Below are 121,896 nucleotides of genomic sequence, written 5' to 3'. Positions count from 1 at the left end.
CTGAGATTGTGCATCATCAGGGTTGTTGTTATAGGCAATTTGGTCCCTATATATTCATATCAAGAGCACCACACACGTTCCTAACCGGCACTAGACTATGCCAGAGCTTGCTCTTTGTCACAGTTCTATTAATAACAGATTACCTATACAAAGCAAGTGGAAGGTTTCTGGTTTGGTGGCCTATTGGTCTCATCTTTGCTTTTTGCAGATGATGGGTCCCTGCTGGCTTTGTTTAGCGCTGACCTCCATCTGAAACTGCGACTGGGGCTGTTTGTACCTAGGTGCAAAGCAGCAAGGACAAGCATTAGCACCTCCATGTGTGAGGCCACGGTGCTCAGCAGGGGAAAAAAATGAAATGGCCTCTTTGAGGAGACTCCTTTCTCTGCTGATAAGCACTAGAGGAGGTTTGGCATAGAATAAGTAGTAAAAATTGGAAGGATTCTACCACCTGACAAAAAATTAGGCGTTTTTAAGAACTGGCTATGTATAACATCACTGACTCATGGCGATCTATGAGTATCTGACCTACCCTTTCAACATTTTCAAAGAAGCATGGATGGCAGTGGGTCCGTTTCATTTGTTGTTCCAGTAAGTCAGCCCAGTGAGCTACAATATCAGCAGACATTATAGCATATAGGTTAAATAAAGATAGGGATATTACACAGAATAAAGAACTAATCTCATTAGCTTTTCATGCTAATTTAGTCAAAATATAAGTAAATACAACTGAATAACTGTTTTTAATGTCGCTATACCCATGGAAGATATTTCTACTGTTACATTTTAGCAAATATTTATATTATTTTGTTTTCAAAAGAAGAAGCAACTAAAGGAATAATAATATTACAAAAAAAAACTGTGATAAAAAGTGCTGCTCCATGTGCAGACAAAAGATGGCGCCTCAACAATATAACAAAACAAACAAACCTCCACAGCATCCCAAACAGCTATGTGTCTCTTCTTTTGTAAAGTCAAACACTTCATGGCAGGTCATTCACCTAGCACTTTATTATATAAAAATCGATTTTTATTTTAAATTTTAACAACAAAGGCCCCACATTATTTCACTGTCTCTAACTATTCCCAAATGTATTTTATTTTTGCCTTATTGAGCTTTAACATTCTAATAAAAGACTGTAATTCAATAACTTTGGTGTAAACAAAATTTTTCTCGAAGTGTGTCACGATGAAATGTTCGTCGAAGAAATCTATATACGGACAGTTCCCTGTTCCGCCTCCAAAACCTTTCCTCTCCTCTGATTGGAAGGACGTCCTATCAGTCAAACCGCCGGGTTCGGAATGTGCCCTTCGAAGCCTCTTAAAAAATACGGAATTTTAACGATCGATTATTCAAACGCCACAATAAGAACACCAAGGTATTAAACAAGTACGAAACAAACGTGACAAGCTTCACAAATTAGACCAGCGTTTAGTCAGTGTTTTTTTTTCTTTGAAAAATAACCAACGGTCATCTACTACTCCAGAAACAACATTAAATGAATTTGCAAACACATTCATCACCGTAACTTTTTATGTCTTACGTCCTGTGAGTGTAGCACTAAACAGAAGATATTTAGAATGTCACGGAGTTTCTTTCTTTCTTTCCCCCCCGTTCTACCATACAAATGATCCATGTAGTCTTCTTTCCCCTAGTTGGTCTGTGCCGACAATATCCGACGGCTCGTGAAGGCATCAGCCGTTTCATTGTGGCCCTGCAGAGCCAACGCCATCACACTGAAGCGGCTACGGCGAGCAGGACGGCGACAGCAGGGCCACCATAGCAGTGCAGTCTTTTATTACTGTCATATTATTTTATTATAACGACCATGGAATATAGTGCCGCGGACTATTAGACGTCTCTGAACTGGTAAGTTACACCGTTTTTTCGTTTCGCTCATCATTCTCGCTCTTGCTTCCCAAACCGATTGAATTACTTTGATTTTTTTGCTTTTCCCCAGGTGATATTATTATTGACGTTTTGGAACGTAAACGTGCTTAGCCCGTTCGCTAGCTCCACCGCTCAGTTTGTATAGAAAGGCTAAGGTGAGGCTGTTTGAATGTGATAACCGATTTATATATGGTAGAATAAATATACACACATCCAGTATGTACAAGTGGGATGAAGAAACAGCACCCGAAGCTAATTAAACAAGTAGGTTATCTACAGTCACCGATGGAAACCGAGCCTCTGACATGCAGGGGGCTTCAAAGCATCTTGACGCATTCGTTTTTGATTCACTCCAGCTCGCTTGTTTACCATTCCCCCCTCCCCTTTTCTCCCATCCTCAGCAGCAGCAGCCTCTCCTCTCCATTGATGCTCAGTGAAGTCAGATGAAGGACATAACCTCACATGATTCAGTGGCTCTGTTTTCTGCCATGCTTTTTCTGTGTGTGCTTCAGGGAGAAGCCTGGCTGCTCTGTTTACTTTGAGGAGCGGGCTGCATTCGTGCACGCAGTGCCATGCAGCTGTTCGAGTGTATTCGCTTCTTGTTAATGCCGATCCAAGCAATCTCTGTCTCTTTCAGCGGTTGGTTGGAAAGTCTTTTTTTCCTACTTTCCATCGGTGACTACTTTCACTGTACCTGTGGATTTTTATGCTCTGTGCCGATGATGTTGTTTGCATTTCAGGCTGATTTCTCCCTCCTTCACTTCAGTAATTGGGGTTAAACACTCATCACCTCTATTTCCGTTTAAAACAATGATGAGCATCCCTCCATCTATTGACTTCAGACCATAAAACTGCATACCTCTGACCGGCAGCCATACGTTCCCTGTGTTTTGATAGCAAAATGGGTGCAGTATATATATGTGTCATTAGCAATCCTTAATGAATGACCCTCTATTTGCGAGAGTTGTAATCAATGTGTTTTTGGTGGCACTTAAAGGGAAAGTGCCGAAACTAGAGGGCCTTGTAATGTGTGATTTTATTTCGTTTTTTTAGAAGTACTATTATGGCCTGTTTGCAGAAAGGCAGCTTCCTCTGGTTTTGAGCATGCCAGCAGCTGGTGTGCAGCTCCTCCGCCTGCACTGAGTGCAAGATTTCTGCAGTAGGAGGAAGAAGCTGGGATGTGGTCTGCCGCGTTGGGTCTGCTGAGTTTAGGTTCTGCAGGTGCACTGTGTAAAGGCACAGTATATGCATCTGAGGACGGATGTATCTCTAGGATGATATCAGATATCTGCTCACAGCTAACAGTCTTGGAAACAGAGCGTTGGAACCAGAGTGCTTTCAGGTTTTTTTCTGCTGATCTAAATCATTACTGTAAATCAGCAGAAATATTTGTTTTACCAATTTTAAATTAAAAATTTGTTTAACATGCCAGTCGTTGTAATAAAGTTCTAGATTGCACATGTCGCCGTCTGACTCGTTGCTGAGTTCAGGGGCGCTTTTTTTAATACTCTGTCTTAACCGAATCAGATGAGACATGAGTCCCTGATGGAAGTCACTCATGTTTAGTGAGGCAGCTTTAAACAGCTTGTTTTGCCAGGAGATCTGATCAGGCAGGTTATCACACAGAGGTGATCAGGTCAGGAAAACAGGAGAAGAGGAGTGTTTGCAGTGAATTTTGCCAATAATAAACTGTGGATAACTGCAGTCATAGACTAGTGCTTTCGCCTCAAGCTTCCAAAGATTGAAGATTAAATCCAAACTAGTGCAGAATTTCACACAGAAGTCGATTCTGTCTGCGGCGGACAGGGATGTGCGCAAAAGGAGACACACCCACATTTTGTTAAATGAAAAAAAGGGTAAAGCCCTGTTGTTGTCTTTGCACTGTATTTGGCTGCTTCTTTGGCAATTCAAGCAATTCATATTGTTTGTCCCATCAGCCTACATTAAATAATCTATAATATCAGTATGTTTTAATACCAGCTGTGTGCAGTGGTACAGTACACAGTGAAACAAGACAGCATTTCTCCAAGACCATGGTGCTACATGTAACATACAGTCAGCACGGGACTATATAAAGCGCAAAGCGTGCAAAAATTGCCAAAAAACATGCAACAATGACAGTGGGTTGTGCAAAAAGACTGAGCAACTCTCCAAACTATGTCTGAAAATGCAGTTTATTAAACAGTTGCTTATGCGTGCACCAAATTCCTGTCCAGCAAACTTCTCAGAGGCTGTTTGGGTAAAAACCTGGCTCAGTGAAGCCACACACACTTAGGGGTGCAACATGGCCCAATAGTAGTTTCTGTATTTATGCTGTGGTGATAATGCTGCATGATTGTGATCAGATGACAGTGTCTTGAAAAGCTGGTGGAGTTTTTATCAGAAGTTTAATGTTTGATGAACGTACTGCAAGTGACTATTTGTCTCTTTAATGGTTGTCACTAACCTACAGTAATGCACAGAATGGTCACAGTCTGACATCTTCCAGTCAACAATTCATAGAAAATTTCATGATAATCTAGAAGTTTTTCAATTTTAGGAAATATTTTGGACACTGATTTTGTGTGCTTACAGAAACTGAGTGAAAATACAGGCTTTGATTTTTGCAGCTCTTCGTTGTAAAGTTTGCACTGAACTACGGCTGAACTGAACAGCCTGAGAGACGCAAGAAGCATTCACTGCTGTAGCAGTCTCTAGCCGAACCCTAATGTGCACATTATACTCTCTCCATCTGCAAGTGTGCTGGGATCCGCGTGACGTAAATTTCATCAACAGACAGTAAATGTGACCGCTCCGAAGTGGAATTCCGTGGGGAACTTAGATTACAATGCAGCCCAGGGTGGGGCTGAGTAAAGAAGTATAACAAGAATGACTACCCGGCCATGGGGTCTCCAGCTGTCCGTATCCACAGCAGAGTATAATGTAGGATTGGCCTTTTTGGCATAAATATGATTGAAATTCATAATGAACTACATTATAGCATTTAAGAATATCTGTTCTGAAGGAAACAACGTACTGTAGGACCCACGTACTGTAGGTACTCCTATATACACAGCTGATCCCAGTTGGTAATTTTAAGCTCTTGATTTAACTTAATTGCTGGAGGGTTAATTAACTGTGAGACAGCTCGAGAGCCTAATTGGACTGCTTCTGTGGTGATCTGAATCAAATACACCTATGAATTTAAGATCTCATTTCACACTTGAAGCATATCCACAGACACACCAGGAGACAAAACACAAATATTTATTGATCAGTTTTGTTCATTTTCTTCAGGGTCTAAAAAGTGAAGCCAAAGTAAAAGTTCTTAAACCCATATTTTTTACAACATGTGGGGGGAGACTCCTTTCTGTTCCATTTGTGTGGAGTTCAATAGACTTAAGTAAACACTTTCTCAAAGATTTAATGGGCTCAGTCACTGTTTTCATATCATACTGTGATGATGATGTTTATTTTATGCGTTATGATAGTTATCAGAGTTATAAAGGGGATTATGCTAGGATTGGTCTTGGAATAAGGACTAGATTAGTATGAGGCTGGTCAGTCAGAACTGGCCTCTGCTCATTATATCTAAGGATAGCAGAATCACTGAATCATGATACCATAGTAATTCTGGTGAATGTATCATGAGAGTATTATATGGTAAGTTGCTCTATTATTGCAGATGAAGCTGATAGTATGAAATTAGCCTGGGATTTGACCCACATAGGACCAGATGCGCTCTCATTGTGCTCAGTGTTCCTGCTTGAGGAGGGTGTTCGGGTGTTGTCATTCCCTCTTATCCTTTTGGTTCCTGTCTGTGCACAGTGAATTTGGCTAGATCCATTTTGAGTAGATTTGGGGAGCTGACAGCATCAAGGCTAATGCTAATCCTCATCTTTGTGCAATCTTATGTAATCTTTAATCTCTTACTGCACAATTATACACTTTTCTGACAGAAAATAGACATTCTGGAAGACTTTTACCCTTAGTAGCTAAATTCTGCAGGATGGACCTACAGATAATATTTATTTAGTAAAAAAGAAAACAAGTTGCTTCTTCAGTGAGTGTCTTTCATCCCACAGATTGACTTAAAGTTCAGCTGGCAGTGCTAATACTTGTTCTGGTGAGTTCAGTCAAGTGACACATGAACCAGTTTTCCACCTGCTGGAGATTCTGGTTATAGGGATCCTCCAGGCCCACTTCCACTGCTGCTGTTCAAGACGGTACAGTTTTGAATTTGGGATGCAACAATCCAATTTATTTATGGATGAAACAAGATTAGGATAAATATTTTTTTAACATGTTGACAGAGGAGAAACTCTCGTGGTAGGACAGCTAAATGCTTCCATAATTAAGGGAATATTTTGCCCTCCATTAACAGATGTAGCAGCACAGCTGAGTGGTGTCTGTGTGTAGAAAAACCAATGCAGGACTTCGTGTCATCACATGGAGGTCAGATTGTTCAGGCTCACACAATCTTAGACAGCCGTTCATCTGTTCTCAACCTCACACCAATTAAATGTGCCTTTTTCCTCTTAGTTTCTTATTTGTTTCTTTGCTCTGGTGGTTGGGTTGTGACGTGCTTGCAGGCTGAAATTATTGTCACGCTTGAGTAAATGTTGATCCGTGTATGAATGCAGGCTCTGACTGAGCCAGTGGGGACATACGGTGACACGTGGGAGCCGAGCTGTAGATCACACGATGGCCTTCGCTCCCTCTAGGATAGAGCTGGGCGATAGAACGATAACGATATGTATCGCGATATAACTTTTACTCGATAGAGAAATTAAGCTATCGCGATAGACCTCGCCGCTCTTGTCAGCCAATCCAAATTAAGTAGCGCAAAGCCGAACCAATCACAGCCGCAGCGTCACGTCGCGTGACTTGTTACGTACAGCACAAGTGCCAAGCCACACGTGTGTTTGTTTGGGAAACAGCCAGCGGGTAATGGAGCCAGCGCGTAATGGAGGAAATGAGTGTGCCGACTAGAAAAATCAACCGAGCGTGACCGAAGAGAAAACAGATGATGGTTGCAATGCCGGAGAGATTGTCGAACGGAAGTGTCACGGCGACGGATGGCCGGTACTGAATAGGACTCAGGTGCAGAAACCCAGAGCGGAGACAGTAGATGATTTAACAGTTTATTACGGTTAAGTGCAAGGGGGAAAAAAAGGGAAACGTGGCAAAGACAGAAAATGACGAGACGTGGAGCCTTGGTGTGGCGTGCCCAGGGGAACGTGGCTAGGGCGAGGGAACGAGGCCTGAGAAGTGGAACGGAGCTGAGTGGGGAACAGTCACACTGAGGGGAGAGGATATAGGAGTTAGGCAGGTAGTGAAGGCAGCTCAGAAGTGGCCAGTATAAGAGCAGCAATTCTTACTTGCAGTTAGGGACCTGGAGTGTTTGAGAGGGGGATGATGAAGATCCAGGGGAGGCTGAGTGGCGTGGAAAGGCTGACCTGAGATCCGGGGCTCCAGATGGAGTGTGATGGCAGGAGGGCAGGCAGGTGAGGCACAGAGGGATTTCCAAAATGATCACTAGGTATCCTGAGTCCGGAGGTGGAGTGAGCCAGGGTGGGTACAGCAACTGTAGTACAAAAGAGTCTTTGTTAGTAAGATAAATCACAGGAGAATTTGAAACACAAGACCTGTTACCAACATGGGTTGATGACGAACTGGCAGTGAGTGAACATCGATGTGTGGTTTAAATCCCTCTGGCTTGAAAGCCTGCAATAGGCTCCAGGTGTGCAGGAGCTGGAGTTGGCCCTGCCCAGGGGCGGATCCCAGGTCAGTTCAGGAGCCTAATGGAAACTCCAGCCACCCACCGTAGACCATGACAGTAAGAGCCATAGAAGTTCCGTAGTGTGAAGGTATTTCGGCTATTTCAAGTCTGACAAAAAACAGAGTAGCGTGCACTGTAAATTGTGCCGAAAGCAAGTCTGGAAATACAATAAACTGGTGCATGCGTCACACTGTGCGCCACGTTATTGTTTCGGTGAAATGAATTTCTACAATACTGTTAATTCTACTCTCTGCAGTGTTTAAATGCTTACATATACACACAGTTACTGTCCCTCCACACATACGACTCGGTTCTGCTTCTGTGCCCCAGCTTTGTTTACTTTTTCCCACCGAGGCTTCTAGACTTCTGATTGGCCAACATTTCTGCACGGTTAGGAATCTAGCGCCACCTGCTGCTTTGGCATGTTCATAGCAGCGTTTTCCTTCATTTCTGCCTTTATGTGTGGACGGGATTATTTTTAAAACGAAAACGGAAAATCTCAGTTTTCAAAAATACCCGTGTACGTGTGGACGTAGCCTCAGTCTCTGACTGGAAGCGCTAATTCGTCATTCGGCTTTTGTCAGACTAAAGTAACTGTTAAAACTGTTTGAAAAGCTAAGCTATACAACAAGGAGAGATTGAGAATTTCCTTTTAGTTCTCAGTTTATTTGATATTGACAAAAGTTAGTCAGTTTTGTCTGTTCTTCTGTAAAACAAACTAAGATTTATTTTTAGAATTAATATTTTGTTTCTAAGTGGAATTGACAATTTAGTCTGTTTCGTTTGTTCTATTTTGAAACTTAAACGCTTTAGTGGCAGCCTTTTGTGTAGTTTGCAATATTTGCCTTTATTTATCTGAAAAAGTCTCATGTTCCTTAAGTACATCTACCCTGTTGAACTTATTATGGGAAATAAATATTTAAATAAAAACAAGCTGCTGATTATTTCACATTTTACTTGTGAGCAACGGCACATTTAAATCTTACAAATATAGTTATTTGGCTTATATCGTGATAGATATCGTTATCGCCTGAAATGAAAAAAACATATCGTGATATGAAAAAATCTCATATCGCCCAGCTCTACTCTAGGATGTCCCCCATGAATTAAAAACAGAGGCTATTCTGCTTTTGTTGTCTCCCCAATCCATCAGCTTCATTAATGAATTAGGCATGTTTATAAGCCAAACGTATTGCCACTGGGTCATCGTCGTAGCCATGTCAAGGGAGGAAACGATGTGTGAAAGTGATACACTGGCATGAAAAAGCTTGTCAAAACTGGGCCCGTGGAGATGTCCATCTTTGGGGTGTTTCTTCAAAGGAATTCAATTAGTGGGAGTTATTTGTCTTGCTTCAAGGACCCGGGGAATACAGGGATCCTATCATGCCGATCGCATCATGACAGTCCACTTCAACCTGCCACACTCTTTGTGTTTGCTCACAGAGTACTTAAAATGCACAAAGTCGGTCGGCGGTGCTTAAATGTGGCTTCATTTCCTCTGAAAAAAAATCTCACACTCGCTCGTTTACATCTGGAGTGCAGGCAAAGCAAGAGAATTTGAGCAAGCATGGCTGCTTCTCATATCCTGCTCAACATTTTCCATTTTTAATCCCCCCCCCCCTTTTTTTTCTTTTAATCTCTCCAATTCCATTTAGCTCTCAAGTCCATTTAGCCTTTATTCATGAGTTCAGCAGTGCACTGGAGCTCCTCGGTCTATATTTAAAAACCTCACCACTGAATAAATCGAGCAGAAATCTTTTAATTCTGCCAGCCATCTCCCCACTCCAGAGTTTTTACAGTGGAGCTGGAGCAGAGGAAAGACAGAGATAGGTTCCTTTACCAGGCTTCAGCCATACGCTAGCCTCTCGGCAGTTACACAGAGATACAATTGACTGAATGAGTTATCCTCAGACTTTGTAACTCTGTAACTATTTTCAAATATTTTGTTGGAAAAAGCCAGTCGATGCTGACTATGTATAAAATTATTATAGATGTCAGCAGTCAAGATTTATATGTTTGTCATGCCAATTCTATGGTGGCTAATCTCATATCTGACATATAAGTTATGTTTATAAAGAGTTCTTGGTTTCAAGAAATAACAAAAAACAAGGAAGGATATTAGTATCAGCATCAGCGTGTGCAGATCAGTCGTTACATAAAAGTCAGTTTTAGGCCAGTAAAGAAGTGCCGAAGCAGGTTTGTGCACAAAAAGAACTTAGAGAGAACTCAAGTAACCAAGTGAAGCAATAATATTGGGTTTAACGTATTATTAGATATGTTTATATTTTGGGATCTTAACATTTGTATTGGAATTTGTTTGCTTGCTTGCTCATTTTCACGGAAATTATTTGTCAGAGAGCCAAAGTTGTATTCAAGACATGTCATCATTTCCTCTGACATCAGTGGAGAAACTTAATTATAAGCAGTGCGGGCTGTTTTCTAATATTAGCTAATTAGCCAGCACCAACCCACATATCAACCTGCTTTCCAAGTCACAAAAATACAAAAACATACAATCTATTAATTGTATGTTTTATAAAATATCACACCTAGTAGTTTTTCTGTGTGTGTAGTTTTGCAGTAACCAAGGGACAGTTACATACACGGGAAAACTGCATATATTCAGCATATTTCTTATGTAATAAAATTCCAGATTTGTTCAAACTCTTAACAGGTTGTGCGGTCTGCAGAGTTTTACAGGCCCCACACATATTTTAACAGGCGTGTCAAGAAACAAGCAAAGAATCAGATAAAATAAAGCTCATTACTGCAGACCATATACTACAGAGAAACTCAATCTGTAATAATGTATCATCAGTAGTTATTAGATTTAGTGGAGTAAATGCTTTGCTACCCGTCAGTTGGGATGGTTGCTGTCATCCTGCACAAAAGTTTGAACATTTTTTATTGAATTTATTTGTACAGCACCAAATTACAACAAAAGCCATCTCGAGGTGCTTGATATTGTAAGGTAAAGACCCTACAATAATACAGAGAAAACCCCAACAATCCAACGACCCCCTATGAGAAAGCACTTGGTGAAAGTGGGAAGGAAAAACTCCCTTTTTAACAGGAAGAAACCTCCAGCAGCAGCAGGCTCAGGGAGGGACAGCTATCTGCTGCACCACTTGGTGGTGATGGAAGAGAGCCTGATTAATAACAACTCATGATTAAATTCAGAGTTTTTTGTAAACACACATCACACAAAGCTAGGAGTTGTCTGCATGCAGACAGCTTGTTCTTAAGTCAGCTGTGCTGATTGTGAGAGGATCGCTTTACTTCATGCTTATGCTTGTTGAATACGATGTTTCATATGACTCTTGTTGGCTTTTCACCTACTAAGGAATAGATTTGATTACAGCAACTGCTGCTGTCAGCTCTACAATAAGACAGACAGAGAAGAAAGGGCTGCAGAGCTAGCATAAACTACACACTGTTGTTTGGTGTGTGAGGTTACTTGATTTGAATCTTCTGTTTTTTATTTGTATATGTGCTTCTCAATATGTTTTATAGTCTGCACGTATCTATTTTAGTCATACGTGCTACACAACCGAGCGCTGTCACTTTTGTACAGTATTTTCCACGTCACAGAATCGTTTTTTCTCTCTTTCCTCTTATACTGCTTTTTATTGCTATAATACTGACTGAAAGAAAAAAGCTAGATGTTAGAGCTCTGTTCAGCGCCTGACAGGTGAGCTGTGATTGGTGGAAAAACCATCAGCTGCCCATCAACTTTCCCAGCATATGTTTTTACTGGTTCAGGGGCACAGGGGCATCTTTCTTGCATGAAATGTGTTAGACATTAAGCAAAGCAAAGAGTCTTGATGTAGTCAGCATAATGTATGCAGCCATTTCGTCACAGGGGCTCCCAAAATGATCCAATGTGTCAGGCCGATTATGTGTAGTGAATGCATTCATTGGATTGGGTCAAGGAATGGCTTGCTGTAAATTCACAAGGACGGTGCTTCTCCAGAGAGCGTTAGCATGAGCATCTCCGAGCTCTTTCTCCACCAGTCACAAGTAGCAATCATGTGGGCGTTGATCTTCGTTGATCGAAGCGACGATTGAGGCGCGTGATACATCTCGCTGTGCTTTATTATTTATTAATGATATGTTTATGGTGGTGGCGTGAGACTGATAACGAATGTTTGTGTTTTGACTAAAACAAAAGTGCTTTCTGTACACACGCTAACGGCACTGAGAGTTTTCATGCATTATTAAGTTGCTGTGAATTTTCCCTGCTACGTCCAATGTCACGTGTGGGACAAAGGCTGGATTCTGTCTCAACAAAGCCTTACTGTGCCACATGTTGAAATCTGCATAGCAGAGAAGCAATTATGTTTTATGGTCTCTATGAATTTCAAATGCAGACTTTATGGTTTTGCTTTGTGCCCACAGACTTTCTGTCAGATTGTGGTGGACAAATGAGTGTTTCTGTGTGGAAGCTTTTGTTTCTGAGCCTTTACCTTTGTCTTAGCAACTGTGACAAACTCCTCCATGGATGGAGGTTTCTATTATAGCCAGTTTCCACCACTATATAGAGCCCCCTGATCCGTGTGCTGTCCGTATTACGCTGTGGTCTACGTTTCACTGTGCAGCGTCATTTCCCTGCATTGCTGATGCAGCTGCAAGATGCTGACAAAGGAGATGATTGCTCACCCTGGCAGCAGCAGTGCACTGGCACACCAGGCCAAGGCCTACACCAGGCCCCCATTAAATGGCTGTGATGTTGCCAAGGGATAGAGCTGCTGGCAGAGCAACAGAGCTTTATCTTCAGGACACCCTGGCACATGTTAAATGAGTTCCACAGCTTTGAATCAGCATATGCTGATAGGATTTTTATCATTTCTCAGATTCCCGTAGGAATAATGCACTATATTGCAATCGAAAGGATCTGAATCGTTTGCAATGAGATTTGCATGGTAATGAGTCACATAGCTTAAGAAATGAGTGATTTGTCTATAGAGGCTGCGGCCAGGGTTGAAAAGTTCAATCTAAAGCTGAATCTTCCCTAAGCTGCCATACACTGATGCTCCTCTAAGACCCCGACTGAAAGAGATGTGAAACTGAGCAGCACTCGAGCTGAAACATGAAATGTTCAATTCACATTCAGTTTTGTCACCCAAACATAGGGTCCCATTTGTGTCCTCCAATCACACATCAGACATCCATGGATGTTTTGTATATCCACTCTCTCTCCTCTGCACATGTCCAAACCATCGCAGCTTTACCTTTCTAATCAACCTGACTTGTTCCTCTCAGTCCATTCTGCTCACTTGCACTGAAAAACTTCACATCTTTGACTCTCTCACCTCCAGCTTATCCTCCTGTCTTTTTATCTGTGCCTCTTTCTCCAAACCATACATCATAGCAGGTCTCACTACCTTCTTTTAAACCTTCTCTTTCACTCCTGCTGTGTGTATGCGCAGCTTCATTCGCATATTTAATAAAACCATTAAAAATCTCCTCTCTAACTATTTAAAATAAATAAATAATAATATGTTGATGCCTTTTTGCACTGCAGTTAGCAAGCAGCAGTCTGTTGGTCCTTGTTGAGCTCAGCATGGCAAGAGAATAAGTTCCGGTCAGAGCGATCCTCCAGGTCACAGGAGATCATTTTGGCTTGTTTTAGATACCATATCAGCTTTATCTATACTGTACTAGAGTAGCTTTTCAGTTGAATATAATCTTACACTGGCTCTTATTTTGCCTTTTCAGGCCATTCTCTTACTTAGTGGAATTAGAACTGCAGCATTCCAAACCTCCCCTGGCATTAACATCAACATGAAGCGTCATGGCACACAGCTGGCCGAGCAGCGCCTCTAGGTATACTGTTTAGGCACCTTAGGACTTTTAGCCATATAGCGTATGTCCTGATAACACAAAATACAACATCCTCCATATCACCCACTCTCTGTCTACCAGTCATTCTGGAGTTTCCCTCACTCTGCTGTCAGTGCGGTCTGTGGGAGTAAGATCAGTTGTTAATTCTCTCTTCTTATGAACACCCTCAGTTTTTTTCTCACTTTAATCACCTGGCAAATCCTTCTCTGATGTAAGGATGCGGAAACCCAGAGGAGGAGGCCTAATGTGCTGTTAGGATAATGGTTCATTTTAATCCACTCTTCAACAGCGTATGCCAGTCAGACTCTCACTGGTGGTGCTGGTCAGTCAATCAAATTAAATCTCTGAGGGAAATATTCGGGATGTTGTAACGTGGTACGTCTTTACCATGAGTTGTATCAGAATGTTGGAGGACAAAACACACACAGCTGAATATAAAATCACTGTTGAACTACCACACTGTCTGCAAGATTGCTCCACATCCATGTAAAGGCTACAGCCTGCAGCTGTAAGCTTTGCCAATGCAGCTATTATTGAAATGGCAAAGTGCCCTACTTACCCTTTAGAGACTAGCCCTAGAATGAACCACAAGTGGGTGGCTGACAGCGAGCTATATGTTCAACTATACAAGTCAGAAAGACAAAGTCGCCCACCACAACAGAAACTTCTTGGGTTCACTTACCAGCAGGGGTCCCTCCAGCTTGGCGAGGGTCCCCAAAGAATTGTGGCTTCCTCTATGTTTCCTCTCCTTCTACACTTGCACTTGTCTCCTGCTATAATTTGCTGGAGGAATCAAGGAAATATGGAAGGAAATGAGTCTCCAAAAGGTTACAAACATGTATGGTATGATCCTCAAGCCTATCACTTGGATACAAATACAGATGTAAAGAGCATCTGCTCTATTTTACAAATGCATATGTCTGAATCTGAAAACCTCACTTCAGCACAAATGTCTTTTCACTCACTGATTGCATGAGTTGTGTGCATAGATCATATCACATGTAAATGAGGTTGTGAGACAAATCCACAAATGTGTGCTATATTCAAGTGCGAGATAGAAAACTTGGACATCTGGGCTGTAACTCTTCACTTCTCGACTGTGACGTATACATTTACCAATTGCAGACTCTGTATAGTAGCATATAAAGGTTACTATATAATTGAAAGAAATTCCTGCTATATGGTGGATGCTCTTCTGCTGAGAAGACAGTCGGACAGTGTGAAACAATACAGAACAATAACCCTGTGGCTCATATCTTAGTTATAAATTCAGAGGAAATGTTGGTAGTTAAGGAGTAGTTGGCATGCTCTTAATAAGACTGAAACATTTATTGCTTGGTAATATTTGACAAATAGTTGAACCAACTATATTAGTTATGAAGCTATTATTAATGTTATTGTGCTGTTATCAGAGAATAAGAAGATGAAGATCAAAGGGTCAGGTTTAGCTACACCTCTTTACAATTCTTACTATCTGTTTAAAAATCTGTCTAAAAAAGAAGTATACTAAATTAAGTCTAGTACAGTTACTACACTGCTTATTCCCTAGGTGCACTGCACAGTGCATAAACATGAGTTCATGGTTGTAATTAGGTTATTATCTTATTTGTATCATTGCTAAACCTAGATGCTAAGGGCTAACAACAGAAAGCAACGACCATGGAAGTGAAAACCAGCGTGTGTCAGAGGTGATGGGGTTGCACTGAGGTCCAGCTGAACTGTGAATCACAGAATATACCATGGAGCAGGAAATGAGCAGAATAAGAACACTTTCAGTATTCGGATGCTTTCTAAACAGGCAGCTGTTGTGTTTGGGTGTGTAGCTGTGTGTGGTTGCTGAGTTCGGGTGACGAGGACTGGAAGAATGTGAAAAGTTTTTAAAGGACAATAGAAGACTTGTGACCATTAATAGATGTGCATATGGAGCCGCTGTTGACTGTGCTCACTTGGATGAAGTACAAAAACAAAAGCAGCACAAACCCTGATTTTTGTTCTCGTGCTCAGTACATGCAGCGCATGTATTTCAGCCCCCTGTCCCTGAGTGGCAGCTCAGCACACTGAATCCGGATCCCGCTGCGTGTCCGGCCACTTTAGCGGCCCACTCATGTGTCCCGCTAGCCAAGTGGCAGCGAAGGAGCAGAATGACTGCTGTTGTGCCCCGGCCAGTCATGTGACAGCTTTCGTGTGGCTGAATGACTAACACCTCCCCCCCCCCCCTCAGCCGGGTGGGCTGCAGCTGAAGGAAGAGAATCAGCTCGCTTTCTCTGGGGCCTGACATGGTGAAGCATGTCGCTCGTGGGAACACTGCAATTTTGTGCTGGTAAAGAAGACTTAAATCACAGGTTTCAATTACACGCTAAGGTCATCGTGAGTATTTTGAGACTCCCTCGCAGTTTTATGTACAGATCACCCAAACTGGAAAAACATTAGTGCAGACAGTTGTGTTTCTAGGACAAGTGCTGTGTTGCCGTGCTGCTGCTGACTGTGAAAACCTGAGACTTCACAGGAAAGAAAGTGTCAAACCATCATCCTGTTGTCCTCATATCTTTGTTTTCTCTCATTTCCTGTCTCTTCAGCTACTTCTTTTTCTGTTTTTGTATCGGCCAAGAAAGAGTAGCCAAAGCACCCACCTCCACCCACGCCTACACCATTTAGATGTTACACCAGGCTGTCCTCGATAAATATCTACCCTTATACATTTTTGCACTTTATCTAGACAAAGTCAAAAGCTGCGCATTAAGGAATGCATCTTTTTCAGGTCATTTCCCATCATACCTTGCTTCGTGCTTATTGATCTTAAGCAGCTGACTATCACCAGAGAAACCACTCAGACATTCCGTGAAGGCCTAATTCAACCGACGACAGGAAGTGTTCATGTAAGAGACCCCCCAAAAAACCAACAACAGCAGCAGCACCGTTCAGCGTGGGCGTCTGCTGTTGCAGAACAAACAGTTGCATCACATCAGCAAAGCCCGCCTGCACTTGTAGTGTCACCGTTGATCCGCTCCAGCAATCAGCAAAGCCACAGAGGCAGATTAAATTAGATTAGCAGGACTGAGCTTTAAAGTCAGATCAGCAGCTAATGGCTTCTAACATATTTTGGCAGCAGCAACAGTGCGTCTTTTGTAAATAAAGGGCAGTTAGGAGGAGCGCCACGCAGTTAACCCCAGCCCTGCTGCCACACAATCACTCCACTGTGTAATTCCGCTGTCAGTCAGAGATCTGGCAACCACTGCGAAGTTTATTCACGCCCGCGTGGAGATTAACTTGTGGGGGAAAAAAAGAAAAGTAGCGTGTCAGAAATGGTCTGTGTGTGCTTTATTTCTCGCACTTTTGCTCCCTGCACTTTTGAGTTAACAAATGAATGCAAGAAGAGCTTGGTGCTAGCATTGTAGATACAAAAGAGAGCCTCTGTTTTCTTTTATAACCAGTGTGTGTGAGCAAAATACATGGGTTTTTCTTTAACTACAGGTGGTAGGAAAGTACGCTGTGTGGAACTATAATAAACTTCAGCAACCTCAAAAGTATCTAATGTATTAAGACAAGTCAAAGGTAGATCTGAGTATTGGATGTGGACCAGTCTGTGTGAGTGGGCATACATGGTCACGCTCCTCTCCTTATCATACCTGGGGACAATATGTAGCTAAGACCAAAGAAAAAAGAAAATGAGCTGCAAACAGACAGAGGAACAGAATAAAGTGAATTTGAATGATTGGAGGTGACAAGAAAGTCTAAAGCTGTTGTATTACATTTTTCCACTTATGGCTTCCATGGATTTCATTCATTGGTTTCATTTAAATTTGACTTAAAAGATAAAAACTCATTTTAAATACTTTTAGGCTGAGTTTTCACAAAACTTACCAAAACCCATATTATAATACTTATTACTGAGTGGCACTGCCGAGAAGGTCTGGGTTTTGAATCCACCATCTGGCCAGGCCCTTTCTGTGTGGAGTTTGTGTGTTCTCCCTGTCTGCATGTGCTCTCTCTGGCTGCTCTGGCTTCTTCCCACAGTCCAAAGACATGCCTGAGCTTAGGTTAACTGAAGATGCAAAGTTGGCTGTAGCTATGAATGTGAATGGTTTTCTGTCTCTGTTTTGGCCTGTCCAAGGTGTACTCTGGCTCTTGCTTTGTGCCGGCTGGGATTGAGGGGAGCAGCAGCCTAAGCAGAGAAGCCCAGACCTCCCTCTCCCCAGCCACCTCCTCCAGCTTGTCCAGAGGAACACCGAGGCATACCTAGGCCAGCCGAGAGATTTAAGCTCTCCAGCGTGTCCCAGGTCTGCCCCGGGGCCTCCTGCCGATGGGACATGCCTGGAACACCTCACCCAGGAGGCTCCCAGGAGGCATCCTTGTCAAATGCCTGAACCACCTCAACTGGCTCCTTTTGATGTGGAGGAGCAGCTGTTCTACTCTGAACCCCTCGCTCATGGCTGAAATCCTCACCCTATCTCTAAGGGAGAGGCTAGCCACCTATTTCCACCGCTTGTATCCGCGATCTCATTCTTTTTGTCACTACCCACAGCTCGTGACCATAGCTAAGGTGTCTCTGTATTTATATATATGTGTGTGTGTGTGTGTATATACATATATATATATATATATATATATATATATATATAATATTCTGTAACTCTGTAACTTCTGTCGGTGCTGTGCTTTTTTGGAAATCGAATTTCCCAGAGGAACCCACCCGAGGGATTAATAAAGTTCTATCTAATCTAATCTAATCTAATCTAAGGGTAGGGAAGTAGATCGACCGGTAAATCAAGAGCCAAGAGCTTCCATTTTACACTCAGCTCTCTCTTCAGTACAATACACACACACACACACATATATATACAGTGGGGCAAAAAAGTATTTAGTCAGCCACCGATTGTGCAAGTTCCCCCACTTAAAATGATGACAGAGGTCAGTAATTTGCACCAGAGGTACACTTCAACTGTGAGAGACAGAATGTGAAAAAAAAATCCATGAATTCACATGGTAGGATTTGTAAAGAATTTATTTGTAAATTAGGGTGGAAAATAAGTATTTGGTCACCTCAAACAAGGAAAATCTCTGGCTCTCACAGACCTGTAACGTCTTCTGTAAGAAGCTTTTCTGTCCCCCACTCGTTACCTGTATGAATGGCACCTGTTTGAACTCATCATCTGTATAAAAGACACCTGTCCACAGCCTCAAACAGTCAGACTCCAAACTCTGCCATGGCCAAGACCAAAGAGCTTTCGAAGGACACCAGGAAAAGTATTGTAGACCTGCACCAGACTGGGAAGAGTGAATCTACAATAGGCAAGCAGCTTGGTGTGAAAAAATCAACTGTGGGAGCGATCATCAGAAAATGGAAGACATACAAGACCACTGATAATCTCCCTCGATCTGGGGCTCCACGCAAGATCTCATCCCGTGGGGTCACAATGATCATGAGAACGGTGAGCAAAGATCCCAGAACCACACGGGGGGGACCTGGTGAATGACCTGCAGAGAGCTGGGACCAAAGTAACAAAGGTCACCATCAGTAACACACTACAACGGCAGGGAATCAAATCCCGCAGTGCCAGACGTGTTCCGCTGCTGAAGCCAGTGCATGTCCAGGCCCGTCTGAAGTTTGCCAGAGAGCACATGGATGATACAGCAGAGGATTGGGAGAATGTCATGTGGTCAGATGAAACCAAAGTAGAACTTTTTGGTATAAACTCAACTCGTTGTGTTTGGAGGAAGACGAATACTGAGTTGCATCCCAAGAACACCATACCTACTGTGAAGCATGGGGGTGGAAACATCATGCTATGGGGCTGTTTTTCTGCCAAGGGGACAGGACGACTGATCCGTGTTAAGGACAGAATGAATGGGGCCATGTATCGTGAGATTTTGAGCCAAAACCTCCTTCCATCAGTGAGAACTTTGAAGATGAAACGAGGCTGGGTCTTCCAACTAGAGCTGGGCGATAGAACGATAACGATATGTATCGCGATATAACTTTGACTCGATAGAGAAATTAAGCTATCGCGATAGACCTCGCCGCTCTTGTCCTCAAGAAAAAAAAAAAAAAAAAAGGTCAGCCAATCCAAATTAAGTAGCGCAGAGCCGAACCAATCACAGCCGCAGCATCACGTCGCGTGACTTGTTACGTACAGCACAAGTGCCAAGCCGCACGTGTGTTTGTTTGGGAAGCAGCCAGCGGGTAATGGAGCCAGCGCGTAATGGAGGAAATGAGTGTGCCAACTAGAAAAATCAACCGAGCGTGACCGAAGAGAAAACAGATGATGGTTCCAATGCCGGAGAGATTGTCGAACGGAAGAGCCATAGAAGTTCCGTAGTGTGAAGGTATTTCGGCTATTTCAAGTCTGACAAAAAACAGAGTAGCGTGCACTGTAAATTGTGCCGAAAGCAAGTCTGGAAATACAATAAACTGGTGCATGCGTCACACTGTGCGCCACGTTATTGTTTCGGTGAAATGAATTTCTACAATACTGTTACTGTTAATTCTACTCTCTGCAGTGTTTAAATGCTTACATATACACACAGTTACTGTCCCTCCACACATACGACTCGGTTCTGCTTCTGTGCCCCAGCTTTGTTTACTTTTTCCCACCGAGGCTTCTAGACTTCTGATTGGCCAACATTTCGGCACGGTTAGGAATCTAGCGCCACCTGCTGCTTTGGCATGTTCATAGCAGCGTTTTCCTTCATTTCTGCCTTTATGTGTGGACGGGATTATTTTTTAAAACGAAAACGGAAAATCTCCGTTTTCAAAGATACCCGTGTACGTGTGGACGTAGCCTCAGTCTCTGACTGGAAGCGCTAATTCGTCATTCGGCTTTTGTCAGACTAAAGTAACTGTTAAAACTGTTTGAAAAGCTCAGCTATACAACAAGGAGAGATTGAGAATTTCCTTTTAGTTCTCAGTTTATTTGATATTGACAAAAGTTAGTCAGTTTTGTCTGTTCTTCTGTAAAACAAACTAAGATTTATTTTTAGAATTAATATTTTGTTTCTAAGTGGAATTGACAATTTAGTCTGTTTCGTTTGTTCTATTTTGAAACTTAAACGCTTTAGCGGCTGCCTTTTGTGTAGTTTGCAATATTTGCCTTTATTTATCTGAAAAAGTCTCATGTTCCTTAAGTACATCTACCCTGTTGAACTTATTATGGGAAATAAATATTTAAATAAAAACAAGCTGCTGATTATTTCACATTTTACTTGTGAGCAACGGCACATTTAAATCTTACAAATATAGTTATTTGGCTTATATCGTGATAGATATCGTTATCGCCTGAAATGAAAAAAACATATCGTGATATGAAAAAATCTCATATCGTCCAGCTCTACTTCCAACATGACAATGATCCAAAACACACCGCCCGGGCAACAAAGGAGTGGCTCCGTAAGAAGCATTTGAAAGTCCTGGAGTGGCCTAGCCAGTCTCCAGACCTCAACCCCATAGAAAATCTGTGGCGGGAGTTGAAAGTCCGTGTTGCTCGGCGACAGCCCCAAAACATCACTGCTCTCGAGAAGATCTGCATGGAGGAATGGGCCAAAATACCAGCTACTGTGTGTGCAAACCTGGTAAAGACCTATAGTAAACGTTTGACCTCTGTTATTGCCAACAAAGGTTATGTTACAAAGTATTGAGTTGTATTTTTGTTATTGACAACTCAATGAACCAGCATCTGGTCAACACATAACAGAAAATCTAGCAAGTTGAATCTATGAAAAATGCAAACAGTAATGCAATTTGACACTGAAATTGTATTTTTTGCACCAACAAAGTGATTCCCTGATAGCTATTAAGAGGGGAAAATTGTACATATGTTCAGTCTAAAGCCATCTGTAAATGACAAGGAGCAGAATTTCCTACTAGGGAAGCCAGGAGAAGTATTCCGTTATAATACAGACTTTAAATATATCAAATATGGACTTTCAAGCTCTTCTGTACAACCTTTTTTTTCTTTTCTGTACAACCTTTATTTTGCCCTATATTATGCATCCTAAATTTAATAAACATGCAAACACGTGGAATGCACCTATATAAAATAACTGCATAAAATTTACCAAATTGAGAGGTGGCTGCACAGTACTGTATGTGTGTTTTACTTTAGGCACTTTAAGTTGCTTTTGTTGCAAAAGCTGTTCAATAGAAAATAATTTCAGTAGCTTAAGCAGTGGCACTCTTTACATAATAACAGGGCACAGGAGCCTGAAAAATCGTAGCCAATCCCAGGACGGCGATGCCCAAAAAGTCAGATCCTCCTCCTGTCTTGCTGGATTCACATGAAGAGTGAAGGTTTATTAGTCTGTGGACGTAAATAGGCATGTAGAAAACTATAAATGTTATGTTTTCTACATAGCATTTATTTCCTCATTTCCTGTGCTCCCCACCCTGTGCTACCCCATTAAAAAAATCCCTCCTCCTCTGAGGCAGTTTGAAGCACAGAACAAAAGTGGAAATCAAGTTGTAACTTTAAAAAATGCAGTGAGAGCTACAAACACTAGTAAAGTTGCATTAGACTGTATTATTATAAGCAACATTTTCTTATTCCAGCATCATTCATGCTTAGAATGCAGTCAAGCCTCATTCAGTGGCAGATGGCAGTGAGGGATGATGTCCTACATTTAGCAGCATCGTCTCATTTGCACCTGGACGAGTGAATGAATAGATTTCCAGAATGCACCTGCTGGAGAGGCTGTCAGAAATGGGGCCACCACACAGGCCTGTGATTAAAGCCAGCAGTTCCTGCACCCTTCACACTAACCTGTTGTTGACTTGTTGAATGTCACAAATACAGTGCCGCCATGCTGCTGTGTAAGGGGGGATTGCAGTTTCTGTTCTGCTAATTGGATCGAGGTCATTCATTCCAGCTGGACACATCTGCTGCTTTGTTTTGTTTTGTGTCTTTTGTGTGTGTGTATGTGTATAAGACCCATTTTCCGCAGACTATCGTGAATGACGAGGTCTGGCACATACGCAGTTGATATTCATGTTTTATTGAATCGCAACAATGAATAATTGAGCCTCTGTGTGTCTCCGCAGGGCCTCTGTTTTGGCGAAGCACAACGCAATGTGGAGGAAATAAAGATCCTGATACGCTGAAAACCCGAGGTATGAGTCTTCACACTCCACTGGACATTTGTAAGCTGACACAAACACACTTGTGGATGAACTCGGCCGTGTTTACTCTCTTGCTCACACACACACACACTGCCATGTGTAAATAACCTCATAGCAGATGGCCCACAAAACCTGCTCATTCTGGAGGATTTTCCTTCAATGGATGTGGGTCATAAGGATACTAGAGCAAGCGCACACACATGCATTAAAGCACATGCGTACACATGAAGCGGAGATAGTTGCCACAAGCTAACCTGCTGTTCCAAATAGGCGCTCATACCTGTGGTGCGTTAGCTTGGGGCGTGCAGCGTAATAGTGGTGCGCCACTGATGTTGTTACAAGTCTGACCTGCAGGTCAACAGCTGCCACCAGCTAAAAGCTAAAGTGTTGGATTCCTTCTTGACCTCCATTTCTGCTGCTGCCATCTTTAATACGCAGTACAGCACTAAGGTCAACCTGAAAAATTCCTGTGGGAGTAAAGGTAAGGTCAGCCGGTGCCCACTGCAACCTCTCCTCAGCTCTGACACATCAGTCCTGTGTGTGTGTGTGTCTGTTCTCTTAGTCCCATGCTGCATATATCCGGGGGTAAAACTGCAGCGGAAAAAAACATGTTCCCATTATTTCCTAATCCGAGTGTGGCTGCTAGGTTAGACTGGAACATGACGGCACTTATATTAGATTGGTTTTCGACAGCCAGCAGCAGCACTGTGTTCTTTGTTTCCTTCTTGGAGTCCACAGTGCACAAGCACGTGATACGTTTTGTTTTTTTGTTTTTTAAGTGAGCACAATGTTGCATAAAAAATGCACTTTGTTCCTTTGTGTGGGTTTTGTGAAGGAGGGATCTGATAAATGACAATGTGGGAATGGTAGAAAGTGCTGATAAGAGAGCCCCCATCATGTATGACAGAGAGTTAGAAAAGAGCATAACTGACATTAGACTCTGCCTTTGATCATTGTTTAACGTTGTACTGTGGTTGCCTGAGGCTACCAACTACTATAACTGAGCTGAGATGCATGGCGCAATAAAAGTTGTACTCTAGTATCGTTATTCGTTCATACACTTGGACCGAACTGGCCGCACTGGACTGATACAGAATTCAAATTGTTTAATTTATTCAATGCTCTTCACTTAACATAAACAGTAAAACTTTGTAAACAGTAAACCTGATATTGCTTCTTGAAATCTAGAAGAAACATTGCAAAGTCCATTGTACTGCGTAGAAACATACGTCTATGTCTACCTTGATGTTCAGGAGTCCAGGATCTGCAGAGACAAAGGACAGGAGTTGACTTTTAAAGCATGTACTTCATTGGGATTCCTACTGTGATCACAAATGTTTAAGTCAAGGGTTGAATGTCACATGTTTATGTCTTGAAGTTGTAGTTCTGGAGGTCCAGAGGTTAAAAAACCCTTTGTATTAGTATTTAAAAGAACTTTGTAGTGGATAGCACCACCAGAGAGGAGCATGAAAATAGGATAAAAACATAAAGATGGAAGGACTGGCGTATATCAAAGGATTTCTGTAGCATTCAGATGGATGTGCCTTACATGATTATTCAGGTTGCTGCATTTCCCATTAATGGTTCTTATGAATGCTTTATCCTTTAACTTTTCACTGTCCACTTAAGATAGACTTGGAAATTTTTCATATATGAATATATGAAGCCCCTTGAGGCGACTTTTGTTGTGAATTGGCGCTATATAAATAAAATTGAATTCAATTCAATTGAAATATATGTTTATATATTTAGCTGTTTCAACTTAATTGAGGATCTCCATACAGGAATTTTTTCACTGTTGACCTTAACATGTCCTATTCATATACTCATGCAAATTTGTTTGTAACTGGCTTTGTAGAAATTCAATATGTAAAAACAGTGGATGACCCTGTAGATCATTAAGAAGACAACGGAAAGTCATTTTATCTTAATGGAAACTTACCTGCAGCCTAAATGAAGCTAAATGAACCACAATGGAAGTCGAAAATTAAGGCTAAATTAATGGTATTTCAGTCTGTGAAATTCTAGTATTTCACAGACTGAAATACTAGAATTACTCTTGAACTTCAGCATTTCCCCAGTTAGCCAGTTGCACTGCTTGATCTTCACTTTGCCAGTCACCGTGTCTTAGTTTAATTTAAATGACATCGGTGGTGGATGTTTGACCTTGCAGAAGTTTTATTCATATATGCACAGAGAACTTTTTTTACATATTCTTCTTTTTCTTGTAGCTTTACTTGCTAATATAAAATGTCTCAATATTTCACTGTGTCCCCTACTTACAAGCCAAGTGTTTCACACCCAGTTTTTCACGGGTGGAAAAAGAAGTCGAGGAGGGGAGATGTCATTGTCTTTTTGCAAACTCACAGTTACATTAAGATCTGGTGTCAAATCAGAACTACAGAAATACTTTATTATGTAACTTTATTATATTAAAAGCTGTTTTTAATGTGTAAAGATGAGTAATGAGAACAGTAGGCTGATATGAGTTGATGTTTCTAGCTTTTGTGTAAAAGCTTGTACCAAATAGGTGATGCTAGTTATGGGATGAGTGGAAAATCAGATTGCACTAGTATTTTTTCATCCTCTGTGGAGGTTGAGACAATGTGTCAAAGGCCTATCTGTGCTAAATGCTAAAAATTATATTCCAGGGCAGTTTCTGTGAAGTCACAGGATGTTCTTGACCTACTATTAGTACCGAAAAGATGTCAATGCCTGGACTCGTCCAGAACATTTGACTTTGTGATTTCTTCCTCGTTGGAGTTTCCAATCCAGAGCCAGCCTTTCACAAAGGAGACACATTGTAATAAAAAGGCAAAAACAAAAAACAAAACAAAACAGAAGAGCAGGAGAAGAGTAGCTATAAATGGAGAGCAAGGTTTTAGGGGTAAATTTCATCAATGGTTGAGTGGAAAAACACTTAACAAGGGCATTCTTCCAGGAAACTGGAGTCAGCTGAGCAAGTGTATTCATTATGCAAGGTTCAGTCATATTTACTCTGATAGCTCCTTTATTTTGTGTACCCCAGTTTCCTGTGACGCTTCGGCATGTTTCGATGGAGCGTACAGCCTGGGCTTGTCGGAGAGCGGAGTCACAGTTTGGCATGTCTTTTTTTTTCATTTTCTGTTTAGAACCTCTGCTGTAGATGTGAGGCGGTGGTTGAAATGTGAGAAAGAGCGATGCAGCGAGCGTCAGAAGAAGCTGTGCAGAGCTTCAACTGTAGCACATCAAGAGCATCCTCGTGGTGGGAGCATGGAGCTCGCGAGTGTGTCTGTGCTTCAGTGTTCTTGCTGAGTGGGTGTGATTGTAGGCTGGTGAGAAACAGCAAATGAGTCACCAATTCCAATCGTGTTTTCAAGCTTCTGCTCTGTCTCTCAGAGAGTTTCTGCACTGTACAGAGAAGCGAGCTACAACAGCATGTTATCGTGACGTCGTCCCCGTCCCAGACATTGATATGCATTTCAGCAATCACTTGCAGCCATGGAACAAATGTACACTTGTGCCTTGAGCCTTTAAATCTCAAGAGCTAACTGTTAAACCGCTCCTCCTCCCAGCTTGTTACTGGCCATGCCAGTGTGGGCTGGGCAGCTATTCACTAAAATGTCGGTGTTGCCCTCAGTCTGCGGTTCCATTGTGGTTTCCAGTTTTTCTGATGGTAAGGAGATGCAGTTGGGGGTGGAAGTGGTGGCGCTAATGAACAGCATTAAGCTCCACTCTATTATATTGACACATCTGGTGGCATTTTTCATCCGCTTGCTTTCCGTCCTCAGCCTAATTAAGTGATCTGGGCTGCAAACTAAAGCATACCCACTGTAGAACACACAGGAAGCACTCTACACTAGCTCTCTGAGCTTGTTAACCAGCCTTGAAGTGACTTTGTGAAACCTCAGTATAATACGTCAGTAGCAGATTCAGCCTCAGACTTCTTTTGCCCACTCGATGGCTGTCAATTATCCAACTTTACAGAAAGAACTTTCCTCAGGTGCTGTGTCTGAGGAGATGTCAGTGAATTAGCAGCAGCAGCAGTAGTGTTCGACCACACTAAGGCGTCAGCTAGGTGCGCCGGACCCTTGGATCATCAGTCAGTACCAGTCAGGTAATGAGATCTGTCTTAGCTTCTGCTTTGTAGAAACCGTGCTAGCAGAATTCTGCTCATGTGTTTATCAGTTAATGTAATTATCATCAGGGGAATGTGGCTGCCTTTTCAAACTTGTTATGGACTCTCCAGATATGTAGAACACTTTTTTGGTTTTAGAATAGGACTGTTTGCTGGTTTTCGAATTTTGATCAAACTAAAGTTCAAGTTCAAGTTCAAAGTTTATTCGCCACATGCAGTGGCAGGTTGCCCTGCAGTGGAATGAATGAGCAATCTGAGCAAGACCTTAGGGCTTTAACGGAAATGTACCTCTTATTTCTCACATTACATCAGCAGCTTGTATCAGTATCATTCTTGACTGACCAGATTTAACCACATACTTAGATTCTGTTGGTGGAATATGTATGTAGGACCGTGTGACACAAGTTTAAACAGCTGCAAGCCAATTGAGCAAAGTTCACCAAAAAAACACAATTTACTGCTTGTTACAGGCAAAATACGGCATAGCCAAATCACGGATTCCGTCACTAGACCACATTTGAAAACCTGGCTACTATGTTATCCAAATTTCTAGCATTGGGAAATGTACTTTTATGATTAAGGTTAAATACTCTTTCTTTAAAAAGATGTGGGGAATTTTTTTTGTTGTTTTTAAAATGTAAACATACGACTGACGATGAACAAATATAATTGTACTCATTTGATTTAAATGGGAGATGTAATTTTGTTACTTTTTAAAGAAAGCCCAAGGAACCTACATATACAAGACTGTTCAATAAAAGGGTAAGAAGTGAAGATGTGGATGTCAAACTCAGCTAAAAACAGCTCATTACTGCAGCCACATTATCTGATGCCTTTGGACTAAACTCCAGCCTGCAGCCCTGATGTCACAAACTTTAAACCTGTTGTCTCACTGCGTTGTACCTGTTTTTAATACGTGTGTGTGTGTGTGTGTGTGTGTGTATATATCTATATATAGATATATAGATATATACATACAGTTTTTAAATTTAATGTTGCTGAAACAACAAAGGGATAAAATAATAAATCTATCTGATTGAGGAATCACTCATCTTTGGAAAAGAGAGTTTATTACAGAGAAATGTCTCTTTCCAAAATAAAAGCTATACTATACTCTTCTTCTGGGCTATATTCTCAGCAGCATATTAAACATATAAGGAGAGTCATGTGCTAACGGCTGTCTAAATGACTCGGGTAAAGTTTGTAGCATGCGTGCTTTTTGTTTTTGTCTGCTTGTCTTTGCACTATGGTGATGTCGGTGTAAATGTGCAGTCATATTCATTTTGTTCCCACTAGTGCTGTCAGCGTTAATCTGAAATGACGTTAACGCCACAACACGGCAAATCTCCGTTAACGAGCTACCGCCGATCGCCCCGTGCGTGGGGCTGGACGGCGTCAACACGTTAACGAGCTAATTGCGCTAACGCACTAGTTCCCACCAATGTAATTGAGCATTGCGCGGCACATCCAACATACTGTTTTACTTTTGTCCATGACGCGCTTACCTTCAGGGTCATACGTCACATGAAAACCAAAATAGTTCCAAACACCAGATCTGAATGAGGGTGGGGGAGGTTCAATTTGCCATGTTGCAAGGAGAGCTTAACTTCTGTCTGCTAGCTTGCCCTGCGCTCAGTGAATCTGCGTTTGACTACTCTGCCTAGGCTGCACTGTCGAGCGCAGATACACTGAGCTCTCAACACAGACAGCATCGTCAGAAGGAAAGTTGATAAAATAAATTAAAAATTTTGTATTGTTCGATACATATGCGTACCGAACCGAAAGCACTGTATCGAACGGTTCAATATCGATACGAGTATTGTTGGACCCCTCCTATATATATATATATATATATATATATATATATATATATATACATGCCTATCATGTAGACCTGTAGACCAACCCTGACCCTGGCTACAAAAGGACCTGAAAGGTTCCCAACTTTACATCATTAAAGCATGTTTACAGCCTGGTACAAAAAGGATTTGGGCCTCTATGGATAGTTTCCACTTCAGAACTGCTGTACATGGATGTATTTTTTTCTTATTTTACAACTCATCCACCTGGAGTTAGGTGTGTGTTCCCTGCGGATTGGCAGTCATCTCGAAACTGTCAACCTTAGGCTTTCAGGTGTCGGCTAATTTCAGGCACTGAGTTGAACTTCTCCAGCCCAGTAAATCAATTCCAGATGTATTAAAAAGATAATGTGACTCTCCCTATATGTGTTGTTGTTTATTAATATACCTGGTTGGACTGGCCAAGTAAAGTCTGTGTGTTTCTTACTTACTGCATTTCTTACTTATGAAAATAATTTGTTCTATTGTTCAAGACTCTTTCCTACGTTTCCCAGAGATCACAGGGTGCTTTTACTACGTGTCGGGGAAGGATGATGTGTTTTATTCTGGTCTGTGGAAAAACTGGTGCATTTTATTGCTACTGCAGCATTGCCCCGTACGGTTACAGAACTATGTAACAGGAATATCAAGAGTTATATATATAGAGAGAGATGTACACCCAAACAGTGAAACAGACCAAAAATACAGGTTTGCTTTCCAGTAACTGCCTGCACAGAATTTTATGCATTCTGGTCCATTCTTCATCTGCCTACCCTGAAATGTTTCTTCTTTTTTGTTCTTTTTTCAAACAAAGCAGGAGGAGGTGGAAAATCAAACAACCATAGAAGAGGTGGAATGATTGACCACCTGTTCTGAGTGGTTTTTATCTCGACCTCCTCAGAAAGTTCTTTTGATGCTTCACCCCCTCATTCACTTGAGTGGAACTCAGTGTCGGTTGGAAACACATTTCAGTGATATTACTTAACCCCTCATCTATCCATAGCCAAGCTTGTGATCGAGGTTAGGCATGTGGGCGGGGGCCACAAGCAGAAGGCTGAAATTCGTCTCGGATTAAGATGTTTATGAAGTGCGTCTCCTTAAACTGATCAGTCGTGTTTGTTTGACTGGGAAAGTTTAAAGCTTGTGTATGCATGTTGGCAGCAGTGTGTTGCTGCGCCTACTGTGCAGATGGTATAGCAACATAACCTCATCCTGCTTTACTGACTGGCCAATTTGCTAAAGAGCCCACCAAAAGCACATCTGCTGCAGCATGCTAATGACTTGCCCTGGATCTGTTAAATAATTTATGTCTCGCACCTATTTCCCGCATCTCCTTGTGAAATTAGACGGGTATTTTTCGTGATGACGTAGTCAGCACACCCTCTTTTCTTTCTTGTTAATCTCAACTGCATGTAGTGGCGGATAAGCACAGAAATAAGAGAACTGGGAGAGCTCCTTGTCTGTAGGCATGCAGATTAAGTGACTAGGCCACCATATGGCCAGAAGATGAACACTGATTTTTTTTTTTTTTATGGGCTAGTTTAAAAATAAGCAGGGTGGGGCAATCACACATCCTAAACAACAGCAGCTGTAGCTCTTTGCTGACAAGCTTTAGACTTATTGCCCAGCCCACTGAGAGCTGTGACAGGTATATTGTGGCTGAAACTGTGGGACGCTCTGGATTTAACAGGGCTTCCTTCCCTCACATTTCGAAGGGCTTATTATGGACCCGTCTTCACGGAGGCCAACAATAGAGTCTTTCAGTCGGCCATGGCAGGGCTGGAAACCTTACACTGGCGGGGCTGGAAACATTTCTGGTTTGCAAATTAGCCTAATCTTAACCCACCCAGGCAAGACGAGCATTGATCCAACAAAGGAAACTTCTGTGGCAGAAACCTCTCAGTCTCCATGGGTGTAGAGATCACTTTGCAGAGGTTCAGTTATCGACATGTAGCACATGAAATGGGACATCATTCCTTACAGCTTCCCGAGGTCCTCCTTAGCTTTCTCATTATGGGTTATTTAACAGTTTACTGACTTTGGGTCATTGAGTGGTTAGTGGTTGTCAAACACTAAGAAAGGACCAATTTGATATGATGCTATCCAGTGTGGCCTGTCAGTAATCAGCCACAGTTTCCATCAGTGCGGTGATGTAGATTTAATTATAATGGGGGCGGGGATAAAGATGGCTGTTGGTCTCCAGCCATATGCTGGCCTCGGGCCCCCTGGGACTCAGCCCACAGCTTAATAATAAGCAGCCCTGCAGGAATTAGTGCTACTTTAACCACAGTGTTTTGACTGATGGGAGAGGTCAGCTGCTCAATGATTGAGTGCAGAAAGGTATAATAACATAAAGATAGTGAGAAGTGAAAAAAAAATGCTCAGTACATTGTGGTAAACCCTGACTATGTCTTTTGCACTAAGGGGGAGAGAAAACAACTGAAGGAAAGGGAAGTTGGATGTGAGGCAGAGTTTAACCTCTGAGTTGAAGACAATATCAGTCTTTTGTTCTCAGTTTTCTACTGCATGTGTTTCCAGAATGAATGCATACTGTATATTTAGTGCAGTAAGCTGACTCGCCACTCCAAAGGACTCCCATCTATCAGTTGCTGCTACATCAGCATCTCTTTAGACATTATCAGTGGATTGATCTTAATAGAACTCACCCACTGTGCTGTGTGGTAGCCTCAGTGCAGACATGGAGCAAGCAACAGGGGGCAAATTAGTTGTGGCCTGCTTCTGGCCTCTTTACTTACCGTGGTGACCTAAAGTCTGCCTCAAAAAATGGAAGCTGTGGTTTGGCAGAACTAATGCTTCCACCAGACAGGGTACATTGATTCTGAGGTGAAATGCAGATGGCAGAGAGATGAAACTCATTTTTAAACTGGCACAGTGATCCATAATGTTATAAAGTATCTGTGCTTCATTTACATACCCATTTATAGATGTATTGATTGAGGCTGGCTATGCCCAATGTTGTTCCAACTGAGCTAAGGTTAGGCATCTCCAGAGAGCCAGGTCCACTACACTTCCTGTGTTTGTTTCCATACGGCTTATCAAAGATTGAACAATGATTGAAGATTGAGTGATGTCAGTCGGTCACTCAGCATCACTGCCCTATTGCTTGATGTAGCCTCAAACTGCAAAGAACAGGTCATCGTTACGACACTCCAGTGCACTATAATTCTGCTAGGTGTTAAATATTAGTATGTACGGTGCTTTGATCTCCGGCTTCTCTACGCTACATGTCCAAGAATCCTTGAGTAAGACATTGAACCCTGTATTCATCAACGTATGCATTTGTGTGAGTGTTGGGTTTTCAGTGCTCTTACAGCATTGCCCTCAAACAATTCAAACATGATACGGCAGTGTTGCCTAAAGAAATAAATGCTGACATGCAGTTTTGTGATTAATACATATGCCATCAGTTTCCACTTGTGCAACCAAGCAATGCTGACAACCTGATCAAGAAGCATTTCAAAGAGCCCGGTTTCCATCCCCAACTAGTCAGATGTATTGTAAGGGCATTAAGTGGTACAACATTAGGCTGGTGGTTTTAATCAGCCTTCTTAGCTCAGGAGGTAGTGCAGGTGTTTGCTGGTTTTCTTCCAGCTTTCAAGCTGATAGATTGGTGGTTCGATCCCTAGCTGCTCTGGTCTGTATACCAAATATCCCTGGGTGCACACTAACCTCAAGGTGCTGCCCCCTGTGTCTGGTTTTGCCAGAGGTTTCTTCCTGTTCTTCACACTGTTCCCAAAGTGCTTGATCACAGGGAGGTCATCTGATTGGTGGGGTTTTCTCTCTGTTATTATAGAGTCTTTACCTTTTACTAAGAAGCGCCTTGTGCTTACTGCTGTTGTGTTTTGACACTATATAAACTGAACTGAACTGACTGGCCTGTTATCATAGGCAAAATGTCTTCTGTTTGCAGAGAGGAATAAATTCAATTGAGCATTTAACATATAGGAGAATAAAGTTTTAATAGAAATGTACTTTTAAAGTTACCCTTTAAGAAATTGTAATTGTAATATTGTAAGATAAAGACCCTACAATAATACGATGAAAACAGAGAAAACCCCACCAATCATATGACCCCCTATGAGCAAGCACTTTGACAACAGTGAGAAGGAAAAACCCTTTTTAACAGGAAGAAACCTCTAGCAAAACCAGGCTGAGGAAGGGCCACGACCAGTTGGGGGTGAGTGGATGGAGACAGGACAAAGACATTCTGTGGAAGAGAGCTGGAAATTAATAATAACAAATAATTAAATGCAGAGAGGTATATAAAGACCTAGTGACCCTAATGACCCCAATTTGTCATTAGGGTCTATACACATAGGTGTGTTGTTTTTGTTGAGTGATCAAAGTGGCTTAAAGGCAAATTGTTTAATCAGAAACTGTCAGCATGTGCTGTAGGCACCCTTGCAGTTTGGTGTGTAACCCTGTTTGTGTGTGCATGTTTGAGCGTGTAGCCACGTACATAAAGCGAGCAAAGACAAAGAATGATGAGCCTCAAAGATTATCCCCAGCCGGAACACAATCCTCTTTGGAGGCGCTGTGCATTGCGGGGCGTATCTGAGTCTGGGTGCTGTCTAGACGCTGCTGCTGCTAGACAGCTGTGTGTGGAGGAACGTGCTGTACTAAGCCAGACAGCTGCACACACTGGCGCAAAAAGTCACAGCTGGATCACAGCATCTCATGTCAGAAGTCGCCCAGCCACAGTGACAAACAAACTCACTCGGATAGAAACGCTTGCGTGCAGTTTTCTATACACTCTCTCCCAAAAAATATCCCTCGGTGGGTCGGCTTCTTTCACAGGCTCCTAAAGCATCGCGGTTGCTGTGTCATTTGCAGTCCCAGACTCTTCCGACCCAACTCTGGCGGCAGAGCAAGGACACACAGTACTGAGTGTGCTCTGGAATGCGGTAACCTAGCAACAGGGCCGGAGAGACAGATCAGGTTGGCGATGGGCGACTGTGGCTCGTCTGCTTAAAGGAAAACCCTGCCTCTAAATAGGAAGTCACCCTCAGCTGTCATTCATACGTCTGGAATTTTTTATTGGTTTCTCTTTGCTGTCAAGTCTGATACCACAGATTGAAAAGCAATCCATGCATGTCTGTTCTGTACTTAGATCATAAAGGCTTATGATGCCACCCAAATGGACATAATCGTTTGGGTCTAATGTTTTCGGCTTCTGGCACTTGAGGCTCTCACAAGTGTCGTCTGCGCCAAATGTAGTCCAGGCATCAAGTTCTTTGTGGGCTAGATGTGGCACAAATACCACCACATATCTGCTCGTCCGTGTAAGGTGGACTTGTGGCTGCACTGAGACAGCCACACTCACCCTGAAAGCAGCATCAGTCTAGGCAAAATGCCACAACGAACACTGCAAATATACAACCAAATATATCTTGCGGTAGCTGAAAAAAATCTGACAAAGAGAGCGAAAAATGAGGCCTGAACGCCAGCTTGTTTGCTGTTTATGATGTAAGCCTCAGCCATTAAGTGAGCTAAAGTATCTGATATGTATAAATAATACGAAGAAGTTATATACAGCAATTAAATTAGGCTAAATCATTTGCATTTCAATGAGAATGCGTTTTACTCAGTGCACTCTTACGGTTGTATGTACGTATTTTTTATATGATCTGTTACTTTTTTCAAACTCATGTGTCCTCTGTGTACAACATGATGCATGCATGTTGCTGTTTTGTACTAAAACATATGATGCATATGATATGGAGAAGGAATACCATACAAGCTTTGGACAGAAACGTCAGTCAGCTGCCTGAAACACCTTACGAGCTACAAGAGCCACAGTCAAACCCCTGTTCAGCTAAGGTAAAATGCAGAGATTCAGAGCAGGGCACGTAGGCCTCTGTGGCCTATTTTTAGAATGACGGGTAAGACATTTCCTCAGCAAAACTGCCTTCCTCCAAATGGAAGAACTGAATAGTTATTTTCAGTATATTTTTTCATGCCTAAGCCATTATTACGTAGCTCCCCTACAACCTTATTGTCAGTGACATGAATGGAAACTTACAAGCTTACATGCTTTAAGGTATATTTGGGGCTTTAACCACATCCTGCTAGCAGTCATAATGTGATGATGCTCAGCTAGCTGTCAATGTGTTATAGCGCTCTGCCAGGAGGATTCAGCAGACTGTTGCACCTTCTTCACATTTTTACATTTACAGGAAGGTGCATCACCCACTAGTTACAGTAAACATGGTTGTTTTTGTGAGTTTTGACCTTTTGTTAAATTTTCTTCTATCAAAATATTTCCTCTTGGTATTAAAGTGAATATCAGCTGTTAAAATACAGTGGTTTCTGTTTCTCAAAGTATTATGTAGACACAAAACTATTGACATCTCGCATAGATTTTAAAAAACATGTATTAGCTGGTGACAACAGCATGCTATGGTGTGATATAGTGAACCGCTATAAATGGGCCTTAGTGATTATAACAAGAATCAAACCATTATTGCCTGTCACCATCAGCCAAATTTGAATAGTTGTTGTGTTGTTATGGTCAAAGTATTCATGAGCTAATTTGAGCAGACTGTTTCTTTTAAGGGACTTGTTTGGGATTCTCCAGAGGACTAGAACTGCTTCTGCTGTCTGATTTGTGATATCGTGGTAGCGTAGCAGGATATGGGTTTTGAATGTAAAGGAAGGTTTGAATCTGGCTTATCTCCTAAATGTACACCTCTGATGGTATGCATTACTTGAATAGGCATCTTCTAGGCAGCAGAAAGTCTTGAGTGCAAGCCTCCCAACGGAGAAATGCATTGTTGATCTGCAGCAGAGGGCGCTGTATGGAGCAGCTCTTTAGTTTTAGAGCAGGTTTTAGAACAGACTTTTTACCTATTGCCCCAAATGTGTCACAACACAGTAGGGCTGCCACGATTTGTCGACTAGTCACGATTACGTCGACTATCAAAATCGTCGACGACTGATTTAATAGTCGACGCGTCGTTTGAAGCTTTGTAAGATCCCAAAAGACGCAGGAATAAGTAGCAGGATTTAAGAGTGTAATAACGGACTGAAACAGAAGATGGCAGCACCATGTACAAGGATGCCAGCTGCCGTTAAACCCCGAAGAAGAAGAAGAAGAAGAAGCAGCTGTGTCCCAGAATTCATAGCGCGGCCCAGCTCAGTTTCCAACAATGGCGGCAGCTAGTTAGTTTTAATATTACTCTTATTATTCTTTCTGGGTCACAAAATAAACGTTTAACATATTTTCAGCCGAGAATGTAGCTGTGTAAACCTCAAATATCGGCTCAGTTTATCAGGACACCACATATTTTCAAAAGCGCTCCGACGTTTTCAGAGACGTCTGTTACCCACTAGCTCGATAGCTAGCCGGGGGCTAGGTCACTAGCGCGGTGAGAACACCGGACTCCCGGCAAATTGTTTTCAAACCCACCGCCGTCTTTCGCTACTCAGGTTAAATATATATGAGTCACTTAGATAAATTAAAAATGTTGTTGTTTGGCTTTTTTTTTTTTTTAGTATTTTATTTGTTCCTGAGTAAATCGGTTTGTCTGAGATTAAAGTTATAGTTTTTACACAGCTGAATAAACGTCAAGCAGACAGCTGATTATCAGAAGTGTGAGATGCTGGAGAATATACTCCGTTGTCCTGTTATATTTTAGATAGCAAGGAGTTTATTAAACTTCACCGAAACAATCTGCAAATTTCATTAAAATTGAATAAACTATCATCTTGTCTTTATTTTTAGTTAGCACCTTAAAAGCTTAAAGCTGTAAGCTAATGATAGTTATATAAGAGCAGATGCTGCTGGTGCAATAAGCTGTAGTTTTACGTCCAGTGGATGATGATCTGATTAGTCGACTAATCGCATAAATAATCGGTGACTAGTCGACTATCAAAATAATCGTTTGTGGCAGCCCTACAACACAGCATCTAGCTTATTAAACGAGATCAAATAAAGAGCAAGGAAACTGTTAAACTTACCTTCAGACGTCTGTGTTTTTATACCGCCCAATGGTCAAATGTTGAAGAGTTTGTTTTTAATTGCAGCTCAAGAAAAGTTCTTTGTTTCAGTTTATCTAATTTGTGTTTTTACTGGTGACATCTTTGTACCATAAACCAGGAAACCTTCAGAAGTCTGTAGATCCTTTTGACCTGAATCATTCTTTACTCACGCTGTAATAGGCCCAGGATGCTTGAGGATTTCCATGATGCACTGAGCATATCTGTTTATACACTACTCTGCATTTAATCATTAGTGATTATTAATATCTGGATCGCTCTCACATCTTGTGTCATGTCTTCCTCTCCTCACTGCCTTCACCAGACGGCTCTGCTCTCAGAGCCTGGTTCTGCCGGAGGTTTATTTTTGTCAAAAGGGAGTTCTTCCTTCCCACTGTCACCAAGTGCTTGCTCAAAGGAGGTTGTCTCATTGTGGGGGTTTTCTTTGTATTATTGTAGCGTCTTTACCTTACAATATGAAGCACCTCGAGGCAACTGTTGTTGTGATTTGCACTAAATAAATAAATTTGAATTGAACTAAACTGCATTGAATTAAATTGAATACAGCATTCCTCAGTGTGCTCAGATGTGTTGGTTGCCCATGAAGGACGAGCAGCCAGGTTTTATCACAGTGAATGTGTTCCATATCAGGCAAAAGCCCTTATATTGCTTCCCTGTAGTCTAAGTAAAAGCCCCTACCTCATCATCGTCCATACAGCTGTTTTTCTATTAATAGCATTTGAATAGAGAGCATGACCCTGACACTGCTAGCATTTGTCGTGCTGTCTTGGATGCTGAGCACTTGGGGAAGTTGCAGCATTACGCTCTAACAATGTTTTATTTCCTCCTGTTTCCTGTTGAGAATGCAGTCAGCGCAGCAGCAGCAGCAGCTTCAGGCTGTGCTCGCTAATGCGAGGATGTCTTGACAGCAGGGCTTTCCTGTGCAGGGCACTAGAAGTGTTGATCTGCAGAATTTCTTTCTCTGGTGCAGAGCATTGAGAGAACACTTTGATCACACAGAACACATTCATCTGTACATGACAGACAGTCACGGCCTGTAGACAGTCTTTTTCAAATCCTCTCTTTGGGATGTCATTGTAATAGGGTCAGGTTAGGTGGAGTGTTTGTTTCTACTTCCTATGTGTCCAATTTATCATCATTACTGCAAAAATAACCTCTTAACCTCCAGCAGGTCACCAGAAAGCCACTTACAAGGGAGATTTAGGGTTGTTAGAAGTTTAGCAGTCATGTAGATATGGTGACAGAACATTTATTTAAAATATGAACATTGTATTTTATTTACAGGACACAGACTCAAATGTTAGGATGGTTGCAGAATATCCTACTGTTTTAATTACATTATGTTAGCATAATTATGTTATGTTAGCTATTGCAAACATTGCAGCCTGGTGTACAAAACGTGACCTGACAATGGCAGTGCTAGATGTATCAAACAAAAAGGTAGCATGCAGTTTAGGATGATGTAAGAAGGATGATATTTTGGATGTTTTTACTGTCAACTGAAGTCTTCGGACAGATCTGGAGATTAGGTGATTTGCTAAATTGGAAGCATTTCCTTCCTTATTCCAAAAGACCCCATAATGCCTTTTGAGAATCATTTGTCATCCCTGGGTCCCCCTTAAACACAAAATACTTCCATACGCTGCCATTCCTATCAATGAGTCAGAGCAGCACTATCGTAGCAGCTGCATGAGTAGCCATCTTCCTCGTGTAGTTGTTACTATGCCATCTGTAGTTTTTTGTGCTTGTGGGCTTCCCTCTTCTTCTTCTTCTTCTCCTTCTTCTTCTTCTTCTTCAGTATGTAAAGCAAGAGTAGAACACTTGTACATGCTGTACACTAGCAATGGTATCTACAGTACCAAAGAAAAAGTACCTTTGCTTTTTACATTTTCTAAAGTATCAGTTTTCGTGATGTAGGAGTAAAGTTAGGCTGCATTGTGACTTTGATTAGTAGTAAGCTATCAACTTTTTTTTTTTCTTAATTTGTATTTTACAGGACGGGTTACGATTGGACTCACATACTTTGAATGTATTTTCTACTTTCCTTCTCTATATTTTTATTGTTAGACTCTACTTTGCATAATTCACAGTTAAAAAGTGTAGTTATATCATACTGGGGATTGATATAGCCCCTCTCTTCATCACTGGCCTCAAACTACTTAGACCACTTATGATACACAACCACTGCCAAAAATAAAAAGTTTGCACTCATGGGTTTATTTTAATAATGAACCTCAAGTGTGTGTTCTAAGGATATCGCTGACATGCTGACCAACTACCCCGACCTGCAATTACTGTTACTGAAAAATGATCCTTTAGCCAAGATGGACATTTTAATGCCCCATGAGAGAGTTGGTATTAGCACTCAATGTTGTGTTCCACGTTCCACCTCATGTAAACATGTGATGCGAATGACAATAAAGCTCCTTGAATACTTGAATATATATATATATATATTAGGGGTGCAACGATACACAAAATTCACGGTTCGGTTTGGTTCGATACTTTGGTGTCACGGTTCGATATTTTTTCGATACAAAAAAATGTTCATGCCTTTTTAATTTGTCATTTATTAAAATTATAAATATATATTTTAACTCAAAAGTACAGTTTTTAAATTTAACCCTAACCCTTGTGCGTGTTTTTTATTTTGACAGCGAATGCGCACCTGCGGACCACTTATGTGCAGCCCTGGTTATTTAGCTCATCATATTGCAGCCACAGAAATTATTTTGTCCATGAAACCATAAAGCTGCACTTTCTTTTTGCCTTATAGTCTGATTTGTCATAACTTTTCCGTTTTGTGGTAAGCTTTTCTTTGGCTGTCACTTCTTCACCCTGACCTGTCTTATTTGGCTCAGCAGAACTGAAATATATATCCTGCTGCTTTTACACACACACTCACATAAGCTCAGCGATTCTCTGCGCGATCAACCTCTCACATGTTTAAGCTTGCTGCGGGAGATTTCACTTGCCATGTTTGCATAGTAAGCTAACAATTAATAAGACGATGTCAGAGGAATTGGTGCGCAAATTATCATCACTCACAGATCAGTGCTGTCGCTCTCTATACACAGTTCACGCGATTGCAAAGTGAAAGCAAAAAACAAGCGCAAATTCAAACGCGACTTCAATATGTCACATATTGACAGTGGCTCACCGATGCCAATGACATAATTACCCAGCTACATTTCCGAAAGAATGCAAAAGCATTGACATATATTTTTCCTTCCTACAATAGGCCGACGGGCAGGGCAGAGATAGATTTTGGTAGCCCGACTGGAAAAATCTCTAGCCCCAGGACCTCGGGCTAGCGATTTTGCGAGCCCTGTATCTGATTGAGGAATCACTCATCTTTGGAAAAGAGAGTTTATTACAGAGAAATGTCTCTTTCCAAAATCAAAGCTATACTATCCGCTTCTTCTGGGCTATATTCTCAGCAGCATATTAGACAGCTGTCTAAATGACTCGGCTAAAGTTAGTAGCATGCTTGTTGTTTTTGTCTTTGCACTAGGATGATGTCGGCGTAAATGTGCAGTCATATTCGTTGTGTTCCCACTAGTGCTTTCATGTTAATCTCGTTGAAATGACCTTAACGCCACAACACGGCAAATCTCCGTTAACGAGCTACCGCCGATCGCCCTGTGCATGGGGCTAGACAGCCAACACGTTAACGAGCTAACTGCGCTAACATACTAGTTCCCACCCATGTAATTGAGCATTGCATGGCACATCCAACATACTGTTTTACTTTAGTCCATGACTCGCTTACCTTCAGGGTCATACGTCACATGAAAACCAAAATAATTCCAAACACCAGATCTGAATGAGGGTGGGGGAGGTCCATGTTGCAAGGAGAGCTTAACTTATGTCTTGCTAGCTTGCCCTGCGCTCTTCCTTCTGACTATGCTGTCTGTGTGGAGCGCTCAGTGGATCTGCGCTCGACAGTGCAGCCTAGGCGGAGTAGTCGAACGCAGATTCACTGAGCGCTCAACACAGACAGCATCGTCAGAAGGAAAGTTGATAAAATAAATTAAAAATTTTGTATTGTTCAATACATATGCGTACCGAACCGAAAGCACTGTATCGAACGGTTCAATATCGATACGAATATCGTTGCACCCCTAATATATATATATATATATATATATATATATATATATATATACACACACATATATCCTATTCATTCCAACAACGCCCTGTTTTCGTCTCTTGCCCACCGATGCCTTCTTGTTCCAGTAGCCCACTTGTCGCCAGGGTGCCGTCAGTGGTCCCCGTGGTAATCGGAGCACTAGGTGCGGTGACTCCCAAGCTAGGCGAGTGGCTCCAGCAGATCCCGGGAACAACATCGGAGATCTCTGTCCAGGAGAGCACAGTCCTGGGAACAGCTAAGATACTGCGCAGGACCCTCAAGCTCCCAGGCCTCTGGTAGAGGACCCGAGCTTGAAGGATAAACCGCCCGCAGGGGCGTGCTGGGTGTATATATATATATATATATATATATATATATATACATACATATACATGGCTCAGTCCTATCACATGATCACAAAAATATGTCTGAGGTGACAAAATCACAGTGACATTTGTGAAGTGAATGAGGAACTGTGACTTATTAAGGAGTCAGGATTTTTGGATGTTTTTCATTTTCACAGTTGTTTTCTTTACCAGATGAACTCTTATGGGAGGAAAGTAAAGCTGAAACACATATTTACATCTTGCTGCATTTTGTATAAGTTCATATCAATCAATCAATCAATCTTTATTTATAAAGCACTTTTCATACAGAAAAAATGTAGCACAAAGTGCTTTACATAGTTAAAAGCAGCCCACCCCACCCTCCAACTCACTTCCCACACTCTCAATACACATATATCCCCCCAGCCCCACCCACACACACATACACACACGCGCACACTTAAAGAGTAAAAATTGGGCTGGGCTCGCATGAGCCAAGTGAGGAAACATTATAACAGAGAGCCGTCTGCACCGGGAGCCGGTCACAGACCGCAGCCTCCGGGCTGGGCACACAGCCGGAGGGAGGCAAAGGAGCCCCCCAACCAGGCTGAGAGGACCCCAGAGACCCAGCAGCCACGGTCAATAACAGCCCCGGTGCAGAGAGCGCCCTCCGAGGAAACACTGGAGATATGACGCAATACGATGTATACAGGGTAAAATGATAAAATAAATAAGAACAGGATACAATATAAATATAAATATAAATAGAGTAAGAAGATTAAAAAATGAATAAGAATAAAATCAAGAAATATTAGGTAAATCCTAAATTAATAATAGAATAACAAGATAGAATAAATAAGCATAAAAAATAAATAAACGCTAAGTAAAAGCTAAATTAAAAAGGTGGGTCTTGAGCCTGTTCTTAAAAACATGTACGTTCTCTGCGGCCCTGAGCTCCTCCGGCAGGCTGTTCCACAGACGAGGACCATACCACTGAAAAGCTGCCTCTCCGTGAGTATGTGTCCTGACTTTAGGGACAATCAAAAGGCCAGTACCAGAGGACCTCAGGGTCCGCGAGGGTTCGTATGGTAAAAGCAGATCTGAGAGATAAGAAGGCCCAAGACCATTAAGACATTTAAAAACCAATAAAAGAACTTTAAGTTTAAGTTTACTCAAGTTTAAAACAACAACTACACTAAAGCTATTCTGTTATACCTGTATGCAAAAAATAAATAAATTCATAGTTCAGCAATACTGATCAATCTAATAAACTTAAACCTACACCATCCTCCCTATTCTGGTATTTTAAAGAGTACTTAGCATAAATATTAAGCAACCTAACTAATAGGGTTCCAACTCCCAGCAACAACAAAAATAAATAAATAAAAAATAGGGAACCACCCCTCACGCTCCACCTCATGATGCTTAATCGACTTAATCAACCTTAATTTGATGCAGTGTGAAAAAAAAAATGCACAGAAATCAATTATTTTTCAAGAAATATTAAATAGATTCAACATCTTTCTTCAACAAAATTGCAGACTGCACAGATGGTACCTTCCCAAAGGAAAAAGTACTATAGCTTACTAGGGTATATATATTAGACTTAATAGTCACTATATACAGTAATTGACTTCTATTCATTTTACATCAAATTAAAACTTTGGGTGTAAGATTCGGATAATTATTTATTAAAAGCTAGACATTTTAAATGAGAATAAGAAAGAAAAGTATGTCTTTGTGCCCCCTTTTCCCTGTTAATGCCCTATCGGCCCCCCTGGCTAAACTTTGCTAGATCCGCCCCTGCACAGTTACCAGCGTCAGCTACGTAGAAAAAGATCCTGGAGTAGAAAGTAATATTAAATACATTCTAACAACAGCTGATCAAGCTTAAACGTGCTGCTGTTGTTCAGCCGCTGGTTTCCTCTTTCTGGTGCAAAGTGGGCCAAAAACAAACAAGAGAGACGGACTCGCGACAGAAAAGCCGATCAGCTGATCGTTAAGCAGTTTCATGATTGAAGTAGCAGCAGGAGAGGCAGTCGCTTGTTAAGCTTAACGCAGGAATGCTTTACAAACATTCAGAGATGGACTTACACACTTGCTTTACTTCTCTCGGGGATAACTTTGTCGGAGATGAAATGCCAGGTTGCTAGCGAAGCTCCAAATGCAAAACCACCGACAGGTCCCGCATGCCACAGCCGCTCTATCACGTGATGCATACTGCTCCGACGTGCTAACGTTCTGAGGCGAGTTACGGCGTGTTGCAAGTTTTGTGAGGTGCTTTCGTGATATTTAATGGATCGGATTACATTTTTTATTTTTCTCCGATATCCGATCCAGTAATTAAGGTCAGTATCGGACCGATACCGATACGTAATATCGGATCGGTCCATCTCTAATTTACATGTTAGGTTTTCTACCTTGCTCAGTTGAAGCAAAGCACTTGAATAAAACCGAAAGCTAATTGACAGTTTCCTCCAAGCAGCCGAGGAATATTTCAATGAGGAGAGCAGACGTAGCATCTCGTGTTGGTGTTGATTCATTCAGGGCTCAGGGGAAGAGTGGGGGGGCTGCCAGGTCAAGTCCTGGACACAGCTGCATTATTAACAGAAGGTCAGCTGTCAGCACGTCTGCAGGGTTCACATCAAGCAGCTCCCTGTGTTTCTGAGCCTGCGGCTGGGATGTTTGTAACCTTGTATGCCATTTAATGAAGGTTCATGAACTTTTTCTTTCTTATTCAATAAAGCAGAGGCAGACCACAAGGAGCACATAACACAGAGCATCTGGAACAGATTTTATTACTGAACCATAAAAACACATATAAGATGCAGTGTCGTGAATGAGCACCTACGACTATTGAGATGAATAAATTTTAGGGTTGTAATTAAATAAGGGATTTTACACATTCATATTCTCTAAAATACATAAATTACACACCTATATACCTGGTTAATAGGAACAAAAACCCAAGATTTTTCTTGCGATCCACAGATCAGTGGATGAATCACTTGCTGTTAAAGTTGCTGTTCAGGGTTTGTAGGTTCAGCTCCTACCTGAAGACGCAGCATGTCTGGAGCAAAATAATCGTTTTCTAACAAAGTCTAAGAGTTCTGTCTCCACCCTGGAGGATCACAAGGTGTCGACTGTCATCTTCTCCCAGCTCTTCATCACTGTCGGTGCTTCTGACGCTGAGCCGCCCTGACACAATGGTGTCACGGCGTGCTCCACCCAGCCTGGGTTATGCTGACAGGAGTAGGGAGGACAGAGACATGTACCTTTTTCCACAATGTGGAGAGTGCTGGGAGAGATGCAGTTGAGACCTGTGTTGTTGTGATCTACGCTCACCCACCAGGAAGGGATGCAGACAAACATGTTGCGTCTCAGCTCTCTCCCAGCAGAGGCAGGAGGAAGGCTTATTCTTGCTTTGACAGCTCACAGCTCATAATCCCAACCAGAGCGGAGATACTGCACCCTGAAATGAACCACGAAGCAGTGCATTTTATCCTCTATGGCGTTATCCTGTTCAGGCTGAGGAGCTCACAAGATAGTCAGATTTTTAATGAAGGGGGGTTGGGGCATCCTCTGGAAGACCTCCTGCAGAGACAAAGTGCTGCTGAGCACACGATTATGAAGCCCTTTGCTTTCCAGACTCTGCTCCACCCAACCTCTTTAAAATAAACTGAAGCCAAACCGCTGCATGACTACTTACTTAAGGGCAAAATGGAGAGTTTACCTCTTTAAATGGGGAAGCTAGTAGCAGCTGCACATGCCAAGTGAAAATATATTTTCACATATCCTGCCTTGCTTTGTTCCTGGGTCGTTAATCAGGGCCTGTAGTCATAACCGAGTCATTGCCAGCTAAAAGTAGCTTTCTCCACGTGTTCCTTTTGAAACCCGACCAGCTGAAGTGTCTTTGGTCACTTGTGTGTATTTTTCCTTTGCTACCCTGGTTCCTTAGAAAACGGAGCCTGCTCTGTGTGAAATGGTTTGGTCAGCCTGGCAGAGGCCACCCTCTAAGCAGCTGGGGGAGGAAAGGACCGCAGATGCTGCAGCAGTGCTGTTGTGTCAGCATTGATTCCTCTGTGATGTGGCAGGTGACCTCAGTGAACCCACAGCTGAATAAGGACTACCAAGCTCCAAGCCACACAGACATGGTGATTTTTAAGTCCATCATATTGATTGTCAAATTAGAATGGGATTGATTCCATTTTTTTTACTCCTATTAAACAAATGTTCTTTAGCAAGGTTAGATTATTATTTTACTGACGATCCAGATCAAATAAAAGCAAATATAAAGACTAGAATGCAAAGTTGACATAATTTTAAAAAAAAAACAAAAGCCATAAGTAAATTATGGAATAAATACACAATTAAAAAAAAAAAAAAACTCAATTATTCATAATTTAATGTATATACATACAGGATAATTAATATATAGGTAAGTTAATACAGAAGCAAATTAAATTGAAATAATTAGTGTGAGGTTTTCAGGAATGAAATCATTACCAACTGAAAGAATATCAACTAAAAAATGATTTTTGGTGCAATACATTTAAAAAAACAAATACTGATTGAGTTTTCCTTCACTGATTTATTTTGATTCTGGCAATTTTGGGGTCGCTGCATTTACAAGAGCAAATTCTTGCTATGCAATGGCTAATTTATTTTTCTTAACCGGACCTTTTCAGTAACCCCACACAGTATTGCGGCTGTTAAATAACTGATAAACTCTCTAAGGTTGCCGAGCATTCAGCCGGGCTATTCTTAGATCCTCGTCAGTGAACAGTGTTTCACAGCTTCACACAGTCTTGTGCAGAGTAAAAGCAGAGTGACTGGACACTAAGGCTGCGTAAATATTATGGTTGAACTGTTGATTCAAGTGTAGTGACCTGGCTTCTTAAATCGGGAGGCTGCTCACATGTTTATGCCCGATAGGTTGCATTTGGTAATCTGCAGCTTTAGTGAGAAGCAGGTTTAGGGGTGTACTCTTATAGTTGGTGTACATATCAATAAATCAGACAGGAAGCGATGGAGTGAGGCCTGGGAGTACATCCTTCCATCTGTCTGTGTGTGAGCGACTGACCTTGACCAGCACAGACATCCTCCCTCCACAGGGCGCTGCATGACAGCGGTGGGACGGCACGCTGCGAGGGCAGAGACAAGGCTTTCCCCCAGCAGAGACGGGCGCAGCATGTGACAGCCCGAGCCCATCATTAGCCTGCTCCTTTGTCAAGCCCCTGCACCCACGTATATTTTCCTCTCTTTCTGTCTATTCATTTCAGCACTCACCACCTTCTTTTCCACCCCCCTGTCGACTCACTCCTTCACTTCAGCTCCGTCTCACACTTGCCTCCCCCATCTTCCTCCAGTGGTTGAGCCACCGTTCTTCCTCCTTTGCTTCATGCCCTCCTTCCAGGCCCCGTAATCCTTTTCTTCTGCATTATTACTCCATGCCCACCTCTGATTCTATGTCTCTCTGATTCAGGGCACAGATGATGTGAAGTGGACAGTTATTTTGTGATGTGTCGTCTGTTCTACAACAGTGAGAAACTAAACATTTGGTTGAATGATCAGTGACCAACCTGTGCAAGCTGCAGAAAAAGGTGGTGCAAGCAGCTTCGTGTTGGGACTTCATATTACTTGTGGGCGGTGTCAGATAGCTGTCACGGACACCTCCTACATTTTAGACTTTCTGGGTCTCTGTGTTCCCTCAAAGGTCAGCATTGTCAAGGGAGCTTAAAAATGAATTTGCATGAAATTGCACGCTGTATTAATGCGCATGAACTGATGTTTTTAACAGGGGGCAGAAAAATAGCTCATGCAAACGCACTTTAATTTGACTTTTATTGTTGCTGGCTGTGCAATTTCTATATAAACTGTAGGTCAGATTAGAGAGTTTACACTAACTCTCCTGAGCATCTTTTTGCCTTTATTTAACCACAGCAGGCAGGAAATATTAGGGTGCGATTGCAGTCAGAGTCAGCTTTAAGTATGAGCTTATATTATGTTAAATATGTACACCGTATATAAATGACAATTATTTTATAGCCTGATATTTCTAATTAGGCCGTTGCCATCTTCATGTTTTGATGCTAGAAGTAACGAGTGAGAGATCAATGGGAAAGTGCTGTGCACTCCTCTACAGTTTGACAATAGCAAAGTTGCCACACACTAAATCATACCCTGCTTTATCATGATTATCCAGCTGACTCTAAATCGTATTATAAAATCCATAATGACCTTCAGTAGTATTAAAGAAGAGTATAAAAGTAGCGATTGAGATCCTAATTCATTAGTAAAATGGGAATAGTGAGGTTATAAATTAAATGAGACTGACTTTTATTCAAGAATGACTTCTTTTTTGTAACTAGTTGCCCCTTATTGGCTAATAGGAAGAACACAAGGTTTGGCTCTACTTATTGAATGCTTACATCCCCGTCCTATATAAATTATGTGTGGAATATGAAATAAGAGAAATAAAAGTAATAGTTCAGTCATTCTTGGAGGTAACTCCAGTTCCTTGAGTGTTGTGTCGTGGGCACTTTTACCTTTATCAACTCCTTCATAAGTCATCATTAAAAGAGAGTGACTACTCCTTGTTGTTCTCCCTTAAACTGAGTAAGTACAGGAGCTCGCATTCTTGCTCTGGAGAAGTCACCACTTTCCTTTCTTCTCAATCATTAGTCTAGACAGTTTCACTAGGATCTGACCTAAGCCCTTCAGTATTCAAGGGGAAGGAAAAAGCCTTCCCTCAGGGGTTAATGTAACATTGTGTCCTCCAGCTCCATCTACTTCAACCACTCAGAGCCTTCTCCCTCCTCTCCTGATTTTAATGAACCTCAATCCATCACCTCCCCATCAAATATGAATGCAGTCAGGGAGCGCTGCCTTCAATGGATGCCTCCAAACACAGTGACATACCTTCAGGCCTGCACAGCCATCCAATGAATTATTTACCCAAGTGCACGGTTGGTTGTGCCTCTGGTCAAAGCCCCCAGTGCCCTCCTTTATCCCCCCATCTTTTCTTTAACAGGAATCATATTTCACACCGAGTTAATCTATATTCATTCCTTTAACTCCTTTAATGATGCTCTTCACATCTTTAGGTGCTTTAGGTCTTTGGCTCCAATTAAAGAGCCTAATGAATTTTGACCATCCAATGAATAGCCTTTTGCGTTAACTAATTATAGATCCAACTCCACTACTGGTCATGTTCTGCTCTGTAATTGGATTTTCACCAAGAGTTTATTGATTTCATGTTGAATAAGGATGAAATATAGAAGGGGTGCTTAGTCTGATGTGTAGCATGCAAGGACGTGGAGAACTGTATTGCTTTCTTGTAAAGATTCATTTTAAAGGCAAATAATTTGCGTTGAATAAACAAATTTTAGAGACATTTTGCAGAAGTGCCTTGTGTTGGTGGTGGGCAGTGATTAGGCACCTCTATAGCAGCTCCTGCTTCACTCTGGGTGAGGAGAAGAGAGACTGCAGGGAATAAACAGCAAAACAGCCCCTATGGCAAGCAGGTGACTTTTTTTTTTCTGTGGAGGAGGAATAATTAATCAGTGGAGAGGGCAGTGTGAAAAGGAGGGAAGGAAGTGGAAAAGAAAGAGATGAAAGGGGCTTCAGTTCAAAGACAGCAGTCAGTGATGAGCCTGGCCCACTGCAGCAGGCTATGGAGGAAGGCCCCAGACAAACAGGGCTGTCTTTGGAGGAACGCAGAGTACATTCAGCATGGAACCAGCAATCCGATTGCATCAGTGATTGGTCTAATTGATTTGAGTTTTAAGAAAAGCAGAATAATTGCATTGTGGCCTAAAAATATTTTTAACATAAACAAAGTTTCATGGCTGCTCGATAACAATAAAATACCTAATGAGGGAATATCGTTCAAAGAAGTGAAGGTACTCTCGGAATAGGATAAAAAAAAGTAATCATAACAAGGAGAACTGAAGATCTTGTTGAAGCTCATTTTTAACTGACACGTTACAAAGACTTTTTTTTTCTTTCATTTGTCACCACGAGCCTTGTTATGTCTGTCTGGAGCATCAAAAACTGTCAGCTACCAAACGTCTGGCATCAAACGTCTGGCCAGAGGCAGCGTGCCTGCATGAAAATAATTGGCAGTTTTTTTGAACAGCTGGTAAATGAGACATTGATCGTTAAACCTGAATGAAATTAACAGCTGTTCAACCACCAACCTTTCACCCATCCACTTTCTATGGCTTATCTCAGGTTTGGTCACAGGTGCAGCAGTCCAAACCACCCTGTCGCTGGCCAGAGCTTATAGCTCTTGTGGGAGGGATACCTAGGCATTCCCAAGTCATCACAGGGACAGTGTGTCCTCTGTCTGCCCGGGGGTTCCTAAATGGTTGATAATCCCAAACACCTCAGCGAGGAGGTTTCTAGGAGGCCTTCTATCCAAATACCCAACCAACCTAGACTTTCCTTTCAACGGAGAGGAACAGCAACTTGTCTCTGAGCATTCAGATAAAACTGAGGTTACTGTACTCGGCCCCGAAAATCTTAGAAATATGGTATCTAACCAGATTCTTACTCTGTATGGCATTACCTTGGCCTCCAGTAACACTGTAAGGAACCTTGGAGTGATTTTTGTCCAGGATATGTCCTTCAATGCACATATTAAACAAATATGTAAGACTGCTTTCTTCCATTTGCGCAACATCTCTAGAATTAGAAATAAAAATCTCTCTCAGAGTGACGCTGAAAAGCTAGTTCATGCATTTATTACTTCTAGGCTGGACGACTGTAATTCATTATATTCAGGAAGTCCTAAAAACTCCCTGAAAAGCCTTCAGCTAATCCAAAATGCTGCAGCAAGAGTACTGACAGGGACCAGAAAGAGAGAGCATAGTTCTCCTGTTTTGGCTTCCCTTCATTGGCTCCCTGTTAAATCCAGAATTGAATTCAAAATCCTGCTCCTCACATACAAGGTCTTAAATAATCAGGCTCCATCTTATCTCAATGACCTTGTAGTACCATATCATAATACATTTCTCTGTATGTATTATTGTAGGGTCTACCTTACAATATAAAGCGCCTTGAGGCGACTGTTGTTGTGATTTGGCGTTATATAAATAAAATTGAAATTGAATCCCTTGAGTGACTGAGCTCCTCACCCTGTTTCCGAGTTCCTTCGAGGAAAACCCATTTCTGACATTTGCACCTGATATACTATCGGATATATTACCAGCTGACTGCAATAAACATCCAATAGATTAAAAAGTTACTGCATAAAAAAGTACCCAGTGGAAATAGACAACCATTTTCTTCTGCTCAGTAGGAATCCCATAGTTTGCTATTTCAGCTACACGGGGAAAGCAACATATAGCTAAAAAGGCCCAATGTAAGTGCCTTTTTCTTCATGTTGGTGTTGGGCAATATACCATTTTTCCACGAGATACTTATACCTGGTGGCAGATTCAGTTTTGTAAAGTTTTTCATTGCTGTTGCTAGCTGGCTAACACATAAGCTATGGTTATCCATTATTTATAAAAGTTATTTTTCTCATTTTTTTAATGACTACAACAATAAACATGTGTTTATCTTAAAACAGTGCTGTGATTTCTATGATTAAAATTGCTTTAATTTAATAAATTAACGTTATTTCACCCACTCGGCCTGCAAAGTTCAAATGTAAAGGATCTTTTAACATATTTAACATAAAGGTAACCTAAACAATTAAGAGGTGCCAGGGCTGCTTCTATCCCAGCAGAGTGAAGTAGAATAGAAGAACAATCCTCTGACTTTACGCTGTCTGTATCTTCTGCTACCACTCTGAGTGACAGCAGGGCCTTCATAGTGCTTTCATATTGCATATTAATGTTGAGAGATGCTCTGTGTGTGCATCATTGGGTGCATTTACAAGTCTATTTTTCTCTGTGTCATCGCTCTTTATCTGCCTTTAATCAGAAGCAAAAATGTGTCAAAAGCATCGAGCTCTGTGTGACCAGCTGTAATGCTAAGCCATCCATTCTGGAATATAGACCTGATCTGTCATCATCCTTCCTCCATAGATTAGCGTTTAACAGCAGGAACAGCTTTCCATCCAGCTCAGAGGGATCAATACATCGGTTTCCCTTCTATAAAATCTGATTCTGCCTCTGCCAAGTGTGGGTTATGTAGAGGGTCGGAATACACAGCAGTTGATGTTGGCTTCTGCTGGGAGCGTACGATTAGAGATGCTCTACAGGCTCGCACTGAGCGTAGTGTTGCTGCTGTTGTCGCCTAGCCTTCCCTGCCTTCCCTGCGTCCTGTCACTGATCATTACAGCGTCCCCTGACAGAGTGTGCTGGTGCACTGCTTCTTCATGCATAGCCTTCTATTCACTCTGTCTGCTGGTTTCATAGCTTTAGCATAGGTCAGCTCAAGTTCAGCCAGAGGATGAAAAGGGTATTGTCCACTCCTGATTTTCATCCTTACATAACGAAGATGTCCACACTTCGTGTTTTGTATAATATCTGGCATTATACAGCATAAAATTTCCTTTGGAATTAATAATGTATTTCTGATTCTGATTAATATGAATAATACACAATACAATACAATACAATACAGAAAGAACAAAGAGTAAAACAGAACACTTTGTTTGAAAGGCATATCTTTGCCGAAGATGTTAAACGCAAACCAATATTACAGTAAGACTGGTCTCTGTTCTACACCTCCACTTGCTGTGACAACCTCTGATTGTCTTGACAGGCATTTCGGCCTCTGTCTGCACTTTGGTGCCATCTGAGGGACTGGTCTATAATTATGTTGAAAGAGAATAGTCACAGTGTGTCAGTCAGCATGAGGCACCTGTTCTAAATGGTTAGTCACTGTTCTGGCATCAACAAAGAGTCAAGCCCAGGAGAGGGTAGCACTTGGAAGCTCTCTCCTTATAACGGTGGACCGATGTAGCATCCACATGATTGCGAAAGCATAGATTGAATATTCCATTTTATTTATAAAACAACTGTTTACAACAGTCTTCTTAAGGCACTTTCTATTGTAAGGTAAAGGCCCAGCAATATTAGGGTGAAATTAATGATATGATCCCCTGTGAGGAAGCCCGTGTGACAGTAGAGAGGAAGAAATCCCCTTTAACAGTAAAAAAAAAAGCTTAGGAAGGTGCAACTATCTTTATCACAGGAATTTCTTCCCAAATTGATTTGATGTCATTAGCGAGGTACAGTTTTTGGATTTTAAAACAGTTAAGACTTAATTTAGATGCAGACTTGCAGCCGTAGTTAAAAAGATATAATAAAAGTATTTAACTGTTTGGGGGATTACAGGTATTTTATACATAAGGTCTAAAGAGATGTTGATGCAAATGAAGGAGGTCATACTCTGAAAAACCAACATCAACCCACATAGCAAAATTGGTATGGCCCGGATCTGGCCCACACAATGTGCTTACACATGGCACACATACCACAAAGAATGACGGCCCTGTGCTGGCACAGAACAGTTTCAGCTCTGGCCCCAGATGTCAGCCTAATGTGTGTCAAGCAATGTAATAACAACATGTGCCGGAACATAATAGTACAAAAGTAACATGACAAAACTCTGTTTAGACACTGAATTAACTGATTCTTAGATAGGTCTTTCCTACTCTCCCGGATTACTCAAAGTGCTCTATACAACATGCCAAATTCACACACTTTCTCTAAACTGGGCGCTTCCTAACTACATTCATACTCTTGACATGCAGACTGGAGGAGCCAGGAATCGAACCACTAACCTTCCAATCAGTAGATGACCTGCTCTACCTCCTGAGTTACAGCCACCCGGTGGTACACATGAGTAAACCCTCACTACGTTTTGGAAAAAGTGTACACTCACAAACCTGTCAAACCTGCGTTTGAAATGTTGGCCCATAGCAGTATAGTATTGCAACGTGGTATTTGGGTCTTTTAACTGAAATAGGAAAATCGGAACATAAACAGTGTCATCATTGCCAGACCTGGCCCACATCTGGTTGACATACATCCTGCCATGACACCAGTCAGTCAGAAGGCTTAATGCCGGATCTGGGCCAGACCTGTTTTCTATGAGCCTGGGCCACATAAACCAAACTACAATCGGGCCAGCTGTGGCATGCCATCACATAAACAGTGCCATCTATGCCAGGCCTGGCCCCTATTTGGATGACATAACACACGTACCATGCCAGAAGTCAGCCAGCAGTGCTGGCTTGACACTACATCCGGGCCAGACCTGTCTGCTATGTGGGAACGCAACACCAACAACAACCGTCAGACCAATAGTAGAAATTTTTGACTGGGAATATCAACCATCTAATACATTCTCAAAAGTACTGGCAAGAGCGCCAAAAGGCCTGAAAGACCACAATAGACAGTTTTCTTCTTTGGTTTTGAAGGAGAAGTTAAGGAGATGTTAAAGGAGGTGTGTCATTGTTAAGGGCTACTGACAAAGAAATGGGATATACTTCAATGACCAACTCATTGACCTGATCTCATCCCAAAAGAGCATGATTTTTGCTTACTGAAGGCAGAACTGAAGGAAGAGAGACCAGCAAACAAGCTGCAACTGAACACGGACACAGTACGTGCCTGGTAGAGCATCTTAAGCAGAGGTTGTCCAACTGCAGGCTTCAAGGGCCCGTCTCCTGCAAGTTTTAGATGTGTTCTTGATCCAACACAGCTGATTTAAATAGCTAAATTACCTCCTTAACATGTCTTGAAGTTTTCTAGAGGCCTGGTAATGAACTAATCATTTGATTCAGGTGTGTTGACCCAGGGTGGTATCTAAAACCTGCAGGACACCAGTCCTTAAGGCCTCGAGTTGGGCATCCCTGATCTTAAGGAAAGAAAGTGAATTTTGTAATGTCCATTGTTCTAGAGCTCAGACAGTCACTTCACTGTCACTTTCAAGTCTCACGGATCAGTTTGGTCAGTTTTAACTTTTCATATCCATGAACAGTGATAGGTATAAACCTAACAGTAATCTGTCAGAATCCAACCCTCAGTGAGATACAAGACAGGCAGTATCAAAGCACCCTGGTATCTGAACAGCAGAAACAACAAAAGCATGAAAATAAGACTGACAGTGTAAACTTGTCCTGGGGTAGAATACCAGTGGAAAGGTCATTATCAGTTCAAAGTGAAAATGGTTCTTCCCCTAGGCAACATGAATGTGCTCAACAAGTTTTTTGACACTCTGTCTAAGCAGATGAGGAAAATTCACATCAAATCGGGTGTGAAGGTGATGCTGGGAGACACGTTGAAACTGCAAGAGATTATTCTCCTAGAAAAGTTAAATATCCTCAGCAGTTTTTCTTAGTCGTTGGCTATAATGGTTATTGATGTGGTTCTGTCTATCTGTGTCACAGTATCCTGTTTATCAGGGACATTATCGATTGATAGAAGACTCATATTCCTTCCTATGATCTGTGATCCACTTGCTGCTGTAGATCAGGGGTGGGGAACTCTAGAGCTCAAGGGCCCGGTGTCCTGCAGGTTTTAGATATCACCCTGGGTCAAATGATTAGTTCATTACCAGGCCTCTGGAGAACTTCAAGCCATGTTGAGGAGGCAATTTAGTCATTTGAATCAGCTGTGTTGGATCAAGGACACATCGAAAACCTGCAGGACACCGGCTCTCGAGGCCTGGAGTTCCCCACCCCTGCTGTAGATCATGGATCATGGGAAGAAGGAGGGGAATCCTACACTCCTTATTTAATATTCTCTTTTCACAAGTGAATAAATTAAATTCTTTTCTGCAGTCACTGGAGGCAAAAGACAGAAGGAAACTAGGGTTTAAAAAGAAACAGGAAGTGAATATATATTTTCATGTAACAGGCCAGAGCTTAAGGCCTGATCAGGATTTTGTTTTCCAAGGAGAGACAAGATTTATTGCTCATTCTTTCTTATGTTCCATTCCAATAGTCTTATATTTATAGATTTTTTCCTTTAAGGAAACAATTAGATGTTTTTTATTTATTTATTTAGGAATATACTAAATTGGGTAAGAAGAGTGAGCTGCTTTCAATACTGACCAATCTTACTTGTAAGCTAGAGGCAGGGATGCATGAACTGAGATTTATAGGTACAGAAATCTTCGAGCACATGAAAGACAGGTGAAGATTGTTACTGACTTTGATTAGGAGGCTCTGTGATAAAACTAGCGTCCAATCGCCGACTCTCCATCCTCCTACAGCTATCCATTAAGATTGACGAGGTGACATTGACAGCATGGCTCTGTGCCTCCGCACCGTCAATGTGATAGGAGCTGTTTTTCTTCCTGGCCATAAAAGAGAAACACTGTTTGTGTGACTCATCCAGAGACCAAGCTGTATGTCAGGCTATGTAAAAAAAGGTCCCCGTGTCTCAGACCAGAGTGCTAATCAGTGGAAGGATCTCAGCTGTAGAGAAAATGGTGTGAACTAAAACCTTTTAACAGAGCGATGGCTTCAGTTCTGTTTGTTGTGGAGTGTGGCTAAGCTCTGTTCTCCAGCTCGTCCTATCGATCCACCCATCAGGTTGAAAGTATATAATTTTTATTTATTGCCTGAATTAAGGCTCTTGTAGCGTGTTTATTTCCCTTGCTCATTATTACATTTCATTCCTTATTACTTATATAATCAGTTGGATGGGTTTCTTTTGGTTAGCTGCAGTCATTTTGTTTTTAATGACCTGTCACTCCAGTCAACAGTTATTATCCAAACTCAAAAAATGCCTCTTGTTTCTGTGTCGTGAACAGATTATAGATAATGGGCTGTGTGCAATGCAAGGATAAGGAGGCAACCAAACTCACAGATGACCGAGACAACAGCATCTCCCAGGGAGCGGGCTACCGCTATGGGGCCGACCCCACGCCACAGCACTACCCCAACTTCGGGGTCACCGCCATCCCCAACTACAACAACTTCCATGCTCCTGTAGGACAGGGGATGACCGTCTTCGGGGGAGTCAGCACTTCCTCACACACGGGAACGCTGAGGACCCGGGGTGGAACAGGTAAAGGAATCACAATTTTTATTTCTGAATGTGAAAGTAATGAAAAGCGATTCAATATATATATATTAATTGCACAGTAATATACAGTATGCTTAGCATTTGCTGTAAGACCTGTCCTGATTAGGGTTTTTTTCCCTGAGGTATAAACCCTGAGCACGTGCATGTTAGCTTCAGAAACGTAGATCCATTTGTTGAAGATCCCAGTGTAGGGAGACTAAGCAGTGCTGTCAAAATTCCCTTCTTTATACCTAATTTATATTGCCATCCTCATCTTGATGGGTTTTCCACTTTGTCACAGTACTAATGAATGTACCTGCACAGGCAGGCCAGCAGGGTACCTCGCATGTCTAAACAACTTTGACATGAAAGAGCGTTGGTACTTAAGGTTGATTTATCAATATCCAGAGCTTTACCAATTCAATTTAGTTCAATTCAATGTGATTATATTTACAAAGGGCTAAATCATAGCAACAGTCATTTCAAGGAGCTTTATATTGTAAGGTAAAGACTTTACAGTAATACAGAGAAAATTAGACGGCCCTCTTTGTCCAAGCACTGGCAACAGTGGGAAGGAAAAACTCCTTTTTAACAGGAAGAAACCTCCTGTAGAACCAGGCTCAGGAAGGGACATCAATCAGCCGTAACCTGCTGGTGGTTGGGGTCGGGAGGCTGGGAAAAAAATAACAATAAGTGATGATTAAATGCAAGTGGTGTACAAGTGAGTGGCAAGTGCTGTGGCAAGTACACAGATGTATACATCTCCTGTTGCGCCTTGACTGTTTTTATCTGTGCTGTACCTACACCTTACCTTACCTACATTGTACCAGTGCCGTCCTTACACTACACCTGTGCTTTACCTATGCACAAAAGGTTTAGGTTCAGTTTTAAATTATAAATGAAGCCTTAGTTATTTCCTTTCATCTCCGTACAGTCATAAACCCTCCATTAATTACCAAATCTTTTATTAAAACATTTTTTCATGTGCTCTAAAACTTTGCCCTAAATTTGTGATTAAACACAGTGCTGGTATGCCAATTTACCCTGCAAAGGAAACTGACTGAAGTTTCTAGTATGTCTGTCGACAGGTATTAGTGTTGTTGTTGGATGCTGTAGTGTTCCAGCTAAGATCGTGGCAGAACATGACGGTGTTGTCGTAGGCTTCTGAGGACTCAAACACAGAGACAATAACCTTTTCATCTATCACAAGTTTATCACGGGTTACATCGTGGACAGCTGTGATCTTATTAGTTGCGAATTGGAAGGTCAACGCCAAACAAAGTCAGAGTTGAAGCTAATTGAACTTTTACAACAGTGAAGTATAAAATCCAACGGTGCTTCAGACTTTAGGATCCCAACAAATATGACTGCAATGTCTCTCTTCAGTTTTAAAAAGCATTTAGTTATATTTTATAAGTTATATTTTCTAAATTCTAAAAGCACATTAACAGGGAAGACAAAAAGTCGTCCCTTTCACTGTGGGTTGAAAACGCCTCCCTTGGCCACCATTATCTCCATGAATTGTGTCTTTTGAACTTCTTTGTATCATTAACATTAACAAGTGGGACAAAGAATACCACTTTCCCACTGCAATTCTGCCATGAGGATGCCAGACAATTCAAGTTCATTTGAAGCGTATCAAGACTTTGATGACTCTGCTCACAACAGCCAGTTTTGATCCCTGGACTTGGATGATAACAGAATGGGAAAACAAAGAGCAGAGCTTGCCTGTCACCACTGCTGTGATATAGGGCAAAAAAACCTTTATATTCAGCTTCTTTTGCAGATCTGCTCAGTGGCAAACAGATTAGACTGTGTTTGTAGTTGTTAGTTACCATTTGGGAATAGTGTGACATATAAAAAGAGCAACTCTCCCTTAGAAAATCACTGCAGAAGAGAAGCAGAAAACTGATCATATCCTTGTTCCATCTTTGCTTTCGCATCTGAGCAGTCCTGTCATGTGAAGTGTGAGGACAATGCTGCTGAGAGACAAATGGTATTTTGCAAACAAGCAACATAGAGGGAGTAAATAACAAATTTCTTGGAGAAAATACTCTTTATTGCTTGACAGAAGACGGGAAGGATTTCCATCACAGCCTGAAGTGTGAGTGTTAGTTCTTTTTGTTTCAGTCCCACACAATTAAGGTGCTGACTGGGCCTAGTAATAGTGTTGTGCTCACAGCCACCCACAGGCATACGCCTCCATATGCAAAAGCAAACTAAGAGGGGTTTCTCTTGCTGTTAAAGACTTCCCATAACATCCCAAAAACCCCGACAGTCCGACCCCAGCCCGGCCATGTCAGGAATGTCCGACTGGCATTAGCACCGGCCTTTGTGTGCCGGTTTCATTGTTTAGGTAGGGAATATTCCTACTCAGGATATCCTTTGTGTTTGATTGAGTCCAGGCTGCTATGCAGAGGAACTCTGCATTTCCACTCAACTTAGCAGAACACTCCCTGAAAGTGTGGATTATTTTTCTGCTCTGTATAATCCAAATCCACACGGTGGTAGAGAAGCAGAGAGGGGTTTAGCTCTTTAATTTTCTCCTGGTGGGAGAAATTTGGATGTAAGCCGGCCTTCCCTTTAAAGCCTTGTTATAACACAGCTGCCTAGCTCATTCTCCTCAGCCCCAGTCAGCCCCTTCAGTGGAGCTGGTATCTGAAATCTTATTGATCAGTTGATCTTTTGCTGATGTCATTCTCCCCAAATGGAAACTTTCGGCTAGTACCATGGTCTTATGTAACTAATTGAGTGGCATCACAACAGACAACTCTGATCGATAAACTAGTTTATAGTTGGCGCTCACCTCTGCTGACCTAATCGAACATTCAAACACCACAAACAGCTGTTCTGGCTTGAAGGTTTTGTTGATGTTGTTCGGTTGGAGAACTCGAGTGTTTCAATCAAACACTCTTTTTAAAGGTCTCCTCTCACATCTGTGTTGGTTTTTCACATAAGTAACAGCAGGTCCTCTTTATCTGCAGTTCCATCACCCAGAGCGCCACAACAAGCCTCTTCATATCACTGCTGCCTCCTGACAAAGAATCCGTTTGATGAGACTCTGATGAGAAATTACTTGAATTATCAAGCCGGTGTAAGTGGACTCTAAAGAATTGCCTGTTCAGCTTTCATATGTCAAACACTCCACAGCATCAAACAGCTGCTGTCGTCTCAGACCTGAGACCTGTTACGAGGCGAGACAAATGGAGCGAAACTAAAATTGGATTTCCGAGCTGTTAAAAGATAATATTTGATTTGGGGTCTTATTTTCATAACTGGAGCCATCATTTGTTATTGATAATATCATTACAGTTACAGTTGATGAAATGGTGGAAGAAAGATGAGCATCCAGATAATCAGAGAAGTTTTTGTCTGTCGTTAAGATAAATTCCAGTTCAAAGACCAACTTTCTTGTTCAACTTTCAGGAGCTTTGCGTGCATGCGTATGGTAACGTATGGCTGTTTACATGTTCTTGTCTGTACTTTAACCTCCCATAAGAGGTATCTCCGTCATCGCAGTAGTTTTTTAATTGGCGAAAGACAATCATTCAAATAGCATTGAAAAATGGTCTGTTTGATATTATCTGTTTGTCAGTCTATCAGTATCAGTAATAGCCATTAAATTAAAAAAAAGAAGAAATAAGAAACACCCTTCAACTATGTTATGTGTGTTGACGTTGTATAGCTTGTCCACCAGAGGGCTTCCTTGTTGGTGGCATATGTGTTTGGAACAATAAAGAACTACACTTACCTTTATGTTTTATGTGTTTCAAGAAAAAAGAACATCCGCCAATATGTTGAAATTAATAAAATATCACGCTCTGTAAGTGACATTATATATATCCACTAAAAAGTCAGCAGAAAACAATTTTCTTTCTATAACTTACCAGAACTAGATTTTTGCTTTTTCTCTGCATATCTACGTGAAGTATGTTCACCTAATATTGAAAGAGGAAAACTTTCCATCAATGTATTTCACAAAGTAGTTACCAACTTGCCATATTATGCCACTCGCATGTGTGTTCAACTGTGCTCCAGATGGTGCAATCGAGCTACAGCTACTTTTCTGTACAAATTATGGGGTTGTTTGTAAATTACCTCAAGTATCATTTTCTGCTTTATGTAATGTTAACCAAAAAATGGGTAAACTCAGCAAATATCAAAGCATTATATACCCACATTAATAGATGCAGAATGGGCTAATAGCAGCTAATGATATCAGCAGGTTAGGAGGAGGTAACTGTTTAATCTGTTTTATTTGTGGTAAAATGTTATAGAAAATACAAACACAGCTAGATTACAGATTCTGCCATGTAAAGCCTGTTATAAAAATGATGTTTCAACCTTTCAGATGTTACTGTTAACAACTTTAGATTTCGAAGTTGTATCTGTTATAAGTAACATTACAAATACAGTGTAAAGACAGAGTAAGGGTTTCACACTGTATTAATAAGTACTCATATTGTATAAGCAGGTTGTTTTGCTCTCACTTATCCAAGTCGTTGCATTCATTTGACTCAGTCCCAGTCAGTAGAATCGTTATTTGGACATTGAAAGCATTACATAACTGCTTTCGTTTCACACATTGCGAGGTTTTCCAGTTGAACTTTCCACAACACCTGCCTTGTTGTCAGGATTATTGCAGTTTGGTGTGACAAACAGAGAAGCAGAAAGGCATTCGAGATTTGTTCATAAAAGTCACTTTGTAATGGCTTTTGAAAGGGAAAACAACAACTTCTGCTCTATTTCAGCCAGCTTGATGTTTTCAGTCTTGTCTGTGTGGAGTCGTTGAGATAATGCTGGCATGGCTGAAAAGGTTTTGCAGGCCACTGGTCTTTATCTCGAGTTTTAGCCAGTCTGATGGGAGTCAGGCTGGATTGAAGTAAGTCCATATTCAAGCTTCTGTCACTGGACAATTCAATGTCAGACCTTTGGCTGCCCTGCTGCTACATTCACATTACTGTCAGCTTTATCTAATTGAAGTGGTGGATTTGCTTTAGGCAAGCAGGAGCTCTGGCTTGTAAGGTCAATTTTGAACTTTTGCCAACACTTTGAAACTATCTTGTAGCAGTTTTAGCAGTTCTGTGTGGGTTTTAGCTTCAATTAAAGGTAAGCAAAGATCACTCCATGTCACAATGTTGCCAGAATTTGACTGAGCCAGTGTCTAGACAAAATGCCTTTTTGATTGTTTCTTCTATTGCTTTTTTATTACTGTACCAGTTTGAATTTCTTTCTTCCTTAGTCTCTTTTTATTGTTGACCTCCTGTTATCCAATAACATATTCTATAAAAGGTGTGTAAGGGTCAGAAAACAGTGCTGAGATAGATATTTAAAGGATACTGTTCTTTCTTACATCTGTGATAAGAGGTAAATTAACAAAACTGGTGGAGGAGAATATTGATTCTGCAAAAGTTAGTCTACAAATATAAAGCATATAGTGTCACAGAGTAAACGTGATCTGTATGATTAAGACTCGCTGGTTCTTTTAGACTAAAAGCCTTCCCGAATCCTTAAAAAGATGAAGACAATAATCTAAAAATAAGGACTTAACTGGTAAATCAGGTCTTCAAATATTCAGAATGCTAAGACCTGAGAAGCAGGAATCAACATACAGCTTTTTCTTCTAACATTACAATTTAAAATTAATCTCAAAATATTGCTCAAGGGTTTCGATCCTGGCACAGAAGGAATCAAATCAGTGAAAAGCAGCAATTCCAGGTCAAGCAGCTCTAACATATTAGCCTAAATTGATAGCCTACATACAAGATTTCCACGGTGACAAGGACATGGGCAAGCCTGCAATGAACTACATGAACCAAATATTATTGCTTTGTCAAATTGCTTAACCATAGTGGCATTAACAAAGGTATTAGAAGGTCATAAATATAACTTGTGGTAAACTGCAGGAAGCTGGTGGATTTAGTTTGTGTCTGACGTGTCGGTTTGATGGTTTGAAACCATTATAAAACAAGGTTTCTATCTGATATTTCAATGTTTATGTTTTATCTTTCAGATGATCCAGTATTCACATCCACCACACACCATGATTGTACAGAAACTGAACTTGTATCTTTTTAGCTCGTTTTTGTCTGTTTCTGATTTAGTCATTGGACTTCAACCCAGTGCAATCGATCAATGTCTCTCTGGAAAGATGGACGGTGCTGTTGTCCATCGCTCTTTCCAATTTAGCCATGGTTGGCAGCATCGTATCTCCTCCTTGATCTTCTTTCAAGAATCTTCAGCATTTTGTGGTTATCGGTGAAATTAATGCTGCGAAGGGAGTTAAGGGCTAAACATTCTAACAGTCTATCCTCAAAGAGCACTTGATTATATACACAGAAAGTGACGGCAGTACTTGTGTGTAGAAGGAGTCTCATCAACACTGAACATGTTAAAGAGGATTTGGATCGTGACTATGTTAGAAAAAGCTTTGAACGGACATTACGGAGCTACAGCAGAACCTATCCTAGTGTATGTACAGTCAGTCTCTACTACCTCAGGCTAAACAGTTCCAACTGCCAACCAAAAAATAGTTTTAATATATTTTAAGAACCTCCTTAGTACCATACAATAGTATACAATCAATCAAATAGTTCCATTTTTTCTGCTTTTGTCTTCACCCATTCGGCTGAAGTTCTTGTACAAGATCTTTAATTTTTACCTTCTAGGAGTTGCATCTAAAAAGTCATGTTGTTCTGATTTTAAAAGTTTAAAAAGATCTGCTACCATACAATGTGCTTCACACAGTTGTTCCTTTATCCTCATTGTGAAGGAGCTGTTGTTGCAGCTCATTTCAGTTCAGAGTGTAATTTTAAACTTGATTTTCTTGCTAATCCTCCTAGCGCTGACACTATGGTTTGGTCCCTCCTGCAGGAGTCACCCTCTTTGTGGCACTTTATGACTACGAGGCACGGACAGAAGATGACCTCAGCTTCAAGAAGGGAGAGAGGTTCCAGATTATCAACAGCACGTAAGTTGCAGCTGCTTATCAGTCTGTCCACACTCAGGAGAAATGCAAGTCTACGAGAAGATGGCGCTAGCTACTTGGAGAGGTGCAGACAAGTTTTCAGATGAGTCGGAAGTGGCAGCTTGTACACGAAAAAGAAATGTTTTGGTTTCATAATGTAGAGCAGGAAAGAGCCCAAAATAAGCCTGCTTTACTGCTTCAGTTTGTGAAACATAAAAGCTGTGTTCTGCTCTGGCAACCTCAGCGTTGAAAACTCAATTATTCAAACCATGAAATAAGACCTAAGACCACAGTAGCTGGTTGAGAAAGCCAGAATTGGCAGCAGCTTTTCATAGGGTATGGCATTAAAGGGTGCAGAGCCTTTCACATGAGGTAAAAGTGGTGGCTTGAACAAGCAATATGACAGTCATGATTTTACAGAGGGTGGAGCAGGATCTCCAACCAGCAGTGATGAGTGTAGTGTAACTTCAAGACTTCCTTCTGAACAGGAAGTGCCTAGGTTACACCCACAGTCATGTTGGCTTGCCTTTCTGCTAGTCAGCAGAACTGCAGCAAAGTGTGTGTGTGTGTGTGTGTGTGTGTGTGTGTGTGTGTGTGTGTGTGTGTGTGTGTGTGTGTGAGAAACTGAACAAGAAAAGAGCCACAATCATCTGCCAGCTCTTTAACTATCCTTGATGGTTTTCATTGTCTTTGTGTCTGCATCCGGCTGCATCTCAGCCTGCCTCTGTTTGTTTGGGTTCCTGCGGCAGTGCGCTGACATTTGAGGAGAGCATGAACACTGCTGGGACTGCGCTGTGACCCTGTTCTCCTTCACATTTCATTGTAATAAGGTTGCTCAGTACATGTGCAGAATAGCACTGCAGAGGGGACCCATATAGTTTCAGAATTAAACAGTAGGCTGTGAGTGTTGCTGTTAGTTTTGTGATTTCTAAGCACATGAACACAGTGGAGTGACAGTATTATGTTGCTGGTATATTGCTGCTGGATTTCAAAATTGAATATTTATTTTTCAGAGAAAAGTTGGGTTTATTACTTGTAAGAAGAATGCAACCATGAAAACAAAGTTTCTATCAATCTAGTATATAACACTGTATAGTGTATAACACTGATATTGACTTCAGTTTTCCTTATAAGGCTAATAAGATCAAACTTATATGCAAAGATGAGAAATCACAGAAGCTTGTTTACTTGCTAACAGTAGGTGCAGATGGTAACTGATCTCAGAGCAGTGAAAGCAGAGCCAGCAGCAGCTTGTCTACCTCGCTAGTCTCTTGTCTCTTATCAGTTTCTTGTCAAATACGAGAGGTTTATCCACAATGCTCACACATAGACACCAGAAAAAGCTGCTGACTTTACATTGTGACAAGCTTAAATCAGGACAGATACACCAGCAGAAATGAGACACACTTCAGATTTCACTGGACTCATAGTCATTCAGAGTTAAGGCTGCTTCCAGCGACAACAATATGGCAGTAATTTTTAAGAGACGGAGAGAGATGAGACAGGCTATGATGAAGAGCGCTGTTTGAGATGCAAAGGGAAAGAAATCTTTTGCTTTGAAATTGATGTTTATTTTTTGATTTCACTGGGCAAGTAGTGCTACCTTGCTTTCCCTGACTGAGATCAATGTATATAAATGGTAATTGTCACCCACTGGTTTTGGAGTGACCATATTGAGTTAAGAGGGTGGACCGCTAAGTTTTCAGCTTTTGGCTTTTACAATCTTGATTTCCATTGTCCTTGATAAATATAAATAAATCAACATGCTAATATGGGTTGTCAAATTAATCGGGCAGCAGCTTGAAGTAGTTTGTTAGAAATAATGTGGAAATTGCACAAATTTATCTTTTTGGTTTCAGAGAAAATTCTAAGTAAATTCTAACGGTGGAGCAATCTATATAAACCTTAGAGACTAAATTTAGGTCAAAAATGGGAAAGAAGTTCACAAATTCCCCGTGATTCCTTGTAGAAGTGAGTCAGTGCTGCTAATTTTAGTAACATGGATGTTTGTATTGGTGGTCTTACTGATACTATATTATAAACAAGCACAAGCCTCTATTGTTAAAAGGTAATGCAGTTCCCATGTGAGTTTTCTTCTGATTCATTTTCATTTTCAGCCTCTTGTCCATACATGAGTGCCTTATGGCACAACAAGGTTAGCCTTCCTTCTCGCCACACCCACTTAGCCGCTGTCTTGCACATTCCACAACACACCTCGGCCTTTCCAGGGCTCCAGCCAGAGCAGGAAAAAAGTGTCATTAAAGCCCCAACCTCCCTCCTCTTCCTCCTTTCTGTATGTCTTTCTCCCCAGCATGAAACATAGATTGCTATATCTTTACTCCCTTACTTCTCTCCTTTCCACCTCTCTCCATCCACCCACGCCTCAAGTATGGTCAGGGCTCCTTTCAGCTGCCCACACTGACCCCTGGTGGAGAAAGGCAGTAAAATTGCCTAAAGCCTTCGTCTGCTCTAGCCTGTCAGAGCTGGCAGTGACTAACAGATGCCCCCGCCTGCCTGGGCAACAAACTAGTTCTGGGAGAGTCTCAGCTGACAGAAGGCAATGTGTCTCCTTTGTGTTACATGATGGCATCCTAAAGGAAACATCTCTGAATGTTTAGAAGCCACTCCCTTCAGCTCAGGTTTTTTGTAAGCCACCATTGAGCGTGTTATTGTGTAGCTTCATCAGACATAATAAAGAAAAAGAATCCTACACTACACGATTACACTATTAGTAAATTCAACTTGAATTGTTCTGATCCGACCACAGGCTATGAATAAACGTGCTGTGGTGTGAATGGCCGTCTGTACCACTCGTCTCAGTCGACACAGTGCTGTATTTAATTATACTCTCATCAGCAGTCACCACAGGGAAAGAGGATTTGAATCCATTTGGAGACAGGAGGGAGGTTCCTTGTTTACTCTCGTTGTTGTTTTCAGTCTTTTTGTGGTGGTGCAGAGTTGGTTTAAAGGGTTTGTTTCAGGAGACAAAAGAGGCAGCGGGACAGACTGGGGCCCACCCCACCCCGTCTGTTTATGCCTCCCCGGTTCCATGCAAACACACATATCGACATTACACAGAAAAACACATCCTCTTACTGCTGCATACTTTTTACCCTCAGAAGGTTTATTGTTGAGACTTCATGTGTGCCTCTCTCCCTCCCTTCCCAAGGGATCCCCTCTGAACAAAGGGAAGCGTGTCTGTTTCTGCCTGGGATGTCGTCCCCAGGCAATCCTCATCATGGCTTTATTCAGAATAAATGAAGGCTCAGCAACGCCTCTGCGCTCCTCCCCTTTCCTCCACTCCCCTCTCTCTGTCTCTTTCTCTGTCTAATAACCGTCTCTCTCATGCATAGATAAACTCACACACATCTAAAGCCATTCCTTCCCAGTGTGTAAGGGACATGATAGTAATAAGTGCAGAGTGGTACAGCATGTCAGTGAGGCACGGTTTTAGCACAGAGATGGAGAGACGAAGGGTACATTGTTAGATACTACAGCAGCAGTCTCCAACCTTTTTTGCGCCACGGACCGGTTTATGCCCGACAATATTTTCACGGACCGGCCTTTAAGGTGTCGCGGATAAAACTAGTACTGGTACGGAAAAAAGAAGATTTATTCATAACACACGTGAAAAGACCCAGGAAAACCGAGTTAATGATAAAAACGATAACAAAATAACGCTGAAAACCGATAAAAACCCTGAAAACCATACATTTCACACCTGAGCCTCAACTCTCGCGGCCCGGTACCAAACGACTCATGGACCGGTACCGGTCCGAGGCCGGGGGGTTGGGGACCGCTGTACTACAGTACATTTTTACTTTTGTTGGCAAATCCAATCTGAAACTCTAAACTACTGGTGTGATTCCACCTCTCAGTGTTTTGTGATCTCCATACTTTGTCTTTATATTTTTAATATGGGTCAAAATTATTGATTTAGCTACTTATGAAACTATAGTGCAGGACGTTATTAATGTCAAATTCCTTTTTGACATTATAGTCTTCATATCAAGACGTCTGTTTTAGAACTTTAATTATTATTTGATTACAATTGATTGCTTATTATTAATTAAGAACTTGGAGGCCAGCAGTAGTTTTTCAACAAACATTTCAGAGGACTGGGGGATATAGTGCTTGTCCTTGGAGATTATTTCTAGTAGAACATTATAGAACACTTCATTTTTTGAGCCAAGCCAAGCTCAAGTTTTCAGATTTTTTAGGTCTAAATAAACAGAACTGACCAATCAGATGACTGCATTTGGCAACGAGTGTACTTGTAGCTCAAAATGCAGCCTGGTTGAATTATTATAATATATTATAATTATTAGTATAGTACTATTTCACCTCAGCCTCTGTGAATTTTTTTCCAGATGTGGTGCTTTAACTCGAACTCCTGGTTTAAACCATGAAAGTCTCCTTGCTGCTGCCTTCTCATGAGGATTGGATGAACCCAGAATCTCAGTTTCTTCCTCGTCTCGTTAGGAAACATCAGGACCAGCTTCAGCTTTTTATAACGTGTTTTCTGATTTTTTTATTTTTTATTATTAACCTTTATTTAACCAGGAAAAGTCCCATTGAGATTAAAAACCTCTTTTGCAAGGGAGTCCTGGCCAAGAGGCGACAACACGTTGAAATTACAAAGTTACATACATATTATAAATAACAATTACATTTTAAAAACATTTTTCTCTGGCTCTCTCAATCTGGACTTAAAAGCATTTAATGAAATAAGATCTGCTATCTTCCAGTCTTTTTGCATCATGTTCCATGTGAAAGGGGCAGCATAAGTAAAAGCCCTCTTTCCCAGTTCATGATGATGAGGAAATAATAATATACACCTTCAAAAAAATACCTCTTTATTATATCGTCATTATGTTCTTACTTCAGCGGCTAAAATATGCTCTCCTGAACTCATTGAGCTGTTCTTTGATAACGTGCATTTCTTTTAGCTGTTTCTTAATTTTAAACTTATATAGGGATTATAGAGTTCTATATATGTTGCACAAGTGAGTGGACCAGAGCATGTCAGCTCATATAAAATGAAGTTGTATAAATGTTCTCCTTTCCTCACCCTATTCCTCTTTTTGTCTTTCAGTGAAGGGGACTGGTGGGATGCTCGCTCCCTCACTACCGGTGGCAGCGGCTACATTCCCAGTAATTATGTGGCTCCAGTGGACTCTATCCAGGCTGAAGAGTAAGTAGCATATGTGTGTGAGCGTGCACTTGTTCATACCCGCTGACTTTCATAGAGAATGTGCTCTGAAGTACTTTGAGATTAGTGGATGTGAAGCTTCAGACTGACAGCCGCACGTTAACCTTCTGAGAAAGGAAGTTCAGGAGAGAGGAACAGTTTATACTTTATACTCAAGGCAAGCTTTTCTACTGGCCTTATAAAATGGCATTTATGTGACACTATAAAGAGTATTATGTTTGATTCAGACATCAAACGGCTGGATTATTGTAATCTTCCACACAGATGTTTTTCTGAATCAAGATTCAGTCAATTCACTGTGAAGAATTATATTATTCTTGTGCATTTAGCTTTGTAGAGAAGCATTTTCATACAGTGGTAAGCTAACGAGCTCACATAGGACAAGAGAATGAAGCACCAGTGGCAGACCTGCCAGTTCTGGTGTTCTCTGGCGAATGCCATTCAAACTATATGGTGTTGGTCTGTCAGCACAGGGCCTGATAAAGGGCACTAATGTCAACCTTATAGCATCTGATTCTGACATGTTGTTGGGAAACATGCACAAGTAGATCACTGGAGGTCATTTTGGAGGGCTCTGGTAATGATGCCCTGCTCACACAAAGAAGTACATACTGGTCCAGCTTCAGGGTTAATGCATGTATATATCCCTGCCCAGCTCTTCTCATGTCTCTTGCTACTCCTGAACACTTGTGAGACTGTATTAGGAGATGCAGAAAACCCTATGTGCCTTTCTAAAAGAGCCAGACTACTTCTTCAACTTGAATGGACTACAGGTACTGTTTCATGCTACCAGTAGTGACAAGGATCCTATTGAAAACAAAAAACGAAAGAAAATTGAGTCAGGGGGACAAGGAGAGAACGACGATCTCTTGTTGGAGGTTGTCTTTGTCACGTCTGCCGGGGCAGTTGGCATGGAAGGAATGAGGCTGAGGACCCAAGTGGAGGCAAACTGAGACGAAGGTGGATGATAACAAAAGCCTTTATTGATGGTTGAACAAAAGTACAAACAGGTGGCACAGAGAAAACTAACCAAAACTAAGCATTAAGATAACGCAAACCTGAAACTAGAAAACTTGGAAACACGAGGACAGAGGTAATCCAAAGGAACCACAGAGGATGATAACATGCAGGAGGAAACGCAGACGATCAAACTGAACAAAGGAAAGCACACACTATATACACACCAGGTAACGAGGCAGGAATGCATAACAGGAGGAACACACGGCTGGGATTAATCTGACATAACGAGACACAGGAAGTAAATCAGACTACACTGACAAAGGACCAGGACCATCAAAGTAAAACAGGAAACACACAGGCTGAACTCAAGACATGTAAGCTTAACACAATGAACCTGAAATGTGGGACAGGAAGGCACAGACTAGACACAACACGGAACACAGGGAAGGCACATAACAAAACCTGAACTCAGCAAATACTAAAAAACTAGGGAGCTAGAAATACTGAGACAAAAACTAGGAGACTAGCAGGGACAAATCATGAACTCAGAAACTATATAATAATTCAAAAATACAAAACCACTGAGTCACCGACCCAGGACCGTGACAGTCTTGCTGATGATTTTATACTGTACCTGTTGTTATTTTCATTTACACCAAAGCATTTAGAATCCACTCACAATAGTTTATGCATCCTTGCTGGACAGATTGATATCCCTAAAGTTTAACTGACTAACTTATACTGTGATGATCAGGTGTTCCCTTAAGATTTTTGAGCAGTGTATTTTTTTCTATAAAAAATGTAGTTAAATGTAGCTAACAAAGCAGTAATTGATGCTCTTGTTGATGGAGCTTAGGGTTGTAGTACATCCATCAGTTGAAAGGGCACTCAGAAATCTGTGAGGGGAGCAGAGACAGCTGCTGGGTAGTGTTGAGCACGAATCGTTTTCCAAATTATTGCTCTCACGTTGCCATTAGGGGTGGGGGAAAAATCAATACTGTGTAGTATCGTGATATTTTGTTTGCTAATAATGTATCGATACAGGGACAGCAGAAATCGATATTTTGTTACAAAAAAAGTTTTTGTGGACTGGAACTCTGACTTCAGAGCATGTTGATCCTTTTTCTGAGCAAGAATCCTGACATTCCTTCACTGTCCAAATGTGTTTAACTTGTTTTTTGGCAGCAATAAACATGACAGTTTACTTATTTTAATTTAAGACATGTTTTATTTTAATTAAGTTTAAAACTTTTTTATTTAATGTAAAATGTTTTGTTTTAATTTACTTTCAAATTCTTCAGTTGCTGAATGGGCTGCATAGTTTTCATAAATTGCATAGTTCAGAATAGCTATAATTGTACCAGATGGTTGCATTCAGTTAAGTTGGACTAGACTGTAATACAAACCGTTCAGTTTGTCAACAATAAAACTGACTGAAATGAGAGAAAGACTGAGTGCGAGACTTTGATATTAGATAAAATGAATATTGATAAAGTTTACCTTTATGTACAGAATCTGAATATCGCAAAATATTTTTAAAAATTGCAATAATATCGTATCGTGCGTTAAGTATTGTGATAAGATCGTATCGTGGGATGTATGGTGATTCCCACCTCTAGTTGCCATGTTGTGATACTCGAAACAAATATGTAATGTAGGAATGTAGATTGTCAGTGTTACTCTCCATCCATAATATCAGTGTTGACCGTCTCATCATCACTTGATTTCATCATGTGTTACATAATGTTAAAAGGTCAGCTGGCAGCAGGGCTCTCAGTGATGACATCGCAAACCCCGTGTTCCAGTGCTATCATACACATTTTGGCCTCATTCATTTGTCCAACAGTGTTGGACAAATGTTGGACAAATGAATGGCCTCTTGAGAATTACGCTTATCTTAACAGTCTTTTAGCATCATCAGACTAAAAAGCTCCACGATACTGTCCGGGATTTTCTGATTCCTTGTCAGAACCATTTTTGGCAATACCCCTGGAAATAGTAGTACTATGATGTGACCTTATGCATGACTTGAACACAGTGACTGCAGTGTGTCTGTGTTTGACTTCTTTTCCTATATTTGCAGCTGGTACTTTGGTAAACTGGGCCGTAAGGATGCAGAGAGGCAGCTACTGTCTACTGGCAACCCTCGAGGCACCTATCTCATCCGAGAAAGTGAAACCACAAAGGGTAAAAAAAATCACAAAACAGACACACTGACACACATCGACCTGTAAGTGTGTGTGTTTATGCCATGACAGATTTACTACTTAGGAGTAAGAAGTGTTCACAGCTGCCTGATGGTGTAATCACAAGTAGAACGCATGGAGTATTTTCTAAGCTCTCATATTTCTCATAAGACTTTTGTAGTAAAAGTGTAGTGTGATAGCCTCTGCTTTTTGAATAGCAGCAGAACTGGATGGGTAGAAGTGAGTACTGAAGTGTTGAATGGGAACTTGGTGTTCAGTGATTCGAACCTCCTGGTCTGTCTTCCTCAGGTGCCTTTTCCTTATCCATACGGGACTGGGATGATCTCAAGGGCGACCACGTCAAGCATTATAAGATCCGCAAGCTAGACAGCGGCGGCTACTACATCACTACCAGGGCTCAGTTTGAAACACTGCAGCAGCTGGTTCAGCACTATTCAGGTAAAATACAAAGATTCTATAATTTGTCACGTTGTGTAAACTTGTAACTATTTTTGTTTGTTGTGTATTTAAGGTCGACTTAAAAAAAGGTAGCTTTGCAGTTTGTTCTTGTAAATGTGCGACTGTTCAGTTTGAATGATTTTAGATTGTAATTGCTTCTTCCACATGAGCCACAACAGTGTTCAGTGCCGTTTTGGTTGAATGTCATTAAAGCTGATGGAGAGGTGGAGAATGGCTAAAGGAAGAGTCTGTGCAGGTGTAGAGCTCTTTGTTTCAGAAAACGCTGAATATGAGCCATTGTCATTATTTATTCAAGTAAATTTGAAGAATTTCAAAATATTCTCATTCTGGTCTGTTTGGATTTTCTCCTCTTTGTTAGGACAAAATATACTATGAGATAATACAATATGGTTTTATATATTTGTAGAGGTATAGGGCTACGTTTGTGTGTTAATCCTTATATATTTATATATTTAAAGTATATATACTTATATATTTAGTATTTAAAAGTAGAATGGGAGGCAGAGCGTTTAGTTTTCCGGCCCCTCTTCTGTGGAACCAGCTTAATTCAGGAGATAGACACTATCTGTCTCCCGCTTCAAAGTTTCCTTTTTGCTAAAGCATATAGTTAGGGCTGGATCAGGTGACCCTGAATCCTCCCTTAATTATGCTGCAGTAGATGTAGGCTGCTGGATGATTCCCATGATCTTCAGTCACCTTTCTGACTCACTATGTGTTAAATAATGTTCATAATATTCTAATATTATCTAATATATCTAATAATCTAAACTCTATGCTTACAGTACAATGCTTCCACTAAAGCTATTAGTTTTCCCTTTTTTCATATAGATATATATATGTTGTTAAAAGCTTATGTTTAAGATGGACAACCAGTCAGTCAGTCTAAATGGAGAGGGAACAGAGCTAAAACAGCCTCACTAATGCCGAGTGTAAGATAATAAGAATCAATTTGAACCTAGAAAAAAACAAATAAAATAGGTTGATCTTAACAAAAATCGTCCAGTTTTAAATGTGTTTATCCTTTTTACATGCTCCACTTCTCCACCAGGTCTTAGGAAATTCAGCTTGGTACTTTCTGCTTCAGTCCAGGTAGACAGGAATGATCACATAAATTTAAGTTCAGATAATAATCTGGTAATATTTAATGCTGTACTGGGAAATGCTGAATGTATGATGCAGATGTCAAGAAAGTGCATCGCTGGCCTGAAAACAAGCAGATCAAACGGGAGAAATGCCTTTTCTTTTTTTAAAAGCCTTCCAGACAGACGTTGCCATAGACAGATTTGTCGGTGGATGCAGAGCACTGACACTGCGACCCCATTTTCACAAGCCCAAATAGGAAAGTGTTTTGTGTGGTGTCCATTTCCGTGAATTGATCAAACATGCATTAAGCAAACACTGTTACGCTGTTATTGCATTTTCACATACAGGAATAGAAGATGACTCGTACTGTGAGACACAAAGACATGGCCTGTGTTGGAATACCTGCTAGTTTGTGTCTCACGTGCAACTGGATTCACATTAATTTTTAATGCAGCAAACAAGAGGCCACAGAGAGAGCACTCTGACACCCTGAAGAGCCACTGTGAGCCCATCCTGCTGTTCATATTGAGCTTATTGGAAACGGACACCCCACTGGTGCACTGACACATATATGTTTTACTTATTACTTGTTAACACGGATTCTGTTTTTCAGCATTTTCTCACTGTCTCGCTTCTACTTGTGCTTCTTTGAAAGCGTGCTCATTTGTTGTGTTTGATCTCTCTCATTCTGCGTCCCTTTGACTAAGAACGGTGCTTTTCCAGTCACGCTCCAGTTGTCATTGACATATTGATCTCTTGAAGTCCTAAAATCAGTGCCATGGATTTTCTGTATGCGTTAGCGTCATGGCACATTAATCAGAATCAGAATCAGAATACTTTATTGATCCCTGGGGGAAATTATTTTTTGTTACAGTGCTCCATTTTAAACCAACATTAAGACAAGACAGACAATACGCTAACTAAGAATAGTACAATATATACATATATATACATACATACATACATACATAAGTCACTTATAAATAAATAGTTGGAAAAGAAACATGTGTAGCTGTAGCAGCAAACAGTGTGTTAAGTGGATGCGTTGTACAGGGAGATGGCCACAGGCAGGAATGATTTCCTGTGTCGTTCAGTGGTGCTTTTCGGTAATCTCAGTCTCTCACTGAACGAGCTCCTGTGGCTGACCAACATGTCATGGAGTGGGTGGGAGGTGTTATCCAACATTGTCTTTATCTTGGACAGCATCCGCCTCTCCGACACCACCTTGAGGGAGTGCAGCTCCATCCCCACAACATTGCTGGCCTTACGGATCAGTTTATTAAGTCTGTTGGCATCTGCGACCCTCAGCCTGCTCCCCCAGCATGCAACAGCATAGAGGATCGCACTGGCCACAACAGACTCATAGAAAATCCTCAGCATTTTCTGGCAGATGTTGAAGGACCTCAGTCGCCTCAAAAAATAGAGACGACTCTGGCCCTTCCTGTAAAGTGCTGTGGTGTTTTTAGCCCAGTCCAGTTTATTGTCAATGTGTACTCCAAGGTATTTATAGTCCTCCACAATGTCAACACTGACCCCCTGGATTGAAACAGGGGTCAAGTGTTTCCTGGTCTTCCTGAAGTCCACGATCAGTTCCTTGGTCTTTGCCACGTTGAGCTGCAGATGATTCTGCTCACACCACGTGACAAAGGAGTCGACCACAGCCCGGTACTCTGTCTCATCATCCCTGCTGATGCATCCAACCACCGCAGAGTCATCAGAAAACTTCTGAAGATGGCAGGTCTCTGTGCAGTGGCTGAAGTCTGTGGTGTAGAGGGTGAAGAGGAAGGGGGAGAGGACAGTCCCCTGTGGTGCCCCTGTGTTGCTGATCACCTTGTCAGACACACACTGTGGGAGACGTACATATTGTGGTCTTCCTGTCAGGTAATCAACAATCCAGGACACCAGAGAAGCATCCACCTGCATCGCTGCTAACTTATCACCCAGGAGGGTCGGCCTGATGGTGTTGAAAGCACTGGAAAAGTCAAAAAACATGACCCTCACAGTGCTCGCCGGCTGGTCCAGATGGGTGTAGACACGATTGAGCAGGTAGATGATGGCGTCCTCAGTTCCGAGACGAGGCTGATAAGCGAACTGAAGGGGATCCAGGTGTGGTCTTACTATGGGTCGCAGCTGGTCCAGGATGAGCTTTTCCAGGGTCTTCATGATGTGGGAGGTCAGTGCCACGGGCCTGTAATCCTGGGGGCCACTGGGACGTGGTGTCTTTGGTACAGGGACGAGGCATGATGTCTTCCACATCACCGGGACCCTCTGCAGACTCAGACTCAGCATAAACAGTTTATGAAAGACTCCACACAGCTGGGGGGCACAGGTCTTGAGGACAAGGGGACTCACTCCGTCTGGTCCAGCAGACTTGCCTGAGTGAAGTCTCCTCATTTGCATCTCAACCTGGTATTGAGTGAAGGTGATGGGTGGGGGAGGGGTGTCAGGAATCTCACAGGAGGCAACATGTGAAGAGAGGCTGTCCGTCCTGCACTTTATCGCCACTCTAAATGGCATATGGAGCACACCTTTGCAAATAACCTTGACTCTTTGCAGGGCTTATGCTTTTATTGCTTTCTGCTTTGCGCTATTTTCTATTTTACATGTTGCTGAAGAGCCGAGGAGCATATCGGGCATCGTAGAGCGTTGTTCTGTTCTTCGCATCACCTGCAGGGGTCAGAAAGCAATAACTCTTGGCTGCTAATCTGGCCAAATTCACTAACAGGCTGAGAATCAAACCTAGCTTTACTCTGTTCAAACGACATTTCTGCTAGTCACGAGAGAGAAAATTAAAAGCTGCACGTGATGAAATAAAATAGTCAGTTTCAAGGAGTACTGAGTTTTGTTTGTTGTTTTGTTTTTAATTTTTATCGTTTTGCATTTTTTAGTTGTAGAAATCCGATTCCTTAAGTGTGTTTTTACAAATAAATGGCTGCAGTTCATGATGATGCTTTTGCTTTTTGCATTCCACTGATGTCAAGATCACTCTCTGGTCTTTACCTTATAAGGTCAAATGCCTTCTTGTGAATTGGTACCATTTAAATAACATTTTATTAAAATGCATTGATAGAATCAGTGGCTTCAGGGGAACAAATTACAGTAGGAGTGTTGTTACCTGCTCTCACTCATTCACATTCTGGTTGCGTAATAATGTCTTTAAAGGCAACTGACCCAAGAGAAGACCAGGAAACAATCCTCTGAAATGATTTATTGCGATTATAAAACGGTTAACAAGCTAGCCCTGTCTACTTTTATATTCTGTTTATTTATTTTTTTCGTGATAAATTGATGTGATAAGGCACTGAATGGATTTGTGTATGATCCTACCATCATTCTACCAAAACCAGGTGTTGGGAATTGCTCAGGTTTGTAATTGATTAGAGAGCAGAACATAAACTTTAATAACTGTCAGCAATAACACATTTATGAGCAGGCAAAATGGAGTTCAGCAGCATCACAAAGACTAACTTGGTCTTCAAAATAAAATGAGCTTTCCACACTTTAAGCCGCCACCTCTTTCTGTGAAACACCCTCTGCTTCTGTGTTTTCTCCGTGGAGACGGTGCACATATTGACAGCTTTTATGACAGCCAGTGGAGAATACACAGAGCCGTATTGATGTTTGAGCGGAGCAGCTGTGGCAGCAGGCAGGTGGCCCAGATGGGCTTTGATGGCCGTGTTCCAGGTTTAACACTCCTGTGGGTGAGACGCGGGCCTTTATCTCATCTTTACTGCCCTGTGCAAACACCCTGGGGTCTTACCAGTGACCGTGAGGATAAAAACCAAGGGTCACTTTATCATTGCTGTCAAGGCAATATCTAAATATCAGCGTGAGGATGCCTGCGGAAACTCTGACCTAATCCACTGGCTTAATCAGTCGGGGGCAAACATGAGACTTCCTTCAGAGTATAAGAAAGAATGATTTGAACGAGCACATAGATGTCGTGGTGTTATCAGCTAAAGTGACAGCAAACAGGCCTAATCTAAATGGAAAGGGCACTCATCGTCCTAAACAAGTATGGTCGATAATGCTTTTCATAGTACACAAAGTACCTATGATTTAACGTTACATAACTATAAATATATACATTTTACCGTGCAGCTATCTCTTTACGTAAATGGCCATTGTTATCGTAAACCGTGTGCACGTCGCCATGCCCTTAGCCACAGGAAGCCTTTAGAGTCTTTAGTTCTGCTTGTTGCTATTGAGTGTTGAAGACTTTTACTGTTATACTGTGATACTCTACCAACCCAGGCCAGAAATAACCATTAAAGTCATTTAAATTTCAGCTGTAACTGCAGAGCTAGGTACTGTTTTATTTTAGCTTTCCAGCAACAGATGATGCTTGTGAACTTATAGCACACTCAGAGGTAGACTGCCAACAATTTGAAATGACAACCAACCCCCAGTTTGGCTGTTTGGCTACATGTCAGAGCTGGCGTTTGTATCTCTGGCTGCTGTTTTAACCCCTTCACCACCCAACACCCAACAGTCTATACATCATTACTCGCTTGTTTTACAGATTGTTGGGAGTTCAGAGGGTAGACTTCCAACTCTAACTATGCTCTGAAATCATATTATAGAAAATGAGAACATTTTAATAGATTTCTATTCGTTTTGGCTATTAGGAAGAATATACTTAACAAGTTATTACATAAAAAGCCAGTTGTGAAAAGTTCATCCGCCAGTGCTACATCACAACGCTCTAATTTTATAAGTATGAGACGCGTGTGACTTGTAAGCAAACTGATTAATCTGATGATCAAGATGGATGAAAGAGGCCACATCCTGAATCTTTTCACCTGTAATCAGCTCATGTGCCCACCAGAAAGTGAAAACAGAGGCGCTGGTTCTCAGCTTTGATGTTTACTATGCTTCCAGTTGTTGTGCCACTCTGAAGCTTGTCTTTGTCTCCTGCAGGGTGCTGCGCTAACCCTCTGTACATCTCCCTCTCTCTGTCTCTGCTCTTTTTTGCGCGTTGCCGTGTGCTGTGTGCAGATCGAGCCGCGGGGCTCTGCTGTCGCTTGGTGGTTCCCTGCCACAAAGGCATGCCCCGCCTCGCTGACCTGTCCGTCAAAACCAAAGACGTGTGGGAGATCCCACGGGAGTCGCTGCAGCTGATCAAGCGTCTCGGGAATGGGCAGTTTGGGGAGGTTTGGATGGGTACGGATCGAGTCGCCTCCTAGTAAGGGGGCCACTCGGAAGGAGCCACACAGAGCTGACGGAGACACCAGACACGGTCCAAAACACAGGCCAATAATCTGATGGGTTCGATCAAATGAGAACATGGGGCAAAAATGTTGGTAATTCTTAGATTGAGGGTGTTGCCAGTCAAATTGTCCTTGTTTTCCAAACTTTTCTGCCAAAATAATCTGGAAAAATCATCCAGTGTGTCAGGAAACTCTCACAGCCTAAAGGTGGCCTCCTTCCATGTGTACCTCACTGCATGTTCCTTTCCCCTAACCCTGTTTGCCTTACCTCCCCCCCTCCCCTGTAGAGAGTGCAGATGGTTTGTGCTTTAATTTAACGGGCGTGTGTGTGAACTACATCCCTGACACTGTGGGCTTGAGTCATGATGCCTGGGAGATCAGCAGAGACGCACTTGAGTTGGAAGTAAAGCTGGGAACAGGATGTTTTGCCGATGTGTTTTATGGTAAGAAAATTCAAAACCAAACTTTGAAATTTTCACTCTGGCCCATCCCACAAGTACACGTGGAGTCTCCTTTATGCTCATCTATGTATTCATAATTGTGCCAAGAAGCTATTTTGCCATTTCACATGCAAGCTGGAGCTTTCTTATCCCTCTCCAGCACTCCCACAGGATTTTTGTTTTAGTTTCTTAAGACATAAACTATAAAGTCTCTTTGAAAATCAGCTGATACCTATAAGAATAGTTTTCCACCCCACAGTGTATGTTTGCATTCTTATAATATTCCAGTTGAACACTGAGGTGGCCCTGAAAGGTGAAATGCATTGCAGCTTAAGAAAACACCAGCAAACAGAAAATACTCAGCAAAAGTACACACAAACACACACAACAATACTTTTTGTGTGCTTTTGCAGTATTTCTCTATTTGCTGATGGTTTCTCAGTTGCAGTATGTTTGACCTCTCTGGGCCACTGTAGCAGCAGGTTACCAGTCCTGACTTCCAAAATTGAAAGCACAGTCACGATGCTACAGAAGCCCACTCTGATATATGAGCTTAATCTTAAATTAAGCCCCTTAAAATAAACAAGTAGGCCAAATTTGTCTTTCCTAAGATTCTTGTATGTTTACTGTAAAAAATAATATAAAAAAGGTACTGCTTCAATAAAATAATTGAAGTCATCCATACCTTTACCTACATTCACACAGTATTTTGATAGAGTGCATATTGGAGGCATAGCCGTGCTGTGTTACAGTCACTGACATGTAACCAGTGAGGAGCTTACAGGCTTGCCTTTGTTGATCATCCTACAAAGGATTATCCGCTCCCATGTTGGCGTATTGTGACTCTTAAAGCCCTGCTGAATCTCTCTCCAAGCCTTTAAAAGCCATTTCAAATCAATGTCCGCTCCAAATCCCGTACACATTTAATTATCCTTCAGCCCAACCACTGTGCATGAAAGATTATTCCCTCAGTCTCTCGATCGCTTCCTGTCTTGCATGTTTATCTCGTTGTCATTTCAAAGCAAGACTTTCCCCATGTTTTTAAACTACAGTTGCCTCACACCTGCCAATCATGTCTTCGGGTTAGAGCACAGGGTTGTCAAGCTTGACTTTGAAATGACACGAATGCATTTTCCCACTGTACTGATGCCAGCTTCTGTGTACCAGGAACGTGGAATGGCACCACTAAGGTGGCAGTGAAGACTCTGAAGCCTGGCACGATGTCCCCAGAGTCCTTCCTGGAGGAGGCTCAGATCATGAAGAAACTCCGTCATGATAAGCTGGTGCAGCTTTACGCTGTCGTGTCTGAGGAGCCCATTTACATCGTCACAGAGTACATGGGCAAAGGTAGATGGAACACACCCACAATCCACAGCTGCTTACTTGCGTTTTTCATTGCACCCCAAAAGTGCTAGTTATTCACTTGTTAAAAAATAATTATTTTTATAAAATAAGAGTTGATGCAACAGTTTCCTGTTTCAAAATATGCAGTTTCTCTCGCTTTTACAAGCATCTTATACTATGTAGAGTGATTTTATTGAAGAAGAATAGAAGAATTTTGTCATCACCATTCAATTACGAAAAAGATGAATTTTTACAGAATTTCTGTTGAAAGAGAAAACTAATAATGGAGACACAAGCTTAAAGCTCTGTGTGACAAAAATGGGTTGTAAAGCAGTTGACCTTGCGTTGCTTTTGGTTGCATGTCAGCGAGTTTGCCTCTCTCACCCTTGTGCAGAAACAAAGTGTGAGAGAGGAAAGGACTAACACCAAACAAGAGAAATAGCTCTTGGTATGGTTTTGTGCGTAAGCTGCAGACTCAGAAAACGTAACACAGCCAAGTTTTGCAAAGCAAAGCAAAGTTAATTTCCATTAGTAGAAGAGTTTAAAGTTCTATGTTATGTTGTATGTTGGTTGTGTGACCAGCTCAGTCCAAGCCCCTGTATGTGTCTTCACTGACCACTATCTCAGTAAAAAGTAACCCCGGCGGAAGGGGCTACATGAATAGGATGAGGGACCTATGGATTCTTCGATACCCAACATCCACAATGACGGCGAAACAACTAGTAGCTCAGTGTTCCAATATTCGAAAGAAGGGACTGCTCTCACAGCTAGAGATTGACGAGGTACAACACAAATGCTACGGCAAGGAGGAGTCAGGACGCCAGGTCAGGGGGGCGATATCATCACCCCCACCCGAGATTGGGTACATAGCCCCAAGTGCGATAGGAGAAGGATCGTTGAGTGCGAGAGGAACTGACCTGAAAAATAGGATCATGGCCAAGCTTGAAACCTGGATCCCCCGTAGCCGGTTACCAAGATTACGTGAAGTACCCTCAGAAGGTCTGCTAGATGATGTTAATGCAGCACTACGGGCAATACCTACAACCACTAACAAGCTGATCTACAATACGGCAGCAGTGATCAGTGAGATGCTTGGCTACAAGTTGAACAGCGACAAGGGGCAGTACCCTCCATGGAGAAGGAGGCTAGAGGGCAAGATCAAAGTAGCACGGAGGGAGGTTAGCCAACTAACGGAGTTGCAGAAAGGTGCGACAAATAAGGTGCCTAAGAAATACAGCAAGCTGTCCATACCTGAGGCCTTGGAAACTGCCAAGCAAAGACTCACAGCCTTGGCCAGCCGCTTGAGGAGGTACACCAGAGAGATAGAAGGCAGGAGAATAAACCAGCTGTTCTCCACAGAACCAGCAAAGGTGTACTCTCAGTGGCAAGGGAACAATAAGAGAACAGCACCACCAAGGCTGGAGACGGAGCAATACTGGAAGAGCATATGGGAGAAGGATGCAACCCATAACGGCAATGCTCAGTGGCTAGTGGATCTGAGGGCAGACCACAGCGACCTCCCTGAACAGGGTCCAGTAACCATCACAGTGGCAGATATCCAAGAAAGGGTCTCCAGTATGAAGAGTTGGACAGCACCAGGGCCCGACATGGTTCACGCCTACTGGCTGAAGAAGCTGACTGCACTCCACGAGCGTCTGGCAGCACAAATGAACCAGCTGCTAGTTAACGAGAGACACCCGGAATGGCTAACTGAAGGCCGGACGGTCCTGATCCCCAAGGACCCCAAGAAGGGACCGGTCCCCTCCAACTACCGACCAATAACCTGCCTCAGTACTACATGGAAGCTCCTGTCAGGCATCATATCGGCTAAGATGAACAGGCACATGGGTCAATACATGAGCGGGACACAGAAAGGAATTGGCAAGAATACCAGAGGCGCAAAACACCAGCTACTGGTAGACAGAACAATCAGCCGAGACTGCAAGACCAGACTGACCAACCTGTGCACTGCCTGGATTGATTACAAGAAGGCCTATGACTCAATGCCCCACAGCTGGATACTGGAATGCCTAGAATTGTACAAGATCAATGGGACCCTAAGAGCCTTCATCAGGAACTCAATGGGGATGTGGCGTACAACACTAGAGGCCAACTCCAAGCCCATAGCACAAGTCACCATCAAGTGCGGGATCTACCAAGGAGATGCTCTGTCCCCACTGCTGTTCTGCATAGGCCTGAACACCCTCAGTGAGATCATTAACAAGACTGGCTACGGATACCGACTACGTAACGGAGCAGTTGTCAGCCACCTCCTGTACATGGATGACATCAAGCTGTATGCCAAGAGTGAACGAGACATCGATTCACTGATCCACACTACCAGGCTATACAGCAATGACATTGGAATGTCGTTCGGACTGGAGAAGTGTAGTCGGATGGTAACAAAGAGAGGGAAGGTAGTCAGAACTGAGGGAATGAACTACCAGAAGGCAACATTGCAGACATAGAGGACAGTTACAAGTACCTGGGGATCCCGCAGGCGAATGGGAACCATGAAGAGGCCGCTAGAAAAGCTGCAACCACCAAGTACCTGCAGAGGGTCAGGCAAGTCCTGAGGAGTCAGCTGAATGGTAAGAACAAGATCCGGGCCATCAACACGTACCGTGATCAGGTACCCTGCTGGGGTAATAGGCTGGCCAAAGGAGGAGATAGAAGCCACTGACATAAAGACAAGAAAGCTCCTTACCATGCATGGAGGGTTTCACCCCAAGTCCAGCACCCTGAGGCTGTACGCTAAGCGGAAGGAAGGGGGCCGGGGACTGGTGAGTGTCAGCACCACAGTCCAGGATGAGACAACGAACATCCAAGAATATATTGGGAAGATGGCCCCAACTGACCGAGTGCTCAGTGAATACCTCAGGCAGCAGAAACCCAAGAAAGAGGAGGGAGACGAGGAACCATCATGGAAGGACAGGCCCCTGCACAGTATGTACCACCGGCAGATAGAGGAGGTGGCTGATATCCAGAAATCCTACCAGTGGCTGGACAAAGCTGGACTGAAAGACAGCACAGAGGCACTAATCATGGCAGCACAAGAACAAGCTCTGAGCACAAGATCCATAGAGGCTGGGGTCTATCACACCAGGCAAGACCCCAGGTGCAGGCTGTGTAAAGATGCCCCAGAGACAATCCAGCACATAACAGCAGGGTGCAAGATGCTAGCAGGCAAGGCATACATGGAACGCCATAACCAAGTGGCCGGCATAGTGTACAGGAACATCTGTGCCGAGTATAACCTGGAAGTCCTGAGGTCAAAATGGGAGATGCCCCCAAGGGTGGTGGAGAATGACCGAGCTAAGATCCTGTGGGACTTCCAGATACAGACGGACAAAATGGTGGTGGCTAACCAACCGGACATAGTGGTGGTAGACAAACAGAAGAAGATGGCCGTAGTGATCGATGTAGCGGTTCCGAATGACAGCAATATCAGGAAGAAGGAACACGAGAAGCTGGAGAAATACCAAGGGCTCAGAGAAGAGCTCGAGAGGATGTGGAGGGTGAAGGTAACGGTGGTCCCCGTGGTAATCGGAGCACTAGGTGCGGTGACTCCCAAGCTAGGCGAGTGGCTCCAGCAGATCCCGGGAACAACATCGGAGATCTCTGTCCAGAAGAGCGCAGTCCTGGGAACAGCTAAGATACTGCGCAGGACCCTCAAGCTCCCAGGCCTCTGGTAGAGGACCCGAGCTTGAAGGATAAACCGCCCGCAGGGGCGTGCTGGGTGTTTTTTTTGTTTTTTAAAGCCATAAAAAGCATATATTGTGGCCTAAAAGTGAAACTTGTGGCCAGTTAAAAAAATGTCTGTCAAAGCACTTTGTTTCATTCCAGTCTGAAGAGTGAGCGCTCTGGAATGGCAAACCCTGCCTTTCAAAGAGAGTGGAGATGATTAAGGCCTGCAAAACAGTCCTTCAAAACACTGGGGTTCAGAGATGCCACAAGAAAGCGTTGTGGACGCGCATTAATCACCAGAGAATGCAAGAATGGAAACTTTGATGTACGTTGCTGTGTCTGCTGCGTGCAGAGCCTGCCATATCTAGGTCAGCCAATTAAGCTGGAGAGGAGTGCCTTTAAAAGAGCCGATCCACTGTGGAATTGTATGAATGTAGAAGTTTATGTGGGGATCTTTTTAGGTCCACCAATCCAATATTTATTTTTGTAGCTGGCGAGCTTTTTGTGGCTTATTTCTAAGAGATATTCACCTGATTTTTCTTCAAGGTTATTTTACTTCAGATTTACAAACACTTCCTGTGTTCCTGTATTGCACAGGGCACGGAAACCAAAACTGATTTAATAAAGTTGTGTTTTATTTATTTTATTGTGCACATGTGTGCAACATAACATGTTTTTATGCCTACTCCAGGAAGCTTACTGGACTTTTTAAAGGATGGAGAAGGACGAGGGTTAAAACTGCCTAACCTGGTGGACATGGCTGCACAGGTATGCCACAGACTTCAGGTTATGGTCCTGAAAATGGTCCTGCTATGGCAGCAAAATCTGTTTGTGCAACCATAAATTCCAAAACATCCCAAAACCGTTAGGACACTGAATAAAATGTAAATATGCAATTCAATTCAGTTTGATTTATATAAATGTACACCCTACAATATGTGGTACTATGAAGTCTTTTAAGCTAAGATAGGGCCTGATTATTCAATATAATCACATATATTCTAATATGTGATTAGAATATGGTCTGACATTGGTTAGATTAGAATATATGTGATATATTTGAATAAATTTAAAATAGATTCTGGATTTAAAAGGGATCCAATGAAGAGAAGCCAGTACAGGAGAAATACGCTCTCTCTAGTATTCTCTGTTAGGATTCTTGCTCCAGCATTTTAGAACAACTAAAGGCTAAAGTCCGCCTCTAGTGGCCACTCCAGAAACTGCACTTCTGCATTGGCTTACTTTTTCAACCCCAGAACTTGTGCCAGTAATTCTACAGCTTTGTTCTTTATAAAATATGATTCTACACTGGTTTCAGTGTACCCTTCTTGTTGTCCTCTTTTCAAAACTGCAACTTTGTGATTGCTCTAATCATGTGATTAGAGGACTTCATTAAGAGATAACTTGAGGGCTTCTATTGTCAATTTATTTTTATTTGACCCAAATCTTTAGCAAATAGAGAGTCATTGAGAGAGAAGTTGAATCAAACCAATCCAAACTGCAACGACATATCTTACTGAGGGCTGTCCTATCAAAAAACAAGCTTTACCTACCATTAGATATAGATATAGATAAATAGATATAGATGCTATTAAATGTATTCTCGTGAAGTGAGAGCAACTCACAGTTGAGACAGAAATTTCTTTAGCTATTGTTGCCTTCTGTGCTGTTCTCAAGGTGGCAGCAGGTATGGCCTACATTGAGAGGATGAACTACATCCACAGAGACCTACGCTCTGCTAACATCCTGGTTGGCGACAACCTGGTGTGCAAGATCGCCGACTTTGGCCTGGCAAGGCTCATCGAAGACAACGAATACACGGCTCGACAAGGTAGGGCTTCTAACTCCTTTCCAACTCGCTCACAAACGATGTTAAATGCACATACTTAATGCTCCCACTCACACAAGCTCACATGCTGCCTGACTGCATTAGATCATGGAGGAAATTCGCTCTGGGAGTTGCAAGCTTTGCATTACACCCACAAGAAAATGACTAGCCAGCACAGCCAGTCAGCTCCAAATATTTTTCTCAATAACACAGACATTGAGGGAAGACACTCCCTGCCCCAGAGACACAGAGAGATTTTAAACTGGACATCATGTTACTTCACTATTGACCCTTGAAGCCTTTGAGATATTCAGATATCAGGTTGTGCTAGCTGTTCCCTGATTTGGAGAAAACATATTTGTACATTCTGCATTCTGGAAGTATAAATAAATATCCACAGACCTTTTTCTGATCTAATTGCCATTTCATCCATCAATCCATTTTCATCCGCTTACCCAATTCGGGGTCATGGACAAAGTGGAGCCTATTCCAGCTACCGTAGGTGAGAGATGGGGTACAGCCTGGACAGATCACCAGTCTGTCTCAGAGACACCAAAACGTTGCTGTGCCCTCATAAAATAATTCTTGGGTTTAATCCTTTTAATTCAACAAAGGAACATTTTCTTCCACATTTGAACTTTAAATGTGCAGAAAGACAGTTTCATGCAGAATTATGGGTCATGTTAGATTAACGTTTATAACAAATGTACGTGTCAGCACTCAGAATACTGTAAATATCGTCATTTCCCAGCTGGTTAGTTGAAGCTCATAGCAGCTGTTCATGCCATTTCTATGTGCTCAGCAGATACTGTCATTATGTTGTAATTTCTTTCCTCCCTTTGACAAATGAAGTCATTTTGTTGCACACATGTTCTTTGCTCTCTGCTAGATGCTTCACTTCACTTTTAAAAGTCAGACCTCTGATGTTTAATCTCTGGTCTCTAATTTCCTTCCTGACTTTTCCCAGGAAGTACTTTTAAAGTTTAATCAGTTACAATCAATGACAGCGTGTGAAGGGGAACCTAAGAGAAAACGTGAATGTTCCTTTTTATCCTGTAAATTTTTTTACAGGCTGTATTGCTGGTATCAAATTTGTACATGTTAGCATTGTTCACTTAAAAGAGAAAGGCCACCACATATACAATAATATGCATTTACACACATACACTCACACACACACACACACACACACACACACACACACACACACACACACACACACACACACACGTATATATATGTATATGTATATATATGTATATGTGTATATGTGTGTACTTTAAAGATAAATTCATCAAGCTAGTTTAAAATGATAAGGGACTGTGAAGGCCCAGTATAACAGAAAAAAGGATCATGTTAAACTGAATAAACCTGAAGTGTAGACATGCTCTCCTCGTTAATACTAATGTGGTCTCACTGCTCTCCTTCAGGTGCAAAGTTTCCCATCAAGTGGACCGCCCCAGAGGCCGCGTTGTACGGGAAGTTTACCATCAAGTCAGACGTGTGGTCGTTCGGCATCCTGCTGACGGAGTTGGTCACCAAGGGTCGGGTGCCTTACCCAGGTAAGGAAGGGGAAGGATCAAACGGTGCAGTAGAAGCTAAGCTCTGCTCGCTCAGCTGCTTTCACCTTGAGCCGGTCAGTCTACACTGATTAAGGGGCTCAATAAAGGGGAACTGCGAAACACTGAGCAGTTACCAAAGTACACACAGCTATCACAACAGGCAGCTCCTGCTGCTGTTTATGGGATTAAAATGTTCCTTTACGCTTGGGTAACCTTCGTTTCCCTGCCAGAATATGAGCTAACCCTTAATTACTTCTGCTGCCCTGTGGGACAAGATACATTTTACACAGAAACAAAAAGAAAGAGAGTGGGAGAGGCTGGGGCGTACTCTGTATACAGCTCCATGCAGGGAGGGGGAACATGTTTGACCAGATGGTGCTGGTGGGCTGGTTCTGCTGTAGAGAGCAGGTGAGGATGGTTAGCTTGCAAGTGAGCTGAGGGAAAAGCAGCACCTTAACAGCTTTATAAGGTAGTGGACAAAATAGCAGAAAAATGGACTCAAGAAAGAGAACTATCCTACCCAGGAGACACTTGAGATGAAGATTATTGCCAGATTCAGTTAAAAACTGGAAGGTTTCTCAGATCATCTGGAAAGAGACCCCGTAGAATTCAGCTGTTTTTAAAAAGGGAAAAGACATCATTTGAATTTATATTGAATTTTATCTGATCTCAGGGTCAAAATTATACAACATCAGTAAAATTTGGTTAAATGTCTCGTGGCAAGTTTCACTTCAACACTTTTGGGAGCCAACAACAAGCTTCTAGCATACTTCAGACTGGATATTTGACTGTTCATTGAAGTAGGTTGGCATGAAGCATAGTCCACAAATTTTAATAGGCATGAGGTTGGTGTGTTGGGAAGGCCTCTGTGTTAGAACACAGTTTCAACTGTCTGGCTGTCTGGTTGGAGAATTTGGAGGTAGTCCATTATTCCGTTCACTTTGTGCAATGTACCACGAGCCTCTAGCAGCACAACATCCCAAGAGCATGACGCTACCACCACCATGCTTGACACTGTTACAGAGTTCAGCTTTGCCTCATCTTTACTACTACAATAATATCTCTCGTCATTGTGGCCAACTAGTTCAATTCTTTGTCCCATTTGACCATAAAGCTTTTCTCCAGAAGGCATTTGGCTTCAAATTTTAGTCAAGCACTGAGGACAATGACTGTGTGTTTGAGCAGATTCCAGTTTTTGGCAGGTTTCGAGCCACAGTGGATCGTGAGTTGTTCCTAAACAACCTAACCAATGTTAGACCATCAGAATAACTTTTACTTGAGTACAGTTGTTTCAACTGATGATCTGAATCAGCACTTGTCTAGAAATGGCTCCAGAAGACCTTCCCAACTTGTATAAATCTACAATTCTTCGTCGATGTTCACTGAGTTCCTTGTCCTTTCCCATTGTTCTGTATTGGTCAATATAAGGCTGCAACAATGCATTGAGTAACTCAAATAACTTGATTACAAAATGAGGGATTACAAAGAGCGAAGAGATGGGATTAAAGAGATTAAAAAGATGGTGAGCTCAGGTGGAGTCAAAAAAGGGGTTTTCTAGCATCCAGAACAACCAGCTGTAATCAACATTCAAATCTTTACTGAGAAAAAGCCGACAGGAATCCTTCATCAAAGCACCTGATTAACAACCTCCAACGTGAAGAAAAGCAAACTTTGTAGCTGCTTCCATCCACTGCTGTGTGTCTGTTTGATCACCTACTGAAAAGAAAATAAGCAAAAAGAGAAGAACACAGTAGGGAGACCACAGCAGCAACCAACATAAGCATAAGTGCCAGTAAATAGTGAATATTGAATGTTACTGAGGAGCACTTAAGACCGACAACGCACGACATGTTCAGACTAGGCCATGTTTTTCAAAACTTTAGTAACATTATTTTGTAGATTTTGCTTTCTTCAGTTAGAGGTTTTAATTAAACAGATCTTCATTAAACAACCCTTTGCAGATTCAGCACGTTAAGAACTGATTTTTTGAATTTGATCACTGCGTGATCCCAGGCAGAGCTCCCGAGCGCTCTTTCTCACCTGCTTCCTGCATTTAATTTTCAGGTATGAACAACCGAGAGGTGCTGGAGCAGGTGGAGCGGGGCTACAGGATGCCGTGCCCACAGGACTGCCCCATTTCGCTGCACGAGCTGATGCTACAGTGCTGGAAGAAGGACGCAGAGGAGCGGCCCACCTTTGAGTACTTGCAAGCCTTCTTGGAAGACTACTTCACAGCCACCGAACCTCAGTACCAGCCCGGGGACAACCTCTAACCCACCGCTACCACCCCCCACACCCTGTTCTTGCTTTCTCTCTCTGTCTCTCTCTCTCTCTCGGGGTCAGCTCGAGGCCTGGACACGATTAGCTACAGCAGTGCTATATAAAAAACAAAAACAAAAAAACTATGGATCCTTTTCAGCCTGGCCTTTTTATGTTAGGGATGTGTACAGCTTCCTCAGCTCAACTTGAGTTCCAATACAAACCCCCTGACGACACCGCCCTCAGTCTCCGACACGCCCCCCTAGTGTCTGAACTCTGTAAATGCCATAGTTAACAAGGCTGATGGAACTGGGGTTAACTGGGGGTTGTGCTAAAGCAGTTCCTTGTATTCAATGTAAATAAGAAAAGCTTGTTTTAGTTTGTCTGCTTCCGTTTCAGATTTTATTTTCTTCTGCACAAAAGTAATAATAATGATAAAAGGAAGTCAAGTACCTGAGGAGGCACAGTTAATCTGTATGTGTATTATACTGTAGCTTCTCTATTATTTTCTAGAGATTGAATTGGAAGGCTCTATATTTTTTTCTCATTTCCTATAAAAGAGAATTCATCGCTTTATTCTCTACTTTTCAGTTACACGTGTTATTGCATAAAGTTTCTCCTGGTGAGCATGACACAGTCCACTTTTTTTTTCTTTTTTTTTGCCTTCCCGTCACAAAAGCTTCTAGTTAGGCTGCTGCTGCTGCAGGTTCTTTTACAAACGATCTGCCACATTTTTGTAAATCACAGCAACGTACAAGGATTTTGACATATCCCTCATTGCTATTTGGGTGAAAATGTTTCTGTCTTTATACCACTGGTGTGTTATTTTGTAGCTGGGAGACAAGAAAGATTTTCATTTAAGAGTATAAATGTCTTTGATTGAGAATCTTCATTTGGAAACAGATCGTGGGGTTTTTCCTCCTGCACGTCCTCCACCCGAGCCTGCAGGATCAACAGGCTGCACCTGAACCAGGACCATCTTACCTCCTGAGCTGCTTCTTCTTTTATGTTTAAGTGACACGATTATATTGAGTCTTTGATTTTATTTAACCCTTTTAGGTGATCCTTCGAGAGACATTTGGAGTATATGATCAGGGGAGCTCTGGACCAGTTCATGTGACAGGAGTCTGAATGTGAAACGCATTGAAAATAAATGGAAACCAGCTCTGGTCTGGTCTGGTCTTAATGCAGATGGTATCAAAGCCTTTGGTAAATCCTCATTTTTCAGTTGTACAGCTAAATGGGTTTTAAGTGTCGCTAACTTCTCTCCTTTGTATCTTTCATTTCCATTTTTTATTAACATGACTCGTTTTGTTAATTCAGTGATTTGGCATTTGGAACTCAGAAAAGACCAATAAACATTTTACACTCTTTCCAAGACACTTATTATGACCAATGCCAGTGTTTTACATGTGTGTGTGCACCTGCCTGAGAAACCAAGAGAAACTGCATGCTCACAGAGCAAGAGAGCCAGTGGCAGCCAGGCCCTACTTTCCCTGTGCCCTCACACAACTTGAAGTGGTCAAAAGGTGGAGCTGAAAAGAGAGAAAAAGAAACTAAAAATAGATGCAGCAAAATGTGACAAATTAACTGCCATGTTAGTACCAGCACAACTGGTAACAAGCCCTCACAGTCACAGGAGGCTGCTGTTGCTAGCAGCAGAGCAGGAGGAGGAATCTTATTCTGGATCTTGTTGTGACATATACTCTAAAAACTAAAGATTTTACAGTATTCCCTGAAAACCTTCATTTGTCTGATAATTTCTTAAAAACATGGATTACACAGCAGTAGCAAATACATTACATTACTGTAGATGTCTTTCTGAAATTGCTGTAGCTAAGTCAAGGATATAATCCGCCTGCTGTTATCCTCTTGAATGAAATGTGCCAACACCGTGGGAGTTTAGTTTAGGTAGCTGCTCTGCTCTATGCCTGATTATCATGTTAATAGTGTGACATTCTCACTGCGTACGATTCTGCCTGGTATGCAGTGAATAACTTCAGTAATCCAACCAGGCTGTCTGTCAGATTCCATTCCTACAAGACTGCTCAAAGAAGTCCTACCATTAAATAATGTGTCAATCTTAAATATGATAAGTCTGTGGGCTATGTACCATTAATATGTACCCCTACAGGCCTTTAAGCTGGCAGTAATTAAACCATTACTCAAAAAGATTTGATCCAGCTGTCTTAGCCAATTGTAGGCCAGTCTCCAACCTTCCTTTTATCTCAATAGTTCTTTAAAGAATTGTTGTAAAGCAGCAACAGAGGAATGGTTTATTTAAAGAGTTTCAGTCAGGTTTAGGACCTCATCACTCAGAAGGTTAAAAATTATCTTCTTATGACCTGTGACAAATAGACCTATCTCTTTGCTTGTCCTGCTAGACTTCGGTGTAGCGTTCGATACTGTTGACCGTATTTTATTACAGAGATTAGAGCAGGCCGCAGGTATTAAAGGTCCTGTGCCGCACTGATTTGAATCATATCTCTCTCCAATAGACTCCAGTTTGTTCATGTAAATGGGGAGTTTTATTCACACACTAAGGTTAATATTGGAGTTCCACAGGGTTCCATGTAGGACCAGTTCTGTTTGCATTATACATGCTTCCCCTAGGTCACAGGTGTCAAACTCCAGTCGTTGAGGGATGGGGTCCTTAAACTTTTGAATGTGTCCCTGCTGCAACACACCTGAATAAACACCTGAGGTGGTAATTCAGCCATTTAATTGATGTTACAGCAGCTCATGAGTGAATAAACATGGTGCAATAAAAGTACTTTTAGAAGTAGATTTTTTTCAAAAACTTACATATATAAGTAGGATTAAAGCAGGGGTCGGCAACCCTAGGCACGCATGCCCGAAGGGTTAACTGATGGCACGACCATAGTTGGACAGGCCATCGGGCATACCAGGCATTTGCTCGGTGGGCCGATGATTTTTTTTTTTTTTTGGAACGGTATAAACAATGAAAGGTGGTGGATTGGCCAGACGCTGGCCGGTGTGTAAAAATAACTCAGTTGTTTGGTGGTGGCTATGGCGGAGCTTCCACAGATTCAATAACATTAACAAGTGGTGGAGGCCAGCAGGTGGCTGGGGGAGAGGGGAGGCAGGAGGAGGAGAGACCCAAGGCAGCCGACGGTCCGAGTGTCAGGTGAACTGAACTTCAGGTAAGAAGTTATGACCTGCAGTCTATCTGGGTCAGATATAAACCAGGTGTATATCTGAGTGAATCATAATGCAATCATATGGCACACTTACTTCTGAGGAAATTTTAAATGGCACTCATCATCAGAAAGGTTGCCTACCCCTGGATTAAAGTCACTGAAAGTGCAGGTCTCTGGCTCACCAACTGGTAACACTACCATTAATGGCCATTAATGATTATTGCGCCTATGTTTGACAAATCAATGTCTTCTATGTGAAAGGTATCACTTCTTTTCCATGACAACAAATTTTCCAAACTCAGCTAAAGCATTCTGTTTGTACACTGCTGTTTGATTTATTGATCAGTAGGATTTGAAGGCAGAAAAGAGGACAGCTAGTATGAGTACAGTAAAGAGATTTGCTAACTTTTTGGGAAAAAATCAATAAATAAATCAGCCATACAGCTTGTGAAACATCTGTTTAAATCTTGTTGAATTTAATTGGCTAAATTCACAAAAAAGCAGTTTTAGAGTAGCACCACATCTCACCTGATCACAGCCTTATAAAACAAGTTATGTTACTTATTTCTAATTACTTTAATCACACTGTACAGCTTGTCATGGCTAACAGATGGATTCAAGCGCAGACAGCGTTCTGGCAAGCAATAAAGGTGACAAATTATTGACACAAGAGTGAAACCACAGTGATTTATATATACAGTGAGTGGGGCAGGGGTCCAGGGCTCCAGGGGATAGAGGGGAGGAAATCCATGCTCGCTCTTCACTCAGTCCAAACGCCGCCACTCCTTTTCTCACGCACACTCACTTCTCCTCAGCCACTCTCGCTCCAATTTCCACTTATGCCGACACGCTCAGGGATCACAGGTAATGGTGGGTTGAATATATGATTGTTTGTGAGTGGAATTAAAGTTGAGCAGCACCACCATCCAAAATAATTTGCTAATTTTACTTTGGGAGAGTTTAGAGCTTAAAAAGTCAATGCTGCCAGTGAGGAATGGGAGCAGCTTTGATGTTCCATCAATGTGCAACCTACCATTTTAGACGGACACCAGCTGCAGAATCAGTACTACATTCAAAAGGAGGGAGGCACATCTTTTTAAAAAGAAAAATCTGCCTTGAAATTTTGCAATTTAGTTGAGCTCAGCACTGCAATGGTAATATGCAAAGCACACAATAATGTCCTAAAGTGTATTCTCAAGTTTTTCAAAATTAGAGAGACAACATACTCAGAGGAAGTCAAAGGAAAAGTTATGTTCCAAAAAGCAAGGATTAGGACAAAAAAGGAGATGTAAATGTGCCTGTGTCATCCAGGTCATCGTAGTCTAAGGAGCTTGGAAACGTTTCACCTCTCATCTGAGAATCTTCTTCAGTTCTAAGACTATAATGGTGGAGAGTCCCAGATTTAAGATGTAAATGTGTTAGAGGATAAACTTGTAGAGTAATTGTGATGAGCAATTCACTGTAAATTTACAAAATATTATCAGAAATCTCAGAGTTTCATTTCAAATTCATATGACTTTCTATTTCAGTGGAGCTGTCCAATGAAAAGGTTTCACAAACCTGCATAGTGAGGAAGAAATAAATTCTGTCTATTTTTCTTGCTTGAAGTTTTTTCATTCAAAACACACGAGTGGGAGGGGGGTCATTTCAGTAACTTAATTTGGTTTGTAAAGGCGTGTGTTATAAGTGCTGCCAGAAATGAGCTTCCACTGTGTAGGAAAATTCCCTTCAACCGTATGTCAGGTGGTGTGACTCCCCCCTCCCAAAGCCTTATTGGAGCAGCAGGTGGAGCTCCCTCAGCATCTCTCCTTCATATTATCAATACCATTGTCTTTGTGGACTCATAACCAGCTGGGATGCATCTCTGTGGAAAAACTCCCCTTTATGTGGCAACTTTATAGCTAAAAGGAGCACAGCAATCACATCCTGCAGAAACTAGGTAAGTCTAATTTAGTTCACTTTAATAGTAAAGACTGCTATATTCATACAGAGTTTTGAAGCTTCTAAAAGGTAAAAAAGGATGAAAGAATAAAGCTATATGTATGGTTCTGTATGTCATCAAGATTACAGTGGATCCCTAACTTCTCTCAAGTAACACAGGGCCGCAGACAAGCAATTTCCAAGTGACAGAGATTTGAAGAAAACATAACTTTCTTCAGAAACCATTAATGCTTTGTTTTAGTTACACCCAGATGAAACCCACCTAACACAGTAGGCCAGCTTTCATGTAGAGTTATTTTGAGTTTACAACAAAGTAGCCTACAAAATGTAAATCTATTTTTAGCAGCTTAAACTCAACAGTTGTCATCATGTACAATATGTTATCCTAACAGTTACACCTAAAACTTTCCAAGTAGGTCTTAAAAAGCTGCACAATGTGACGCCCTGAACATTATTTGTCTTACTGTACATCCAGTGGTTTTATTGCAGGTATTAGCATGTGAGCAAACAATGGAGGGAGCCACTTTATCCATCTTTGTTACTATCCAGAAGATCTACTACCCTTTACTTTGTGTCATCGGCATTCCAGGTTTGTATTGCGTTTGGCTTTCCACGATCTATCAAGAATAATGGACATCAAAATATAACAATGCACAAGACAAGTAGAAATAGAAATATGACATTGCGTATTTAGCTGCGGACGAGGATTAGGGCCACTGGAAAAAAGAAAAAGTGGGCACATCTTTTTTTTCTTCTTCTCCAGAATTCTGAGAAAAGTTAGAATTCTGACTTTAATCTCAGAATTCTGAGAAAAAAGTCAGAATTCTGAGAAAAAAGTCATCTGAATTATTTTTTCTCAGTCTTCAAGCCTTTGTCGCGTCGTTGTGATGTAATCGGCCTACAAATGCGGCCTCAGGAGGATGTAGCCTCTGAATTTGGACACAGCTACTCTGTAACCAACAACATTAGCTAACTGATGTATGCTAGCTACCAAATCCTTGATGAAATCCATGAGATGAAGTTTCCTAAATAGTTCCTGAATAGTTAAAAATGTGTGAAAACTGGACATCAGATTAATTTTGCTACTTACTGTATCTTGTGGATGTGTACAATATCATATGCATCCTTAGTTTTAGCTTTTATCTTTGACCAAATGATCAATAAACGAGTGTGGGCCTGTGTTCCTACTCTTTGTTCTAGGAAACCTCTTCACATTCTACATGATCTGTTTCCGTAATTGTGGGATGTCCAGCACAGCCATCATCTACCTCAGCTGTCTAGCTATTGCTGACATTTTCTACTTGGTGTGGGTAATTCTTATTGACCTAACTCTCGCCTTCTGGACCCTGCAGCCCTTCTGGCACTCTTACCCCTGGTGTAGCATTCTGGGATTTTTGCAGTATGGGTCACTCTACAGCTCCTCTTGGATTGTGGTGGTGTTCACCATCGAGCGTTACTTGGTCCTCCGCAGCACGGCTGTCAAACAGCATTTGTCACAAACTAGGGTCACTAAGCTTACCTGCATAGCTATTGTGCTGGTATCCCACCTGGTCTCTGTGCCTCTGGCTTGGATCAATATTGTCACACCTGTGAACCTCACAGTGGATGGAGAGAACATCACATTGCCCAGATGTCTATACCGCAATGAGACCTACACTACTGTTATAGTGTGGATAACTACATTCCTCTCAGGAGGAATTCCAATCGTGTTGGTTATCATTTTCAATTACCTCATTGGGTACCATTTGTGCAACGCCAGTAAGCTCTTCACTAAAGAGGAGTATCGTGTCATGCAGGGTAAAAGCACGAGGGACATGTTGAGGAGGACCATTCTCCTGCTGGGAACCGTCTCTGTGGCTTTTGTTGTGCTTAGCCTTCCTCGTTTTGTCACGTATTGCATCTTGAGGACCAACTACAATAATGAGAATTTTAATAGAAATGACTACAGCATTCCAATCAACGTTGCCGGAGACATTGCCAACATGCTGCAGAACCTGAACTCCACCACAAACTTCCTACTCTACTGTATGGTCAGTCGCCGCTTCCGGCAAGAGCTGGTCCAGGTACTGACTTGTAATGAGAAGGCACTTGAACTGGGCTCTGTCCTCACAAATACTACCATGAAAGTTTTTTCAGTGGTGGATCATAAGGCTTCATATTCCAGCAACCCTGTGTCTGTGGTGCTAACCAGTTTAAAACCTACAGAATAGAACGAACCGTGAATCAAGCCGTGAATCAAGGTACACTTACCTACTTTTATAGGCTGTATCCCCGGAAACTCATCAACTTCGATATTAACCTAAAGCCAGAATGATGTGTTTGGTTGGTTTACACAGGTAGAACAGTATCAGCATATACGCAGATGGTGTATATGAAAAACTTGTTTAACATAATATATTGCAAAAACAGATACTTGGGACAAATTCTGAAAAGGTGTCAAAATGTCAAATGAAGTGAGAGGACTTGAAAGAAAGATTGAAATACCTATGTTGGTGTCATGGCTCTCAATACATACAACAATATTAGATTGCAGCAAAAGCCCAAATTGGACAGATGGATGACCTGCTCTGAAACACCTCAACAATTTCTTGATTGCTATGAAGTTATACATATGTCCCAAAAAGCTGAATCCAACAGATAAACAGATATTTTGTGAATTAATGCCACAGATAAGCCTCTATTTCTTAAAAAAAATTATGACTGAGATTTAAAAATTTATTTTGTATTCAATATGACCCAAAATGAGTGACTGAGCCCATAAACTTAACCTCTCAAAACGTTTTCCTTCTAAGTCAGAAAGCCATTTTTCCATGGACTTCTATGGGACTGGGAGTCCTTTTGCATTCACAGCTATCGTCATCAGGTGGACTTGAGACAGAAGGCAGGTTTAAGGAACTGCATATTGGCTGAATTTTTCCAACCGGGGTCCTACGTCTATGTTTTTACTGTATGTGATGCCAACATATAAAGTACATCTACTGACATCGTCACCAACAGTCACTGGTTACTAAAGTTACATTATTAACCCAGAAGGTTGATTTTGGGCACTCTTGTTGTTTTAAAGTCAACCTTCTGTACTACTGAAGGGTGTACTACCAAGGAAATAAGTCAGGCTTTCTTTGTATAAGCTGACTTGACAAAACCTAAAACCCCAGTCAGAGATGAGAGATATCACGCTATAATTTCTGCAACTTTCTCTGTTGAGGCGGCCTTTCTTTGCTGTGTCATATGATCTTTTTCCATACAAAATTATCCCTATGAATTCTGCCTATCATTCACAGTAGAGCTCTGGAACTTTAAAACTGGCCTGTACCTTAATAAAGGCGATGTGGAAATTTAGTTTGTTGGCAGAAGTTAAATCAATTTTATTGATTGACAGGTGCTCTTTGTGTGTGTTCTGCATTCTACTAACTGCGCTGTAAAAGAGCAGCAGATCAGAATCAAGTATATGAACATTTACACATTTTCTGCATCATCAGATGAATATTCCAGCAACATTGTGACGTTTGTACAGCTGCGCTTCATTTGCAATATCAGTGAGGTACAAAAGCCATGATACAGAGATACAATTTAAATTCTAATATGCAAAGAAAAAAAATCATATGCAAGTCCAGCCGTTTGTAAAAAGAAATCCTGAACATAACCCGCTCCTGTTCAGGTTAAATTACCACAATTTTTTAGTCAGGTAGAAAGAAAGCCACTTTCATGACAAACAACTTAAAACAAGACTTTCTTGCTAACCTAGTAATCTAGCTTAATGACACACCCCTCTTGGTTTCTTCTTCCAAGCACAGGAATGACCAGTGTTGAACATCAGAAAGAATGCAAGTTTAAGATATTAAACTAGTTCTCTTTTCAGACCCAGAAGTTACTGCATTTTTTCCCATCCACACAAAAACATGGTATGCATTTTGCTCAAAGAACCATTATATACAACCTTTTGCCCGACTGTGGGCCTTTGTCAATACAGTTTATTTATAAAACAAAAAAGGAAAATCAGACTTGGGTGTGATATGGATCATGTCTAGTTATGAAACAAAAACATGTTCTTGTTTGATGGCCTTGAAAATGGGTCACTGTACCGTTTTATACATGCTGTAGTATATGTTCTTTACCTGTCAAGTCCTGTGTATCCTTTTCCCCCCTGCTGCTTCAATTTCATTGCTTCACAATGTGTGATGAAAACAAAACATGACACCTTTCCAACAAAACAGTTGAATGTGGCTAGCTGCAGCCTGCCTACCTGGTTGAAGAAGCAACCTGATTGGCAGCCCTGGAGTTCACGCTCCACACCTTTTGCATAAATGGGTCACGAGACTTCCAGGATTTGCATAAGACAGGAAGGAACAAGCAGCGGGAATGTTTCCTGTTTGCCACAAAACAGGTTTGTGCTGAGGCTGAGCAGCTTTAAGCGAAGGTAGGTGTGAAAACACATTGGCTTTGTTCTTTAACTTGTAATGTCAAACACCATGTTAACTTTTGACTCTTTTTTTTTTAGTTATTGTTTAAAAAGAAATACCTGGCATTGCTTTTGATGAATGATTCTGACCTTTGTACTTGTTTGTCACGATCAGGTTACGCTTCAACCCACCTGTAGAGATCCTCTGTTTTCACTTGTTTCAGTGTGAAAAATAAAAGAACACATGAATACTTCTACCGAGAAGCGTTTGCCATATTAAGGGTAATGCTTTTCCCTGTGGTTCTAGTCTCAGTTTGTAACCGCCATGTTGATTTTATGTAGGGCGTTTTGCTGTGTGTGTGTGTATGTGCGTGCGTGTGTTTTTGTGTGTGTCTGTCTTTAAGGTGCCATGTTGCAACAGATTATTTTAACACTGCTTTCATTTTCACCACAGAGGCCAAAGACACTTTTAATTGGTAAAATAAAATTAAAAAATGGACCCTTATAAAGGTAGGAAGGCACAGACACAGAGCTATCAGCTTGCCAAAAATGCCATTTTAAGTGAAGTGAGTAAAAACCTGTTGATCTTTTCCTTCTTGCTTTCAGGGCCTTGTCCCCATCATAGCATTCCTGTTGAAATGGGTGAGACTCTGGACTTGGAACGGCTCCCCCCATGTGAACAGTGTAACGCACACACAGAGACCGTCAAAAGGCTAGAGGCCCGTGAATTTGAGCCTCCACAGCGGGCAGCACAACAAGTGGGCTTGAGTAAATTCCCTGAGAACCAGTATAAGCACCAGTTTCGCATTAACTCCCCAGCAGCACCACTCTCGGGACACGTGAATGCCCCATTCATGGAAGATTTTTGGCATGTTAGCCTAAGACAGAAAGTGCAGTATAAGCAAGACCCCATAGGCCCTTCAAGCCAGCACCGGAGCCACTCTGTGGACGATGCAGAGTACTTGGAGCCCCCCCAACCGCTCAAATCGGACTTCAACAGCATCAACTATGTTAAAATGCCAATTCCACATATGCCATGTGAGTATGTCAGTGAATTACCACTGGATTGTTTCATTTAAGTAGATCTGAAAAATTATCCAATATTTACACAGAACACCGTAAAAGAGGTCACAAATTAAAGGAAAAATAATCTGCACCTTAATCCCTTACAATGTCTCAGTTTTTGCTGACATGTTTGGAGTCCACAGATTTACGTGGAAAACAAAAAAATACGTAATCCATAGGTTTCTCTACTGTTTACTGAAACCTTTCAGCATAAACAATCACACCCACAACTTTAGGCCTGTGAAGAAAAAAAAAAATAATCCAACCAGGTGAGCAGGAAAACAAATTCACACAGAAGTCAGCGCTGTTGTGCCACATTGTAACAGGCTGTAAAAATGTTAAGCATTTTAAAATGGGATTCTATAGGGACTGACAAGCTGGTGAACTGTAGCTTTTAGCTTCCTTTTTCAGCCCTGTTTGTTGATACTGTGTCATAGGACACTAAAACACCAAACTCATGCCCACTTTAAGACATCTTTACTTTGCGGCTGGCGCTCAATAACATGGAAACATCGAGTGTCCCATAACAAATGATAACTATAATTGGTCATATTGTGACTATGAATTTGACATATGATATTGAATGTCACTGAAAAAAATTGGTTGTAGGCAGCAATCATTTAAAACCATAATTTTAGCACTCAAGAACAAACAGTAAATGTGCTATTGCATTCCAGAAGCAGGACAATCTGCATCTCATTTCTGCTAAACCATCTGAAAGAGGAACTTATGTCTGCTCCTCTGTGTCTGTCTGCAGGCCACATGCCAATGCAGGGAAGCTGTCTGAAACAGCGCGCGTGCTGGCCTCCAGCAAACCTGCGCGGACGCGATAATTATTGTCATCAAGACCCGGGTTACCCAGCAGCCCGACACCAGGAGCCTCAACCTCACCAGAAAATGTTTGTCATTATGATCTACTAATTCCAGCATTGGTTCACTGGTGGAATACTTTCCCCAATACCGTATGTTGTGAGTCACTCTGTGGTCATTTCTCATCATTTCCCTCCACAGGAATCTCTCTCAAAATGGGCAGCAACTTAAAGGTGCTCTTAATGGTCACTGTGGTTCTGCGCCTCCCTATGCAACACCTCCTCTAGACGTGATGCATGAGGTCAGCGTGGGTTGCTCCGACCTTGCAGGCGCAGGATCAGGCACGAAGGAGATCAGGAGGACCATCAGTCTTCCTGAGGAGTGCAGTAAGTCCCACCATGTGCCAAAGCATGCATCATTCCCTTCTGTTTCATGTTTCCCTTCTGTTCAGGATAATGACTGATGGGTTTTTTGTTTTCTGTTTTTCCCCTCCCTCATTGACAGGAAGAGTTTTTATCACATATTCAGTGGACATAGCCAAGGAAATGTTCATGTTTGTTAAATTTCTCGTGGACCAAGGCTTTAGACCCTCAGTAAGTCCATCAGCCTTTGATTTCCCGCAGATGCTCACTCCACTTCAAATGTTCTCACTCGCTCTGCCTTTCCTCAGCTCGACATGTTTGACAGTTCAATCCGAAGCATGGGTATCAACCAATGGATGGACCGTTTTCTGAATGATGTAAGTGTGACGGCTGAGTTTGATTAGGCAATTCTTCAACTCTTATCACAGCTGTGCTGAAAAATTGACAGTGAGGATTGTTTTGACAGAAATCAGTGCTGATCATTGTGGCCATCAGCCCCAAGTACAAAGCGGATGTGGAAGGAGATGGAGTCGATGAGCATGGCCTGCACACAAAGTACATCCACAACCAGGTAAATGGCCTCTTAGGAACTGAGAAGCAAATATTTTCTCACAATGTCTCCCTCTTGTGGCTTTTCTGTATCATTATAGATATATCATTATATCATATAAATGTGAGAGGAGGTATCCTCTCACATTTCAATTGCATGGAAGAATGAGGAAATACCTCCCAGGAACTGAAAACAGCCGTTCCTCCCAGATTCCTCACTGTGTTAGTGTGCCAGAGCAGAGTGCAGTCAAATTCTTCTGCTTTCTGTCAGAGCATCAATCACAATGTGTAATTGTGTCAATGTTAGGTGACAAGGAAAATACATTTTGGTTGAACTCATGAGTGAAGCCTTTGTTTAGTTCTATCACTGACTATCCTTTCACAATGGCACAGATTCAAAATGAGTACATCCAGCAAGGCTGCCTGAACTTCAGACTGGTTCCTGTGATGTTTCCCAATGCAGCCAAGGTAAGACTGATCAACACATGATTGGGGGGACGGACGGGCATGTCTTTGTGATTTGTGTGAACTGACCCTTTAATAAACCACTCACCATCACCCCGCATTGGAAGCATAAGTAAAACCTATGTGAGGAAATAAAACCCTCCAAAAAAACTGATTGAAAAGAAAAGGACAAATAAAGTTTACAGCTTTGCGTAGACTATAAACAGGAAAGAGATGAGGGCAGTTAGGTTCCAGGTAAAAGGCCCATGAATCCAGAGGATTACGTACATTGACTGTGCATGTTAACCCACGGCTACCCCTCGTATCCTCTTACAGGCTCATGTACCCAGCTGGCTTCAGAGTACCAGAATCTACCGTTGGCCCCAGGACACCCAGGATTTGCTTCTGCGTCTCTTGAGGGAGGAGCGCTACATCATCCCACACCGGAGTGCTGACCTCACCCTCACGTTCCGTCCTGTCTGAGAGCAGTAAAAAGAGGACTGGGGACAAAATATGTGGCATAGTTAAAATTGTTTACTTTACCCCAGATTTACTGATCTTTTACAGTGTTCAGTTATAAACAATCAATGAAGTGGCATGTTTAACCTTTACAGGTAGATTAAACGTACTTGTTTATTCCCGACAAATCTGCTTTTACACTGGCCAATCAGAGCTTTTGCTGCTACTTTGTAGGTTTCATTTTGGTTTCTTATTCTTTCCTTAATATACACTTCAAATGAATTTAACCAATATTTGTCTACAAGAAGGCAGAAAGGCTTTTTTCTAGCTTATTATATTAGAAACATTAGTACATATCTGAAGTTGTGATTTTGTGCATGTGAAAGATCTGGCTTAGTCTTCACCAACACTTACAAATATCTGGATATTCAGCCACATAATTATTTATCTAATCTATTTTTTTCCTAACAGTGTACAGTTAAGTGCTGGGCAGGTACAGTGCTTTAAGAGTAATCTCAAAACTGAGAAGCATTAGTATATTTTGAGAAGTGTGTTTATTTTAAATATCTTTCAGCTCACAAGGCAACGCAGGCCACTACTACTACTAATGATAAAAAAAAACTATATAGAGATAGAGAGATATAGAAAATCAACCAAAAAAGGAGTGCTAAGTAGGACTGTTTAAAAATAATAATAATAATAATAATAATTCTGGATGTAAAATTGCAAAGCATTTAGAGAATTCATGATCTAGAGTAAATAAGTATCACTAACATATTTCTGTACATAATAGAAAAAGCTGAAAATTGATATTGAGCGGCTATGATTTTCAAGACATGATTCAGCGGTAGACTGCATGGGCTAAGGATTTGTTCTGAAAGAGTCCGTGGATGTGATATCTGACTGCATTTACAAATGCACGTTCAAAAACCACGCAAACGCACAGACCACCACTATGATCCAGGAATACTTCTACCCTCTGGAGTAAAGATGAGAGTGAACATCCTGCTTGTTATCAGCATGCAGTTCAAATGCCAGCACGTATGATGGTATGGAGGGCATTGGTCCGCATAGCACCAATGCCTGAACTGTTGAGCAGTTGAAATCCTTCATTAAGCAAAGATTGTAAAATATTTTGCTTTCACAGCAACATGTACTCCTGGGTCTCCCCCAGTAAACACAGTGTGTTGTTTTTAGAAATGTACAGTAAAAAAATTCTGTTTCAATATTTGATGTTGTCTTGTCTTCATTCATTACCACCAAACCATGCAGTTTTTAATATATATTTTACATGGCACAGCTTTCAAGGAAATAATGTAGAAAATTAGAGAAGGAGTGTGGATTGAGGAAAGAGAATCAAGGAAGTGCAGAGAATTAGTAAGGAGGAAATAAGGGCGATGAATAAAAATGCATTTGGTCCAAATACCTGTAGAAGTGCTGAGATGTCTACAAGAGATGGAAAGTGATTTAAACAAGACTACTTAACACAATCTGTGTTCAGCATGAGAGCATGTCTGAGGAATGGGGAAGAACTGGTACTGATTTTCAAGCTATGCAGGGATAAAGTTGTTGAGCCCTGCCATGAAGCTATGTGAAAGCGTTGTTGAAACTAAGTTAAGAAGAGAGGGGATCATCAACAAGCCTGAGTGTGGTTTCCTGCCAAGAAAGTGCATTACACACATAACATTTACTTTCAGTCAGGAGGTCAGGAGTGACAGAAGTATGTAAAGATGGCGCACAACATTTATGAAGACGGTAAAACAATGGTAAGGTGTGCGGTATGAGTGCCAGATGGGTTCGAGTTGGGGGTGGAATTACATCAGGGATCAGCTCTGAACCCTCCTTGTTTGCAGTGGTGATGGACAGGCTGATAGATGAGGTCAGACAGGAGTCTCCGTGGACTATGATGTTTGTAGGCAATGTCTGGGAGAGGTGGAGGTATGCACTAGAGAAAAGCAATTAAACTGAATAAAAGCAAGACAGAAATCATGCAGCTGAGAGGGAGAGAAGTGTAACAGTGAAGCTACACGGAGCGGAGGTGTCACAGTTCTGGGCGTTTTGACCCAGTATTTTGAGTTTTCATGTTTTAGTTTGATTTTGTATTTTTGGTTATTTTCTTGATATATTTGATGATGATGTTCTATGTTCCGGCTTATTCTGGTTTATGTTTAGGTCTGCCTGTGTTAAGTCTGTGTTTCTTAGTCTGCGTCCTTGTGTATTGTTTCCTGTTTTATTTTGAAAGATTGTGTCTTATGTCAGTATGTCCAGCTTTGCTCCTCCTGTCTTGTCCAGATAGCCACATGCTCGCAGAGGTCGAGTCTGCAGTACCGCAAAGTCTACGGTGACCCTGGATGGTTATGTAGACGGTCCAAGTACTTTGGTGTAATGCAAAGGCTAACTGGAAGAACCAGAAGATGGCAGCATGTACCAAACAATAACACCCAGCATCAGTCATCTGTTCATGGTGAAAGTGCCAATGTCTTCTCCAATTATACATTGTTTTATTATTTTTTTATTTAAAAAATACATGTAAAAATGTATATTTATTTATTTTTAAACTGGGGTCACCTTTCACTTTGAACAGATTACAAAAAAGAAAAAAAATGTCGGTCATAAAGCATCAGTGTGATAAAACATGTAGACAGGGGCCCAGGAAGTCTGGTAAAAACATCCGGTCCATATGTTCCACCACTGACTCCCTGATAAGCCAGCATTGTGTGGGGCACCTTTAACTGCCAGATTTTCACTCTGAACTTCATTTTACTCTGTCAGTGTGCACAGCCTGTTTACCAAACCTGACAGAAAAGGAAAAAAAAAATGTTGCTCACATATGTGTGCGTCTCTGTGGGGAACTCTGCTGATGTCCAAGCTTTTATCAGCTCCTGCATGAGGTGCCTGCGTGTAAACAGAGCTGCAGCCAGAACCAATAAATCCACTGTTTGTTATTGTTTCAGGACCTGCACACCACTCCACTCAGTCTTATCTGGTGGATCCAAAGCAGCCAAACGCACGTATTCTTCCTAAACGGCATGAAGTTACATCTAATACATGAGAATCTTACAGAAAAGCACTATGGGGAATCAAAATGACATTAATATGTTCAATGAGAGGTCTGTCAGTCTTTTGCCTGCATTGCCTGCTTTTTGCAAATTTTACAGAATTCTTAGAAGAGACTGTTCATGAAAAATGCTTTTCCTCAAGTGTTACCATTATTGGGAATGCTGTAAAACCCAAGATCCAAACCCTTCCCAGGATAATGTGGGCAAAACACTAATGTGTATTTGCCCACGTTAGGTGAAATGGCAAGAACATGACCTGTGCAACAATTAAAAATAAAAACAATTTCATCAACAAAACTTTGACCATTAAGCTACCCTTCCAATATATATCCATCTCTCTCTCTCTCTCTCTCTCTCTCTCTCTATATATATATATATATATATATATATATATAAAACACCCAGCACGCCCCTGCGGGCGGTTTATCCTTCAAGCTCGGGTCCTCTACCAGAGGCCTGGGAGCTTGAGGGTCCTGCGCAGTATCTTAGCTGTTCCCAGGACTGCGCTCTTCTGGACAGAGATCTCCGATGTTTTTCCCGGGATCTGCTGGAGCCACTCGCCTAGCTTGGGAGTCACCGCACCTAGTGCTCCGATTACCACGGGGACCACCGTTACCTTCACCCTCCACATCCTCTCGAGCTCTTCTCTGAGCCCTTGGTATTTCTCCAGCTTCTCGTGTTCCTTCTTCCTGATATTGCTGTCATTCGGAACCGCTACATCGATCACTACGGCCGTCTTCTTCTGTTTGTCTACCACCACTATGTCCGGTTGGTTAGCCACCACCAAAGGAATATATATATATATATATATATATATATATATATATATATATATATATATATATATATATATATATATACACATCTATCTATTGATTTTTTCCCCCCTAAAACATTACATTAAAGAATGAGCTCATGCAACCAGTGAATGTTTCACAGTAATCTCAGTAACCTCCACACATACTCAATATTGTTATCTCAGTTCCAGGAAGCACTGAAACACACAGTCCAAATGCAGGACAAAGAGGCTGATTAAAATCCAGACACACATAGCCTAAAGGAAAACAGCAATCCCAGACTAAATGCATGACAAATGCTACAAGAACACATGGCGCACAAACAGATGCACTGACAAAGGGAAAGGCAGGACTATATAGCATTAGACAGAGGTGAAGCCCATCAAACACAAGTGGAACTAATGATAGCGGGGCAGACAAAGACAAAAGTGGGCATGCAAGGTAAGCAGGAAGTAAAACTACAAGGAGACACATTAGAACTAATCTTCAAAGCAAAACATGGACATAACCAAACAGAGAACCCTGGCACATAAAGAATAACCCTAATAAACACAGAAGGCACAGAGAAAACATCAGAAACAAATAAAACCTGACATGATTCTTCAGACTCATCGCCTAACAGAGAAATGTGCAACACATTTTGAACACACACCAAATCTGAACATATCCACAAATGTTGCTAGATTTGAACAAATCGGAGATGGCAAATTCCACTGATTAGTCACTTACATGAGAACAGGTGGGACATGCGCATGTAAGAAGGTGACATCGCCAAACAGGAGACGCAAAGCAGGCTGATATCAGAAGGACCTGAACCAACTTGTCTCACACTAACACATCTAAAACCAGGTGAGAAATAAAGGTCTTCCTGTGTTCTACTTGAGATGGCTCTACCTTAGACTGATGTTGAAAGGGTAGAGATTGGTGCAAAAGAACTGACAGTAATGGAAGAAATAAAGTCTGTGATAGTGAGAATTGTTTAACATCAAGTTTTGGAGATACAAGGCAAAAGAACCAAATTAATGATCTATGTACAAACCCACTTCCATTAAAGCACGTTCAAAGTTATAACTGTTACACGTCGATTTGACAGAAGAATACGTAAGAGCTCAAGGTCCTTGATGGCAGACATATGAAACAGCTCAAGGATGTCACTCGTTTCCCTCCTCTCCTTCACTGAGGAGAACAAATCCTTAAGAACAGATTGCCTATGAAGCAGGAAGTTTTAGGCTCTGCTCCCACTGGGCTCATCCATACTAAAAATGTATGCACTTAGCACTGTAAAGCACTTTAGCTAAAAGCTCCCACCAAACACTACATTAAATATGGCATCCATAATATTTTTGGATTTGTTTGATAAGTGCTCTCAGACCTCGGGCATGCTGCTGGCAAATGCAAGCATACGACTGCCGATTGGTTCATTAAGAGGGCCAGGCTCTTACTCAAGGTCAGCGCACACTCCAGCAGACAGAGGCTCCCTTTGTCTGCTGGAGCGTGTGCTGATGAAAATGCTAATGAAACATTTTTATCATCGGGGAGTCGTTGACTGCCGTGTCCCCAGCATGAACTGGACCGAACCAGCTGTTTGTAGAGGGTTATGGCTCTGTCACTGGAGAGGAGAAAGCAGTGAGCTCAGCACATCCAGCACTGCTGCCTGCCATGTACTGGCTGTTCGAGGAATCTGAGCAGAATGATGAAGAGCTTGGAGATTTGTTATAGGCATCCATAAAAAGCACCCGTGAGTGCTGGTCACACTAAATCATAGAAAGTGCATTAAAAGTAAAAAAAAAAACCCAAAAAAACAACTTGTTTCGAGGTGTTGCAACAACAGGATGCTGTTGATACCATAAGGAACAAGGACAAGCCTAATAGGCAATAAAGCAGAGAAGCATCCGCTGATCCTGAGATCTGCTGTAATTCTGAAACATTTCCCAAGAATTGAAGGTATTTGATCAATGCGCTATTTCCAGACCATTATAAAGAACATGTGAACACCAACATTGGTTTCTTATTTCACAGCCATAAGCTACATTCATAGTTTTAAAATACTACTGTATAAACAAATATTTTGACATGAAATGAATCAGCTTTAAGCAAGACGTCTTCTTCTTCTTCTTTGCTGTTTGGAATAAAAGAAAAGAAGAGACATTTCATAAGCTATAACTTCATATGCTCATTGTTCTCATGTGACTCAGAAATATACTTCCTCCTACCCCTTATAACTTAAAGTCAAGTCAAGTCAATTGGACTTGTACAGGTCAATGTACCATGTAAAGTCTCAAAAATGCTTCACAGACAGGACATGTAATCATCATCCTCGTCTTATTAGGATAATTTTCCTTCCTCACAATAAGATAAATAGGATATTACCCTTTCCCCTAATTCACACATACCTACACAGTGTAATGATATAACACCTATAATAACAATGCTCTTGCCAATGTTTGTTTGTGGTGCTAAGTACTCTGCAGTGTTAGGTGAAAGGTTTCACCTAACAATGCGAGCTCAAAAAAATTAATTCCTGTCACTTATATTGTAAAAACAAATATTGAATCTTGGATCTGTATTAGCAAAAATTGCGTCTATTTTCATATTTATATTATTTAAAAAAAAATGCCAATCGGGATGTAACAGGATAGAACCGGTGACTTCGTGCATTTGATTTGTGACATGCTTATTTCGGGTATTTAGGGTATTTTTAGGACAACTCGCCACATAAAACGTTCTAACCTGAAGGTTTCTGCAACCATTACACACTAAGAAGCTGAGGGATAGCACATTCTGTCTCCTGCTGGCGGAATAATCTTATTTGAATGATGGGAATTTCCAAACAGATGCAGCTTTGTGGCCTAATGCGCTTAGCCGGAGAGATGGTCCAAAAAACCAAGTATATATGCCTCCCAGTTACGTAGCCCATAAACAACGTATGCCATGGCTGAGCCTTTCAAAATAAAATGGTCGTTCTCACTCCAGTGTCTTGTATCACTGCGCTGGACTAGTCAAAAATCATTTTATTCTGAAGTGTGCACACGGAAGTACAACTATTTGGATTTTGAGTAGCTTTGTGAAAGGTTAGCTAACGCGGGCTAGCCTGATATGGAAGAAGAGGGAGCAAGAGGAAGACTGAGGGTCTACCTGAGAAAAGCGGACTGGCTGGGACTAGTTCTGAGGGGTGATTTCGAGAGATAACGTTACATACTGGAAGGAATGTCCTCCTGGCTTACAACACCACAGAGATAGCTAAAATCACGGGACAGCCGCAATCACTACTAAAAACATGAAGCTGACAGCTGCGGAGCGCCTGTTAACAACCCGCCACCGTCGAGTTTAGCTCCCCGTGGCTGCAGCTGGACATTAACGGCGACGGCACCTCGGGAAGCGTTGTAGCCAACGGGAATCTTTGTTCGCGTTTTTTCCCGTTCTTCTTTTTTTCCCTTCTTCCATGGGACACAACTGGGCTTTACCTCCGCTCTGCCGTTGTGTTACCGCCGTGACAGCAGCAGTCTTCGGCTGGTATCGACTGGCCACCGTGGTCCCTGCATCTTGTGGACTCCTAGCAGCTAAAGTTTTTTGGCTTATTTGACGGACGCGGCAGTCATGTTTGCTGTACGAATCGTCACCGCAGACTACTACCTGACAAGTCCCATTAAAGACCTGGACGTCTGCTATTCTGAATTCAGGGAGAGCGATGTGAAGAAAGTGCCGGTGGTGCGGATATTTGGAGCAACACCAGCAGGTTAGCCTTGTCCTGTGTTTTATTCTCGTTGACTCTTCAGTAAGCTAAAGCTTGCTGCACGCGGCGTGTCACAGGTTTGTTGCCTTCGCTGCTGCTGCTGTTTGGACACGCGCGCACAAACACATCCGCGCTGTATTGTTCCGAGGAAACCTAACGGGTGTTTTATGTATGTGACAGGAAGATGTTGTAGGGTGTTGACACGTTTTACCAACGCGGCATGCAGCCCTGTTGCAGCAGTGGGAGCCCTCCGCTGTGCTTTGTTTTCGCTCCATCGTGGTGCGGTGGCGGACACCTTGTGTCTCTGTCTGCCACATGTGGCATTCAGGGAAACTGGTACCTTTCCCCTGCGATGCTTTTATTGTATTTATGGCAACCTGTGGAGTGTGGCTGGCATGCAGATATATATATTTATTTATTTTATTGGGGGGGTTGAAAGGATAACACCATTTTGTTGCCTAACTGTAAAATGGGTGACAGTATTATATGGTGGAAGAAAAATGTATAGAATAATTACTGTATCATGTGTTGATAAAGCAGGGCAGTCGTGACTTTACATTGATAGCCTTGACAACAGAGGTTGTCATTGTATACAAAACGGAACATGCATTGTGTGAGTGTGTAATGTTCAGCGCTACAAGCCTGGACAAGACCCCTACAGTATGTGGAGTAACTATCGTGGCTTGCAGGTGCTGCTTTAGATAAAATATACAGGACAAATGTGTTGCAGATATTTATTGTAGATGTGTGTTTTTTCTGAACTGTGCCACATGCCCTGCTCTTCGGTAAAGCCATTACAGCCAGGCATTCTGGCCACTTTAATCCCCACAAAACAAAAGAATGGTTTTCCTGTACAATGGCATAGCATTAGCAACCTGTGCCAAATCCTCCGGCAATCACTGTGCCCTCTTTTCAACCTTGTTTGATGGGTGAAGACACATTGCAGTGTAGTGACTATAGATATTCTTAGCAAGGTTTGTCCCCAGTGGGGGGGAAATGGTGAGTTACACTTGCCCCCTCGCCCAATCAGTGCTCCTGGGTCGCAGGATGACCTGGAGCAGCGTCCAGCAGGATGTGCCCTCAGTGAGGATTAAAGGCTTTACAACGGGGGGGGGGGGGGGGGGGGGGGGGGAACAGCGGGTCATGGTGAGGAAGGTGTCTGCTGTGGTTTGGCCCTGTTTGTGTTCAGGTCTGCACATTCACATGCATTGCTTCTCATGCAAATTGAGTATACAGACCCAGAAACTGCAGTGATGGCTTGTTAGGTGAATTTTAGTGTGAATGATAAGGTCCAATATTAAAACCTGAAGTGACTGGTGGTGTGGATAACATTCATTGTTTTGCTGGGAAACCCTGCATCCTGCCAGTCATGTGGACGGTAGTTTGATTTTTACCACCCAACTTGCCTCAGATAATGTGACTTCTATCCACCAGTGGTATCCTCCAGCAGGACAGTTATCTGCACAACAAACATGAAGAGACCAGTGTGTTGACCCGGCCCCTGAACTCCCCAAATCCTTATCCAAATCAACTTCCACCAGAGAACAAGCCCGTTCCATGGATGTTCTACGCGTAGCAAACCACAGAATCCAGAAAATTTGCTTCCAATGTTTCAGTGCCTGACACCCAGACATCTTGTGTACGTTATGGAGGGAAGAGCTATTTTAGTGGCACAAAGTCAAAGCAGTTGTTGTGGCTGTTCTCTGTATGTTATTAATTAATACCTTTTTCTCGTCTCAAAGTGTAGTAGTAGTAATGATAGTGATAAGCAGATCCATTGTTTGAACGTTAATGGTTCATTTAAGTAATTTTTAAACATTTTTTTGTCAAACAATTTTATTTCCCCTTTCTGTTTGATATGAACTGTGATAGTGAACCGCATAATCTAGGCTTCCTGTCAGATAAGTCTTTGTTACCTTGGGCTGTAAGAAGTCATCATAATTTGATGGCCTCTTAATAAAATGTGGTTGACAGTAACTAATATATTAATGTTTTTGGTGTTGGAAGATTTAGGAGGCTACACACGTGTGCAAAAGTATGCATCTGAAGGGAGGTGTACACTAAAACAACTAAATGGTACAGTTTTTTTTTTCTTTTTTTCTTATTTGCTAAAAAACCTGTAGCAAACACAAGTGCACTGGTGCAGGTCACTCAGCTGAATAATATCCAGCCACATTCCACTTGTGTTTTTCCTGCTCTGACATGCACAAATGTCTGCAGTGAAAAAGAGCCAGCTACATAATTGTCATAACAATGATGGTTTGTCGATACGGTTGGTTTGACCCACGTGTGTTTGCCAACACACTTGTCTAAATGCCTATGCCTCTGATCCTATCTGATTGGTTAACATTCTTGAGTATGCAGCAGTGAAACAAAAGCGAGGATCCCAGTGGAGCATTAAGAGCTTTCATTGATTGAGTCCTTACAGGTTCAGCAGCACACGAACAAGCCTCGTTTCTCTGCTGTGCGTGTTGTATCTGCAGTTTGAATATCGGGCTCTGTGTTGTTTCCACTTGCAGTAATGACAGAGTATCTTGTCTGCAGTCTGTGCATTGCGGTCGATGCCCTGCAGATTCTCATAGTCGGATCCCTCTCTCGTTCAGTTTATGTATCAGTTGTGTGGCCACATTTTCAGATTTAAAATTACATCACCATCTGGAAAGCATTGAAGTGGAGAGGGATCTCTTTCTTTCTTCCTTTCCTGCAGCTTAGAAACAAGCCACACCTACTAGAAAGTTTTTTTTTTTTCTTCTTCAGATTTCACTTTGCCTTTTATGGTTTCATTGCGTTGACTCCTCAGACTGTTCATGTGCCTTTATCATTAGCGTGTTTACTCTGGTGTAAGCGGTCAACAGCGCATCCACACCACGTGGCTCTTTCCACAACCCCAGGCCTCATATTTCCTGTCCTTCCCTGACCTAAGCAACGCACACTCCCACTGTGTAATTTGATGCCAAGTTTCCTGCTTTTTTCCCCCTCCCCACTCTTTGTTAGCATTCAGAGACTGTCCTGCCTCTGCAGCACACATACTGTACATGCATGCCCATCTTTGGTTTAGCTCAAGAGGAAGACAATACAAGGAATCCTTTCGTTATAAAAGTTATTGGTGCTGTTGAGGTGCCGGAAACCTTTTAAGGGCATGCATCTCCAGGCTTGAAGCTGACAAGCTAGATCTAGATACGCTGACGGGGCCTGGTCCTCGTGGCAACAGGAGGCACGCTGTTTTGGTTCATCGCTTGGATGTGTACACTAGAGTGTTTGTTGGGTACGCATGAGAGCGGAGAGGGGGAGAAAGTGCATGACCAATTGACCTGAATGAGAGGGCCAAGCATTGAAGCCCAGAGGGTGGTAAAAATGAGGGCCTCTTTTTCTACTCTGGCCCTTTCCTTCCCAGGTTTAGCACTCTCCAGGGGAACCCTTAATACCATCTGAAGGAATTCCTCCTGATCCATTAATAGGATAATAGGCAGACTAGAAAGGAGACTGGCTCATTAAACAGAAGGTCATTGTTCCCTTTACTGTTTACTCTCCTGTCTTTCTGTCGAACCAGGGTTCACTTATCGTATGATTAAGATGTTTAGTTGTTGACAGGTTTTCTCTGGAGTTGCCTTTCGTTCTTTTCCCCCACTGATTTTACACTTTTGTTTAAGTTTAAGTGCAGGTTTACCATAGTGATAGAGTAGAAACACAAAAGAAGACCGAAGGCTGCTCTGCACTAATCCTCCTCCTGTGATGTTTTTTTTTTTTTCTTCCTTCCCTTCAGATGAGGCCCGGCTTCTTGTCAGGGTTTTTTTGAATCTTCAATAGAGGAAGAAACATTTTAGAGTATTTTCGATGTGGGGACACAGAGTTACTGTTCATTTGAAAATCAATTAAATACTTGATGTTCTACATGCAGAGGACAAAGGAGGTGTTTGGGTTTTTTGGTTTTGTTTTTTTTTTTAGCAGTACTGGCAGTTACTTTTTACCAGTATGTTTGGAGAGCATGTACAGTGACTTAATGTTTTAAGAAAAAGGTATGTTATTATTTTTAATCTATAAATCCTGTATGACTAATAGAGGTGGGAATCACCATACATCCCACGATACGATATTATTGCAATTTTTTAAATATTTTGCGATATTCAGATTCTGTACATAAAGGTAAACTTTATCAATATTCATTTTATCTAATATCAAAGTCTCACACTCAGTCTTTCTCTCATTTCAATCAGTTTTATTGTTGACAAACTGAACGGTTTGTATTACAGTCTAGTCCAACTTAACTGAATGCAACCATCTGGTACAATTATAGCTATTCTGAACTATGCAATTTATGAAAACTATGCAGCCCATTCAGCAACTGAAGAACTTGAAAGTAAATTAAAATAAAATATAATTTTACATTAAATAAAAAAGTTTTAAACTTAATTAAAATAAAACATGTCTTAAATTAAAATAAGTAAACTGTCATGTTTATTGCTGCCAAAAAACAAGTTAAACACATTTGGACAGTGAAGGAATGTCAGGATTCTTGCTCAGAAAAAGGATCAACATGCTCTGAAGTCAGAGTTCCAGTCCACAAAAACTTTTTTTGTAACAAAATATCGATTTCTGCTGTCCCTGTATCGATACATTATTAGCAAACAAAATATCACGATACTACACAGTATCGATTTTTTCCCCCACCCCTAATGACTAATGCTTTTAGAAGTTATATATTTTGGTTTGACTTATTGACTCTTCTGATCGCGTATCTGACGTCAAATGTTTCCACAACATTGACTTCATAATCACAATACTCAGGACTCCCCCCCCCCTGTCATTCTTTATTGAAGTGAATGTGACTGTTTCCAAAGATTTGCTCCATGCCTGCCCTTGATATGAAGTGATAAAGCCCAGCCTCCTGTGTTTGTTTCATTGGCTTTTCACTCTTAACTCACTGCTAGGGAGCATCTCACACTTCTGATAATCAGCTGTCTACTTGACGTTTATTCAGCTGTGTAAAAACTATAACTTTAATCTCAGACAAACTGATTTACTCAGGAACAAATAAAATACTAAAAAAAAAAGCCAAACAATAACATTTTAAGTTATCTAAGTGACTCATATATATTTAACCTGAGTAGTGAAAGACGGCGGTGGGTTTGAAAACGATTTGCGGGGAGTCCGGTGTTCTCACGGCGCTAGTGAGCCTAGCCCCCGGCTCGCTAACGAGCTAGTGGGTAACAGACGTCTCCGAAAACGTCGGAGCGCTTTTGAAAATATGTGGTGTCCTGATAAACTGAGCAGATATTTGAAGTTTACACAGCTACATTCTCGCCTGAAAATATGTTAAACGTTTATTTTGTGACCCAGAAAGAATAATAAGAGTAACATTAAAACTAACTAGCTGCCGCCATTGTTGGAAGCTGCGCTGGGCCGTGCTATGAATTCTGGGACACAGCTGCTTCTTCTTCTTCTTCTTCGGGGTTTAACGGTAGCTGACATCCTTGTACATGCAATGCTGCCATCTTCTGTTTCAGTCCGTTATTACACGCTTAAATCCTGCCACTTATTCCTGCGTCTTTTGTGATCGTACAAAGTTTCAAACGACGCGTCGACTATTAAATCAGTCGTCGACGATTTTGATAGTCGACGTAATCGTGACTAGTCGACAAATCGTGGCAGCCCTAGTGCACATGCACATTAGTTGTAGCACATTTCCAGTTCACTCTAGAGGCAAGTCACCACACTAGCAGTCGCTCTGTACTCATGGTCTGCTGGTAGTACTACCATTTTTGTAACATCTCCATTGAAGCGGCCTACTGACATCCTCTCTGGGGTGTGCTGTCTGGTTTCAGAGGGACTTAACCAGCAGCCAGGGGAGCCACGATGAAGAGCTTTAATAAGTAAACAGGCAAAGTTAAGGCTGTTCGATATAACAATATATATCTGATGACGATATAAAAACATCTATCGTTTAATTCGTGGTGTCGCAAAATAAACTGTTTATGGCAATATTTTTTTTTTTTCATCGTTTTGATGGTCACTGTAGTGGCTATATTAATTTCTTAAAGTTCTCTCTTTCTCTTGTATTTAATATAACCAAAATATGGACGGGCAGGCGGTTGTTTTTATGCGTTGTCATTAGCAACAACGACGGTAAAACCATCGCGTGTCCGCTTGTTTATTTTCCACATAAACCTTTCACAATAAAGCTCAAGATCCTGTTGGGATTTTTCAAAATAAACTGAATCACGTGAAAGAGTATGCGGAGTATTTATGGATGAGAAGCAAAAAAGAGCCGTCATGTGCTAAAAAATAAACCTTAGACTCAAACATTAGAACAGGCTTTTCCCTGCATCACGCCGTGTTATAAATACTCACAAAGAAAACGGCGGCTGTTACAACTTATGTCTAAAAATGTATAGTTTCATGCATTGGTTAAAACACTCGACTCCAGGTACACGACGCCCAGCTGGAAACGCTTCACTCAAGACGAGGTGCCTGAGATTCACAGATTTTACAGAAAATGTTAAATTTTTGTTATTTATATCGTTATCGGGATATAAGATTTTCGTCATATCGCACAGCCCTCTGACTCCAGTTCACATAGGCCTGTGAGCGTCACATATGGATACGGAGGAGAGTTTGTCTCTGTCTGAATGCCAGAGTACCACAGCTGGTCTTTGTGGTGGAATACAGACAGAAAGGCTGGATAGATGCAGCTAATGAGGAACATCTAGCCAGAGGTGATGAAGTCATTCAACTTTGTGATGTGTTACTGCTCGAGTGTAATTCACATTTGGCAATTTTCCAGATCCTTTTAATTTTTTTAAAATGCTCAATAAGTGGAAGGCACCGCATCTAATCCAGCATATGGCTCACACATTAAATTGACCAAAATAACTGTTTTATGGTTATGAATGTAACACGACCACGATGCTGTGTCAGCCTTTAATTTCTATGTGATTCCAGAAAACACTAAACAAATACAATTCATGCAACTTAATTAACCAAAGAAAGTTCCAAGCATTCACTTCAGAGTAGTAAACATCTGAAATGCCCCTGGGGTTGAAATTCTTTGCAGTGTACTTGGAACTCGACAAAGATTATCAGAGTAGTTGTAGTAACCAGCCGCAGTCAGTCGTGACTACACGGTGACAGGCGGTGGTTTTTGTGCCTTGATTGGCAGGACAGTAGAGCAACAAGACAGGGAATATGGAGAAGAGAAAGTCGAGGTGTGACTTGCAGTGAGTGGTTCAGTTGGTGAGGATCTGGATGAGGGGTTTCCTCAGCTTGGTCTGCTTTTGTCTTGAAGGAGCTGTGAGTGTACAGAGGCTCCCTCAGTGTCCTTGCTGCTGTTGCTGCTGCTGCGACAACCTGATTGATGGCTGTAATAGCTCCCTCCGGCTTCTCTGTGGGTAACCGAACTCATCACTGTCGAGGGCACAAGCCTGACACTGCAGCATACTTTGTCCCCAACACATTCTGTTCCCTTTCACCTCGATTCATGCTGAGGTAGTAGAGGTGACTTTACATTAACACCCAGAGCTGCTGGATATCTCTTTTTCGCCCCACAGGTTAGATCAGTACTGTAGTTCCTATTGTTCAAGTCTGACCCTGCCACCCCTCCCCCTAATATTCTTTTCACAATGCTGCATCGATCCACTGAAAAGAATCTATCTTCAGCGTGTGCTCCTTCACGGTGAGTTTAAAGCACCTGCTCGGCTGCCACTGTAACTCAGTGTCATTCCCACAGACATGTATGCAGCAGTACAGTAAGCACTTGGAAAGCTTTGTTTTGCTGTCTCCTCTCATTCTCTAACCAGTGAAGCCAGCAGCACTGCCAAAGTTAACACAGATGGAATACACACATGTTGACTGCCTTCTAACATTCCTGACAAGGGCTGTACCATTACAGCATGCATTATTTGAGCAACGTTTTAAGGAGGTTCTCTGTAATTCAACTAAAAGAGAGATATGGAAAGATAATGTGCTTCTAAATTGCAGGAAGCTTGCTGTTATGTCGGGGGAGACCCATGTATGATTTATACAAGCCAAAAAGATGGCTTCTTAGCAATAAGGAAAGCTAAGAAGTAATCACTTTATTCCAATTGTCTCATGTTTGATTTTTGTAAGTTATAGAATATTAGCACATCTGCAGCACAGATTGTTAAAATTGTAAAGGCAAGCAGTCAGCACCAAGTAAAAATGTCTTTCTGTGCATTTCCCTGTTTGTTGTGCTCTCTGTAAAGGTGTTTTAGCAATTTTTTTCTTCAATCTGATTTCTTATCAGAACACTCGGCCTGTCTGTTTTCCAAGTCAGTAGGGCACGCAGGCTGTGACAGTGCGAGGCCTTGGTGGTGCTGCTGTTGTTGTTTTTCTGTAGCTGCACAAGCTGCCAGATGGCTTTGCCAGCGAGGTAATGTGATTTAGCTCTGTGACGAGATGGATACCTACTAGAGAGGCAGGAGAGGTAGGCTCACAGGCAGTCGTCGCCTCTCAGTTTGGCTCTATGGAGAAAGAAAAAACAACATTTAATGTAAAGTGCAAAAGAAGGGCAAGTTCTTCAGTATGGCACCATGTCTTCTTTTTCAAAGCAGGTCGTTTCTTTAATGTGGTTCTGTGTGGTCTGAAAAGGGACCACGTTGGCACGTGTTGTTGGGTCATTTTAGGCCCTCGGTTCAGCGTCGGTCTCTTCCTCTTTCCCTGCACCATTGTCCCCTCAAAGGAGGGGAGGGAGAGAGAGGGTGGGCCCTGCTTTGTGCACCCAGCCTGTGAGAGTGGGAGACTTCCCACTCTGTGTTCCCTCAGGGCCACTGGCACTACTGCAAGAGAACTCTGCAGCATTTCAAGGCAGATTAAGACCTTGTTGAAAAAGAGTGAAAGAATTTGGCAGGCCGAAGAAAGCTTGAATCACTGCTGGTGGGGGGAGGGAGGAATGCTTTGAACCTACCATGCTATGCCATTCAGCATTGATATTAATGAGGCGTGCGTATGTGTGTGTTGGTTGGGTGTACGCACGTGCACTTACAAAGTCAAATAAAGCAGATAAGTTTGTACCAGTAGCGATGGGTATATCTGCAGCTCGGGGTGGAGTAGCCTCCTGTTGCTTCAGCGTGTAAGCTTTCTTATTACACCTTCTGTTCAGTGATAGAATTTACAGGATTTTTTTTTATTGTCTGTTTGTCTGTAGTAATTGAATTATAGTTTGGCTTTGGGATCACGTAATGCAGTATACTTCTCTGCCAAGAGTCCTAGATCGGGTCCAGTGAGATGGGATGGAAGGATATAAACAACTAAATTCTTCTGCAATGTCAGTAAGCTAATTGTGTTGTTTTGGTTGATGCTAGTTTTTATACAACTCAGACTGGATTCAATTCAGTGTTTCCAACAGATTTAGAGTTTGTACATTTGGGCTTTTTTGTTTGTTTGTTTTTTACAGCCACTCTTATGTGCCGACAGACAAGACCAAGTTTACCCTGATCTTAAACACCAGGAAATTTTAAGGCAAAACCTTGAGCCATTCAGTTAGCTAATGTGAATTAATTCTTGTGTTTACATATATAAAAACGGTTCTGTGAAATGTGCAAATGCTACGACTTAATGCAGCTTTATCTATTCAGCTGATATCCATCCACTGGTGGCCACTCACTGAACAAACAACACTGAGCAAACAAAAACAAAAACCAGTCTTGCAGTCTTTTTCATACACAACTGCACAGCTCCAACTGAAAGGGTTCTTTTTGATCAATTTTTAATTCCATAGCACTGTACAGTCATTTTGAGGGCAGGCTTATTAAAAAGGGGAGGGGGGAGGGACGTTTTGCAAGCCAAGCTCTAAAAATAGCCTAGCTTGTATGTATATATGTAAGGGCATGTGTGTTTGCAATGTGACTGAGCCCTGTCTCTGTGTGACTAGACAACATTCTGGTTGCTGTTGTTTAACTGGTCATCAACTCTTTCTAAGTGCATGCTGAGTGTCTCCAGTTTGTGAGGTGGTTCTGCATTTGTGGCAGACACACACAGCCTCCCATCTGAGAACTTAAAACCTTTTGTTCCTCGAGGAACTGTGTCTAGACCTGCTCTCTGTTCTCTGACTGTAATCTGTTGCCATCATAGCAATAGCTCAGCTGCAATTTGGTGTGTTTGCATGTGTCGTTATGGCTGTCCCTGTGTTATGTCGAGCGAGTGGGAGGAGAGGGGGATGGCGCTGAGAGGAAGAGAGGGGAGGAAAGAGAGAGAATAGGCATTTATGAGCCTTGCTCGCCCAATGCAGCAGCTGAGCTGCCGTCCCTGCTTCTCGTGATGTGTGGCAAGAGCAAGACATGCTGTGAATATCAAATTTCGTCAGAGCTGAGAAAAGGAGGGCAAGCAGCGCTTGGAAATCACTCCAGTTGTCTGGCGAGAGATTGCTGCCCTCTGATAACCGAGCTGCTCTGGACACACGCAAACAGCATCCTCTAGCACCGTGGCAACCACTGGGCTCTAGCCAGTTCTCCCCAGACTCATTATGAAATCTGTAGCATCTCTCTGCAGTTCTCGCTGTAATCCGACTGTTTATAGGATTTCTCCCATTTCCCTGAAATGGAGTCTCATTTTGATTTCTTTTCATATTTTATTGTTTTGTTAAACTCGTCATATCCAGCTGCAACATTTTTATTATTAGTCTATTAAAGTAGCTTTGCATGTTTAAAACCATTCAAAATAGTCAAAATTGATCATATACTACGACTTGGTGCAGCCCTCAATTCATCCGCTGTCTGAATTTTTCTTTTTCTTCAGTAATCAATACATTTTTCACCCTATTCATTACACTGGATATAAATGAGTGAGGTTTAAGGGCAGGCAGTGCTTGGAAATCATTTCAGTTGTCTGGTTTGAGATTGCTGCCCTTTGATAAGTGAGCCTCTCTGGACACACACAGGGGTTGTGCAGCTGCAGTGTTCAGCTGCATAAGCTGACCACAGCCCAAATAAGATTAACAGCAAGAATGTTAGAAGAGAGACACGGCATTTTAAGAAACCTGCACTGAAGTCTTTGGTCGAACTCCACAACAGCAAAGATGGTGAAAGGCATATAATTTAAAACGGGGAAAAAAGCCTGCATGAGTCAGCAGACGTTTCTGAAACTGTTGGTTTTTATTTTTAAATGAGATTTGACCTGCAGTTCTGTGCATGAGTTTTGGTAATGGACGTTTCGAAACGATTGTCCAAATAAGGCTATGTTCACACTGCAGGTTTTAATGCTCAATTCCGATTTTTTTGATCAAATCCGATTTTTTTTTTTTTTTTTTTTTTGTCTGGTTTTTCAGACTACAAATAAAATGTGACAGCAAACGCCCGTGCTTTAACAATGGCCACCATGCTTTCTCGTTTGTCTTCTCCGGCGCAGATAATTGGCGTCTGTCTTGTGTCAATGACGTAAAAGACTGATTCAATGACCATTCTAACAGCAGTCGCTTTCTAAAACATCAGATATGTATCGGATTCAGCACCACATACGAAAGTGACTTAGGTCGGATTTGAAAATATCAAATAGATTTGTGCTGTTCAAACTGTCATACCATGATTGGATATGGGTCGCATAGGGTCAAAAAAGTCGGATTTAATGCGCTTTCGCCTGCAGTGTGAACGTAGCCAAAGTGCCTGACATGACTTCTGCTGAATAACAAGACTTGTTTCTAGAACAACACTTTGCCGTTTTACGTTTACGTGTTTAGAAGGTAGGTGGCGATGTAGTCTAAAGTCCCAAAATATACTGAATGAGATCTCTAAATGTTCTCGATCCTAATTAGTTCAACCTTTTGTGGAAAGCAAAAAGTGACACACTGGTTTAGGAGGAATCACATTCTTTTGGGCTGTCAGTAGGAAGAGAGACTGCTGTGCAGCGTTCAGAAGCCTTCTTGTCACCATAAAGC

General features: G+C 41.8%; 4 protein-coding genes across 9 annotated transcripts in view; all 4 read left to right on the top strand.

Moving 5' to 3' along the window:
* The first annotated feature begins 1,717 nt into the window (after positions 1-1,717).
* fynb (FYN proto-oncogene, Src family tyrosine kinase b) lies at positions 1,718-90,606 on the top strand. Of its 5 annotated transcripts, XM_085248068.1 has the most exons (14): positions 1,718-1,867; positions 22,525-22,593; positions 55,762-56,018; positions 62,889-62,985; positions 68,078-68,176; positions 71,238-71,341; positions 71,650-71,799; positions 77,902-78,066; positions 78,401-78,556; positions 79,721-79,900; positions 84,276-84,352; positions 85,262-85,415; positions 86,843-86,974; positions 89,039-90,606. In XM_085248068.1, the coding sequence occupies exons 3-14, from the start codon at positions 55,772-55,774 to the stop codon at positions 89,245-89,247; spliced, it is 1,770 nt and encodes a 589-aa protein (XP_085104194.1). In that variant the 5' UTR covers positions 1,718-1,867; positions 22,525-22,593; positions 55,762-55,771; the 3' UTR covers positions 89,248-90,606. The 5 variants fall into 5 exon arrangements, with proteins under 5 accessions (XP_085104194.1, XP_085104193.1, XP_085104190.1 ...); XM_085248067.1 differs by lacking the exon at positions 77,902-78,066; XM_085248064.1 differs by lacking the exon at positions 78,401-78,556.
* A 3,674-nt stretch (positions 90,607-94,280) lies between these two features.
* Positions 94,281-96,545, top strand: LOC146558640 (putative G protein-coupled receptor 139). Its single transcript, XM_085247201.1, has 3 exons — positions 94,281-94,333; positions 94,825-94,924; positions 95,536-96,545. Exons 2-3 carry the CDS (start codon positions 94,846-94,848, stop codon positions 96,543-96,545), a joined length of 1,089 nt encoding a protein of 362 aa, XP_085103327.1. The 5' UTR covers positions 94,281-94,333; positions 94,825-94,845.
* A 2,127-nt stretch (positions 96,546-98,672) lies between these two features.
* Positions 98,673-103,651, top strand: traf3ip2a (TRAF3 interacting protein 2a). Of its 2 annotated transcripts, XM_085247782.1 has the most exons (11): positions 98,673-98,752; positions 98,910-99,016; positions 99,189-99,244; positions 99,341-99,772; positions 100,557-100,698; positions 100,811-100,995; positions 101,114-101,202; positions 101,280-101,348; positions 101,438-101,542; positions 101,914-101,988; positions 102,301-103,651. In XM_085247782.1, exons 3-11 carry the CDS (start codon positions 99,229-99,231, stop codon positions 102,445-102,447), a joined length of 1,260 nt encoding a protein of 419 aa, XP_085103908.1. In that variant the 5' UTR covers positions 98,673-98,752; positions 98,910-99,016; positions 99,189-99,228; the 3' UTR covers positions 102,448-103,651. The 2 variants fall into 2 exon arrangements, with proteins under 2 accessions (XP_085103908.1, XP_085103909.1); XM_085247783.1 differs by lacking the exon at positions 98,673-98,752 and having other exon boundaries at positions 98,759-99,016.
* Positions 103,652-109,349: 5,698 nt separating this feature from the next.
* rev3l (REV3 like, DNA directed polymerase zeta catalytic subunit) overlaps positions 109,350-121,896 on the top strand; it is an 86,851-nt gene continuing 74,304 nt past the window's right edge. Inside the window, exon 1 of the mRNA XM_085247885.1 lies at positions 109,350-110,015. Within this exon, the coding sequence (XP_085104011.1) occupies positions 109,877-110,015 (139 nt within the window). The 5' untranslated portion in view covers positions 109,350-109,876. The remainder of the gene's footprint in view (positions 110,016-121,896) is intronic.

This window comes from Mchenga conophoros, linkage group LG15 (assembly GCF_057382185.1).
Source record: "Mchenga conophoros isolate Kocher_MC1m ecotype Shallow Benthic linkage group LG15, M_conophoros_male_GT1.1, whole genome shotgun sequence".
Classification (NCBI taxonomy): Eukaryota; Metazoa; Chordata; class Actinopteri; order Cichliformes; family Cichlidae; genus Mchenga; species Mchenga conophoros.
The sequence above is the reverse complement of the archived record's forward strand: the minus strand, read 5'-3'. Positions and strand labels throughout refer to the sequence as shown.

Coding starts and splice junctions, on each gene's coding strand:
- fynb (XM_085248068.1), top strand. CDS start 55,772: ATGGGCTGTGTGCAATGCAAGGATAAGGAGGCAACCAAACTCACAGAT. Junction 56,019..62,888: donor GAGGACCCGGGGTGGAACAG/GTAAAGGAATCA, acceptor TCCCTCCTGCAG/GAGTCACCCTCTTTGTGGCA. Junction 86,975..89,038: donor GGGTCGGGTGCCTTACCCAG/GTAAGGAAGGGG, acceptor TTTAATTTTCAG/GTATGAACAACCGAGAGGTG.
- LOC146558640 (XM_085247201.1), top strand. CDS start 94,846: ATGGAGGGAGCCACTTTATCCATCTTTGTTACTATCCAGAAGATCTAC. Junction 94,925..95,535: donor TTGTGTCATCGGCATTCCAG/GTTTGTATTGCG, acceptor TCTTTGTTCTAG/GAAACCTCTTCACATTCTAC.
- traf3ip2a (XM_085247782.1), top strand. Junction 100,699..100,810: donor CCTCAACCTCACCAGAAAAT/GTTTGTCATTAT, acceptor TTCCCTCCACAG/GAATCTCTCTCAAAATGGGC. Junction 101,989..102,300: donor TGTTTCCCAATGCAGCCAAG/GTAAGACTGATC, acceptor ATCCTCTTACAG/GCTCATGTACCCAGCTGGCT.